This window comes from Setaria italica, chromosome V (assembly GCF_000263155.2).
Source record: "Setaria italica strain Yugu1 chromosome V, Setaria_italica_v2.0, whole genome shotgun sequence".
Taxonomy (NCBI): Eukaryota; Viridiplantae; Streptophyta; class Magnoliopsida; order Poales; family Poaceae; genus Setaria; species Setaria italica.
The window spans coordinates 28977574-29115929 of record NC_028454.1 but is presented as its reverse complement, the minus strand read 5'-3'; the positions used below and the strand labels follow the sequence as shown (position 1 = coordinate 29115929).

The 138356-nt window shown below is 44.8% G+C and overlaps 14 protein-coding genes, 1 long non-coding RNA gene and 1 pseudogene across 16 annotated transcripts in view; 8 read left to right on the top strand and 8 right to left on the bottom strand.

The window, feature by feature from the left end:
* LOC101778149 (probable GABA transporter 2) overlaps nt 1-585 on the top strand; it is a 5629-nt gene extending 5044 nt beyond the window's left edge. Inside the window, exon 6 of the mRNA XM_004969136.3 lies at nt 1-585. This exon is cut by the window's left edge and continues 181 nt beyond it. Coding sequence (XP_004969193.1) covers nt 1-446 — 446 coding nt within the window. The 3' untranslated portion in view covers nt 447-585.
* Nucleotides 586-775: 190 nt separating this feature from the next.
* Nucleotides 776-2727, top strand: LOC101777737 (hydroquinone glucosyltransferase). The gene has a single exon (XM_004969135.4). It carries the CDS (start codon nt 1085-1087, stop codon nt 2561-2563), a length of 1479 nt encoding a protein of 492 aa, XP_004969192.1. The 5' UTR covers nt 776-1084; the 3' UTR covers nt 2564-2727.
* Nucleotides 2728-7418: 4691 nt separating this feature from the next.
* LOC105914465 lies at nt 7419-9185 on the top strand (annotated as a pseudogene).
* Nucleotides 9186-23116: 13931 nt separating this feature from the next.
* On the top strand, nt 23117-25049 carry LOC101777319 (hydroquinone glucosyltransferase). The gene has a single exon (XM_004969134.4). It carries the CDS (start codon nt 23277-23279, stop codon nt 24789-24791), a length of 1515 nt encoding a protein of 504 aa, XP_004969191.1. The 5' UTR covers nt 23117-23276; the 3' UTR covers nt 24792-25049.
* Nucleotides 25050-29906: 4857 nt separating this feature from the next.
* LOC101776915 (protein SEH1) lies at nt 29907-35358 on the top strand. Its single transcript, XM_004969133.3, has 8 exons — nt 29907-30130; nt 30779-30890; nt 31592-31692; nt 32183-32260; nt 32422-32577; nt 33084-33196; nt 34306-34432; nt 34705-35358. The coding sequence occupies exons 1-8, from the start codon at nt 29987-29989 to the stop codon at nt 34843-34845; spliced, it is 972 nt and encodes a 323-aa protein (XP_004969190.1). The 5' UTR covers nt 29907-29986; the 3' UTR covers nt 34846-35358.
* Nucleotides 35359-35733: 375 nt separating this feature from the next.
* On the bottom strand, nt 35734-41354 carry LOC101776510 (chitinase domain-containing protein 1). Of its 2 annotated transcripts, XR_002677843.1 has the most exons (9): nt 40959-41354; nt 39883-39956; nt 39317-39397; nt 39159-39240; nt 38696-38793; nt 38529-38616; nt 37411-37759; nt 36780-36956; nt 36115-36253 (listed from the first exon to the last, which is right to left on the bottom strand). XR_002677843.1 is itself a non-coding variant. In XM_004969132.3 (8 exons), exons 1-8 carry the CDS (start codon nt 41220-41222, stop codon nt 36003-36005), a joined length of 1287 nt encoding a protein of 428 aa, XP_004969189.1. In that variant the 5' UTR covers nt 41223-41354; the 3' UTR covers nt 35734-36002. The 2 variants fall into 2 exon arrangements, 1 of the variants encoding a protein (XP_004969189.1); XM_004969132.3 differs by lacking the exon at nt 36780-36956 and having other exon boundaries at nt 35734-36253.
* Nucleotides 41355-41387: 33 nt separating this feature from the next.
* On the top strand, nt 41388-46618 carry LOC101776105 (polypyrimidine tract-binding protein homolog 1). The gene is made up of 11 exons (XM_004969131.4): nt 41388-41528; nt 41634-41841; nt 42448-42657; nt 44281-44343; nt 44474-44547; nt 44625-44720; nt 44932-44989; nt 45082-45171; nt 45251-45329; nt 45412-45524; nt 45679-46618. The coding sequence occupies exons 2-11, from the start codon at nt 41659-41661 to the stop codon at nt 46396-46398; spliced, it is 1686 nt and encodes a 561-aa protein (XP_004969188.1). The 5' UTR covers nt 41388-41528; nt 41634-41658; the 3' UTR covers nt 46399-46618.
* A 4412-nt stretch (nt 46619-51030) lies between these two features.
* LOC111257412 lies at nt 51031-51755 on the top strand. Its single transcript, XR_002677909.1, has 2 exons — nt 51031-51264; nt 51378-51755. It is a non-coding gene; the product is annotated as an uncharacterized LOC111257412 (long non-coding RNA).
* Nucleotides 51756-54608: 2853 nt separating this feature from the next.
* On the bottom strand, nt 54609-57615 carry LOC101775705 (probable polygalacturonase). The gene is made up of 5 exons (XM_004969130.3): nt 57098-57615; nt 56551-56671; nt 56084-56258; nt 55518-55588; nt 54609-55423 (listed from the first exon to the last, which is right to left on the bottom strand). Exons 1-5 carry the CDS (start codon nt 57428-57430, stop codon nt 54789-54791), a joined length of 1335 nt encoding a protein of 444 aa, XP_004969187.1. The 5' UTR covers nt 57431-57615; the 3' UTR covers nt 54609-54788.
* An 11564-nt stretch (nt 57616-69179) lies between these two features.
* On the top strand, nt 69180-76305 carry LOC101775298 (ATP-dependent zinc metalloprotease FTSH 9, chloroplastic/mitochondrial). Its single transcript, XM_004969129.3, has 17 exons — nt 69180-69823; nt 70401-70554; nt 70942-71034; nt 71174-71262; nt 71737-71860; nt 72050-72169; nt 72322-72372; nt 72719-72780; nt 73084-73141; nt 73684-73809; nt 73889-73969; nt 74078-74207; nt 74505-74653; nt 74772-75053; nt 75127-75216; nt 75517-75570; nt 75680-76305. Exons 1-17 carry the CDS (start codon nt 69288-69290, stop codon nt 75818-75820), a joined length of 2340 nt encoding a protein of 779 aa, XP_004969186.2. The 5' UTR covers nt 69180-69287; the 3' UTR covers nt 75821-76305.
* Nucleotides 76306-76498: 193 nt separating this feature from the next.
* Nucleotides 76499-79906, bottom strand: LOC101774889. The gene is made up of 2 exons (XM_004969128.3): nt 79031-79906; nt 76499-78191 (listed from the first exon to the last, which is right to left on the bottom strand). Exons 1-2 carry the CDS (start codon nt 79676-79678, stop codon nt 76824-76826), a joined length of 2016 nt encoding a protein of 671 aa, XP_004969185.3. The 5' UTR covers nt 79679-79906; the 3' UTR covers nt 76499-76823.
* Nucleotides 79907-85193: 5287 nt separating this feature from the next.
* LOC101774493 (DEAD-box ATP-dependent RNA helicase 26) lies at nt 85194-88950 on the bottom strand. The gene is made up of 10 exons (XM_004969127.4): nt 88571-88950; nt 87708-87814; nt 87559-87614; nt 87242-87448; nt 86940-87146; nt 86772-86858; nt 86572-86667; nt 86245-86460; nt 85976-86158; nt 85194-85799 (listed from the first exon to the last, which is right to left on the bottom strand). Exons 1-10 carry the CDS (start codon nt 88870-88872, stop codon nt 85572-85574), a joined length of 1689 nt encoding a protein of 562 aa, XP_004969184.1. The 5' UTR covers nt 88873-88950; the 3' UTR covers nt 85194-85571.
* Nucleotides 88951-95447: 6497 nt separating this feature from the next.
* On the bottom strand, nt 95448-99131 carry LOC101774087 (DEAD-box ATP-dependent RNA helicase 25). Its single transcript, XM_004969126.4, has 10 exons — nt 98712-99131; nt 98190-98296; nt 98040-98095; nt 97698-97919; nt 97412-97618; nt 97253-97339; nt 97070-97165; nt 96780-96995; nt 96411-96593; nt 95448-96186 (listed from the first exon to the last, which is right to left on the bottom strand). Exons 1-10 carry the CDS (start codon nt 99059-99061, stop codon nt 95959-95961), a joined length of 1752 nt encoding a protein of 583 aa, XP_004969183.1. The 5' UTR covers nt 99062-99131; the 3' UTR covers nt 95448-95958.
* A 5099-nt stretch (nt 99132-104230) lies between these two features.
* Nucleotides 104231-108412, bottom strand: LOC101773678 (probable protein phosphatase 2C 7). Its single transcript, XM_004969125.2, has 8 exons — nt 108111-108412; nt 107342-107469; nt 107172-107270; nt 106932-107084; nt 106083-106169; nt 105472-105563; nt 105256-105330; nt 104231-104516 (listed from the first exon to the last, which is right to left on the bottom strand). Exons 1-8 carry the CDS (start codon nt 108410-108412, stop codon nt 104349-104351), a joined length of 1104 nt encoding a protein of 367 aa, XP_004969182.1. The 3' UTR covers nt 104231-104348.
* A 7775-nt stretch (nt 108413-116187) lies between these two features.
* LOC111257347 lies at nt 116188-119918 on the bottom strand. The gene is made up of 3 exons (XM_022826696.1): nt 119641-119918; nt 117128-119435; nt 116188-116902 (listed from the first exon to the last, which is right to left on the bottom strand). The coding sequence occupies exons 1-3, from the start codon at nt 119916-119918 to the stop codon at nt 116444-116446; spliced, it is 3045 nt and encodes a 1014-aa protein (XP_022682431.1). The 3' UTR covers nt 116188-116443.
* Nucleotides 119919-122291: 2373 nt separating this feature from the next.
* On the bottom strand, nt 122292-127285 carry LOC101773272. Its single transcript, XM_004969124.3, has 3 exons — nt 126910-127285; nt 123544-125719; nt 122292-123053 (listed from the first exon to the last, which is right to left on the bottom strand). The coding sequence occupies exons 1-3, from the start codon at nt 127182-127184 to the stop codon at nt 122604-122606; spliced, it is 2901 nt and encodes a 966-aa protein (XP_004969181.1). The 5' UTR covers nt 127185-127285; the 3' UTR covers nt 122292-122603.
* Between the last annotated feature and the right edge of the window lie 11071 nt (nt 127286-138356).

Here is a 138356-nt window from a genome sequence, read left to right as displayed (position 1 = left end):
GGCTGCTGGGCGTCGCGGTCCTCTTCGTCCTCCTCCAGCTCCTCGCCATCGGCCTCGTCTACTCCCAGGTGGCCTACGAGATCATGGAGAAGAGCTCGGCCGACGCGGCCCAGGACCGGTTCTCCCTCCGGAACCTCGCCCCGCGGCTGCTGCTCCGGACGCTGTACCTCGCCTTCTGCGCGTTCATGGCCGCCATGCTGCCCTTCTTCGGCGACATCGTGGGCGTGGTCGGCGCCGTCGGGTTCATCCCGCTCGACTTCGTGCTCCCCGTGCTCATGTACAACATGGCGCTCGCGCCGCCGAGGCGGTCCCCGGTCTTCCTCGCCAACACGGCCGTCATGGTCCTGTTCGCCGGCGTCGGGGTCATCGGCGCCTTCGCGTCCATCCGCAAGCTCGTGCTGGACGCCGGCCAGTTCAAGCTATTCAGCAACAACGTTGTCGACTGAACACACTTTGAACGAACGTGTCTCGAATGGCATGGTATATAGCAAGTGCATAGTTGTCGCGCCGAGGTGTTGTGTCGTAGTGCCACTTTGAGTCGATCGATCTGTGACTCTTTTTTCACACCTGAAACGACGCTTGTGAGATGGTTAGTGCTAGTGTAGGTGGGTCCGATCAGGAATAGTCGTTGTCTCCCACCTTCCTTCTCCTTCCCGGCCCGTGCCATGCATGATTAGAGAGCACCGTGTGATATGTGATCACATACGTGGAACGGAGAACACGAGTGTGGCAAGAGGCAGCGCGGCACCACACAGTCCACACACAGCAGATATCCAACGTGCCCGTACCGACAGCGAACCAACCACGTGTTCAGTGAGTGGTTTGAGTCTATTGGCAGTGAGCTTTGTGTTTTTTTTTTCTGAGCAAATTTATGGACTACAAACAGGCCAATAACAACGAGAGGAAGCTGGCGCGGCGGTCCTTGTCGCTGGGGAACCAGTGATCCTTGTTTGCCGCCTCACCCGGACACACTACTTGTACACCCCACTGCATGCACTGCTGCTGCAAGCCTGCAATCGAACTCTGGCAGACTGTTAGTGTGGTAGGCTGGTAGCAGTCCCACTCCCACTGACTGTTTGCTTCCATGGGAACGGAGGCCGCGCACGTCGTGCTGCTCGCGAGCCCCGGCGCAGGCCACGTCCTGCCCATGGCCGAGCTCGCGCGGCGCGTCGTCGCGCACGGCAGCGGTGCCGAGTTCACCGCCACGCTCGTCTCCTACACCAACTTCTCCTCGGCGGTCCACTACTCCTCCGCGTTGGCCTCGCTCCCGCCGTCCGTCTCCACCGCCGTGCTCCCCGAGGTGCCGCTCGACGACCTCCCCGCCGACGCCCGCGTCGAGACCCGCATCTTCACCGTCGTCGACCGCGCGCTCCCGCACCTCCGTGACCTCCTCCGCTCCCTGCTCGCCTCCCCGGCCGGCGTCGCGGCTTTCGTCCCGGACCTTTTCGGCGCGTGGTCGCTCGAGGTCTCCGGGAAGCTCGGCATCCCGGGCTACGTCTTCTGCACGACGAACGTCATGGCGCTGCACACATTGATCTACCTCCCCCACCTTGACAAGACCACCGCCTGCGATTGCGAGTTCCGCGACCTGCCGGAGCCCATCCGGCTTCCGGGCTGCGAGCCGCTGCGCGGCGCCGACCTCGTCGACCCTGTCCAGGACCGCACCAACCCCGCGTACCACTTCATGGTCGAGGTGGGGAGGAGGTATCTCCTCGCCGACGGCTTCATCGTCAACACCTTCGACGCCATGGAGCACGCTACCATATCGGCGTTCAACGCGTTGTCCGACAAAGGCGTGTACCCTCCGGCCTACGCGGTTGGTCCCTTCGTCCGTACGTGCTCATCAGGCGGCGGTGATGCAGGAGAGCACAGCTGCCTGCGGTGGCTGGACGAGCAGCCGGACAGGTCGGTCCTGTACGTGTGCTTCGGCAGCGGCGGCACGCTGTCCACCGAGCAGATGGCCGAGCTTGCGGCCGGGCTGGAGGCCAGCGGGCAGAGGTTCCTGTGGGTGGTGCGGTTCCCCAGCGACAAGGACCGCAGCGCGAGCTTCTTTGGTGGTGGCCACGGCCACGGTCACGGCGACAGCCCGTTAGACTACCTGCCGGAAGGGTTCGTGGAGAGAACCAGAGGCATTGGGCTCGCCGTGGCGGAATGGACCCCGCAGGTGGAGATCCTGAACCACCGGGCCGTCGGCGGGTTCGTGTCGCACTGCGGGTGGAACTCGACGCTGGAGGCCGTGGCCGCGGGCGTGCCGATGCTGGCATGGCCGCTGTACGCCGAGCAGAGGATGAACGCGGTGATGCTGTCGTCCGAGCGGGTGGGGCTCGCGCTGCGGCCGAGGGAAGAGGACGGGGTTGTGCCGAGGGAGGAGGTGGCGGCGGCGGTGACGGAGCTGATTGCAGGTGAGAAGGGCGCCGCGGCACGGGAGAAGGCGCGCGAGCTCCGGGAGGCCGCGGCGAAGGCCTGGGCGCCGGACGGACCATCGCGAGAGGCGTTCCAGGCCGTCGCCGGTAAGTGGAAGAAGGCTGCGTCCGCGCGAGCTTGCGCCATTTGTGGGTCGTAGCTAGCTAGCTAGCTAGGCTTGCGCATATGACAGCAAGCAGATTCATTCATGCCTGTGTGCCTTTGTTCTTCGCTGCTGCGTCTCCATGTTTGTATCATCACCTTTGTATGTGCGTGTCGTGTGTTCCGTGACAAGAATAAGAGGTTGCTCCATCAATTTGCATAGCTGGCCAAGGGAGGCGGAGTTGGCTGGGCAGCAGAAGCCTGAATCGGACTCCCTCTCGGATGCAGAAGTCGGGCTCGAGGTAGCGACGAGCGAGGTCTCGGGAGGAAAAAACGAAAGAATATAACCACATCAACATAATTCCTCCTATTCCCAGACCGGTATACTGGGCCGTGGTAAGTTTGCATGATGCGGAGGTAGGCCTATATTCTTAAGGACCAAAACCACGGCACCAGCCCATCTGCAAAGTTCATGAATTTTGAACCTGGTTGTATACGCAAACTTTGGCGCGGATGATGTAGACGCTGCTGCTGCTGCTGCTGCGCAACCAATAACCCGTCGTCATAAACACAGTAATTTGCAAGGCGAGGACAGAAGATCAATTACATTATATTGCCATATGTGCGCGCAATGCTACTCAGGCGTACATGCACGTTGGCCCGGCCGGTGAGATGATATGGGTAGCGAGCGAAATCGGCAGATATCCCCCCTCCCATCGGCAATCCATCCTGTCCCTGTCCCGGATCACGGGATGATTCGATCCGTTGACCTGCATGCTACAGGTGAAGATACTCTATGCTTCTAGAGCGTTGGCCCGTCAGGGTATGCATTAATGTTGGGCTACGGGCTACCTATGTGACGCCAACGCAATTAATTGAAAGGCAGGGGTTGGGACTTGGGAGAGGGCCTCAAATCATGCACCGAAAAAAGAATGTGACTGTTGTGATTGGAACCTCTTCGATCACGCTCGTTGGGTTTAGTGTCATTTAAGTCCGTACTCTCAAAATTCATATAAACTCAACGTGTGTGGAGAAATCAAAATAGACACCAATTCAAAAATAATCAACACCGGTATTTTAGTGCTTGGCTCTATCAAGTGTTTAATGACCTCTGTCAGATCTTGAGATTTAGCGAAGTCACCACTGGTGCCTCTATCGGTATTTAGATCCGGCAATCACCGAGAGGATGCCTAAGGTAGTGTTTAGTGCGTGGGGCTCGCTGAGATTAGGAACTCGAAGGTGAACTCGAACACACGATTTAGACAGGTTCGGGCCGCTAGATTGCGTAATACCCTACATCCTGTGTGTTGGTTGTATCGTATTGGATTGAACTTATTTAGAGGAGGTCCCTGCCTCACCTTATACTGCTGGGGGCAGGGTTACGAGTCGGTTGTTTATAAGAATACTAGTCGGATTCGACTAGTGATTCCTACTCTAATTGTTACGAGTAGTTTCCCAATCCTCGACTAGTTCTTGTCCTCCATGTAGACCACGCCGTTCTGCACTGTAGTCTCCATGTCTAACACGTATCAGTGTCCAGCTATGTATCTAGAACTGTCCAAACCTTCTGGTGGACCCATAGATGTATGTACGACAAACTCCCGAGTACTTTTTAGTCAAATGTAGCATTTCCGAGTACCTTTGTAGGCTTCTCCGACTAGTTTTTGGTGCTCTTCGACTACTCCATCTGGTTAAGTCTTCAAGTGTACTCGAGTATTGCCATGCAGCTAGGATGTGCTCAAGCTTCATTTAACTTGGTCTTGAATCCTCAATCTCGATTTATATATGGAAGTGCGACGAAAGTCGCACTCCATATGGAGTAGCCCCCGAGCCTTAGGTTGAATCGAAGAATCAAGCTGAGGGTCAATCTGCAATTTCACATCTGTTCTTCGTTAAAACCCAAAAGAAAAACTTTTTAGCCGATGGGCACATGGCACACAGCCCCCGAGCCGTTACACGACTAGTTTGGGTATAACGGTCAACCACTGGTCAATGTGACCATTCGCCAACAGTAACCTTATCTTTTTCCGAAAAAATTGGAAACCGTCGGCCAAGTGCGAAATCTTCGAGCGTTTTAAAAACAGAATATTCCCATTAATCTTACCTCTGTTTTAACTGTGCTGCGCTTATAAATAACGGAGGAAATCATCCCTTCCATTTCACTCGTGCCATCTGTTCTTTCATCTTTCACACTGTAGCTCTAGCGTCGCCGTTTGCCCGATCTTTGAGCTCGAGTGCCACCGTCCCCCCCGCTTAGCCCCCGAGCGTATGCGCAAGAAGACCCTCGTGGCAGCACGGACGGGGAAGAAGGCAACGTCCAACAAGGCGGCGGAGAGCAAGAAGAGAAAGGCAGAAAAGAAGAAGGAAACCTATCGAGGGGTTACCCGAGTGCTAGCCTCCGTCCCGCCGTCAATGAGCACACTGCTTACTACTGAAAGAGTCCCGCCGTCAATAAGCACATTGCTTACTACTGAAAGAATAGTGTCGGTTAAATTCTGAAATAAATTAAGAAAAATGCGACCACCTGTACTGAGTTGAGGACTCGAATCCGAGTGGACAAATTCCACCATAAAGAACCTTGACAGCTAGCTAGGCTGAGTTCACTCCTTCAATCCTTCCACATAAGTTACAATAACTTTTCTTGCGGTCTAATAAAAATTGAGTGTCAGAGTTCAACACCATCTTATTTTTTTTAGTACAATACTAGATTCAATTTGAACTATATATATCTCACCGATGGATTTCTGAAAAAAAAAAGCAAGCATTAACAGCCTAAACACTTATATTAGTTGTTTTATAATCATTCACTAATTACATGAAGAGTATATATATTCTTACAAAAATATTACATGAAGAGATCCGCGCACGGCTTCCTCCGACGAGGGTCCGGCAACGTCCGGGCGACCCCTGTCCCTCCGAGGGTCCAGTGAGCCGTCCTTTTCTGCTTCCTCCCGAAACCCCCTTCGTGACTCCAAGGGTCCTCCGTCAGTTCTCTTCCCTGCACTTAGAATCAGACGGAAAATAGAGCGAACGTTACGGCTAGTTCTCTTCCCTGTACTTCGAAGAGGATTCCGAAGGTAGTTTTCCCAACACATATCTGTAGGTTTTTCGTTGGATCCGCTGACAATGGCTTCGGTGCTCAACGTATCTGCGAAAGGTTGTGGTGCTAATGTGCTATGCTTCTTCATCATTTGCATGGTCGTGCGAGCGTCCCTTGCTCCGAGCGTGTGTTTGGTCACAGTCTTCTCAGAGTTTGTTCAGAGTATTTTTCATTTTCCTCTCCATGTCTCTAGTATGTGTGTTTTAGCTACTATTTTAAAATTTTATGATTTTTATTTTCTCTTAATAAAATACGCGTTGGGCGTGTTCTTAAAAAAACTCAGCCCCAAGAAAAAGAACAGGAGAACTGGATCAAATTTGGTTTTAGTATAGTGAAAACAGAATATATGATATATATGAATATACATATCAAATGGTCCATTATTCGGTGGGAAGGCCTAAAATGGCCGTATGAGCTACGCAAAACAATAACATCCCATTTGAATGTAGATATCAAGGCTCAGAATTTGGAATTGGTATTAGGTGGACTCAATACCTGTTGTTTGGATGGTGAATTGGATTTTCGTCACAGTACCAAAGCTATTCACCCTTCTACCGCAACCCCTTCCTCAATTCTTCAATTCTGACACCTTTGCCTCCGTATTCGCACCGCTCCCCTCTTCCCCTTCGACATGCCTTGCATCTCCCCGTCCGTCCGTCCCTCTCTTTGTCAGCGACCCCACGCCGTACCTCCCTTCCGCTGGCGTGCTCCACGCTACTCCCTCGCCCCTGCACTGCTCCGTGCCCCAAAACCATTCCCTCGCCCTTGCGCCGCTCCCGTGCCCCGTGGAGTGGGTGAGCGGGCGGCGCGAGTGAGCTCCGCCCAGGAGGCGAGCGTGCATTGAGCTCCGTCCCGGACGAAGCCGACGCTACCTTCTCTGGCGCGGCCTTCTCCGACGAGGCGTGGGAGGTGCAGATGAGCTCTGCCCCGAGCGAGGTCTGCCGTTAGCATGGCTGGGGTGGAGAGGAGGAGAAGAAGATGGTCTAATTCTCAATGCGGAGATCCAAGCATGAATTGGAATTTGTCAGCTCCTTGATTCCATCAAACAATTTCATCTACATCCAAACAATGGATTTGGTATTGTAACCTATTACCGATACTACTCTGATTTAGTATTGAACTCAATTTAATACCAAGTCTTCCAGTATTGATGTCCAAGCGGACCCTAAGAAAATAATGGTGATCAACTCCACTTCAGAGCATCAATGGTATCATGAATAATCAAACAACGGAAACAAGAGCTACCTGCAAACCACGAGCTGGCGGGCTGCTGCGATGTGTATTGCTCTTAATTATATTAATACGTCATGAATGGCCATTTCACATCGGCTTTTATTTGAAACCTGCCAGTATTTCAATACGTATGATATGCTATCGACATTACGAAATGGAGATATTAACTTTTATTGGAAAAATGGGTTTGCTGCCAAAATTTGGCATGCTAGAGTTTTGGCAAGCCAATTTTTTGGCTGGTTACCAAAATTTGGCAACTTCTCCTATTTATCTTACCAAAATCACCAAAACTTAACTTTGACATTCCCAAGTTTTGGCTTACTAAAACTTTGGCATGCTCAAGTTTTGGCAAGCAACCAATTAAGCTCTACTCTCTCTTAATGAGTACGTACATGGTATGCTATATGGACATTACGGAATGGAGGGGGCAATCAAACAACGGAAGCAAACCTACTACAGTACTGCCTGCATGCGACGAGTGATTGGCTGGTTGCGACATGTTTGTCGCTCCTTTATAATTGCATACAATGTAATGGCATTACAAGCACGTGGCACAATTCTTAGCACCAGTAGTTGCCAATCAAGCTCAGCTTAGCAGGTGTCGCAGGCCAGGCTGCTAGTTGTGGCATGGCACGGGTGCACGCGCAAGCTTACGCGCCGCACTTCGTCGTGCTCACCAGCCCAGGAGCCGGGCACGTCGTCCCGGTGGCCCAGCTCGCGGCGCGGCTCACCGCGCAGCACGCCGCCACCGCATGATCGTCACCTTCACCAACCTGTCCTCGCCGGAGCACTCCACGGCGCTCGCCACCCTTCCCCTGGGCGTCTCCGTAGCCAAGCTCCTGGAGGTTTCCCTCGACGACCTCCCCCTCGACGCCCACCTCGTGACCCGCATCATCACCGTCGTCCGGCGCACACTACCGCACCTCCGCGAGCTCCTACGCTCGCTCCTGGGCTCCCCCGCGGGCGTCGCGGCCTTCCTGACGGACATGCTCCGCCCCGCGGCGCTCGCTGTCGCGGAGGAACTCGGCGTGCCGCGCTACGTCTTCTACACGTCGAGCCTCATGTCCCTGGCCTCTCTGCTCTACACACCAGAGCTTGCCAGGACGACCACCGGCGAGTGCCGTGACCTCCCGGAGCCCGTGCGCCTGCCGGGGTGTATGCCGCTACGCGGTGCCGACCTCGTTGAGTCCGTCCAGGACCGCACCAACCCCGTGTACGCCCTCATGATCGACCTTGGCCTCGACTACCTCCGCGCCGACGGCTTCATCGTCAACACCTTCGACGACAAGGAGCATGACACTCTGGTGGCGTTCGAAGAGCTTTCTGCCAAAGGAGTATACCCTCCGGTCTACGCGGTCGGCCCGTTCATCCGGCCGTGCTCTGACGAGGCGGCTAAGCACCGCAGCATGCAGTGGCTGGACGGGCAGCCGGACGGCTCGGTCTTGTACGTGTGCTTCGGCAGCGGTGGCACACTTTCATCCCAGCAGACTGCCGAGCTTGCTTCCGGGATGGAGGCGAGCGGGCAAAGGTTCCTGTGGGTGGTGCGTCTCCCCAGCGACAAGGACAGCAGCGCCGGCTACTTTGGGACGAAGGACCACGGTGACGACCCGCTGAGCTACCTGCCGGAGGGGTTCATCGAGAGGACCAGGGGCATGGGTCTCGCCTTGGCGCAGTCGGCGCCGCAGGTGGAAATCCTGAACCACCGCGCCGTGGGAGGGTTCCTGTCGCACTGCGGCTGGAACTCGGCACTGGAGGCCGTGGACGCGGGAGTGCCAATCCTGGCGTGGCCGCTGTTCGCGGAGCAGAGGATGAACGCGGTGAAGCTGTCGTCTGATGGGCTCGGGGTGGAGCTGCGCGTGATGGCACTGGAGGACGACGGCATGGTGCTGCGAGAGGAGGTGGCCGCGGTGGCGAGGGAGCTGGTGGTGGGGGAGAAGGGCGCTGCGGCGCGGAGGAAGGCGCACGAGCTGCGAGCTGGGGCAGAGAAGGCGGCTGCGCCGGACGGGCCGGCGCACCGGGCGCTTGCGGCCGTCGTCGCAACGTGGAAGCTCGGGCGCCGCCAGTCTCGCGGATGAAGTTGACTGGAGTACTGTAAAGCTTTTACCGTGTCACTTGTGTGACGTGTGCGTGGCCGGCGACGCGTAACACGTGCAAGCAACGTTGTTGGTAGTATCTCCTATGCTCCTGGACATGTGCTATTCTGTAATTTTAAATTGTGTCGTCCTCACCGGTGTGATCGTGTGGCGTCATCTGTCACCCTGTTCATATATGCTGCCATGCTGGAGGCGACTTAGCGCTCGCTTGTAATTGAAGTTGCACTGTGGTAACTGAAAAGTGATCCTCCTCACGCCCGGCCACTGCTTAAGTTGCAGTAGTAACAGCTACTGCACGGGAACTCGGTCCAAAGCGGACAGCAGCAGAAAAAAAATATCATCAGACGACCGTCATGCATTATATGTAACGTAACTAAGGGAGAATTTGCTCAATGTGAAGAGACTGAGAATTTACGAATGTGCTATAAGAGATCAAGTTGACAGGTGGCTTGATCTTGATGATGATGAGTGGTTGATAACATAAGTTGAAGCCATCGGTACTCCCTCCATTCCAAATTGTAGGTCGTTTTGATTTTTCTAGACGTAAAAGCTAAACCTCACACGTGTGATTTGAGGCTGGTGCTCACACGATTTTTTTGGCCGTTGGATGTCGATCTGACGCTTCAGGTTCTCCCTGCACCACCGTTTTGCTTTGTCTCTCTGACTTGTGGGCCCGTGCCACTGTTTGTATTTGGGGAACGCGCCATTACTTCTGTCTCTTTCTTGTCTCTTCCGCTTCACCTTCAGTCGCTTCGTCTTTCTCCTCCCCGAGCCTGAGCCGCGGCGATGCCATGTGGAGCTAGGGTTCCGGCCGCTCCGGTGAGATTTCTACTCCCTCTACCAATTTCGCTCCAGTAGATGTGTTGTTTGATTGTGCCCCTGTCCCTGTGTTTCTGTTGTTCGCGTCGATTCGCCTTTTGTGTTGAGATTTTTGGTCACACCCCTGGCGATTTGATGATTCCGTGTTGTAGTTTTTGATTCTCCCCTAGGGTTCATGGCGCATTTGCTTAGTGATTTAGCTTCCAATTGATATTGTTCCATTAGATGCACATATTTGATTTGATTGCTCGACTCCCACCTTGTTTATTTTTAGCAAATTCTTTATTTCTTGCTTTTGGATTGCTATGTACTAGCTGTTCCTACCTGTTCATGATGGATAATTGATGGGATTAATTTGAGGACAAATGTAACTGGTTATTTTGGATGGATGGTACAAAATTTTTTGTGCCTGCATAATAGCTACTGATTTTAATTTCTGTTTTTTAGGCTTTGAATTTGGTGGTTGACTGTAGCCTGGAAGGTTGTAACTAAGTCACTATGTAACCTATTATTTTCCATAAGAATATGCAATCCATTATGTTAATTTGTGGAAATGTTGGTTTCAATGGTAAATGGAAATGGCTGTGACGTAGGGGTAAGTTCTCTTGTTGGGGTTTTAGAAATTCTCTTTGTTTGCAATGCATTTCATCATATGTTGTAAAATGTAAATGACTGTGATGTAGGGGTAAGTTCTCTAGTTGGGATTAGAAATTCTCTTTTGTATGCAAGTTATTTCACCATGTGGTTGTAAAATGGAAATGACTTTGATGTATTCTATTCATGAATGTGTATGCACACAGTCCCTTTTTCTATTTTGTTAATTGTTTGGTCTGATAGGTATTTTTGATATTGCACTTATATCTATTTTTCCAACTAGCACTGCACTACTCTTATTGTACTTTTTTTTATGACATGTAGCTGCTTAGGAAGAAGCCCAAGTTTTGTATCAACGTTGAAAGTTCTCAGGAAAGCGGCGAAGCTCAGACTGAAGACAATTCTTATCCCATGGATGAAAGTCAAAGCGACGCTGCCCCTGATAATGATGTGAGTTGTTAAATTTCATCTTTATTTTTTTTTGTTGCAGTTCTCTTTTTCAGCTTTATACATATTCATGTGATGGAGTATTCAATATTTTTGTTTTTAAGTCATTCTATTTTTTATATGGCAGCATTCCCTTAATGTTGAACTTGATAGTATTAAAGAACAGCCTACAAGCAGGTTCTGAAAGAAGTGAGTTTCATTTTTTTATGCTATCTTCTCAGTATTGTTGTATTCATCTCTCTATATAAATCCCCTTGTCTTTGTTTTCAATTTCCATTGATGTTCCAGTTTCTTCTGTTGTTTTTGCATGTTTCCTTGCTTTTGGATTTGATATCATTTGGTAGGAAAGTCATGGTTTACTTTTTGCTTGTTGGCTTGTGGTGTAGATGTTGAGTTCTTTATCTTGTCCAGTAACTTGATATTACATAAAGAATGTATGATGTGTTTTGCATGATTCGATCTGCGGATAATAAGCATGCTGTGGTTTGTCAATTGTGGAGGGTGTTTGCCATTGTAACTTGGGGCATATCTTTTTTTCTTTTCCTATAGACTTAGCTTATGCGTTCCTGGTGGTTTAGGTTGTTTGTAAATGCAAATGTTTCTTAATGTTGCGTTTTAGGATGCGGGCCAGTGCATTTTCCATATATGCATATATTTTTAATGGTTTTATATTTTACCAATGTAGTATAATCAAATCAAAGTACTCAAGAGGAAGCTTGCTGAGTCACTTGCTCATGATGTGGTAATTTATTCAGTTTATTTTTGTTATTTTCTCTTCCTGCAGTAACTGTCTTCTAAGTTTTGTATTCATTCTCTCTAAATTATTTTTTGCTCTTGTCCCTTTTAACATTGTTTTGTAGGAGAGGCAACCCCAGGCTGTCAAAAAGGCCAAAAATGTCTTCACTAGGTTCTCATGCGGCCTTGACAGCAGAGGAGAGCAAGATTATTGAAGATTTTGGTTTTGGATCCCTACTGCAATTTAATCGGTGTTTTGTCCCTAAAAAGTTTGCTCAGTGGGTGGTAAGGTTAGTCAACTACAGATCTAGAGATATTGTGTTGAATGGCAAGGTTATCTCTCTCACTAGGGAATCAGTCAACGTAGTCCTTGGCATCCCTCTGACCGACAAACCTTTTCCTGATGATTATTCTGTTGGGAAATCAATCATTTTGTCCAAGTTTGGGAAGCATTTCATTCCATCAGTTAGCTTCTTCGCTGAAAGACTTACGAAGCATGTTCCGATGTCTGATGAAGATACTTTCATCTGCTTTATTATAGTTGCTATGAATAGTTTTCTGTGCTCTAATGCTTCTTTATATTATTTGAAGATATTAGAAATGCAAAACTACTTGATTAGTTTGGATACATTTTGGATTGGATGGTTGAAGTCATCAAGGGCTTTACTCATGGTAAAAGTGTGAAAGATTCCGATGGCGGCACTCTTCCTAGATGCCTCTACTATCTTGCTGTGAGTTTTTATTACTTTTTCTTTTCTTTGTCATAACTCATGCCTGTTGTTTCTTTGATGTCGTTTCTCCCTTATACTTATGTGATTTTTTGATTTGTGTTTTTATTAATGGTTATCTTTTAAGTTTTGTTTTGGCAGGTACTTTACCTTGATCGTGTAGATTTTGGTGCTAGGCAAGTCTCAGATGCTATTCCTTGAATTTCTGTATGGAAGAGGGAGATGCTGAGGGATTATGCTGACTATTATATGATATCTCCTGTCTGTTATGGATACCACCCTTTACTTGATACTTCACGGACATGTTATTCAAAGATTTTGTCTCCATGTCCATTGCTTCCTTTTTTATAATGTGTGATGCCATTTTTAAATCCTTTGAACATTGAAAATTCTTAAATGCTCTACCTTTTATATTTAGGATGTGCGGTATCTATATAATCCTGACTCTCTAATTCTAGGTGAATAATTTAAAGATAAACTAGAATCATCAGTTTCTGGATGCAAGTTACCTGATGATTTGAAGAACAACATTTGCACTGTCATTATGAAGTATTGTTTTTTGCAAACTTCTGAAGCATGCTAATTCTATCAATTCTCGCTCTGTGAATTTGGTTCTTCAATTTATAAAGCTTTTTGCTCATTCAGCCAATAATGATGATGTCAGTAGTCCTCTAGTTGGTACACCTGTAGCAGAACAACAGCCTCCCCCGACTAACTCTGATAACACAGGTACTTTCTTTTTTTCCTTATTATCTTTTATACATGTTCGGTTTTGCATTGTTTCCCCTATGGTCATTATATTTTCTCTTTTGTTCTCCAACTTGTTGTATTTTCATATTATATACTCACTTGTAATTTTCATATATGCACTATATCAACTTGTTTATCACTTTTCTTGCATAGCTAGGTCATGTACTTGATCTTCCTTTTTTTTCCTATGCACATTGTAGGTTTTGCCCCCCTAGTTTTTATATATGTTTTGATGGTACTTAGGGTATATTTTTAGATATGACAGTGCATACTACTCAAATGATAGTTCACATTGCACTATCATTTTGTATAATATGTTACTGTCATTTGTACTATGTGTTACTGTCATTGTTGTCCTTATGATAATAATGTTCTAGTTCTCAATTTAGCATTTTAATTGTTGCTACAGGTTTTTTATGCCAATTTTTGATTCACTTCTTTTTCTTGTTTAATTCGTTTCTATACATTCAGATGATGTGGATAATATTTACTATTCTCAATATGAGCTCTGCAAGTCCAGTCAATAGTCAACTCTCATTCGAAATCATGAAGTTGTAAAGGTTAGCTTTTAATGTCTTTTTATTTTCTGCTAGTTGGGTGCCTTTTAATTTAAAAACCCATGTGCTAATTCCAGTTTTATTTTTGTAGCAGTGCTCTCCTTCTAATGAGGGTAAAAGTTCAGCTGCTTTGCCCACTCCTAATCTTCCTCTTTCGGCCATGAAGGATTCCAGTGCTAATGTAACATTTTTCTCTTTGCATTATGTTTTATATGCATACAAATATTTATTTTCTTTTTCCTTCCTATACAATTCTAAATTGTTTATTTTCTTTTTTCAGCATCACTTACCTACTGTAGCTAAAGTTCTTCAGAAGTTGTCAAATAACAGTTTAGTTTTTTTATACTCTTGTTTCTATATTTTGGTTCTTTTAGCCTTTTTTTAGTACTCCTTGTATTTAAGACATTAGCTTTTCATTATAAATCTTTTTAGGTCATACTACCCCTCCTCCAACAAAGAAAACCCCTTCTCGTTTTGCCCTTCCACCCTCTGGATATCCATCTGATCGTAAGTTTGTCAACCTCTTTTGTCGCTAACTGTCTTGTATATATATTCTCTTTTTTGCTTCTTAGATTTCTTTTTCTTTTTTAATAGTTTTTGATATCTGTCTGTTTCAATTATCTTGGCCATTTCAGATCCATTCAATCTGTCTTTCAGCCAAAAGAACATTGGTTCATCTTCTAAGATTCATGAATCAGGCAACCATACCTCCAGAGTATCTCTAAGTGACCACACCAATGATTTATCATCTAAAATATTGAAGAAATCTGTATCTTTCGAGCCCCATGATGATCCTGCTGATGATGTGATTATGCTTAACAACAACTTACCCAATTACGTCCCCGATTATGTTTCTCCATCACCAAGACCTCAGAAGGTATTTTCGTTTGCATTTTTGCTTTTGCATTCTGTTGTTTCTTACTCATTTTGATTTACATTCTGATATATATCCTCTGTAGTAATGTTTTATTCATTTGATTCATTATAATTATTTGCAGGATAATGTTGGCAAAGAAAACATTCCTATCCATTCTCCACCAAAGGTATGCAACTTTTTATTGTATGATTTATTTTTGTTTCCATAAGATATGATTTATTTTTTTCACAAGCTACAGCAGCATAATATTTTCTGTTGCGTTTCTTTTTACCAGACCCCTATTACCATTCAAAATTTGGATTTCACACCTCGTATTACACCTAAGAGCAATTTGAAGGGTTTTAGAGGAAATGTTGCATTTTCTCCCAAGATTAGGTCACAAGCTCAGGGCTCTCATTCTAGTTGGCATACCAAAGTATGTTGGAGGCAGTTTATTTACTTTTTATCTTCTCATTCTTTAATTCTTTATTGTTAATATTTTATAAACTTTTTCATTTCTCTATGCTTATATATGTAGGTCTGCTCAGATGTAGAAGTTCTAGCTGAAAGAACTCTCTCTGATAGTGTACACACAATGAGCAAAAGATTTGATGATATTTACAATTCCACTTTGCGTCCTTCTGGAACAAATCCTAACTCCTTTTGCCCCTTCTAGAAGTCGAATCCGTTCTGACTTTTACTTCTTAGCCTCAACCTTATTTGATACGGGATTCTTCAACGGGAGGTAAACTTCCTATACACGGTCCATGAAGATTTGCTAAGCCCATTTTGAGAGATGAGTTTGTTACTACCCGAAACAAGTTCCATGTTTCAAAATCTGAGATTGAAAACTACAATATTATTTGCAAGCTTGGTTTGTCTCAATATCAAGGGTTAGTGTTCATTTACCCTTTCTCTCAATATGTTAAGGTTTTGTGCTTGATTGCAGTACAATGTTTGCTATATTTTTTTATTCTATTTTTCCTTTGCAGTGAGGATGCTGTCAACCTGTTTGGGGTGCGTTGCACTTATTGGTGTCTTGGCGAGCCTTCGAAGCTGGGTGGCTTAGTGAAAACATACGTGGTATCTGCCTTTTGTTATAATTTATTCCAAAAGCCCAACAGCCACCCTGATGTATCAAAGAGACACTACATTTTCTCAAATATAGGCATAAGTTAGACTCTTTTTTATATTGCTTTCTTGCATAATTCTGTTATTTCTAATCTTGTCATTAGGTACAAATTATTTTCTTAGTAAAATTTTGTGTAATATGTTCATGTCAATGCTATCAATGTTTGATCAATTTATCACAATCCTATATCTAGGTTGTGACAGTTCATAGCTATATGTCATTTGTTAAGTATGTTCACGTCATTTTTACTATTAGCATATAATTGTGTTATTTTCGTGCTACCCAATGCTTGTGTCCTTTCATGAGTTTTGTTCAATGTTTGCTTCTTCGCACTTGATGTTTTGGTGTCATTTCATCAGTGCTTGCCTTAAAATTTCTTCTCTTCTTTTTTACATTCCTAGTAGTGATTTATTATATGGTCGACCCTTCAGCTCTCAGTGAAGGGTTTTGATTTTATTGGTTGGGTTTGGCATTGGCCTTCACTTTTGGCTGTGTGCAGCCATTAAACTTTTTAATTTTGAAATTAATCTGATTTGCTATGATTTAGGTTCTTCAACAACAAGTTGATTTTAAAGTGTCATTTATGGTTTTGTTCTAGAGACTCATGGCACCATTTAGTTTTTGGTCTGAATATTATTTAGTAAAATCTGTTGTCCCCCCTAGATAACTGGTGTCTAGGAATTAGTCTATGTAATTAACAATCTTTGTAACTCTTATTCGGAACCAATTTATTTATATGACAATGGTTTTTTTTAATTTCACAATAATGTATTTAGGATCTGACAGTTGTTACGTATGTTCTTGTCATTTTTACTATGACTATATAAATATGTTCTTTTCCCGTTTATTGAAAATGCGTACTTTTCAGCATATTCAGCACTCTGGTTGCCTGTGCGCTCCTTTTGAGCTTTTTGTTGAATGTTTTGCTTTCTATTATATTCATATCGCACTGTCAGATCCTACATAAAGTACTATCAAATTATCATATCTAAGCAGGTGAGAAATCACATTAGGAATGGTCAGCAAGAAGTTTATATGCTTAGATATGACTATTACAAATGGCATGCCTGTTATATACTCACTTTTTTATTTTCTATTTTTGCAGAGTTGTTCTTTTGTTCTCCAACTTGCTTCAAGGTATTCTAATATAGAATTAGTGTTATATTTCTATATACGCACTATATCAACTTGTTTATCACTTTTCTGGCATAGCTAGGTCATGTAATTGATCTTTGTTTTTCTCCCTATCAAAATTGTAGGTTTTGCTGCCCTAGTTTGTATATATGTTTTGAAGGTACTTAAGGTATATTTTTAGATAGGACAGTGCATACTGCTCAACTGATAGTTCACATTGCACTGTCATTTGTATAATGTGTTGCTGTCATTGGTATAAATGTGTTACTGTCATTGTTGTTCATATGATAAGAATGTTCTAGTTCTAAATTGAGCATGTTAATTCAATACTGCCAATTGTGTTCCTGTTTACATTTGTACTGTTCTAGTTCCTTTAAGTTTATCTCAATTGAGGATGTTAATTCTGTCATTACTTATTAAATTAGTTATCTTAATTTGATTTTTATGTAACCAACTTTTACAGTTATTCTTTTTATATTTGTTCTAAATTTAATACTCTTTTTTCATTTATGTTTTCATAAGGAAAATGCTGAATCTGATGGCAAACCTTGTTGAGAGGAATGTGTTCCCCAACAAGGCTCTTGCTCACCCTTGTGTATGTGCTGTTGAAAAAGCTTATCCTACTAATGAGGCTCTGTACAAAGTCATTCAGTTTGTTCACAATGTGCTGAACCATGGTGACTTCAAGGTGGGGCAGATTATTATTTTCTGAGAATTCCTTGTGAAGTGTCAATCTCCTGCTGATGCTGACAGACTTCATGGCAAAGTGAACGTTTGCTTTCACACCGTGGTTGGATTCAGGAAGATGTCTTCAGTTTACATTGCAACAGATTTGGATAATTTTCTGAATCTAGAAGTCACAGATGCAAACCCTGATCAGTTTAAATCTGAGATTAACTCAAAGTATTTTGCAAAGAAGCGCCAGAGAGAGGAAAAGGCCCAGAAGATGTCACAATAAAGGATTGCTCTGAGGATGAAAGATGACGCTGAAGCTGGTTCCTCCAAGAAGAAGAAGATGTGATTTGTGGTATGTGCTCTTATCTGTGTGTTTATATAGCTGCATAAATTTTGAAAATTTGGTTTACATGATGTTTCTACTAATCTGACAGTAACTTATTTGGTGTCTTTTTACAAGTACTTGCCTTGATGTTTGATTTTAAGCATTTTAAGGGTTTTCGTTTTCATTTGTGCAGATCACAACTTATGATGGAGCTGGTTGTCACCTGGTGCTAACTAAATATCAATAGTTCCTAGTATGCTACTACAATCTAGGGTCCTTAGTGCAAGAACATTTCCTTATCATGTTTAAGTTTGGTTTTCAGACCTATTTATGTTAATGTTTGGTACTACAATTAAACAGAATGTTTAAGTATATTGTTTGTTATCAAGTTTGTCTCATTTGCTTCTCTGAATTCTTCTTCTTTTTGCTCCTATGGGTTTTTATTTTATCCCTTTTTGTTGTCTCTCAAGTTTGCATTTGTGGGCCTATATTAGACCCCTCAACATCTGTTTGTTTTGTAGGATGATTGGAAAATTTTTGAAATTTTTGCCTTTGTCCTTTTTATTACACCATATGTTCTGTTTCCATTTGAGTGGTTTAATAAATCAACTCAATATTTGTAACTTTTGGAACCATAGAATTTTTTTGAAATATTTTGATTAATTTTCCCTCTTTTTTTGTTGCCTCTCTAGTTTGCATTTGAGGTGCTACTTTTAGATCCCTAAACATTTGTTATTTTGTATAATCATAGCAAAATTTTGAAATTATTTGCTTGTATTTTTTTTGTCATTTGTTCAGTTTTTCATTTGAGGGGGTTTAATTAACACACACAATATTTGTAATTTTGTAGACCATAGTGACGGGTCCATAGACCTGGGGTCCCCAATGGACCCGCTTTTCCATAATGCCTGGCCCAACGAGAGGCGCAACGATAATGCATGTCTGGGCTAGCCCAAATACGTGACGCCAGGCCGAGACCAAGATCTAGCCACCGACTGACGCTTCTGACCAAGAGGCCTGGTTGGGGGCAGGACCACAGTCCGACTCCGACCAGGTTCCACCGACCAAGGACACACTAGACCTACGCACACCACTCCTTCCCGACCGATACGGTCGAGACCGACCGGGACAACTGATCGGGGACGCTCGCTCGGTGTGGGCCTAGGGAGTAGGTGGAGCAGATAAGGGAAAACACTCAGGTCAACCACCGTACAGAGGATCGTACCTCACCACGCCCTGCGCCCGCACCACACAGTGCCGTCATGCCATGTCAAACGAATACTGTGCTGCCTGCCCATCACAGCAGAGCATGAACAGGGATGGAGAGCGATGGCCATACCGTACCCGATGACATGGGCGACAACAAGACTAGGCAGCGCCCGCACCCTCTCTCTCTCTCCCTGACTTGTAAGGCCGTCCCCTTGGACTATAAAAGGGGACGGGCCCCTCCACATTAGAGATCACGAGAAATCTAGCGAGCACTTTCTCCAACACATAGAGCACGTTTGAGCCCCGGTCTCTCCCCTCCACTCGGACCAAAGCACGACCGGGTCTCGAACACCCCCTTCTCATTCTTCACTCGTTTGTACCCTCACTGCAAACTTAGAGCACCTAGGCTTAGGAATACAGTCGACCGACTGACCTCGAACTGAACGTAGGGCACGTTGCTCGAACCAGAATAAATCCTGTGTCATTGTGTGCTAGGTCATATCCGATCTAACGCACGGCAAAACTACTAACATTTAATTGTCGGCCAGATTCTGCACCGACACATAGAAATTATTTTAAAAATTTTTGTTCAATTTATTTATTTTCCCTTCTCATTTTTCATTTTGTTCAGTTTGAAAAATTCAATTTGCATTTTATTTCGTTTTTACTTTTGCTGGTGTGCTACCTGTGTGATTCATTTTTTTGGGTGAGCAACCCATATGAATCACTCGAATTCTTCTGTCCAGAGTTTTTGGGTGTTTTGAGCTATCAAATCACCTGTGTGAGGGTACTCAACAAATCACTCAAATCTTGACCCATATACAGATTTGGGTGATTTAAATTGCCAAATCACACATGTGACAGGAGGTCTCAAATCACTCAGGTGACATATCAAATATAATATAGTGTATGTCTAGATACATATAAATATCTATAAACCTAGAAAAGTCAAAACGACCTATAATTTGAAACGAAGGGAGTAAGAACTTGATTACGCTAGAGCTAAATAAAGGTGATAGGTTGTGATGTGGTAGACTTGATTGTAAGGACTTGCCTATCTTAAGGTTGGTGACATGATGCTCGTCGTGGTTTTTATAGGAGCGAAAGTGCATGGGAGGGAGGGGATTTGATGCCGACCTTCAGCGCCAAAGCGCCAGGATGAATGCCAATCACAAGGGTTAGCTCGCGATTTAGGAGGGGTAATGCCCGGGATGAGAGGGCACGTGGTGGACTAAAGGAGTTGAGCTTGAACCAGGGTAGCTCCACGCAGTGCTGTGTAGTGCTCGATTTGGAACGAGCACTAGTGGGATATGTTTGTTGGAAAATGAAGCGAAGGGAAAGAGGGGAAAGGAGGATGACACAAGGGCACGCTTGGAAGGAGAGAGGGGGGAGAAGGGTTGAAGGCTGGGCGCCTCCAACCTCGTTAGCAAGAAAATTTGATACGACTCAAGTGAGTGTTTCTAGAGGGACTTGGGTGGAAACGGGCTTTGGTCCATCCGTCAAGGTGGTGAGCTGGTCAGGAAAAGTAGGTGGCGAAAGTGAGGATTTGGGCCTGAATTGGAATGGGTTTTGTCCTAAAAACACACACAAAAAAGAAATTTTTGCATTTAAACTTATCCAGGAATGAACATATCCAAATTTGAATAAAACATATTCACTTTTCAAATAGAAATTAAACATTGTCAAGTCAACATGTATGCATGAAACACATTTATAACCTACGTTCATTTATTTATTTTGAAATTTTCTATTTGCTTAGAAAGTGAGAACAACTCTAATTGAATATAGAGAGTTTCTAAAAAAATTAAAGTATTAAAAAATGTAAAATTATGGTGTTACATCAACCTAGATAAAATATAGACAGCCCTCTTTAAAAAGATGAAATGGAGAACCCTCCATGAAAAGATTAAATGAAGAATGCTTCAAATTATTAGGAAAATTTCCAATATCTATATCAAATAGAGGATGATTTATTTTTCAAGTATTAGAAAATGAATTAGAATGACAATGTGTAATAATATCATAACTTTTAAAAAAGGATGGCAATTGACTTATACATTGCTTTGTCGGCAGAACATCTACTAATTCTTATTCTTAGTGTCCACATCTTTTTAGATAAAGCAATATAGTTATTATTCCACCCATTTGCATGAGGCAAAGATGCCCAAATCTGTGAATGTCATCTTAGCGTGTGCATCGAATGTCGTTTTGGACACGATAGAAGAACTTTAGGTGGATTAGTTTAAACTCATGTTGGCATCAGGTTTTATTTACACACGCCATTGTGTGATTTGGGTGAGGGCGGCGCGCAAAGCTTGTTATATTTCTATAGGTAGTCTCCTATATATTAATTTTTTTTGACTTTATCACTACGTAAAACAGAGGTGAAGTCAAAATAGATTTTTCCATCCGTTTGTAAAAAAGATCGATGATATGGCCCCCATAATTCAGAAGTGAAGTCAACATCTAGATTAAATGAAATCGAAACAATTTTAAAACTAGTGAACCGATGGTAGCTCAGCTGGTAAGGTTTCTTACGGTGGAACCTGCCCACCAGGGTTGGAGTCCTCAACTCGGCATTGGTGCTTGTATTTTCCTGAATTTATTCTAGGATTTAACCGGCACTATTCTTTTAGTGGTAGCTGATGTGCCCTCAACAGCGAGGCGCCAGTGGTGACTTCGTCAATCTTGAGGATTTGCCGGCTCAGTCTTTTGGAGGTGCTCATAGAGGTAGAGTTGCGTGCGTGTGTTCGTAGGGGCGAGTGTGCGTACGTGTATGTGAGTGTCTGCATCTGTACAGTGTGATTCAAAAAAAACAATTTTAAAACTAGGAAACTATGTGAAATTTATTATGTAAGCGTCTGCATCTATGCTGTGTGATTCAAAAAAACAATTTTAAAACTAGTAAACCATGTGAAATTATGTAAGCGTCCGCATCTGTCCGCACAGATCATTCTGATTTCACTTTCAAATATGATAACAAAAACTAGACAAATTTACTCAATCCGTATCGTATTCCATGATGGAATTATTGCGGTGAGTCACTCTCATTATGCTCACTTAAAGCACAAAACTATATTTTCGAAATATCGTGTACTAGTAGATAGAGTAATCAATTACATTCTTCCGAACAACCGAAACCTTGTGGCATGCCCCGACTCCGAGGGAAAAAGTGTAAATTAGGATATATACATGTCTCATGATAAGAATAATCACTCATCACTCAGTGTTACAAGTTCGCGAAATAATACGGGATACAATAATATGAGATGGGCTACATCTATCCGTATCCGATCCGATTATAGTGTAATTTGCCACTTGTAAGTCAGATGCTACGTCTTACTCAGAAGTATCGGATGCTCGTAATCATGTGTTCAAGGGCCCCTACCTGACCGGGGCACACGGCCGATTTTGTGCGAGTGATTATTCAGTCCGCATGGTCTGTGCGGGGCCCTTGCCTGATTGTCCACTGCGCTCGCACTGCACAGGCCACATCTTCCCCCCACGGCGACGAGGCGACATGCTGCTTGCGCGCGCGTGGACTCGATTCGACCTCATCGCGTCGCGTCGTCCACTGCGTACCACGCTCTTTACGTTACGTAACGGTTTTTCACTCGTCCTCAGTCTGTAGCAGCCTGATAGCTAGCTCTACTAGCACTCGCAGATCCATGAGCTGAGAACAGGATCCCATGATTTAGCACGTACATACTACATACGCACCCAAAATTGGGTAGCATTTTTTAGATTTTGTAACACCTGAATCAAAATGTTGCAAAAATTGGGATACTTCAGGAGTTCAACATGCAGATTTTTAGTTACACCATACCCCAAGAGTTTTCTTTGAAAAATATATTGCGGGGTGCGTAATATATATGCCTATATGGGTTAGTTTACATGTTTGCATCTATAGCGTGTTTTTGGAAAAAAAAATTATAATAAAGTTAACACGAATCTAGTACGTAAGTAGAGGTAGCTTAGCTTCAAATGTGTGAGAGAGGGTGTGTGGCCTCAGTAGAGATAAGGAAAGGTCCGTCCCTTGACAGAAAAGGAAACAATTCCGATGTGCTAGTAAAAGCTAGCCGACATCTGGCATGAAGCCGAAGGCACTTTGCGAGACTCCATAGCGGTGTGCATGATTATTTGGGATCACAAATGGTCAGACAAATGGAGGAAATACAGTTGTCTGCCACATCAACTGGATGCCCCTCTTGAAAGAATATTGCGAATGAGCTTCCGTTGTTATATACGTGTTGTAGGGGGTATGGCGTGTTGTTTGTTATACACACCCGCTAGCACAGACTTCTTTTTACTACGTCTACAAGTATAGTTGCTAACCCAGCTCCAGGCTAGAAGCAAACGTGAGGCAGGGGTCGGTCTACGTACCATGGCAGGGGTGCATGAACAAGCCGATGCGCCGCACGTGATCGTGCTCGCCAGCCCCGGTGCGGGGCACGTCGTCCCGGTGGCCCAGCTCGCGGCGCGCCTCGCCGCGCGCCACGGGTTCACCGCCACGGTCGTCACCTTCACCAACCTGTCCTCGCGGGAGCACTCCACGGCGCTCGCCACCCTTCCCGCGGGCGTCTCCGTCGCCAAGCTCCCGGAGGTGTCCCTCGACGACCTCCCCCTCGACGCGCATATCGTGACCCGTATCATCACCGTCGTCCAGCGCACACTGCCGCACCTCCGTGACATGCTACGCTCGCTCCTGGGCTCCCCGGCTGGCGTCACGGCTTTCTTGACAGACATGCTCTGCCCCGCCGCGCTCGCCGTCGCCGAGGAGCTCGGCGTGCCGCGGTACGTCTTCTGCACGTCGAGCCTCATGTGTCTGGCCACTTTGCTCTACACGCCGGAGCTCGCGAGGACCACCACCGGCGAGTGCCGCGACCTCCCGGAGCCCGTCCTCCTGCCGGGGTGCATGCCGCTGCGCGGCGTCGACCTCATCGAGCCCATTCAGGATCGCACCAACCCCGTGTACGCCCTCATGGTCGACCTGGGCCTCGACTACCTCCGCGCCGACGGCTTCATCGTCAACACCTTCGACGGCATGGAGCACGAGACCTTGTTGGCGTTTAAAGAGCATTCCGACAAGGGCGTGTACCCTCCGGCCTACGCGGTCGGCCCGTTCGTCCGGTCGTGCTCCGACAAAGCAGCCGAGCACGTTTGCATGACGTGGCTGGATGAGCAGCCGGAAGGGTCGGTCTTGTACGTGTGCTTCGGCAGCGGCGGCACGCTGTCCACGGAGCAGACTGCCGAGCTCGCGGCCGGGCTGGAGGCGAGCGGGCAGAGGTTCCTGTGGGTGGTGCGTCTCCCCAGCGACAAGGACAGCAGCGCCGGCTACTTCGGGACGGTGGACCACGGTGACGACCCGCTGAGCTACCTGCCCGAGGGGTTCGTCGAGAGGACCCGAGGCATGGGGCTCCTCTTGTCACAGTCCGCGCCGCAGGTGGAGATCCTGAACCACCGCGCAGTCGGCGGGTTCCTGTCGCACTGCGGCTGGAACTCGACGCTGGAGGCCGTGGCCGCGGGGGTGCCGATGCTGGCGTGGCCGCTGTTCGCCGAGCAGAGGATGAACGCGGTGAAGCTGTCGTCCGAGGGCATGGGCATGGCGCTGCGGGTGACGGCACGGGAGGAGGACGGGGTGGTGCCGCGGGAGGAGGTGGCCGCGGTGGCTACAGAGCTTATGGTTGGAGAGGAGGGTGCGGCGGCGCGGAAGAAGGCACACGAGCTCCAAGCGGAGGCACAGAAGGCGGTGGTGCCTGGCGGGCCCGCGCACCAGGAGCTCGCGGCCGTCGTCGGCAAGTGGGATCGGAAGCGCGCAGTTCCAGTTGAAACTAATGGAGTCTCCAGTTCAAAAAATGAAACTGATGGAGTATTGGAGTGTGAAGAGCCACTGCCGTGACGCGTGCTTTGCCGGCGCGGTCTCTGACTTTGGTAAATTTTTATCGGTAATTTGTACTATGTCTGTACCGCATGCTATGCTATATGATGTTCTGTAAGTGCTATTATTCATGGACATGGACGCCAGCAAATTTAGTAACACGTAAACTCACATCTATCGTTGTACTTACACTACTAAGTACTGCATTCTGTTCTATGGAACGAATGTTATTTTGTAACAAGTTCATGTTTGAATCCATCCCAAATCCGAATTTCTATATGCCACTCGGTTGTTTTTCTGTTTCCTTTTCACTCGGATTTCTGTGGCTGCGATTCGTTCAAGATTCGTGCATCGTTTTCTGTCTTGCAGGCTGTTGTTGTTCTATTTGTTGTTGGCCCGTTCGTTTTCATCGGCCCGTTAGCTGGCTGGATTGGAAACCGTTTCTTTTTCTCACGATAACCCTTGGTGTCGGCTTCTTGTTGCTCCTAGAAATCTCCGTGCTTTCGACTGCGGCGGCGGAGAACGGCGTGGTCACCGATTCGCTGAACCGTGGCACCGGTGAAGGTTAAGGCCGTTGTCTTCGTCCACCTCTCGCTACTGGAGCATCTCAGTCCCTCTCCGTGCATCCATGTGCCTAGCAGAAGCTGTTTTCATTTTTCTTTCGCACCTTGATTTCATTTTGATTTTACTAGTTAATGTTCGCTGAGGTAGTGGGATGGCTGTCAGTTTTGATTTAGGGGTACTTATAGGGGAGCGAATGTCTTTTGCCTTTGCCGCAGTCATGGAGTGATGGGCGATTGGGGGATTAACTGATCCCCATTTTTCAGTGTTAAGTTTCAGCTTAGCAGTTATCAATCATAGGTTTATTAATAATTTATCAGTTCATTTTAGTTTATCCTTATTGTTTAATTATTGTTTTCTACACTGACTTGTAGCCTTTGCAAGTCTGCATGAATGGTGGTGTTTTGGATCATTCAGACCAAAATGGCCTAACCTTCAGAATTCCGAATAACATGGGGCTGGCAGACTATAGGTTTTGTCAGATTTATTGGAAGCTCCGAATAATCTAGCATTCTAGCAGAGAGGCCTTTCTCTTGCTTTTTTTTTTTTGTCTCTCATGCAGTAGTTCTGTAGCTTCATTCACGTAATTCTGGCTTCAGAAGATACAACTTGAATAAAAGAAACTTTCTTCTCGTTACAGGGTCTCAACTTTCAGTAGCATCGTTTGCATACTGTCATTTCATATCGTCTTGTATGGAAGCTGTTGTTTCCCAAGGAGAGAAGCTGGAAGCAGGAAAGAATCAATGGAGCACCCACCGATCCTAAATTACCCTCTTGTGGTAATTAGTAAAAAATGGAAGCACTTTGTTCATCTATGTTTTTGTTACCATCAGCTATTATCTCTTTGTGAGTAACTAATGCTCATCTTACCATCGTACCTGCTTCAGAGGTTATCAGTGCTAAGTTTCAGCTTTTTGGTTTTCACTAGTGAGGTTTATTCCATGATAAGTTATCAGTTTATTTTATTTTACCATCATTGTCTAATTTTTTATTTTTTTAATCATTGCTTCCTGTGAATGACGTTGAGCTCTTGAAGTGGCTCCATACTACAGAAAAGTATTACAATTTGTTGTGCTAGAATGTCCCATTATCTCTTAATTTTCTGGTTTCACATTGTTTTATTCCACATTGGGGGTCTTTATTATTTATCTGTGAACTTTCCTATTTATTTTCTGTCCATTTTTTTATTTCTCTTGTATATTCCATTCTTAGTTGGAACATAATTAGAGAAAGGAGGGGAAAGACAGAGAAGAGAGGAGAAAATTCTGTATTTAGTTCTTACTTTCTTTTTTCTGTTTTGATTCGAGTTCATTGTTGGCACCAGGTAGCGGCAGCAGCGAACAAAGGTGCAGTATTACCTAAAGATTTGGCTAGATCAAAATTTAGTTAGTGATGTTGTTGATACTGGTTTTTAACCAGAGTCAACCGATGATGATAAGGTTCCAACAGTCGATGGACTCGCAGGGAAATCTGTTGATAACCCAGCCTTGACCAAGGCCAGTTGCAGGTGACCGGATTCTAGAAGCCGATAGAAGATCGGGAAGATCCAATTCGAAGCAAAATCGATTCCACCAAATAAGGGAAAGCGTGGAGGATTATCTGTAGTAGTTTTTAGATTTATTGTAACGGTTCATGTCGTAATCGACTAGGATTTTAGTTTGCTCCAAGATATAAATATAAACCCATGAACCTTGTACCGAATAATCATCCATCAATCAATACAACCTTTCGGCACCACGCTGCCAAAACCCTAGGAGTAGGAGTAGAGTAGAAACCGACGAGTTTCTTCTTGCGCGCAAGGCTGCATCGGCTTCGATCTCAGGCAAGCTCGTAAGTACCGTCACCCGATCGTTATGTTTTCGATATCAGAACTTTCTAGGCATCATCCAATATTCTGATTTCTTATCGTAAAGGCTAGTTATCGAGTTAACTTAAATTGCAAGTAGAACTTTCTAGGTTTTGTCCAATATTCTATTTGTCTTCGGCGTTGCTCACAGTTATCGAACAACTTAGAACTGATTAAGTTGTCTTTATCGGTTCCTTGATCTTGTTTAAGCGTTCACCAGTTATCTGATTGTATCGGCTAGTTAGATCTTGCATGTTATACTTGCTTTATATATGCTAGGTCCGATAGATCTTTACCCGTGCCCCTCGCATTTCTAGCCTTTTATATATGCTAGGTCCGATAGATCTTTACCCGTGCCCCTCACATTTCTAGCCGTCGGATCCTTAACGTCAAAACGCTACCGATGAGAGCTGATGCTTTGGTTGGGTCCCATCCATATCTCTTGGTACCGGATAACGTCATTGAGCTGATAGTCGGGTGTACGAGGCCTTACTGCCGTAAACTAGTCTGTTAAGTTAATGGGTTGAAATTAATGCCCTCTCAACCATGATGCCTTGGTTATCCAATCAATGTCTCAAAGACATTAATTAGATCTGCTAGCTTAATTGGATCATAAGTGGTAGGTAAGAGGTCTTTGCTGCTATGCTCTAAGGTTTTAGATTAATAGATTAAAGTTAATGCCCTCTCAGTCGTGCTGTCTTAGTTAAGTCCAATCTACGTCTCGTGACATTAATTGAATCTGACATGTGTATAGTGAGCAAAGGCTCATTTTATGGCTGTTGTTTTACATTGCATCTATCTTAGCCCGTCGACTCATATAGCTGATGTCACATGCCATTAATGTTCATGCTATTAATGTTCATGTTTATTTGCATCATATGTTTATTTGCACCATATGATTACATTGAAAATCTAACCCTTATGGTGTTTATTCAAAGTAACGTCTGTTTATGAGCTCGAAGGCTTAGCCACCTATCAATTTAACGTTTCCCTTTCAGGTGTACATTCGCGAGCTGATTTGGAACCTGCACTGGAATTAAGCAGATCTTTCAGATCTTTCGTGTTATTCAACGTAAAAGCCTGAGGCTCAAATTTTACATCAACAGACGTACATATTGTCTAATAATTTTATATGACAGCAGTGATCAGCAGACTAGCGCCGCTCCTGGATGGCATGTTCTTATCTTGTACGGTTGTACCTACAAAGGTCCGCTAGCACAGAAGGTGAAAGTATAATATGCCTAAAATTAGAATGTGAAAAAGTTGCTAATCTCCTTTTTCTGGGAGCTGTTGTATGCTTTTTTCTAGTTGAATTAATCTTATTGTACCAGTAGTAGAGTGATCATGCCGTAGTAGTAGGGGTTCAGGACAAGATCATTTAGTGAGAGACAAGAATATAGATTCAATATGGTCAATAGGAGATATTTAGTGTCAAATCCAATAATAGAGAGTTATTAGCAGTGATATTCAGTTGCAATCCGGAGATGTATTAGCATATGGCCCCCTACTTTATATTATTGCCACGCCAACATAACATATCAGTAGTTATTCAGTGTGATTTATTTTGTTTATACTGGAGTTTTCCAATATTTGAGAGGATGCGTATCACCAATCACAAAGAAATTAAGGCTTGAATATTTTTTGTTTGTTCTTGCTCTCTGATCTTTTAGTTCCTTTTTATGACTGGAATGGGTTTTTTTTCTAGGCGGTGAAGACCTGTGGGTTGCTGGTGATCAGGGTTCGATCATACATTATGTAGACAGCTCCGCACCACACTCACTCTTGCCGCCGTTTAGTGACGACTGACGACTATGTTATGTTATGCCATCCTACCGTCTCTGTTTCTTCTGTACAATAGCTGTCCTCTGGAGTTTCATGATCATGGTTACCTTCAATGCAGTTAAGTGTGAAATCTCCAATTCACCAGCATGAGCAATATGTATGACTAGATGCAAGTTCCAATGTTGTATGTTCATTGTTTCCATTCAAGATATGATATTGCCTGGTCATTTTCATCATGAAGTAGCTGATTTTTTTTCCCCATCTGAGCAGAGTAGCGGGCTGCGGGCAGCTATGGACTTCACCACTCCAGCATTTTTTTTTTTGCAAGAGAAGATTCTTGTAGTTCATGCAAATTCTAATGCACATAGTTCACAATTGGCTGATAGCATCCTATGGAGTTTATTATTTGCAATTGTAAAACATTCTATGGAGTTTGAGTTCCTCATTTATTCAGTGTTGTCTTCGATGCTGACTCTAGGGAAGTGGTACGGCTGGTGCAGCTGTATTCAACTATATGCTGTTTGCTAACAAATTGGAACTGTAATATTTTTGTCAGCGTTGGATAAAGGGGTTAACTTGGTGGATCTTTACATGCATGTCAGCCAGCAATGATATGCAATTAGAGGAAATCTGAGTGATTTGTCCCTTCATTTTCACTCGTTTTTCTGTGTTGTTAGCATTTTCTGTATCTGGTTGAAAAAAATTTGACGCACCACATAGTTTTGCCTTTGGTTTGTAAATGACGTGTCATTATTTCATTGGTTCAATCTGGACCAAAAGCTGGCCTATGGGCTCAGCGTTTTGGGTCTCTTCGTATTGGGCCTACGTTTCAAGCCTTCTGACAATCCCGGTCCACAAATACAACATACTGTACTAGCCCAACAAGCACAGAAACAACGACTTCCTTCTGGGCTTTCTCACATCATCATCAGTGCCGGAACGCCAATCGGGTCTGCGGCAGCCCAACTCCGAACAGACACTCGCCGCCGCCGCCGCCGCGACATCACCAGAGGGCAACAAGCGAGGAATGGCGGAGCGGCAGGTGGCGGAGCTGGGTCCCGGCGCGGCATGCTGCGGCTGGAACCACTGCGGCCGACGCCTCGCGGCCGGCGCCGTCGACGGCTCCGTCTCCGTCTACGATTCCAACCCGTCCCCCTCCTCCAAGTGGCAGGTCAGTTAGTCGATCCTCCGCCTCTTCCCCACCCCAAAACCCTAAACCCTCTCATGAAGGCGACTTGCCCCCTTCTTGGACGGTAGCTTCCGCTCGGGCGCTGTGAGGTTTAGTATACGAGTTTATCTGGCTCCAGTGCATGATCAGAGGTTTGCTACCTAGTGCGTGCTGTGAGCTATTTTTGCTGCCTAGCGCGCTCAGAGTTTTTTGCTGCCTAGTGGGTTCTCAGAGATATTCCCTCCTAGCATTACGTTCTGCTTGCATAGGATGCATAGGGTGCCTTGCTTGGTTAAATTACCAAGTTACTTCTCTAGGTTTCGCAATTAGTTTGCTTTCAGCAAAACACGAGATACATCAGCTGCAGAATGTAGTGCCCTTAAATAGATGTACATGCTGTGGAATGGTTATATTTTCTTACGAGTCAAAGAGTTTGAGTCTCTAGCATTTACTTGGGGTTTGTGCTGTAAATTATGGTGGATAACTGGATATGCAGCAGTGTGGACATCCAGATAACACATGACTCGGCGATAACTGATATATCTGTGATATGCTCCTTCCATGTTTATTTTATTGAACTCAGTTCTTTTGATTCTGACCAATTCATGTGTTCTGGACTTCTGATTTGTAACCTGGTTGGTGTTGGTTCAGGCCCATGAGCAGGCCATCGTGAATGTTGTCTGGCTTCCTCCAGAGTATGGGGATGCTGTAGCTTGTGTTTGTGCTGACGGGACACTGTCTTTGTGGGAGGAGGTTGCTGAAGGTCAGTTGCTTTTATCCTTTTTCTGGTTTCATGTATGATGTTCTCTGTCTGCAATTATCTCGTACTTTCGTGTCACAGAGTTTTGTGCTGTTATTAGTATTTGGGTATCAAAATAATAAACAGTACCCTATGTTCATTGTAGAGAGCTTTGCAGCAATTTATTATTTTTTACGTATTAAAATACTAAACGGTACCTTGTGTGCATTGATTCAGAAAGATTCGGGATTCACTTAGCAATCGTTTACTTACCTTTCTAGTCTGCATAGTTAACTCATGAACTCAGTTTGACTATAAAAGCACTTTTTACCATGGCATATTTGGATATATAGACTAATTAACAACATCTCTTGTATATGATCAAAGCAGTATTATTTTGCTAGGATAGGATGGATGGAATGCCAAAACCAATCTTCGGATTACTTCAAGGCCTATTTGGATCTTGGGTTTTTGTAGTCTAGTTCCATATTTCAACGAACCACCAAAAACATGCTTTCTAAAGCTCAAAAGTATAGGGTTTTACCCATCTCTGCTTGCAAAAGTTTTCAAGTTTTCTAAAGCTCAAAAGTATGGGTTTAATCATTATTGACTTGAATTAAAATCAGTTTTGATTAATATTTATTGCTATCTTGTATTCCATTCATCAATTCATCACTGGAATGAAGTAGGCCAAAGCCCTTTACTCTTAAAATTTCTACTGACAGATGATCAACTTCCAACCTGGAGAAAGTGTAAAGTCTTTGAGGGTGGCAATTGTTGCATACTAAATGTACATTTCGGATTACATCTGGGAAGTCTGAAAATGGTGAGTTCTAACATCTGATGTAGTGATGTTACATTGGTGCCTCAATTGATAATTACTTGCATATTTTGATACCTTTCATCCTTTTGTCTTATTTTGTTTATTATATTAGAGGAATTTTGCATAAACTTGATTTCCATTGCACAACTGGAACATGCATGGAGTGGATGGTTGTCAAGAGTACTATCTCCCCACTTCCCAAACTAGAATAAGGCACAAGCATATATACAAACACTCAAATCTAATGCAGCAAGCAAGCTAGAAAATGATACTCTTTTAATATCATTAGAAGCCAACCAACAGCAGCAACCAGGCAACCAAGCATATTCCTTTATTTAAAGAAGTGGGTTATCTTTTTTTAGAGAGAGAATTGTCTCATATTTCGACTACTACAGCCATTTTTATTCTGTTAATCTTTTACATTAATCTTGACTCATAATATGTTGTATGTGCCCCTTATATTGCTGTTAGTAACCCTTATTTGTCTGTATAGGTTACTCCATACTCAGATGGCCAAGTCAAGATTTATGAGCTCTTGGATTCCTTGGAATTAGACAAGTGGCAGCTTCAGGTTTATCTAGCTATTGTTCACTAGTTTCCCAAGTTCTAAATTATTTTGTTTTTTATTCTTGATTTACAAACCAAAGTGCTTTATGATTCAATCTGCTATAGGTTGCATATGATCTTGGTTAGCAAAATAAACTAGTAATTTGGTTGCTCACATTCTTGTAGGCAGAGTTCCAAAATGTTACCGATCCAGTCTCTAGATTTGGAAAACCTTCATGCACTTCTGCATCTATAGCATGGAATCCAAGAAGAGGTGGAAGCCAACAAGCTAGTTTTGCAATTGGCTTCGATTCAGATTCGTCTCATTTTAACTCTTGTAAGGTTTGTGGACTTTGAGTAACCTTTATCCCCCCCCCCCCCCCCCCCCCTCTTTTGTCCCTGTAGAAGCTTCTTCAGTACCCTAACTGCACAACATATTATCACAATCATTCAGTAACCGATGAGAGTCTCAAGTGAAAATATGCTCGTATAGCATAATTAAAAAAGACAATTGTTACTCTCTAGATTGCAGCTCATTTACTTTATAAAAGCTTCATTTATATGCCCACAACCACAATCACCTTCTGTAGTTATATATAAGAATTAATGGTCTACTCTCAGCGTCTTATATTGTTTTTACATTTGGAGGCAACTAAGAAAACGCTGTAACTGGGGAGATTTCTTTGGATATACTCCACAGAAGTCCTGCCATCCTGGTACCTTGCATGATGTGGCTCTCGCTTTGTGATTAATGTGTTGTCACAAGTCACTTTATGTCTATTTCTTTCATTAGTCGATGAAACCTTTTGTGTCTCCAGCTAGATTCTAATATACTGAAGCATGATCAGATTTGGGAGTTTGAAGAAGCTCATCAGCGCTGGCTTCCACTTGTTGAGCTCGGTTCACCTGAGGATAAGGGAGATAGAGTGTTTGCTGTAGCATGGGCTCCTAACATTGGCAGGTTATCCCTGAAAACAAGCATTACATGCATTTATATTGCAATCCTGTTGCATTCTAAATGTTTTTCCTTGGTCATTTCCCTGTTATTAGCATGGTTGCTAGCCTGCTATGCTCAATATCTCATTTCTTCATGTGAATATTGTGGTTGGGTCATTGTTTTATGTGGAAATGCCTGCGAGTTTCATCGTCTTCTACTACGAGATTGCTTTGTAACAAATTGTAGGCAGGAATAGACAAGTAAAATTTGACTGATACATCCTACACTACTTGACTACATAGTACATACAAGATCAGTACCTTATGGGTGCATTTGATTCGAGGAAACTGATAGAAGGGATGGGAGTTTAGATGGGGAATTCCCTTGGTTGGTTAGTGGACATGGGAATCAGTGGAATGGGGTTGGGAATGTGAGTGCTCCACTCCCACCATTCTAATACCAAGGGGAGGGATGTTAACTAGATAAGAATTGTTCTCTAAGTGGAAGATGGAGACATTGCCACTGCTCATCATGACTTTAGTTACAATTTCTCACCCAAACCCACAAACCAATAAGTGGAAAAGGACTCTCTTTGAAAACCCTCTCTTAATTCCCATCTCATGCCAAACAAAGTAACGTGATGAAAAAATCAAGCTCCATACTTAATTTCCCCGCTAACTCCCACCTCTCATTCCTATGCCCCTTTCCAGACCCTGTTTTGCACACTTTGATGTTAGGTTTCTGTCTTATGTTTGGTCCATTCAGTCAGTTCTGCCAAACGTCATCATCTGTGCTCCCTGATATTACCTGGCAGTAGGGGAGACTAGTTAAAGAACAGCTTCTCTGTGCCTCTACTGTTAGCCTGTAGAGGACAGCAGGACAAAAGTCTAATGGAATAGGGAGTGCTTAGACTGAACGAATGCTCAGGCATCTCAGATCAGACTGCTTGATTGTTTTCTGGGCTTTAAAAGGTTTGGCAATTAGGGCTGTCACTACTGGCAACTAAATCTGGGTCTTATTGATCATTCTAGAGCATGAGAGCCAACTGTTTCTTTAATATCTGTTTCAATTAGCAGTTACCCTTTTTTTAACAATGCTGATATGTGCTAGTCCCTTTGGTGTACTCTTTCCAGATCATATGAGATCATTGCAGTTGCAACCTGCAAAGGAATTGCAATCTGGCATATAGGTTCGAACACTGACTCTGAAGGTAGACCATCGACAGAGAATGTTGCTTTACTTTCCGGCCACGATGGCGAGGTATAGGATCAAAACCTGTCCTTTATTTCGGCATCAGTTATTTTATGTAACATTGTGGGCTTTCTGGAGAGCTAGGTGGTAGTTCCAGATCCCACAAGTAAAGAATTGAGATAGTTAATAACAAGGAACACAGCATGCTTCATCAAGTTATAAATAAGACATAGGTCCAGTACTTCCAGAGGATTCATCTCAGAGTCTGTTTTATCGCATACTAAACTGCATCTTTTTTTTTGTGATTGCTTATAATTGCACCTTACACTGAACCTTATTAGGTGTGGCAACTGGAATGGGACATGGGTGGTATGACACTCGCATCCACCGGAGGCGATGGCATGGTTAAGCTATGGCAGGCCAACTTGGATGGAGTTTGGCATGAGCAGGCTGTTCTTGACTGCAGCGGATCACATGTCTAGGGGTTCCCAAAACCATTTTCGTTTCCCTTGTGCAGACAGGTCACAAGGTGGTGGTGCTCTTGCTGCAGAATTCTTCGGTGTCTCTTTCTTATCTCCTGCGACCTATCATAGTACGGTTTTTTTGGCGCTATCGAAATCTGGTCCCTCAAGGTGGCGCTGCTGCTGTTCTCATGACATGTCACGTGTCACTGATGTAAACAGTTTTTATGGCGTACCTGAAGGGTGATTGTAACACAGTAGCAATCGACTTTGAAAAGGAATGGCACACTCGTTTTAATTGGAAGCCACAGAGCGTTTGGTGTAAGCTATCGATGGGTCGAGGTCACCCACGTGATCATGAATGCTTTGTATAAGAGGTCACCCACGTGATCATGCATGCTTTGTATCATGTAACAACTGGTTTGAAATCTTGGGGTTGTAACATCAGTGTCCTCGAAACAACACTGATGTCCTTGTACTATTAAGAGCAGATAAGATAACTATGCCTACCGTGATGTAACTTCGATGTGCAAACTGCTCTGCAAGGACCTCCGGTCCCCAAAAATCTGTTGGACTCAATCAGGTTATTTCACTAAAATAGAGATGTTTTGGTCTAAAAAACACCAGGAAAAATGAAGATGAGGCCATTACTTTATATTGATCTAAAAGCTATCTATGAATGTCACATGGAAATATGTGCTGATAACTAATGTTAAACATGCAAAATTGAACAAAGCAATATAGTATTATGAGCTTACTCGAGGAGTGATGTGGACTGGTACTTCAAGTTAGCAGAGTTGACTGCGCTGATTTTGTAATCGCATCTTGTTATAACATGATGTCAATCTTGCAATAGCAAAGTATTTAATGTACAAAAACACCAGCAAATGCGCATCATGCTGTAGAAGATGTATAACAGTATAATATTCTATAAATAAAAAGATGAATACAGTTGGCTCTTTAACTTCACATGTGTGTACTCAAGGAGGAGAAAGCTTCAGTACAGCAATTTCTCACGGAGGATGTGAGCTATTATCAGATGATAGTAGCAATGCTGAAAAGAACAATGCCCAAAGTGCATATGGTACCAAAAGGCCATACAGATGAGGTTCTAATACCTCACAGCAGTAGTTTAACTGACACACCTCCAAAAATAACAAAGGCATATTGAGGTATTCCTATAGAACATCAAAAAAGTAGTCCAAACCTTGTCCAATCTCCCAAATCGAAAGGCCTGTTCCCCAATTTCGCGCTTCATCCAAACGTACAGAAAGAGACATCAGTGTTGGGTAAAATACAGCATGCCTCACACCTTCATCTGAATAGATGAAAAAGTGCTCTACACTTTTCTCATCCCACTGCAAAGATGGCTTGTACTTCTCAAGTAAAAGAACAAAATCCCTCCCAGTGATAGCACCACCACCGCTGCCTGCATGCAAACATTAATAAGACGTTGTAGGTTCTTCCGTCCCCTCCCTGAATCTAAAATATATAAATGAAAAAAAAATCATCGCAAAAAAAGTCAACCATCCACAAAAAACTATACGTGCTATGCTGGATGCCAGTTCGCACATGTTAGCAGGCCAAGGGCTAAATTAAGTTTAGGGATTAAGGGTTGTAAAATAATTTGGGGGTATAGAGTGGTTTTTGTCAAACCCTCTGACTTGTGGTTTTTGGCTATTGAAATTTTTCCTATTAAAAGGCACAACCTTGAGAACAGTTTTGAGGACGTGTTGGCTGGTTTTTTAAAATCTGAATCCACTACTCACGTGTCATGTGGGGACTCAAGTATCGCGGGAGAAGCAAACCAAGTCTGGTGCCAGGAGGAGCCTCTACATCATCATCATCTTAGAGATAGAGTTTGTTAATTAGTTTGTTAGTTTGGCTTGCGCAGGAATTTAGTTGTTTAGTTGGTTTATTGTGGCCGGGCTCTGGCAGTATATAAGCTGGCTGACCCGGCATAGATGGGCAGGCATTAGATTAAGATTGATCTTGTTCCTCACGTCCTGCCTCCCTGGTGCGTAGTCAAGCAATCACGGCTCCTCTGCGCCGGTGAGGTCCAGGGACGCGTCCTGTTACAAGTTTTAAGTATAATCTTCGTCGCCAACCTCTCTCCAATCTCCCCAAATCCCCTGCCCGTGACATCACGCAACTTATAATACTGCTAAAGGACAAATGAAAAAAATAATATTTGTCTTTTCTGAGAGAGCATAGAAGAATTGTCAATAAGATACAGATCTTCCCAAAATGCAGGGCAAAGATAAACTTCAAGCTAGCATGATGCCATGTGCCACATGCTACCAATGGTACATCAAAATGATAGAGTTGAACTTCACCATGTACAATATTATGTGTAAATTTAGTAAGATTCGACTAGCATACAGAAGAAACATGAGTGAACTTTTGTTGCCCATGACTACACGAAAGGTGAACTTTTGTTGCCCGTGACTACAATATTATGTGTAAATTTAGTGAGATTCAACTAGCATACAGAAGAAACATGGGTGAACTTTTGTTACCCATGACTACACGAAAGGTTTTTTGATCATGTCAACAGCAACGAGGAGAAAAATGAGTTATATGTACCTCTAGACAGTAGAAAATCATTCCCGTAAAAGTTGATGCCAAGGAATATCATCCGAGAATGGTCACGAGAAGAACCTTTGGCTGAAAGAAGTGTTGTTAAAGAATGCTGTACCCAATTCAGAGGTGCACTGGGACCAGGATTTTGAGGCGCTGAGAAATCGTATGTCATAAGAGAAAAACCATCTACGGAGTCAGCCAGCTGCAGGAGATCTTCTGGTCCAAAGTCCTGATTATTGAGTTCTTGCATTCTTGGAGCTGGGATAACATAAATTAATTCCAAATGGTGGCTACTTGATTTGGAGCTGATTGAATGCAAAGCCTCCCCCAGCTCCTTAACAAACTGAAGTGCCTGTGGAATGCGGCAATGTGATCATGAGATATAACCACGTAACTACCTGAAAAGGCTAGTGGAACAAACCTCGAATGAGGCGGCATATGTAACTCCTAGTCATTTTTAATTAAGCACACAATAGTGCTAAAGTTAACTGATAATGTTTCAGTGCCCTGAGCTTCTCAATAATCTTTACCTATTATCGCCCACCATCAATTCATGATCCTCAACTGTAATGTACTATTCTATCAAATTTAAAATGATCACAACATTAACGTGCAATAAAAAAACCATCATCATTTGTGTGGTTACCAAAATTAGTTTGCTTGCTAAAAGTGCTGCAGCCAAGGTTATGTTTTAGTCATTTTAACATTGCTTTCTCAAAATACTAAGCAGTGTTACTAATATAAAAACTTAAAGTATGATGTCTGTTCAGATCTGCCAAGGACATTTAAACAAAGTTGATATATTTCAACTTTCATGTATTAATTTGGAGCTACAAGGCCGTTGGGCATGGATCCAAGAATCCAACAACTAAATCATTTGTTAGAACAACATTGCTGCATAATGACAAGTGAAGGCCCCATTTGTTTCCGCTTATAAGCGGCGTATCGGTGGAAATAAGCGAGAATCCCGCCAAACGCTTTGCTTATTTCCACCGATTCTCGCTTATGTGGTAAGCCACTTTAGAGATTTGAACTACGAGAAGCGAGAAACGAGAAAATCTTCACTTAGATTATAATCCAAGTGTGGCTAGGAGAAGTGTATCCAAACAGGGCTGAAGTACCATGGAACGTAGATGTGGATCATCCAGCACACCATAAGCAGCCCATCTTGACCAGGACTCTAGCACAATACCGTTGTAGCCCTTATCCCTATTAATTCACAGCCAGATGTCAAACTGGCTAGCATAAGCATAACTATATCTGAGAAAGAAATGGCACATGAATTTACCTGCATTCACTCACTATTAGGTCAATAGCTTTTGTCTTTTGCTTCTTTTCCAATAGTACAACAGCAGGAAATGCTTCCAAGACAACTCTTGGTACTACCTGGAAAACAAGAATGGGAACCAAAACTCTTACTGCAAAAGGCATTCCTCACCCCCCCCCCCCTATTTTATGTACTACACACACAGTATAAAAAACATCAGTAGCCTATCATTTTCATCCTAGGCTGAGCTAATCTGGCGCAAGTACCACTTTTTTATTTTATTTTATTTTATTTTATATTTTTTCAGGCTATCAGGAAGAATTCCCAACTTCTCTAGGATTTTCTTGAGACAGCTTGGAGAATAAATTAGAGATCAAATTGCATTATAGACAATGCAAACTTGACCAACAGTCCAACACAGGACATAATAGCATACTAAAGCCTATAAAGAGGAACAGAGGAGGAAGACAAGTAGATGGTTTACCAGAGACCCATTGCTTTGAAGTTCAGAGACCCAAGTGGCATCAAAATTATGCTCTCCTTCTAGAACTAACATGTTCCTATAACTGAAGAAAGTATGCATTAGGCTAACAACTTGATGAAACAGGATGGAAATTGCATTGTTGGAAGGAATCCACGGACCTCTTCAAATCATACCACACTGGTGATATGTGAGTAAGCTTTGCACTAAACAACTTTGCCATGTCATAACCTTTGGAGTTCCTGCACCACAAGCTCCTACATCAATTGAACCAGCATGGCAGCTAATGGCACAATATGCAAATGCAAGATCAATGTTGATGAAAAATCAAATTTAGGTTATCCTACTATATATTTTCTCAGGCTCTGTGACCAACAAAAAGGAACATGTGCGAAAGCCAATTATCCATCCAAGGGGATCCATTTCCCTTGTTAATAGCCAAACTCCCTGCTAAACCAGTTTGAGGTAATAATCATAAGCCTGGTTCTACTACTGTAAACAGAAAGTTCACTCCAATAAGCTATTAGAAAAAAACTGGGCATAGACTATTAAGCTAGAAACAACACATTACTATTTACTAAGATAGGTATACAAGGAACGCAGGTGACATATTTATGTGCCGCCTGCTTAACTATCACAATTTGATAGTGCAACAGTACATGTATTCAACTATTCACTAATGAAACCAAATACAACAAGCATGCACGGAATTGCAGAAATGACGCACCAGGGGGTCACGTAGGCGAGGACGGGGTTCGGGAAGTGGCGCTGCGACCGGTTCTCAGAAACCCTTGTGTGCTCCTGCATACAACACACCAGCACCACACGATCCAGAATAGAAAAGAAAAGGAAAAATTGGATCTGTGACACCGAAAGATCTCAGTTTTAGAAATATACCATCCAACTGATCAGGTGCACTTTAATACCACTGAAAGATCTCACCGTTTAGAAATTTACCAATCCGTCACGTTTTCCATCCGTCTTGCCGTTTCTTCACGGTTTCACTTCCTTCTGTCATTGTCAGCTGCCCTTCTTTCCCTCTCCGGCAAAGAACAGAGCTCCTCATCCTCCGGGCAAAATTGAAAGAGCCTGTGCTTGCTGCTTCCATTGGCCGGAAGGTGAGGGCGCCGTTGCTGCAGCCTACGCGGATGAAAGTAATCCTTCTCGACGGAAGCACCCTTTTACTGCTGCAGCATGCCAACGAGAGCTCCAAATCCTAGGGGCCTAGATACAAATCGGCTGCATCCTGAGCACCATCGTGTACGTGAGCCCGAGGGAAGGGAGCCAAGATGACAGGACTCTTGCTTGCGGCGGATTGTATTCGTATGTTCGAGCTGGGGCGATGTGGTCGAGCCGAGCCAGGGTACGACCGTGAACGGAGCGATAGAGCGGAGCGGCCTACGGCAGAGCCTAGCTGCGGTGCAGCCGCTATATGCGGACATGCGGGTTGATGCGCTGCGGAGCTGGGGTGTGGCCGCAGCCCGCAGGTGGAGAAAGGGGTGGAGCGCGGCGGCCTACGGCGAATCCGAGCTGGCCGCGATGCCTGCGCCGGAGAAGAAGAAAATAACGGGCAAGAAGGGAGATGACGGAGGATGGATGGAAACTGCGGGATCTTTCAATGGTATTAAATGTACCGCATCAATTTGCTGGTATATTTCTAAAACTGAGATCTTTCGGTGTCATATATCCAATTTTTCCAAGAAAAAAACCACACCGCGTCAGTGACGACTAGCACTCTAGTAAGTAAGACTGGAAAGACCGGATCGAGGCAACGGCCAGCGAGCAGTACTAGGAGGTGCTTACGGTGAGGATCTCTCGTGCGGAGACGTCTCGCTTGACGAGGCCGCGCTCGTATACAGAGTGAGCGGTCGTCTGCAGCGTCTGGGGGTGGGGAGGGGACCTGGAGAGGCGGCCGGAGAAGCCAAGGGCGGCGACGACGAGGACCAGGACGACGACTGGGGCGAGAAGGGTGAGACGGAAACCTGACGCGGAGGGTGGTGCCCTTGCATCGGAGGGTGGCGGCGACGGGTCGCGGGGTCTCCGGCGATCTCGCCTCCGCGGCGGCATTTCTCCGGCGGTGGGCAGTGCAGCCAGAGAGCGGTGGAGAGACGGGGAAGTGGACCGTGATGAGTGGTTCAAGCTGCGCCCGGATTTCTGGCTTCTTTGCGATTTGGGCTTCCGCCTCGACGACGAAGCCCATTAACTTATCAGTGGGCCTTTTCACGAGGCCGACACGAAACCCTAGGCGGCTTTAAGCCCTAGACGACGATTGGCCGCACCGATACGTTCCCGAATCCAACCCGTCTTCCTCCGCTCCGGCCTCTCGTCTCCCCGCCGTCGCCGTCGCCGCCGCCGTTCGGCGGCACTTGCAAGGTGAGGACTCTGGTTAGATATTCTCCCCATGCTTACGAGTGCTTTCCTTTTTCAAAGGTAAAGCCTCGTCCTGATGTGGATTGCGCACATCTGCTGACGTTGTAGGTTTGGAGGATAAGATTCGGGAGGGATGGCTTCCGGTGGGCAGCCGCAGTTCCGGTACACGCAGCCGCCGTCGAAGGTGCTCCACCTGCGGAACCTGCCGTGGGACTGCACCCCGGAGGAGTTGGTCGAGCTGGGAACCCCCTTCGGCAAGGTCGTCAACACCAAGTGCGGTGTTGGCGCCAACCGCAACCAGGCATTCATCGAATTCGTGAGTACCACCAACTTTCCTTGCTGCCATGTTAGCCAGCCCTACTCGTCTTGTCCAGTCTCCTGTCTATCCCGTGGACTCGGAGATAAGTAGTACTGAAATGCAATGAAGAGGTTGTAATTTGTAAGCATGTTTTCGCTGTCCATTTAGTTGTCTGGAGGAGAATCTCCAATACCCTGCCCATTTTGTTTTGGAATTAACAAGTTGAATGTGCAAGCTGCATGCAGCCTCACCATCCATTGATCGCTAGAGCTGTTTTAGTGTCTTGTCATTTGAATTAATCCAATCAATTTGTGGCTCCGAAATTAGTGATTGTTGTGGTTTTGTGATGTGTGGCGAACATGAGAATCATGAACAATGTTAAGCCCTATTAAGACTTCATGGCACAAAGAAAAATCAATCGTTATGTATATGGCTTTTTTTGGGATAAGCAAAGTGTGATGGCTAAAAAGCATGGAAGATTTATCTTTGAATGGGAGGACTACTTATTTGGTGGAACAATTATGAAAACTTTGAATTTCCCTTGATATGAAAATGATGGAAGTGGTACTGGACCAATGGAGAGGGACTGGCTGTTGTTTTTAATTTTTTTATACTGCTTTGCAGGCTGACCAAAATCAAGCGATTGCCATGATATCATATTATGCATCGTCAGCAGAGCCAGCGCAGGTAAGAGGGAAAAATGTGTACCTTCAGTACTCCAATAGACAGGAGATTGTCAACACGAAGACTACTGGGGAAGGTTCAGGCAACGTTTTGCTTGTGGGAATGGAGGGTGTCGCGCCAGATTCTGTCAGCATCGATGTTCTACATGTGGTAAGGATGTTAACAGTAGCATCGAGAATTATGTTATTTAGGTCAACTGATTTTGTCTGCAGGAATATTTTGATGTGCCAGGACTGTCTTAGTAACTTCTAGCACATTCTTTTGCCTGATCTGAATGGATTAGCAAGCAGTTGTCACGGAGTATCATGGCAGGCAGCATCTGGAACACATGTGTGTGTTTGTTTCCTCTCCCTTACTCATCGCTGCCCTACTCCTTCCCCTCCCCTCCGCTGTCCCCTTCCCTTCCATTTCCACCCTTCCCGTCCCATACCCTCCCCTCCCCCCTCCCTTTCACCATCCCTCTTAGGATATGCTGTGTCTACCTTCATTAATGCCCCGTTCTTAGTTCATTGTGGTTGGCTGTGTTCTATCACTGGCTAAAGATTGATGCATGAATTTTGCTCAATGCTGATAGTTTCAGATCAATAGCTGGCATAACTATACGAGTATCATTTTTCTTCCCTGGATTGCTGGAGCTTTTTTATTAGCTCATATGATACTTCTTTCTTATGATGCGTCCAATTTACTTGGACACTACGTGTACTACTTGACAAGAAAAGCATCTCTTTAAATTGATCAGGAACATTATGAAGATTCTGATTTTTGTGGGTTTATTTTATTACTCAGAACCACATATTATTGTTTTCACGTAGGTGTAGCTTGATGAGCACAAATTAAATATGCCATTCTTTTTGTCATGTCTAATTACACTGAATTATTGAATGAACCAGGTTTAAACCATCTTGTAAATAGGAGTTTAACTTGCTTGTTATAGATCTGCAAGTTGTGTTGATCTAAAATATTACTTTGCAATCTTTTATATGTTGATTAGAAAGATTATTTTGCAACATATTGTGTGTTGATTACAAGAATTATCTTGTCTTCATGCTCTGTAGTCTCAATTGATTGGCATACTTGTATTAATACGCTGTTAAGGGGAGGTTCAAGGGTGAAAGCGAAACATATAGATGAGATGTTCATAAAGAATGTTTGAACAGTTTAGTAGTTGGCTCGCTTGCAATTGTGAATATTGCAGTAAAGTTTGGTCTTTCATGGGTTAAAACTTGATTTATAAGATTCGGTTCCCTTTGTTCTTTGGACATGAATGCTTTCTTGCTCTGCTTTTTTCTGATCTCTTTCTTTGATCATCTATTCAAAGCGTAGAATACTTATTTATTCTGTTGACTTAGTAGCAGCTTTGATAGTCATGAAACCTAATATAGATGATAAATTCATTTGTATTGTCTTTACTAGCAGGTTAAAATACTTATTCTGTTACTTAGTAACAGCTTTTTGATAGTCATGAAACCTAAGATGGATGATAAATTTATTTGTATTGTCTTTACTAGCAGGTTAAAATGTTTCTACCTTGTGCAGTTATCTGCTAGCTAGTACCCTTACTCATTGTTGTTGATTACTATTATTGGAAAATTGATCTTTTAGGTTTACACTTCTCTATATGTTTATACAAAATTTTACTGTGCCTGGCATTGAGATATCAGTCAGCCTTTGTTTGGCACTTCTCATTTAAGCTCATTTCACTTTCCAGTTATATTCCATGCATTTGATTTTATTTTGCCTGTGGTCTTACCAACTGAAGTTTTGTGCGCCCAGGTATTTTCTGCCTTTGGGTTTGTTCACAAGATTGCTACCTTTGAGAAGGCATCTGGTTATCAGGTAATGGTTTTACTTTTACTTGTTCTTTCACGTGTCATCTGCCGTTGTACTTTGTTGATAACAGTATCTTCTTTCTTCGCTCAGGCTGAACTGATTTTATCTAAGTTATGTTTATTCATTTTGCTTGTAGGCGTTAATTCAGTTTTCTGATGCTGAAACCGCAACATCCGCAAAAGCTGCGCTCGATGGTAGATGCATTCCTAGGTATTTCTCTCAACTATTAATTTTCTGCTGTACTCTTTTTCAAGACTAATGCATAATGACCTGTTCTTGTATTTCAGCTATTTGCTACCAGAACTGGATGGGGCCTGCACTTTGAGAATAAGCTATTCAGCACACAGTGTTCTCAATGTCAAGTATCAGAGCCACAGGAGTAGGTAAGAACTGCTCAGTTAACAAGATGGACCATTTTTGTTGTACTTCTTGTTTGATAGATCGTTTCATTGAGTTTTACCCATCAGATTATTTCATTTTGTGTGGAAAAGTTTTTTTCTTGTCTTTCAGATATTTACTTTCTCAATTTGGTCGTTTTGTAATATTCTAGCAATCACGCAACTTTTGATTGTTTTTCTTTGCTGTTTCCTCTAGGGACTTCACTAACCCTTACCTTCCTTTTCTGGATTCTGCTAAAGATGGCTCTGGAGCGGTAACACTTCTAACCTTTGAGCATGCATGCTTTTATTTTGTGCTTATGCTAAATTGCTAATATAGTGGTTGTGTTCACACTGTTATGCCCAGGATGGGAGAAAGCAGGAACCAGATAGCAATATACTTCTTGCATCCATTGAGAACATGCAGTATGTTGTTACAATTGATGTGCTTCATGAGGTAATCTGTTGAAGTAAACAACGATGCTAAGTTAACATATGCAGTTTGCACCAACTTTTTGGTATCCTGTAATTGTCAGGTCTTTTCTGCTTTTGGATTTGTACAAAAGATTGCAATTTTTGAGAAGAATGGCTTTCAAGCATTGATCCAGTATCCAGGTAAACACTAATTTTGTTGGTACATGAAATTCAACTACTCATGCATGACATGTCTCTCATATCATTTATGGTTTTCTGGTAGACATTCAAACTGCAGTTGCAGCAAAAGAAGCATTAGAAGGGCACAGCATCTATGAAGGTGGATACTGCAAGCTTCACCTTGCATTTTCACGACATACTGAGCTTAATGTTAAGGTAACTACTATTTCCTGACTATTATCAAATTTGTTGCAGTTGATGTTGCTTTTATAGCTAGAAAATAGATATGAAAAATAAAAGGTTTGAATGAACCCCAAGGCTAAGATGGTTTTTAAGCTCATTTATTGATTGATCGCATGATCTTTTTCAGGTTAACAATGAGCGAGGTAGAGATTATACCAAAGGAAATGTTACTACAAGCAGCGATCAACCTTCCATTCTTGGTCCTCAGCCAATACCAAATGTTGGTGCTGTCATTCCACCACCACCACACACTAGTGTTCCTTCTGCAGCCACCAGTTCAGTAATGCCACCAGGGGTGCCTACTCCAGCAATGCCAGGAGAAGCATCTGCTCTACCTTCCCATCCTACAAGTGAGCCACACTCGCAAACTGCTGTCGTTCCCTTGGGTGGACCTTCACAGTACCCTGGCCAGGCAATCCTCCCAGGCCCTCCTGGTGTTCCTCAACAGTTCCCAGGTTATGGCTCGGCTCAAGCTCCAATGCTGCAGCCTTCAGGTCAGGGAAGTCAACAGATGTCCAACCATGTGAACTATCAGCTGCCTCCAGGTTCAGCCCAGTTCATGCAGTATCTTGGCAATGGAAACCATCTGGTTCCAAACACACATGGCCCACAAGCAGTGCCGTTCCCTGGCCTCAGTGCGCAGCAGCTACCTCCAGGTCCCCAGATGATGCAAGCTCCAGGTTATGGAGGCCTACCGTTTTCACAAGGTCCACGGCAACCAATGCCGCAGTTCCCGATGTACGGCAACCAGCAGTTCCCTCCGGGTATGGAGCCCCAGATGATGCCATTCTCTGAGCAGGGAGGCCGGCAGCTTCCATTTGCTCCACGGGGTCCCTATAGTCGTTAGCTAATCGAACTATGCTAGAATCATAGATGGATGTATGTCAATCCTTCTCTGTTGTCGTTTTCTCTCTGAGGCTAAAATACCATTGCTGCTCCAAGTTACTCCGTAGTAGGGTACTTGTTAATCGTGGTAAACGTTTCATAATGGGCATTGTATTTGTATGAATCCTTTTCTCACTGCAGAGATTCTATATGTTTCATAATGGGCATTGTATTTGTATCAATCCTTTTCTCACTGCAGAAATTCTAAACTTGTTTTTTTTTCTTCAGCACATTGTGCCTCACCAAGATTTGATAGCTGTAAACACGCTCCCTCAGCTTCTGCATGCACTGCGTTTGATAAACTGTGGAATCTGCATGCCCCCCACAATTTTAGAGCACTGCCACATTGGTTTCGGTTCAGAACACTCCAGTCCAGCCTTTCTTCTCCTTTACACTGAAAGATCAATGTTGTCATGTCCCCCAGAATCAACATGACAACATTGATATTTTGATCCTGTAGTACCGAGTGGTGGCATCCAACCGACTAAGGATTGAGTTGGAGAACTCTGCAGCTTCACGAGGTATCCCGAGAGTTTCTAACGAACAGAAAGATCTATGTATACACACGATGAAAGAAAGGAAAACCCAAACCACGCAGCATCAACTATAGTCAAAGAGCATGATGTGCCATTTGTTTCTCAGCATAGCCACAAAAATTCATAAACCTGGGGGTGCCGTTCACCGAGGAGGAAGTTTGGAACGTCATCAAGGACCTGCCAAATCACAAGGCTGCTGGCCCTGATGGATTCACTGGGAGGTTCTATAAGTCGGCCTGGCTGATAGTCGGCATGCCTTTCATGGATAGCCACAGCTTCTATCGTCTCAACGAGGCCTTTCTCATCTTGCTGCCCAAGAACAACGATCCCTGCCCTTTTAACAGACTACAGACAGCTCAGCCTCACAACTTTTCGACAAGGTCTTGGCGTGTCGGTTGGCCCCAAGATTGGATGGACTTGTGAAGAAAAATCAGTCTGCATTGATCAAAGGCCGGCAAATACATGACAATTTCAGGTATGTGCCACTTGTGCCCGAAGCTCTTTACAGCAAGAGACTTCCTAAGCATTGCTGAAGATTGGTATTGCAAAAGGCATTCGATTCGGTTTCTTCTAATCTGGAGGGACTGGTTACGTTGTCAGTTCTGATGTCCACAGCCAGCACCAAAGTACTAATGAATGTTAGGCCTCTGAACTAATAATAAGTGGTGACACATGCTGGATGCAAGAGAAGAGGTTCGCGGATGCTAATCGCCGTGAGACAACATTAGGGCCCTAAAGCCACGAGTTTATTGGTCCTGGTCACGCGAGACAGCAAACAGGGCTCAACCATACACCAATCTCCCAAAGGTTCTATCCACATGCCCACAAGATTAACCAAATTAAAGTTGGATCCAAAGCTGCATTATATTATTATTAGCTGCGACGTTACCAAATTAAAAGAACAAAGAAAAATCGAACTCCTTTCACATCCTAAAATAAATCAAAGATGCTTTCTTCTCCTGCGTTCGTCTGCTCCATCTTCATGGCCTCCTGCTTCTTCATCTCATCCACCACCAGCTCCGCCTTGGGTCTCGCGTTCTCCCTGCGCCGCCGATCGGCCTCCTTCGCCTCCAAGGCATCGGCCACGGCGTCGATGACAGAGAGCGCTGCCAAGAAGCTGAGGAGGTACTGCATCGTGGGAGGCGGATGCGGTGACTGCGAGGGCAAGAGGGTGCTGGTGCGAGCGTGACTGCGTGAGGGGCCGACGACGCGTAGGAAGGGGGTAACGGGGATTGTTAATTAATAGTACCAGGGGTCTTATTTAGTTGCCTGATTTTGGTTGTCCAAAATCACTGTGCTAGCACTGTAGCACACTGTAGCGTTTCGTTTGTATTTGTGAATTATTGTCCAAATATTGACTAATTAGGCTCAAAAGATTCGTCTCGCAAAGTACAACCAAACTGTGCAATTAGTTTTTGATTTCGTCTACATTCAGTACTCCATGCATGTACCGCAAGTTTGATGTGATGGGAATTTTTTTTTTGCATAGTGTCAAAGTTAGGATTTTGGAGGACTAAACAGGCCCTAGGTTCGTTATACTCGCGCAACGGCTCGCCACGTGGCATCTTGAGGGGCAAGTTTATTTTTTATGCATCAACCCCTGCTACATACTAGCATGCTTGCCTAGATATTTGCCTAGCTTCTGATTCGGATTTTTAAAAAATAAAGGAAATATAACTTGTGGATAAATCTAATTAGGTATGATATCATTAATTAGAGATATAATGCAATAAAGAATTTTAGTATAGAACAACTACAATTGATTCGCATAATGTAATATTACTTTTTCAACTATTGCATGTGGGGAAAGGGCAGATGCGTGGAATTTTATTGTTTGCACTCCAAGGAACAACTCTAGTTGTGCTACAGTCCCATGTGTTGTACTTGAACATTCACACATTTAACTACATAAGGTAAATACATTGCTACATGTCAGCAGTCTTATAAGTCGTCTAATGTAATATCATCGTGTAGCATTTTTACAGGAGAGAGAGCTAGGAGAGAGAAAATAAACCATTGTTTTATGCACAAGCTATATTTTAGGATCATGAGACTATGACTCCACGAGTGGTGATTATCATGAGACCACTGCCTCTAACCATGCCCATCCCGTGCTGTTGCGATCTAGGAGTGTGGAACTTGTATCTGTAATAATAGGCTAGACATGTGATATCTGTCTCTTTCATCCGTTCCCCGCTTAATCTTGCATGCATGCAAACGCGCGCTAAGCATACCTTAATATATCTTCTTCGTTGGCAATTTGCCTGCCGTAGGTCCTCTCAAGAAAAGAAAGACAGTAAAAACCTGATAAAGATGTGGCGTCCAGTCCACAACGGGATTTGCGTGAGCCTCCTGCTTCACATCCAAGGACTGCTACTCATTGAGGAAGATAATTGATGAACCTGCGGCCCCGCATAGCATGCTCATGCGCGACTAAACCTGTCATGGTGGCTCGGAGCTGAGGTTGCAAACTCGCTTATCGTTCGATAGCATGAAAACTGCTTGCATTGTGTCCCCTTCCCCGCCCTCTCTCCCTCTCTCTCGATCGATCGATCGATGAATTTGCTTATCGTTCCCTCTATCACAAATTCACGATAGCTTGGTTTGAACTGATGGTGCGGGCCAAAAATTATCCTTTTTCGGTACAGTACATCCAGATAAATTATCATTTTCGAAGAGCAAAACAAGGGCTTATAGATGATGCCAATTTATCGTTTTTGATGATGGAAGAACACAAACACAGAGTTCGTGCCTCTTTAGGTACACGGTGCGCCCACTCTAACAATCATTCATACGACTGGACGGTATTTAGCGAAAGAACACAGCATGCAACACGTCGAGTTCAACCACGACACACAATTATTATTACTCCTGGATTTTATAAGTTGGATCAGATTAAACTGAAATTGAACAGAGAGAGACACGCATAGAAAGAAAATAAACATGCTTCACATCCTGTAAGGGCTGTAACTTGAACCTGCAGGAATCCTACTTTCTTTCACTACTAAAAATATGAGCATTCGTTCTCAACCTTAGCACCGGTTGCATTTTGACCGAGTAGTACCGGGTCCAAATTTGGGGGTCCCCGGAAAGTACCGGGTCATAACATTACCCGGTACTAAAAATGACCGTACCGGGTGGTGTTATGATCTGATATTAAAGGTCTCTCCACAAGTTACTTCAAAAGAAAAACATATCTACCTCCATCACATGTGATGTGTGAATGAGATAATAAGGAAGCCTTGTGCAAGGCTTGAGGTTGTGAGTTCAAATCCTGATGTGTGAGTGAGATAATAAGGAAGCCTTGTGCAAGGCTTGAGGTTGTGAGTTCAAATCCCACGGAGCGCGCATGCGTATATTATGTGTGAAAATTCACGGAGCATGATGCGTGTGTGCGGGCGCCTCCCAACTGTTCGCCAGATTTCTTTATTTTTTTTAGCGAAAAACACATTAATACACTAATAAGTGATCCGATTCTAAAGGATCCTTCTAGTACCACTGTAGCAATACCAGTTGTTCAATCCGGTACGAATGGTAATTTCCCCGATAGTGTGTTTTATCTCCAGCTCCACCTCGGCGCAGATGGCGCACATCGGCCCCATACCTTTTGTAGGCGTCCTCCTCCAGCTTTCGCCTCTCAGTGAGGATGACGTAGGGCCCCACTGGAAACGTAGCGGCGACGAACCACGGAGGCATCGCGGGAGGATGACGAAGGCCAACGGAAACGGAGCCAAGAAGAACCAGCAGGGCGGCAGCGGCATGGCGGGAGGCGTGCGAAAACGGCGACTGCGGTGTGGACGGAAGGAGGAGAGGCCGGTGCGTCGACGGCGACGAGAGGGCCGCCGGGCTGATGCGATGCGAGAGCGCGACGGGAGTAGGGGTTCTTTTATGGCCGTGGTCCGTGGACGTCCAAGATTGAGAAGGATGCCGCGTCCGCGTGAGCCTGCTATGCTTGCTGGCTTGGGCCAAGAAACGAGTGGGCTGTTAGCGGGCTGGGCGATTCGAGAGAGAGACGAGAGGAGCCCTCAAGGGCTGCCCCATTCGGCCATTCCGCAGCCGCGCCTTCTGTTCCCTTTCCATGCCCTCCGCCGCCGCCTCTCTCCTCCGCCTCGTATCGTCCCCGCACCGCTTCCGACATCCGCCGGATCTGTGCGGATACCGAGTTTGCCGTTCGGAAGATGTTGGGTTCATGAGCGCCTAAAGGCATCGCCCGCCTCCTTGCGGAAGCCGCTCCTGCTCTGCGCCGTGGATTCAAGACGCCGCCTCGATCTTCCGCAGCTACCGCGCGCCAGGTGCCCCCTTCACGCTCCCTCACCACCACCGCTCGTGCACGCGATGAGGGCCCCGACAGTGAGAAATTCTGGAGGTTGGTTTTCGTGGTGGGGAGTGTAACCTTCGTCTGTAGGGTCGGACAGGTCTTCTGGGATAAGCATGCTGACATACGTAGAGCTCGTGAGGAGAATGAATTAGCTTTGAATCAGTCGCGTGAGAAAGATGAGCAGATTAAGAAGCTGAGGAATTACTCTGGGCGCGTGAGAAAGATGAGAAGAATACGAAGCTGGAGCAGAACACGGTTCAGGCCAACTTGGTGGAGGAAGTTTAAGATGGTAAAAACCAGTGCATCTCTCCTCCCATATCATAAGTATGATATTGGTGTGTGGGTAACAAGGATTGCTGTCACCGTGTTTTAGTTTAGCGTATCTGAATTTGTGGATCCGTAATTTGTGTTTGGCTAAGGGTGGTAGAGTGATTCTGATTCTCAATGGGAGATAATTTTTCAAGAGAAGTGGTTCTATGGTTGAAAATGATTCTTTTCGATTCTCGAACATAAACTCTTAAGATTAGGATGAAGAATCACTTTCCAAAATCAGGAGAAGCTACTTTTTCTAACTCCCGACATGTTAGTTTATTTTAGAGAATTACCTAGATAATCACTTTAAATAGCCGTTTGGCAAAGCTCTTGCTGAATTCGGTAGAGAATCAGCTCTGAGAGCCTCTAAATTCGGTAGAGAATCAGCTCTGAGAGCCTCTAATAAACACATACTAAATGCTTGAGAAAATGGTTAGTACCGACATGTAAAGATGTCTTATGTGGTGGTGAAAGTTACCAGCTTCTTACCAGCGTGCCATGACTCATCACAGTAGACCACACCGCGGCCCGTCGCCGGGAGCCCACCAACTCTGGCCCGAGCGTGAGTGACAGCCGCTGTAGAGAGACTGCATCGACGAGAAATAGCGCTCGCGATGGTCTGCATCGCTTGCTTGCTTCAATCCGTAGGCTGGCCAGGGCCAAATTTGCGAGACGCGCTCTGCCGTTTGTTGCTTTTCCGGCCGGGCCAGGGACTCAGTTATTTAGGTCTATTTAGATACACCCTCCTAAAAATTAGGAGTCCACTTTTAGGACATTTTTATGACTTGTGCATTCTAATATGGATTCTAAAAGTGCACTTCTAAACTTTAGGAGGGTCATTTTCATTAGGAGGGTCAAAGGGTACTGATGGATTCTATTTCTCCTAAAAAGTGGTCCCCAAGTCTCTCTTTACCCCAATTGCCCTCGCATGCATTAATAACGTGAACAGTGCAGAGGTAGTTTAGAGGAGTAATTGGGAGTAAAAATAACATTTTCCCTTTAAAATCCTGAAGATTAGTAGTCCATCCAAACAGCCCTGTACTAAACTTTAGAATTAGCAATTTAAGGATCCTACACTACTGAATTTTAGGAGTTCAAACAGACCTTATTTAAGGGGGCGTTTGGTTCCCTTTGCTTATTTTTAAGCAAATGTCACATCAATATTTAGATACTAATTAGAAGTATTAAATGTAGGCTATTTACAAAACTCATTACATAAGTGGAGGTTAAACAGCGAGACGAACCTATTAAGCCTAATTAATCCATCATTAGCAAATATTTACTGTAGCAACACATTGTCAAATCATGTACTAATTAGGTTTAATAGATTCGTCTCGCCGTTTAGCCTCCACTTATGTAATCGATTTTGTAAATAGTCTACGTTTAATACTCCTAATTAGTATCTAAATATTCGATGTGACGGGTGCTTAAAAATAAGCAAAAGAACCAATCCAGGCCTTATATACACCGCGCCGGCTTACTCCTTGAGGCCAGAGTCTCGGAGTCCTAGCCCCACTCGCACCCGGACCTCCAGTCCTCGGCGAGACATACTTCGACCCAACTTTGGACTCCGGCCGAGACTGACTTGCTTGGATTCCGGCTTCCCTGCCTGCTACTTCCACACCGTTCCTCGCTCTGGCACCGTTCCTTACCGGCATCTTCTTGCCGTCGCTGCTGTCCGGGCGGCGGGAGCGTTGACGCGGAGCTCCGGCTCGAATGCCATGACCATTAGCGTGACTTAATCATCTAAAAAATGACCATGAGGGCGTTGATGCCGCCTACCGCAGCACCACCTCGCCGAGTAGTACTCTGATGTCGCGAACTTTTTGTATGACGATCCAGACCGTAACTTACTCTAGACTGGTTCGGACTCTCCTCTTTGTTCGCTTATTCGGGTACCTGGGCTCACACCGAGACCCGGACACCTAAAGCCTCCTTTCTCGAGGCACGGATTTACATAAACCGAGCGACCGCGGGCAGCCCACCCCAGCCGCCTAGAAAAGAAAGCACCCAAACTGGCAGATCGATCGCGTCTCGTGAAGATACGCTCACAAGCTGATCGACCTGCTAGCTAGCTGCAGACCAAGGAACGAAGTAATGCAGGCCGTCGCGCGGGCAGTGTCCGCGCGCCGGCGGCTGTCCATCCACTTCTTCTACGACAGGAGACACCCTCCGGGCGGAATCCCATGCAAAGCGAACCGACAAAATCGACTACTCCGCATGAAGAAGCGTAGTATCAACAGCGTATCTGTTACTAGATTTTTGTTATCAAGTAGGAGTTTTTCGTCCTTTAATTTAAGAGCAGTATCGGTATTTGATTACTTTTTGCAAGGAAGAAGCAGCTATTGGATTTATTAGAAAGGAATCCGTAGCCGTGGCTCTGCTTTGAGCGGTGTCCATAAGCAAAGCATGATTGGACGGTTTCCATGAGCAATTTCTAGTTCAGCTGATGTCCTAGAGCAAATTTATCCTAATATTAATCAAGTCCAAAACATGGTACAGGAGCTGATTGTTTGAATTTATTTCATTGGCAAACTGTAGAGAAGTTTGCATGAAAGTATCTTACAAACCAACACATGTTCGGATAGAGACCTCTTTGCTTGGCTTGACAAAAGTTGTGCTTTAGTACTCATGCATTTTTATGTAAGCATCCTGAATCTTCTATTTTCTTCAAATTTAAAGTTTATGATGTATCAAGTTTGTATACCTTTGTGGCCTTACAAATGTCGAAATTAACTTTTAGCCCTGTTTGGAATTGCATAACCAAACTTATATGTACCTGTTGGGGTAGAAATAAACACTCAACATTGCGTGGGAATGGAAAACAAAGGAATGAGTGGAAACACAGGAGCAGGATAGGAACAAGGTTGCAAAATAGAGGAATGAAAAACAGAGAAACGAGATCTTGCTTCTCTTGCTCGCTTTAATGGATGGGATGGATACTTGTGAAAGACGTGTAGTGAATGGCGCAGCGCGAGCAGTAGGAACCACGACAAGCAGGAGAATGGCATCAACATGTACAGGATGACAGGAACAAAGCCAAATTCCGAAACTCCATTCCAGAATATATAGAGAGAAAAAGAAATACTAAAATGAAGGGAAAAAACCTTTCATATGAAAAGGGAAGAATATACTATATATGAAGTGAACTAGCTGCCGGAGAGCATATAGCAGCGAACTTCAGCATCAAAGCGAATTTGTACAGAAGCTTGTCCCGGATGTGGAAGTCAGTTCCGTGCACGGGGATGGTTGCACGTCGAGCGCGCCGCCAGTGACAGCCTCACATTTCCACGGCCGGACAGGCGTGCCACCGCTGAGCTTGACGTTCGACAGGCAGATCCGGGAGAAGGCCGAGTTAGTGATGCCCTTGATCAGCCCAGCCTCCCTGATGTTCTGCCCCTGGACATTCTTTATCGTTAGGGTATCGACGACCGGTAGAGCGCTCCGGTTGTAGCTGTCGTCAGGGTGGTCACCAACATCGCCGGTGATCCGCAGGCCGTACCGGACGTTGTCCAGGGTCACGTCGGAGACAGTGATGTTCCGAATGAAGCCTCCCCTGCCGGTGTTGGTCTTGATGTGGATCCCGAACCCTGAGCTGAAGAAATTCAGGTGTTCTGCAAGGACGTTCTGCACGCCACCGGATGTCTCGCTTCCGACCGCAAAACCAGCAAAAGGGGAGGAGCCTGTGATCCGCCGAACGGTGATGTCGGAGCTGGGGCGGCCATAGGCGATTCCATACTCATCCCAGCCGCTCTTGATGGCAACTGCATCGTCACCCGTGGAAATGTAGCAATCCTCAATGCAGACGTTGCTGCTGGAATCTACAAAGTTTGGACCACAGCTATAATTTTAGAATCAAGTAGAGGGTACACTTCTGCATGCGTATCTTGACTAGGAGAACATAAATATCTGTACCTGGATCAATTCCATCCGTGTTGGGAGAGTCATGTGGAGCTAGTACAGTCACATTTCTGATCACAACATTGCTGCACACACATGAAAGATGATCCGACATTTAGTTCTAAGGTGGGACAAACAATAAAAGCAGATTTTGGACCACAAGTACGTGATTGCTAGAAACAGTTGCAACAAACAAGTAAAGAAACATATACATCAGTGTGCTGGCTTTGTTGGGTGTTATCTGGCAATTTCTGTACTTTGGTTATGGTTCACTGGTTGCTCCTAGTCTTTTATGACACAATAGGACATCCAACCTGGAATTCTTGCGCAATTTATGATGGCGCTCGTGGAATAATAGTACAAATGTGTACCCCTAATCCTATTGTGGACTGCAGGGAGGCTCAAAACATATTTGTGGCCAAAATGAACTAAGCAACTATAGACTGTGAAATCCTTGAATAAAAAAATGGTAGCAAGATGCAGATGTAGCATCTCTGCTTAATTCGTGAGTAGTCCGGAAATTCATTTTGGGATTCTGGATTGAACTCACTGATGTAAGCAAACGAAATTGTTATGCTCACCTGCAATAAACAGGATGAATGTTCCAGAAGGGCGAATCCTGGAAGACAATGTTGGAGACGATGATACCGGAAGAGCTCATCAGCTCAAGCAGGTGCGGCCTTGTGTAGGGCAGGGTACCTTTCTTCCACATATCCCACCACACACTGCCTTGACCATCAATAGTTCCATTCTCACCTGCACAGATCACGATTCCAATAAGAAACTATCATCCCCATGGACAACTCAACTGATGATTTCATTTAGTATGAACAAATGCCATTCTGTGAGTGTGCACATATTATTTTGTCCAGAGCTTTTTATAATTTGCATCATGTGATGGAAGATTGAAACTTCTGATATTTTGCATCTGTAGTATACTACCTCCCTATGGGAGTAATTTCTCCATAGCATGTTTTTGGGAATATATGACTGGAACAATAAGCACAGCACTTTGATATGATAATTTGAGTAGCAGCAAAAGAAGAACCTGTGATAACAACATCCTGGAGTCCACTGCCATGGATCAAACTTATGTACCTTCCCCCGGGCAGCTCTCGTCCCCTCCCATATGAGGGCAGCGGTCCGATCAGAGGCCAGCTTGGTGTGTCCTGCACCAAGAGAATGAAAATGTTTCAGATAAATCTGGGTCCTCTTCCTTGGAGGCTTAGACCCCTTTTATCACGCATCATACCAAAATCGCAACACTAAAATAAGACGGACATGAACTTCAGTCTATAAATTAGTGGAAGACCATGAACCACGGCACATCATCAATGTGAGATCCATGGACCATGCATTCCAATCCCTCTCATGGAAATCGCTAGGGTCATTTTAATTCGATCGCATCTCGAGATCTCCGAAAGAGGAAACCTCAAATGCGGATCCACTCTTATATCCAGACCAACAAAGAAGTGACAATGTTTGTACGAAGATCGATCCACACACCATGGCTTGGGCAGAGAGGACAGGCTAGAGCAATGGCGGGCGGGCGAGACTGCGAAGAGAGAGAGCAGGAGGCTATAGGTGTCGCTCACCTGCGTGGCGCGGATGACGGCGCCGCGCGCGAGGAAGAGCGTCATGCGCGAGGTGAGGTTGAAGGGCCCCGTGAGCCACACCCCGGGCGGCACGTACAGCTCCGCCCCGCCGGGCGCGCGCAGGCGGTCGATGCTGGCCACGGCGCGCGCGAACGCGCCCGTGTTGAGCGTCCGCCCGTCCCCCGCGCCGCCGAAGCTGGCCACGGACACCCGCGCCCCGCGACGCGGCGGCGCCGGCACGGCCCCCGAGCACGTCTCCTGCGCGCCCGCGGCCGAGAGCGCGGCCGCCAGGGCCAGGGCCAGCAGCAGCCCGCACGGGCACCGCCGCGCCATAGCACGGCAGGCAGAACGTACCCTCGCGCGTGCGCCGCCTTGCTCTAGAGAGCTTTGGATTGGCCCGGGGCACCACCGGCGGCAACCGCGACGAGTGGCGATGAGTGCCGAGGCCGAGGAAAAGGAACGGAACAGAAGGAGCAAAAGGTTCCCGCGGGCTGCTTTGCGGGTGGATTTACGTTGCAGGGGAGATTAGATTACCGTTGATAGCGAGCGACGCGACGGCCGGGACGCCAGCCAAGGAGAAAGACAAGACTAGGGCCTGGTGTTTCTTTTTTTTGTGTGTGTCATCAACGGAACAAGTCCATGGGTTTGGGAGATGCGAGGCGACGAAACACCGCGTGCGTGCGTGCGTGCGTGCGTGAATAAACTCGGGATTCCAGAGGTCCGGATTTACAGTGTTCGGCTGTGGTTGTACACGGTTTGTTACGAGAGATCACAAGCAAATTAACGGTAACGGACTATGTTCAAATCTCAGTCAATCGATCTCGAATAACTTCAACGGGAAACTGTTGGGGGTGGGACGGGTCGTGCTGGCTTCTTGTGCCTCTTGCTTCTTGGCTCGCAGTGCGCCGCGGTGACCCCGGTGGGCCGGTGGGGGACGGCCGGGCGGTTTGCCGGCGCACGAGGGCGCTCGGGGAAGGGCAGGGCCCGGCAGGACAGAGAGCGAAAGCGTACAGGGGAGCGACGCGCTGACGCGGCGGCTGCGCCGGCTCCGCTGCGAGCACCGAGCCACCGACAGGCGTGCGCGTTGCTTTCAAGGCGCGTGTTGGTGGGAGCGCCGTGGTGGCTAGTGGGCCACGCCGCTGTGCAGTGTTGCTACAGTGCTACTGCTCTCGCTCGGAGCTCCACTCAGCTCATCTGTCAGCGTTTTTTTATGGCACAGGCACTGGATACTCCGGCACCGGCACCGGCACGATCTACGTTCAAAGCATGTCTGCTGATCTACAGATTACCGTATGTTGTGAAATCCAGCAGGAGAGGAAGAAATGAGAGCCGTGACTCGTGAGCGCGCAAACATTTTGACTCGTGAGGCGTCGGTCCCAGGCAGTGAAGCTCGAAAATAAGAAACTTCCTTCGGGTCCGATTGAAGCTCCAGAGCTCAAGTACGAGAAAATTCCTTATTTATCATTAAAATTTATGTCAGTTTCCTTATTTGTAATAGAAAAAATTTGCCTTTTTTATTTACCATCGACTCAAAAATAGGTTCCCTGTATACCATCAACAGTGCTAAGTTAGACATGAAAATATGGTTTTATCCTCGTGACATAGGGACACATCATTATAAAATTTGTATCGCAACTCATTTTGCATTCTTTGTATCAGCCCAATATTTTTTAAAGATGTGCTGATCCAATGCATATGCAGCCGATCAAATTTTACAACAATATATTTCTTTATTATAAGGGTAAAACTATCTTTTTCGTGTTACCTTAACTTTTTTGATGTCAAATAGGAAATGTAATTTTGAGCTGATCGCAAATAAGGGAGGTGAATTCGTCAGTAGCAAATAAAGAGGCGATGTAAATTCCGGCAGCAAATAACAAATTTTCTTGCCACGTATGCACTCAAAAGTAGGTGTTCTAGTTTTTACGGTTGCGAACGGTTCCTTTATGGTTCTTCGGATTCACTAGTGGTCCGTGCCTGCTAAACTCTGTACATGCTTGGCACGTGACCTGCACTCTTCCAAGATTCCAAGCTACAGCGTTGCAGAGTGCTCGATCTATTAAAGATGACTGCTGCTCCCTCGGTTCCAAATTACATTCAATTATAGGTTATTCTAATTTTTCTAGAGAGTCAAAACATCTCACTATTAAAGATGACTGCTGCTCCCTCGGTTCCAAATTACATCCAAATTATAGGTTATTCTAATTTTTCTAGAGAGTCAAAACATCTCAAATTTAATCAAATTTATACAATAAAGTAATAGCATTCATGACATCAATAAGTACCATTAGTTTATTCATTAAATCATAAGTATATATCTATTCGGTGCTATAAATCTTTGTCATCCTCTCTATAATTTAATCAAACATAAAATAATTTGCCTCTTGAAATGACTTATAATTTGGAACGGAGGAAATATAAGATAGTTGAGGAAATATAAGATAGTTTGCAGTTGCAGTAGGGGTTTATAATTAGATAGGAGTACGTGATAAATAAAATAAATAAATAAGCGGACAAAGTGCATCGGCTGATCGGACCATGCTTGAAATTGAAGCACAAGACGCCGTAAACGAGCATGATTTGCTGCTCATCATGATCACACCCATGCGCCGCGCAGGGCCGCAGCCCGCAGGCGCATGCAAGGCGACACCGCTCCACATCCACGCGAGCTAGTAGCCCTCTTCTTCGTGCACCTGCACTAGCTGGCTGCCTGCTGCACTGCTTGTCCGGACCATCAGTCGCGACCTGCACGCACTGCAGCTGCTTCAGCTTCCGTCTGAAAAGAGAAAAAGAATCACATTTTCTATGTGAATTAAATTGTTTCTTACACGGAACACTTAAGTGTACTACAAGAATCATGGTTTTCTATCACTGCCAATCACAAAAAGACTGAATTTGCAGCTAAGCCCGCTGTCATGTCATGCGAGCACCGCTTCGAAATGTGATTTATAGCGTTTTTTTCTTGTGAGAATGGAAATGTAAAACACATTTCTACAAATGTTTGACTTGTACTGCATGCAACAGAAAGCCCATCACAAGATGACCCAGGTAGCAAGGCCCAGGCGCCCAGCAGATGAAGCGAGCTGAATAATGAAAAAAAAGCCCAATAGGCCTGGTCTACAATACATTTAGCCAAAAGCTCAAAGTGATGTGAAAGCCGCTTCACTATCTTGCGCAAGGCAGAGGCAGAGGCACAGGCACAGCAGCACCCTCGATCTCGAGGAGCAACACCAACAAAGTCATGTATACCTAGCATGCCCGTGCACTCGAAAAAGCAGCAGTTACATGAATGGCGGCTCAACTCTTCAACTGACGGTCTCAGATTTGAGGAGGACAATCACAAGAAACAAGCTTTTCTGATCCCTCCCTACGGGGTGTGTGAAAACAATCGTCTAATGTCGTCTATGGCCTGAATAGAAGTACGAAGGTTTAAGTTTAATCTGACTACCAACCTTCTTGAAAATGATGTTGCTTCGTGCAGTAATAGAGGCTTAATCTGACTAGGTAGTCTCAAGTAGTATACACATTTTGCAACCAACTGAGAGAGAAATGTGCCTAGATTTCTCACTGCATGAGGTATATTTCAGCTAACATGAGTGGCATATTGTGAAGCCATGAAGAATCCCATATAGACAAAACAAAAGTAACCAAAATGACAGGTAATGACAGAGTAAGTTTACATCTTACATTTGTGTACTCTGATACTCTCAATGGAGTCAAACTTAGATGAAATACAACACTCATAATAGGAAAGATTATAAAAGAAACAAACGACAAAGATAAAAAAAATGAAGGGAGAAAAAAATTATATTCAATAATTCAGCAATTCAATTTGGCAAAGACATAATTGAAAATTGACAAACAACATCAAATTATCATCCAAGTTCTGTGCCATGTGAATTGGAACGTGCGATGCTTTGTTCCTCCCATGCAATGTACGGGAATATTTCCTAGTCTCACTTTTCTACGCTCCGATCCCAATTGATACCTAGATTTTCCATATTAAAGATCGGACATCTTTTAGAGTTTTTCTTGGCTGTATGCTAGAAGAAGCAGCGTCTCTGTTACGATCTTATCTATGCCTTGTCTTGTTAAAACCTTTCTTTTAGGTAAAGCTAAATGCCCCACGAGTGATTTGAAGCTATCCACTACTCGATTTTATGGCAAACACCACGATACATGCGGAGGAGCTTCTCTTTTTTACTCTAGTGTGGCTTTGGTGAAATTATCATTTGAAATTTGGGGTTTGAGGTGTTAGAGATATTGGTGGTATCACATGTAACCGAGTGCAATATTATTGGACTCGGATTGTTTCTCTAGTTGTTGTATTCAGGTTCGGTTGATACTTGATGTAAAAGACACCAACCGAACCAAATAACAACAACCTTCTTAATTGTATTTTGTTGGGACTTCTCCCCTATATAAACACGCAACTGTGGCAATGCCGAGATGGGCAACCACGTTCTAATCTTTTACATGGTAATCAGAGCATCTTCTTCCATAGTACATCTACATACCACCGAACCCATCCATGGTGTCGTCCTCCACCCCATCTTCGGCACCGCTTGGAGCTCCCGTAGCTGAAAAGCTTACAAGGGAGAACTACATCTTGTGGAAGGCCCAATTTCTTTCTGTTGTGCGTGGTGCGCAGCTTATGGGGATCCTAGATAGATCTATCAAGGAACCGGCCAAGATCATGGAGCTGGTGAAGGCCGATGATAAGAAAGAAATGGTTGCAACCCTGAATATGATTTATGGGTGGCCAGGGATCAGCAATTGCTGAGCTACCTGCTCAACTCCATCACCAAAGAAGTGCTTGCACAAGTGGCGGCGGAGACAACTTTGGCAGGAGCATGGAGTGCACTGCAGACAATGTTTGCAGCTCACTCAAGAGCACGCGTGACAAATCTACGCATGCAGTTGTCTACTCTCAAGAAGGGTAGCATGACTTCATCAACCTACTTCACAAAGATGGTGGCCATCAAGGATGAGTTTGCTACGGTAGGAATAATCATTGATGATGGTGAGATGGCATCTCATATAATTAATGGTCTTGATTTGGAGTACAATCCCTTTGTTTCTTCAATGATTGGCTGTGCAAATCCTCCTTCTCTCTCCGAGCTATACTCTCATCCGATGTCCTATGAGCTGCGCCTTGACGCTTACAATGAAAGGGGTCAGTACTCGTTCTCAGCAAATTCAGCTAACCGTGGAGGTTTCCGAGGACGTGGCAATGGAGGACGTGGCAGTGGCGGCCGTAATCGTGGACGCAGCAATGGTGGTCGTGATCCACAGAATCGTGGCAATATTGGTGGTGTAAATCAGCTCAAGAAAACTATCTGTCAGATATGCAAGAAAGCTTGTCATGAAGCATCAAGATGCTAGTATAGATATGAAGATGATGATCAAGAGAACACCAAGACGGCTGGAGCTGCAGCTACTGGCTATGGTTATGACACAAATTGGTATGCAAATAATGGTGCAACAGATCATATTATTGGAGAGTTTGACAAGCTAACGATCAAGGACAAATACAATGGTCGAGAACAAATTCAAGTAGCCAATGGTTCAGGTATGAAAATTAGTAATATTGGTCATTCAACTTTACATACCCCTAGTCGAAAGTTGCATCTGAAAAATATCCTTCATGTTCTTAATGCCCACAAGAATCTTATTTTTGTACATAAATTAGCATCTGATAATAATGCCTTCCTTGAGTTTCATCCAAAATTCCTTTTTATTAAGGATTAGGAAACGAGGAAAATTCTACATCAAGGTAGATGCAGAGGAGGTCTCTATCCCTTAGAATCCATCTCTTCGGAAGAAAGAGTCGGCAAAGAAGTCTATGGTGTCAATAAACCGTCCACCTTTAAGTGGCATAGTCGCTTAGGTCATCCTGCTTTTCCCATTGTTGAGCGTGTGCTTAGTAATAATAATCTCCCTTGTGATAGCATTGCTAGCTTGAGTCGGTGTGTGATTCATATCAAATGGCTAAAAGTCATCAGAGTCCTTATTCTAGTTCAATAAACTCATCCAAAGCTCCTCTTGATCTTATTCATTCAGATGTCAGGGTCCTGCACCTATATCTGTTGGTCGCCATTCTTATTATGTGAGCTTCATTGATGATTATAGCAAATATACTTGGATCTATCTTCTAAAATATAAATCTTATGTCTTTCAAGGTTTTCAAAACTCTCATAATCTTGTTGAACGAAAGCACAACAAAAACATTATAGCTATGCAAACCGATTGGGGAGGGGAGTATGAAAATTGAATTCATTCTTCCAACAAATTGGTATAGCACATCACGTTTCTTGCCCACATGCTCATCAGCAGAATGGTTTGGTCAAAAGGAAACATCGCCATATTGTAGAAGTCGGCCTTGCTCTTCTTGCAAATGCTTCTATGCCTCTGAAATTTTGGGACCAAGCCTTCTTGACCGCAACCTACCTCATTAACTTACTCCCGAGTAAGGTTATCAATTTGGAGGCTCTTGTAGAACGCCTGCTCCATGGGAAACCCAATTTTAGCTCCCTCCGCATATTTGGATTTGCTTGTTGGCTAAATTTGAGGCCTTACAATAGTCGCAAATTGGCTTTTCGTTTCATAAGATGCACCTTCCTTGGTTATAGTTCCATACATAAAGGGTTCAAGTGCTTAGATGCTACCACTGGCAGGGTTTGTATATCACAAGATGTTGATTTTGATGAGTCCTATTTTCCTTTCGCCCATTTGCATCCAAACACAAGAGCTCTATATAGGCAAGAAATTCTTCTTCTTCCTAATCATCTTCATAATCAGGGGATGTAAGTTGCTTTGACAATATTACTAATACTACTAACCATTCAGATGCTAGCAATATGCAAGAAGATTTACATGCAAATGCACAACACAGCTGGACTCTAGGCGGCGCAGAGGATCCCAGCACCACTTCCCAGGCGGATCCACTATCGCTTCCGAGCGAATCAGGTGCAAGTCCCGCCTGCCCTCGCCTCGGACCAGACACCGACGCCCGCGCCCCCGACCGAATCTACCTCCGCCTCTCCTGGCTTGCCACGTGGGGGGGGGGGAGAATTGGCACGCCGGCCACTTCCAGCCCAACCGCGCGCGAGTCGTGCTAATCCTGCCTGTCACCAAATCCGGGCCGAGCACGCCTGAATTTTCTGCGGCCATTGGATCCCTACGGATATGTCTCTTGGACCGGGTGTGCCACCTCCGGTTGGGTCATCTTCAGCTTTTGGTTTAATTCCTTCAGCGCCTCCTCTAACTCCTGATGCGCCTAATGCAGTACCTAGACGACACACACGGCTCCAAAGTGGGATAACAAAACCAAAATAATTCAAAAACATAATGAGGTATGGCATGTTTTCACCCATTGGAGAACCGCAAGATTTTCGTGAAGCATTAAGTGATCCTAGGTGGAAAGAGGCTATGCAAGATGAATACAATGCTCTCATCAGGAATCAGACTTGGCGTTTGGTTCCAGAAAGGAAAGGTAAAATTATTATTGATTGCAAATGGGTGTTTAAAGTTAAAAGAAAATCAGATGGCACTATAGACATATTCAAGGCAAGACTTGTTGCAAAGGGCTTTCGACAATGATATGGAATTGACTATGAAGACACATTCAATCCTGTAGAAAATTGCAACTATAAGGTTGGTTCTCTCTATTACTATTTCGAAAGGATGGTATCTTAAACAATTAGATGTACAGAACGCGTTTCTCATGGTGTTCTGGAAGAAGAGGTATATATGAGGTAGCCCCCAAGTTTTGAGCATGAGGAAGGTTCACATCTTGTGTGTAAATTGGATAAGGCTGTATATGGGTTGAAACAAGCACCTCGAGCTTGGTATGCTAAGCTAAGTCTAAACTTATTTCTCTTGGATTTACAACATCTAAGTCAGATACTTGTTTATATATCAAAAGTGTGACATCATGATTTATATGTTAATCTGTATTGATGATATCATTGTCACAAGTTCATCTAGTGAGGCTGTTTCGGCGCTGCTTATTGATTCAAAGAAGGACTTTGCTCTAAAGGATTTGGGGAACCTCAGTTATTTTCTGGGAATAGAAGTGCAGAGAGAAAAGGATCGGCTACTGTTAACTCAAGAAAAGTATGCAAAGGAAATTCTAACCAAAGTAGGCATGATTAATTGCAAGCCATTTTCCACGCCATCATCTACAAGTGAGAAGCTCTCAAAGCATAAAGGTGACCTGCTAAACTCAGACGACATCACGCGGTATAGAAGTGTAGTAGGTGCTTTGCAGTATCTTACATTGACTATACCTGATGTAGCCTTTTCGGTAATAAAGTATGTTAGTTCTTGCATGCACCTACTACTGCTCACTGGACAACTATTAAAAGGATACTTCGATATATTAAAAATACTCTGGATATTGGACTGAGTTTTCGTGCGTCCAGTTCTACTTTGACTAGTGCTTTCTCTGATGCTGATTGGGCAGGAAATGTTGATGATAGAAAATCTACAAGAGGATTTGCGGTTTATTTTGGGCCTAATTTGATCTTCCGGAGTGCTAGAAAGCAAGCAACAGTCTCAAGGTCAAGCATAGAGACATAGTACAAGTCAATGGCTAATGCTACTGTCGAAATAATATGGTTAGAATATCTGGTGACACAACTTGGTATAGTTCCTAATCAGACATTGTGCCTATGGTGTGATAATTTAGGTGCTACTTACTTATCTGCAAATCCTGTGTTTCATGCAAGAGCTAAGCATATAGAAATTAATTTTCATTTTGTTCGAGAGCGTGTTGCAAACAAACAACTGCAGGTGCGTTTGATTCCTTCCGTAGATCAGCTAGCAGATGGTTTTACTAAAGCATTGCCGAACAGGATGCTTGAAGACTTCAAGAGCAATATAAATCTCAAGAAGAAAGGAAGTTTAGATTGAGAGACTCTGTTAGAGATATTGGTGTTATCACATGTAACCGAGTGCAATATTATTGGACTCGGATTGTTTCTTTGGTTGTTGTATTCTGGTTCAGTTGATAGATAGGTTAGAGATAGATTACTTCTTGATGTAAAAGATACCAACTGAACCAGATAACAACAACCTCCCCAATTGTATTTTGTTGGGACTTCTCCCCTATATAAACACGCAACCGTGGCAATGCTGAGATAGGCAACCACATTCTAATCTTTTACATGAGGTTCTTTGCCGAAGAAAGGAGGCATGATCAAAAGGGAAGGCCACCGATGGTAAGCAAGTTTGGCCATGGTGGCGGGCAAAAAGATGGTGAAGCAAGACGGCAACAAATTCCGCTGGCCAAGATAGTGGAGGAAAACTGATGGATAGTTATTAGAAGAGAGAATTCTCTATATAGCACTCAAAAAAAACTTAATTCCTTATATGGCACTGAAAAATTTTGTCGTCCCTATTTAACATCCAAATTTTTCTTTCATTCCTTTCATAGCATTCTGTATGATATGTTAGCTAATTCTATTAGAATACACGGTTGAGATGGCTCTTACTGTCACTTCTTCATGACCCACCTGTTGCTGACCCTGCCCCTCTCCCTCATTCTTCCTCTCCTCTGACGCCTGCCGACCACTGCGAGAGCTCCCTCCAGGGGCTTGAGGCTGGTTGCGCTGGAGCCTACGCGATGTGGCTGCCATCGCCACGGGTCGCGCAAGAGGCCGCGCGAGGAGGTGGCTGCTGCCATGGCCGTGCTGCCCCGACCCCGGCTGGAACTCCGCGCGGTGGCCGCCGGTCCCTGCCGTCGTCGCCCCGCCCGTAGGGCCTGGCCACCGGGCCTCTCCGCTTGCAGCGTGCCACTGTCCCGCGCCCCCGGGCTGCCGCTACCGCCATGGGCGCCTGTGCCGCGTGTTCCCGGCCGCCGACACTTGCTTCCCTGGGCCGCTGCTCCGCGCCCTAGGGCCACCGCCGCGGGCGCCTGTGCCCCATGTCCTCGGCCACCGGCGTGTCGAATAGAGATGGACGCGACGGGCAGTGGCGGAAGGGAGGATGGGGAGCTCGCCGGCGAGCGCCCTGCACAGAGGATGAGCACGGCTGGTGAGAGGTAAAACGGGCACGCAAGCTCGAGGGGGTGCTGTGGCTACGAGGAATCGAGATGGGAGCTCACCACGGTGGCGAATTTTGCTAGCAATGGTGAGGAGCTCGGAGGTGGTGGTGGCGGCAATGGTGGAGGGGGGTCAGGGTTCGGGGGAGGCCCGCTCAGCTCCAGCACACGGGGATAACGCGGCTCGCTTGGTCTGTATTCTAACAGAATTAGTAACAAATCTGACAGAAGTGCTAAGGAAGGAACGAAAGAAGAATTTGGGTGTGATGACAAAATTTTCCAATGCCATACAGGGAATCAAGTTTTTTTTCGTGTTATACAGGGAATTCTCACTTCTTAGAACGAGAGATGATAATAGTAGAGAAACAAAGAGATGGCCGCCATGGTGTTTACAACCTTGCGAGTGGGGCCATTGGCCTGCCCAACCTTACGACAGTGCCCTAACTCGAGGGGGCTACGGGGTGGGGGTGGTATGCATAGTCACCAGAATGTCGGGTCGACTGGGTCAAGGGTCGCAAGTGTCTAAAAACATGGGTCGAAGGGGGTAGTTTGGAACGATTGACCCCAGTCAATTCGGGGCGATGAAACCGAGTCGATAAGCCATGACTACGATACAAAAGTTCTATACAACGTACTACCTCCATTTCAAATTGTAGGTCATTTTAACTTTTTTAGTTTATAGATATTATTACGCACCTAGACATACAATGCATAATAATAATTTTTATGAACCTAGAAAAGATAAAATGGCATATAATTTGGAGCGAAGGGAGTAGTAAGTAAGAAAAGAAAAACAAGAAATAACTGATCTGGGCTGTGTATGATGGCCCACCAAGGCCATTACCCCCGTATTGTAACCCTAATTGTCCTTAGACTTATGAGTCACGCACGTAGCTGCCTCCCTGCCTCCTTCCTTCAGCTGCTCTGCTCAGGCAACTTATCGCTGCCGGCCACAAATCACTCACCGTCAACCAACACTTTGCATGAGGCACTAGTAAAATCAATTGTCTATGGCCTCCTCTTCTCTCATGTGCTCTTAGATTCGTTGGAGAAGGGTCAATTTGATATTGATTGCTGTGGCTCCCCAAGTTACGTGGTATTGTCCGCCAGCGGCGGGACATCCTCTTCAATTCAGGCGGCATCCCACATCCTAGCAATGCTAGTCTCCGTCATCTCATCTCCCCTGTTGCTCAATACAGCCCACTCGTTCCAAACTGTGACCCTGCTGCTGTGGAGCGATGATCTATGCATGAATAGGACGCTGACCGTGCTCGATCCCGACCCTTGATTCGGGACGGTGACCCCGGGTCGAGGAACGAGGCATCGACCCCGAATTCTGTGACTATAGTGGCATGTGCTGCTAGCAACAGTGTGCAATCTTATTGAAGAAAAGAAATTCTTTGTTGAATTCTCATTTCCAGTAAAATGTGTGAACCGTCTAGCGAACGTGGATGCTAATTAACATTTGAAAACTTTGCACCTTACACGCATGGTTTACCACATAACTGAAACCCCCGCTTGAAATGCAGGAACAAGCTAAACACCCGGTTACGTTCGAATCTTGTAAAATGCTCATGTTTAAACGAGGCTTATAAAAAGCTTAAAAAGGACGAAAGGCATACGTAATGGATCGCTTGGCACGTGAAAACTTATGAAGTCCCCACTCTATTCCATTCTTCCCGTCCGCCTTCTCCGGTTCTCCTCGTGCTCGTGTGTGCCAGTGTGTGAGAGAATCGAGTCCCTTGCTTGCGCCGGGGTGCCAATGCTGCTTGCCTGCTTGGGGCGGTCTGGGACCAGCTCCAGCACTCCAGCGCCGGCCCACAAACCCAGCTCCAACACCGACCAGGCGAGCCAAGTCGTCCTCCGTCGCACCCGAGCCGTCCGCCCCCATCACCCCTCCGGGAACCAACGGCCCGCGTGAATCTACCAACCGCCAACGCCGCCGCGTCGTCGTCCCGTCCCCCCCGTCGCCTCGCCTCGCCTCCCCGCCCGTGGCCGCGGTCGCGCCCACGATAAGGCTACTCCTCGTGTCCACTAAAACCGAGACCCAGCTCCAGAGTAAAAAGGGTAAACAAAAGGGGGAGCTCCTCTCTCCAAGTCACGCGCCTCCCACCTCGCCGGCGACGCCCGCCCTCCTCCGCCGCCATGAGCGCGCTCCAGGCCTCCCTCCTCCTCCGCCCGCTCCCCTCGCCGCTGCCCCCGCGGCGCCGGCTGCCGCTCCCCTCCGCGTCCGCCTCCTTCCCCCGCGCGGCCCCCGCGCACCCCCGCGCCCCGCTCTGCCTCCGCGCATTGGCACCCGACGCTCCGCAGCCCGCCGCCCCCGACCCGCCCGCGGCTGCCGCGTCCTCGGCTGCCGCGGCGGCGGCCGAGCCCGAGCCCGAGCCTGAGGCGGAGGCGGAGGCCACGAGCGCAGGGGCCGCGGCGCAACCCGCGGTGATGAGCGGGAAGGAGGAGCTGGAGGACATGGTGGACAAGGCGAAGGCCTGGGTCGTGGCGGTCGCGGCCGCGGTGGTTGCCGCGGTTAGGAGGTTCGTCGACTGGGTGGTGTCGGGGGACTGGATGAGCTTTTGGCCCTTCTGGCGGCCCGACCGCCGTCTGCAAGGGCTGATCGATGACGCGGACGCCAACCCCAACGACGCCGCCAAGCAGAGCGCGCTCCTCCACGAGCTCAACAAGTTCAGGTGCGGTGTTGACTCTGAGAAATGGGCGAATGTAGTTCTGATTCAGTAAATTGCGTGGTGATTTGGACGCTTTGGATGGTTTGACTTGACATCGAAGGAATCAATCCTAGGAATGTTTTGACAAGTTTGTGGGTAGGATTTCCAACTTTTGTGATGTTGAGTTGATTCTGCACCCTAGATATACCTGATATGCTGATTTGCCGATTTCAAAAATTATCAAGAAACAATGTGAGGAGTGGCTGATTATTCGTACTGTTGGATCATTGCCCGGAGAAAGCACAAATCATGGATATGCTGAAATTTCTAGCCAAACCGTCCAATTTCTCTTATGGTTGGAGCCCTGGTATCTGCACAATCATTATTAGTGGTTGTATTATTGACACATGCTGCGGAGTTCTTTTGTGTGCTATCTTTGGTACTATTTAGACATTTATAATGGCAATGGGTGAAACAATTTTGTTCTTCTCTTTTTTGTTTGCACTGAAAATCGTAAGAAATCCTCTACTTAGAAACTACAGAATGGAATCTTTCTCCAACTTGATTTCTCATTTTTTGGTGTGCATTGAAATTATGGCAGCCCGGAAGATGTCATTAAAAGGTTTGAGCAAAGAAGCCATGCTGTGGATAGCAAGGGGGTTGCAGAGTACCTTCGGGCACTTGTTCTCACCAATGCTATAGCTGATTACCTTCCAGATGAACAATCTGGGAGGTCTGCAAGTCTGCCAGCCCTGGTAAGTTTCTTTTGCAATCTTTTATCCCTTTATACCACATTTGGTAACTTAAGAGAAATCCTTCTATATGCCACCCAATGCCCATCTGAGTTCCCAAGTACTGGATTGATCAATCTATAACCATGTTTTTATTAGGGATGATCAAGGAAGTATACTGTTGAGACATATTTTTCAAGTAAAACTTGTTTGTTTCTTTGTACTGATAAACAATGCTGTCATCCTGGATCCTGCAAAAGCTCAAAGCTTCTAACTTCCTTATATCACCATTCCTTCTGTACTATGGTTTCTGTCCGCTGTCATTCTGTGTTGACTTCTACTGCCCTACATTTTTAGTCACCATGTTGTAACCACTTCTTCACTCTCTGTAATATGCATTTATGTCAGTAGTTGCAAGAGTTGAAGCAGCGTGTATCCGGGAATGAGGACAAACCTTTCATGAACCCTGGGATATCAGAAAAGCAACCGTTACATGTAGTAATGGTGAGTTACCAGACCTTTAAATCGTGCTATTGGTTTATTGTTCATGATCATTTTTGATAGCCTAGGGTCCAGATTATTGTGATGTTAATCCTCAAATCGTGCTATTTATTGGTTTTCATGAATTTCATTGTTTCATCAGGTTGACCCCAAAACAACTGGTAGATCAACACGGTTTGCTCAAGAGATCTTCTCAACTATCTTGTTTACAATTGCTGTTGGAGTCATGTGGTATGCTCAACCTTTCATGATTTCTACTTGCTAGTATTTTGCTAATTCATACTTATCTATTACACTATGGTGTTCATATCAACCTCTTTCGTTCTCTTCCAACTTGGCTTTTAAGTCATTGAGATGTATTTAGCTTGAATCAACCAGCCTCACGAGACCAAATTTTCAATTTGATGACATGATGCAAATTGAACAGAATTCCCACTTTCCTACTCTCTTGTGGTTTAAGTCAGGCACATAATTGTTATGTCATACCCAGACTTCTAATGATCATAGTTTCTTTCTACAGGATGTGATACCACTAGAAAGTTTTTTCAAAAAACTTAGTGCATTCATTGTAGAGAATTGAGAAACAATTCTGTTATTCCTTATGAAATGAATAATTGTATGAATCTGTTAATTACTGGGGCCAAACTTCTTATATTGAACTATTTATGTTTACTTTGTTGATGCCCACTGTGTATTTTGTTCCAGGGTGATGGGTGCTGCTGCTCTTCAAAAGTATATTGGTAGCTTAGGTGGAATTGGGGCATCTGGTGTTGGTTCTAGCTCATCGTATTCCCCAAAAGAGATAAATAAGGATATCATGCCAGAGAAGGTATGCGATTACCACTTCATAAAATATTTTATGCAAGAAAAAATATGTTGGTCCACTTTGAGTTAATACATAAACTGTTGTGGTGTTTTTCTTTTGTACTATACTATCTTCATTGTGTGTTTTTTTTTATTAATGTGATTTCTTGGTACAGAAACAAATACACATTCAATCGATCCGTTTCTGTTACAGAATGTCAAGACATTTAAAGACGTCAAAGGTTGTGATGATGCAAAAAGGGAACTTGAGGAGGTAGTTGAGTATCTAAAAAACCCTTCAAAGTTCACTCGCCTTGGTGGAAAGCTACCAAAGGTAATCACTCTATGCCATACTGCAAGTAACATTTTGTCATTACCTTGCTCTTTGAATTCCTCTAGATATATCTGTCATTTTTAATTGGCTGATTTAGCTGTTGTAATTCTTGCTGTATACTAAATTCTCACCTTTCTATTTTTCTTTTGCAGGGCATACTTTTGACTGGTGCTCCAGGAACTGGGAAAACACTACTTGCAAAGGTAAACTTGTTTGGAGGTCTCATCAATTGTTTGATGTGTTCTATATTTTCTCTTGCAAGGGAGAAGCTCACACGAATAGATGGTTGAGCATGGCTTAGCTATATTATATTACTTCTTGCACTTCACACTAATCTTTTTTGTTTATACATATACACAATAGTGCCATCTCCAGCTGTTTCCCTTTGAAGGAACTCCCTTTCCTCTGTTGCTATAAGCTAGGACCATATCATCTACTCCTCATTATATCCTATATAGAGCAACTGTCTTAGTTATCTGATATTTTTTTATGCTACTGCTGTTTCCTTTGAACAAACAATACCTTACTGGGTCTGGCCTTTTGCTCTAGGCCATTGCTGGAGAAGCTGGTGTACCATTCTTTTACCGAGCAGGTTCTGAATTTGAGGAAATGTAAGATCTCTTGTATGGTGCTATTTGGCCTTAAAATTTTCTTGTGTTTTTCTGTAAATTTATTCTACCGATTGTAATTTTGTCTTTCTTAAAGCAGAAAATAATCCATGGTCCATGCCTGCAATTTAAATGTATTTCATAATGTTGTTGAAATGCTACTAAAACTATACCTTCTTAGCATTCATGACAAATACAAGTCTGTAACATCTGGAATTTAAAATCACCATGCTATTAATGTTTATTTTGTACCTTATTATCAAAGTTTCCTTGTTTAACCATGACTTACCTTCACCATCTTCTCAGGTTTGTTGGTGTTGGTGCTCGGAGAGTGAGGTCATTGTTTCAAGCTGCAAAGAAGAAGGTATTTACACTTTTTCTCTCAACACATTAACACTTTCTCTCTGTCTATGGTTTTATCGATCAGAACCAGCTACCTTGGTGAACTTTCATTTACTCACTTTCTTTGACCACCCTATGTAATTTGAGTATGCAGTGCAGATATATTATTATCGCATTGTCTTATATTAAGTTGATAATAACTTATTGTTTTTTTTTTCCAGAAGGGTAAATGTTGAACTTTTTTTTGCTGTCATCACAAAAAGAAAGTCCCATCCAGAAATATTATTTATGATCTGACTGGTCAAACTTCCTTTACTTTGACTGCAAATATGTTTGGAAGGGAACAAAACTGTTATAGTTTGGTAAATGAATAATCATATTATATATATGTTATGAAATGTGCTCCTGAAATGCAATATTTTTTTTGTGTTTTACTAACATATTATTATGGTAACTGGTGATCAAAATTGTGTATTGGAGACTGATCTTTCCCAAAGAATCATGTATCCTTGAATACAGGGAACACTGTCGTTTAGCCAGCTTTAACGATCTTTCTCTTTACAGGCACCGTGCATTGTCTTCATTGATGAAATAGATGCTGTGGGTTCAACTAGAAAACAGTGGGAAGGACACACAAAGAAAACACTGCATCAACTTCTTGTTGAGATGGATGGGTTTGAACAAAATGAGGTAAGTCATTTAGTCTATCACTTAATTGAATAAGCACTGTACTCGATCTGACTCTTTCCAATTGATATGTATCTTACAGGGAATAATTGTAATGGCTGCAACAAACTTGCCAGACATTCTTGATCCTGCACTCACGCGACCTGGTAGATTTGATAGGCATGTAAGTCACCTGAGCAAATGTTTTCCTGATCCTGTTGAAGAGTAGAAATTGAGTACTGAGCATGGTGCAAAAAGCAAATTGATTAATTCTGTCGAGCTTTTTTGCTAGATTGTTGTCCCAAGCCCAGATGTGCGGGGTCGCCAAGAGATTCTGGAGCTCTATTTGCAAGACAAGCCAGTGGCCAATGATGTAGATATCAATGCAATTGCCCGTAGTACACCCGGCTTTAATGGGGCTGGTATGTACATTTCCCCTTGTTCCATTACTGTGGAAGTAGTACTTCACATTTCATTTATAAAAGCACCATGAGGGATTTCCTATAGGGACAGGGATAGGGATTGGGTAATTCTTTCCATTAAGAGATCATTTTCCTGATTTCACTTTATCATTTATGAGTCCAGGTCCAAACATTTCTTTGAGTATAAATATAATATTAAACATTTTTCATTTTAAGAAAATATATTATAAATACTTTGAGTATAATGTTTTGGATCTTATACCAATATTCTGACATTTCTTTGTTTATTTCTGTTAGACCTAGCAAACCTTGTAAATATTGCAGCGATTAAGGCTGCAGTTGAAGGTGCTGACAAGTTGACTGCTGGACAGTTGGAGTTTGCCAAAGATCGTATTATCATGGGAACTGAGAGGAAATCAATGTTCATATCTGATGAATCGAGAAAGGCATGTTTATTCTTGTTATTTTTCTTTTCCGGCAAGTAAAAAGAGCAAGATGTTATAATATCATTTTTTCTTAATTTATTCCAGTATATAATCAATTACTTCTTTTTTCTTTCATTAGCTTACTGCCTACCATGAAAGTGGACATGCTATTGTTGCACTCAACACCCAGGGTGCTCACCCCATTCACAAGGCTACTATCCTTCCTCGTGGGTCTGCCCTTGGAATGGTCACACAACTCCCCTCACAAGACGAGACTTCTATTAGCAAGAAACAACTCTTGGCACGTCTTGATGTTTGCATGGGTGGGAGGGTTGCTGAAGAGCTGATCTTTGGGGAAGACAATGTTACAACTGGGGCAAGAAATGATCTTCATACTGCAACAGAGCTTGCTCAATACATGGTGATTATTTGTCTGCTGGGAAATATTTTTGTATTAGTTGTGTTAAGTGACTTAACTAACTATGACTTCACAGGTATCAAACTGTGGGATGAGTGATGCTATTGGTCCTGTGCATGTGAAAGAGCGGCCAAGTGTAGAGATGCAATCAAGGATTGATGCTGAGGTACTTTTTCATAGGTCTTGTGCTCAATTATACTGATGAGTGATGACATTACGACTTACTATTTCATTTGCTAAACTTTTAAGGAGGTCTATTCCTATTTTTTTTTTGTTAAATGCTAGCTCATGTTGTATGTTCCTATCATTATCAAGTATAAAGTATATCACTGGTGTAAGCTCGCGATCAATGTGTGCGCAGTCTGCATTAACTAGTCTAGTGTTCAAAATGTGGTTGGCTGCATTGCGGGCCTTAATGAAGTGGCTGTGATTTCCTCTTGCATTTTCTGATTACATGGCCTTGCAGGTGGTGAAGCTCCTACGAGAGGCTTATGGGCGGGTCAAGCGTTTGCTTAAGAAGGTTTGTCTCGCAACCATGATCATTTCTGCTCCAGCATGATCACCATGTAACGCCAGATTCTTATGCCTCAAGCCCTCAATACTGATTCATCGTTCCAAACCTTTTTCAGCACGAGAAGCAATTGCATGCTTTAGCGAATGCGCTGCTGGAGCATGAAACACTTACTGCAGATGAGATCAACAAAGTAGTTCATCCATACCAAGAAGAACCCCAGTTCTCCTTCCAAGATGAGGAGTTTGCCCTCACTTAAAAGATTCTTTTGTTGCATCCAGACAGCACTCGCCAACTGTGAATTGTAAATCCATGTACAGTAAGTGGCGCCAAGATGAACCATGGAGGTTCTTTCAGATGTCCCCCTTCTGTAAAATAGGGCACAATACCTGTGGTGCATTTTCTTCACGGCACCATTTTCATTTGGTGAACAGGAAAACATCAGAAGATGAGATTTGCAGAGGGTGATGCACGCTTATTGATAGGTCTTTCAATGGAAGACCACCAAGGCCCCTGGCAAAGCTTTGGGTTGCAAAGCCCCTCCATACTTTTAGTTTAGCTAGGAGAGAGATAGGTGTAACATTGGTGTTCCGAATGCTAGGTTTCTGGCTAGGGCCATGTTTTTACATTGTTCTTTTCACCTTTTTGTTGACATTTGTTGTAAGAACCCGTACATAAATCTGTTGATTCATGGTTAAACAATATATCTGCAAAGTATTCATACTGCTGGCAAACTTTGATTTCCCTCCATGTTTTGTTTTGGTTTTCTTTGTCAGACATGCATTTCAAACTGGCGCACTTGTGTCATTGTGTGAGGACGCCCAGGGATGGCCTGGAGGTGCTTGCGGAGAGGAGCTGTAGCGGCGTAGCGCTCTGCTTGATCTAGAAGAAATTAGTTGCATAACTCAGCAATTCACAGTGCTGAATTGCTCAGGAGTTCTATTCCAAAGGTTTCATTTCCATTGAAACAAGAAGTTTACAGGTGGAATTCATACATTCCCTCACACGAACCCATGACAAAACCCATCATCGTTCATCGTCTTATTCAGCAGCCTGCAGATCTTTGCCGGCCACCAGGACACCGAACATCTGGACAATGCTTACAATTTGCACACGAACCTACAAAGCTGAAGAGAAAGCTGTACTCCTCTATTTACCTCGTGCAGAAGAAACGAAAGAACCAAAGAATGTACACTGCTCAAGCGAGCAAAGCCAAGGAATGCAAATGCAATTGCAAAGTTGCAGACCAGGTTAGGATCTCACTACGCCTCGGAGACCAGCTCCTTGTTGCTGACAGCGACCGGCGCCGGGATGACGGTGCCGGCGATCCCGGGCCACCAGTACTGCTGCAGCCGCTCGACGCCCGGCAGTTGCCAGACGATCTCCGGCTGCTTCCTGCGCCGCGGGGGCGCCCTGGCCAGCGCGCTGAGCGCCCTGAAGTAGTTGCTGGACTCGTGGTCCCGTAGGATGGCGCCCCCGGCGCCGTAGGCCGACAGGTCGCTCAGCGTCTCGAGCGGGTGCGGCGAGTTGAGGAAGGCGCGCAGCGCGCTGGCCACCAGCGCCCTCGGCGCGGCGTCGTCAGGTTCCAGCCGGAACAGCGCCGCGCCCTCGGGCAGGAACGGGTGCCGCGGCGACGCGCTGCTGTCGGGCTGCAGGATGTACGTGGCGCCCATGGGCGTGTACAGCGCCCTGTGCGTGTTGAGGCACGGGTGGGTGCGGAGCACGCCGTTGAGGCGCTTGAGCACCGCGATGGCGTGGCCCGGGTAGCGGCACGAGAATGCCCTGGGCACGATGTCCCGGTGCATGGCCACGGACCGGACGTGCCCCTCGCCGACGCCCAGCGCCTCCAGCACGCGGTGGCCGCCGCAGAACACGGAGGGCGCGCCGAACGTGACCACGGGGTGGAGCGCCTCGGGCGCCACCACCCCGCGCGCCAGCAGCATCAGGCTGACCAGCAGCGCGAGGCTGCCGCCGAGCGAGTGGCCCGTGAGCCGCAGCCGCGCGCGCTCGCCGTGCGCCGCCAGGTGCGCCTCGATCTCCGGCATCACCTGCTCGTAGATGCCCTTGGCGGCCTCGTAGATGCCGCGGTGCACCAGCACCCCCGTGCCCTCGAACTCGGTGGGCTCGAACAGGAGGTTGGCCTGCCACGATTCCAGCGAGTCGGAGCCCTGGATGGCGAAGCACCGGGTGCGCGCGTCCGCCTCGTCGCACGCGAACCACTCGCACGGCGACGACAGCGGCGACCGCAGGTCGCGCGCCGCCTCCTGCCGCGCCTCGTCCTCCGCGGCCACCACCGCCGTCACCGTCGACGCCGCCATGTACGCGGCCACGCCCGAGTTGTACAGCCTGCCCTGCCCCGCCTGCTGCTCATGCCGCGGCGGCGTGCCGAACGAGAGCAGGCCGCTTGCGCGTGCGCGGACGTAGGACGCGGCCGATGCCGCCACCTCGTAGGCCAGGTGGGACCGGACCGGCCGGCGAGGCTGCGGGCCGGAGGCCACCTCGTACGCCGGCGCGGTGCGCGGCCGGGTGGAGTCCGCGTCCAGCTTGGCGCTTATGATGCCGGCCTCGGCCTTCTTCTCCAGCGACGACGTCACGAACCGCAATCCGTAATGCTTCTTCAGCTCCTCAACCTGAAATCACAACACGAAATCAGTCGATCTTCTTCGGATGCCGTTACTCGCATCGCAATGATGCGCTTCATTCAACAGGCTAAAAGTAACAAATTCCACTAAAAAAATCAAAATAACGAGCATTGATTAAATTACCGAGAACGAGAATGGTGGAAACATTCAAATATCCAAAATTAAAACCGAAAGGCATGCCGCAATCACATCAAAATCATAGCAATGTTTGAATACTGGACATAATTTGGCTTTCGATTTGCCGGTATATGCAACTTTCCAGCCAACTACCTGGAGGAAACAGCAGAAAACTACGTGCAGATATTTCTTCTTTAATTCCAGAAAACTGCACGTAGACTACGGCACGAACCTAACAGCGAAAACAGCCACGAATTTATTCAATAATAATCACAGGGCATAATGGAAAAATAATTGACGCGCAAGTTGTCCTTAGTGGGGCTAACAAATTACGAGGGTGTTGCACCTAATTTGTGTGCATGAGGACTGATCGGAAACCATCGTTTCTTGCTAGCAATCGGCGAATTGAAGCCCCGATCCTACCAAAATGTGGCACCATTAAAGACGATTCCTCCATACCGAGAAATTTTTTAATTCGAGTCAGCCCCACAGAATTCTTCCAAAAAATTAAAAAGAAAATGCAGCGACAAGTGGCAGTGGACCCGAATGCACCTCCAGGCCCAGCCTGTAGGCTCGAGGATGCCTCCCCCCGCTTGTGATTAGTTGAGCAGCACGAGGATTTAGATCAGCCGATCTCGGCCGTCGGGGCCCGAACGGACGGCTAGGGGTTTATCATTTCGATGATCTTTAGTAGCTGTGGGATGGCGCACCTTGATCTCGGGGATGACGTAAGCCATGTTGCAGAGGAAGGCCAGCTGCGCGAAGAGCCGCGCCTCGCCTAGCGGGGCCCGCGCCAGCAGCTTGCCGAAGGAGTGCTGGTCCCACCTGGCGTCCTCCGCCGCCGCCTCCTCGTCGTCGTCGTCGTAGCTCACGCCGCAGCCGCCGTCGTGGTCCGCGTCGAGACGGTAGACGTCGTCGTCGTCGTCCTCGTCGTCGAGGACGTCGCGCTTGGTCGGGTCGTGGAAGCGCGACCGCAGCTCAAGGAGGCGTTCGAGCCAGTGCGCCTCGTGCCTCCGGGCGGCCGGCATTTCCGGCTCCGGCTCGGCCTCGGGTGGCGGCGGCGGGTCGTCCGCGACGGTGAGGAGGCGGGACCCGTCGCCGCCGCCGTCGGGGAGCGGCGGCGGGCGCAGCGGCGCGGCGTCGAACTGGAACGGGAAGACGCCGATGGAGCGGCTGGTGGTGAGCGCGGCGCCCGCGGCACCGCCCCGGCGGGAGCAGCGGAGGTGCGGCTCGGAGCGCGAGCGCCGGATGCCGGCGTGCATGGTCGACGGTTCCCTGATCCTGCCCCCGGGCCGCCGGGGCCCCGCCGACGACGCCGCCGCCGCCGCGGCGCCCGCGGCCGCGACGCTCGCCACCATGTGTCGTCAACGTCGCTTCCCACTCGATCAGGCGGCGGTGCTCCGGCTCCCGGATCTTGGAGGCGGACAGGCGAAGTCGCGGCGGAGTAATTAAGCTGGGCAGCAGCCCGCTGGCGCGCGGCCGGGGGAGGATGGTTGGCGTTGGTGGTTAGCTTCTTGGTGGCGACCAGCTCCAGCTCCAGCTAGAGGCAGCAGGGACGGGTTCGGTTGGTCAGCCCGTGCGTGGGAGGGAGCACGGGGGAATTCTGCAAATGGCGATGTGGGCTTTAATAGCGCACAGTTCGGGCAGGTCGCGTGCTGGAAACCCAGGGTGGGTGCCGCCGTGCCGGGGGAAAAACTGAGTCCACGTCATATTAAATTATTAAATATTAAGATATTAATTAAAAATATTAAATATAGGTTAATTATAAAACTAATTGTATAAATGAAAACTAATTTGCGAGACGAATCTATTAACTTAATTAATCTATAATTAGCACATATTCTTTTTAGCATCACAAGATCAAATCATGGACTAATTAAATTCAATAAATTCGTCTTAGGAATTAGCTTTCATTTATGCCATTGGTTTTGTAGTTAACCTATTTAATACCCCTAATTAGTATTTAGACTCATTTAGTTCTAGAATAAAGTTTAGTCCTTGTCACATTGAATGTTTAGATACTAATTAAGAGTATTAAATATAGACTAATTACAAAATCAATTGCACAGATAGAGACTAATTCGCGAGACGAATCTATTAAGCTTAATTAGTCCATGATTCGATAATGTGATGCTATAGTAAACATGTATTAATCATGAATTAATTAGACTTAATATATTCGTCTCACGAATTAGCCTCCATCTGTGTAATTAGTTTTATAATTAACTCATATTTAGTCCTCCTAATTAACCTCCAAAGATTCGATATGACATGGACTATTTAGCTCAAGAATCTAAACACCTCCTTGAACATAACTTTTGGTCCCTGTAACCAAACATCCCTAATAACTTTTTGTCCCGTAACCAAACATCCCTAATAACTCTCAGTCTCCGGTGAGTAGCTAGGCAAATGACCGTGCTGACCTCAGGGCATGGACCGTGCCGCCAATGTATCCGAGGGGTATTTCCGGGAATACTGATGAGTAAAAGTCGCGGGCGGACCGGGAGAGAAAAAAAAAAGATCGCAGCAGCGTCGGCCGGCTTCGGGGTCTCCGCCACCGCCAGGGAGGAAAGCGAGGGGGGGAGTAGGCAGCACGGCTCGGTTTCGGCGCCCGCCGGGACGTGTTGCTTTCCGAGCGCGGCCTCGGCTATACTATACAATCCTAGTCTGTTCCTACTTCCTGCTTTCTACCGTCCTAGTAGACGGCTGCGGCATACGATTCAGCTGTCGTTTCAGCGCGGAAGATGTGAAAAAATGGGGTTTGGCACCACCAATGCATGATGCACACCGTACACGCGCCCGACACGTTTTGGTTTGACATGGGTTTGGGTTTTGCAGGTTTTACAAGTTTTCCAACCGCCGCACCGACGCCAAATGAAGCGCAAAACAGTTAGCTTGGGTGGAGTGAGTACCAACAAAAATCAAATCGCGCTAGTTGTAAACTCCGGCGTATGTTTTTTAGCGGGAGCTCTGCCTTTCATTTAGCGGGAGCTCTGCCTTTCATTTAATAAGAAAAGAGTTTAAAGAACAGAAGCAAACGGCACTTATGCCGCTGCAGTCATGCAAGAATGCCCCAACATAGGGTGTTATAAAAAAAAACTATGTGATCTAAGTTAGGACCCGAAACGCCCGTCTACATTGCTCTATACATTCCTTTGTTCGCTCTGCTACCTAACGCACTGTTAGGAGCTTGTTTTTGAAAATTCGCCGGTTACACTATTTCCATATATTTCACATAATGTAGATGGTCATTCTGTTAAAATCTCGCCACTGATTTTTTTGACATACTTTTCCGCTTCCTCCCACCAATCTCTAATGTTGCTGAAATTTGAGGGGTGTGCAAATTGCTCCCATACAGAAACTTGGTTCCAAACCGCTTGAGCGCAGGGCAGAGTAGGCAGAGCTAACTCCGGCGTATGGTATGCGGGATTTCATATAAAAACTCCCTGATAGTTACTCCAAACACCGTTATTTTTGGCTCAACTATGTCCGTTACCACTACCGAACTCCCTCCACAGCTCGATTTGTTTTTCCGTCCGGACAAGAGCTTGAGTGGCAGGAGCGCCTTTGGGATTCTGATGACCGAAAAAAAAAATTATAGTACGAAGCGGTTGGGTTTCTTGAGACGTCGGAGGAGACGAGGCGGAGACGGCGTCCCTTGCGTGGACGCCAGCAACGAGCCAACGATGCGGAAACCTTGTAGCACCCTATAGCGGTTGTCAGGCGCATACTATATTGGTGACGGGGTGGAGGGATCCAGTGACAGCGATCGATTAATCAGCGACCAATATAGTTAGAGCATTTTGTATCATCTTTTGTAGAGAAAATGAAAGTTCAGCTCATTGGAGAATCTTTTGTAGAATCTACTACTACGCAGTACAATGTTTGATTAGCGAGTACTGGCTGCTAGCACTTTTACCATTATTATACACAAAATTCCAATTCCGTCGCTAATTGCAAGGAGAGCAATCTTGTCAGCTTGTTGCTCGACTGGTGAGACTGTGAGACCGCTTGCTAGCTTTGTTGATCATTACTAAACCCTCATGGTCCTCTCGGATGCATCGAGCGTGCTCCATCATCATGGCCCCCATGTGATGATCCACCAAGAGCCAACATTTTTATATATGCCGAGATGCCGCCATCGAGCGTGGTCTGCCATGTTTCCTCTGACGCCGACGACAAAATTACATTGCTGGTCGGCGGCACATCTCGGTCTAGCTGTGGCTCTCTTTGCTCTGCTAATCGCCTCGGTGCGTGTCATCTGATCTCACGAGGCGAGGGGGGACACTCCTTTTTAGCGCTGCATCCGCATGCATGATCCATACATGCCGGCGGCGATGGGTCGTCGCTTCTCGCATTATACGACAAGGGGTGGAAATGGTGATGGACGAGGACGAGTAATGAGAGTGACGACTGACGGATGGACGTGTGGGGGGAAGCCCCACGTACCCGTGTTGAAACGAACGCCCGTCGTCGAGTCTTCAATGCCATGCCCGGGCCGGGGCGGTTGTTGATGCCTTCCAGCAGAGAGTGCAGGCGTGCCAGACGGCCAGACGGCCAGAGGCCATGCATAGTATGCGCGTACTGCGACGCGGGCGGGTGTGATGGGATGAATTGAGATTCATCAATGGCGATGAATGCCACCATGGACGGCCGGGCCATGCGTAAAGCTAAAAGCTGGCTCGCCGGGTACCACGACCCACGACGGGCGGTGGACGCCCACGTCGCTCTGTTCTGGTGCGCGGTGTGCCCTGCGATGCATTCACTTCCTCCCCCATCGATTGGCGCCACGGCCGGGGACGCGCGCACCCCTCTCGAGTTCGGGGCGCGCGGCCTTTTCGGTGTCGAGGACACGTCGCGCGGCGGGGAGCGGTGGCGCCTAGCGCGCATGTGCGGACGCACGCAGGCAGCAGCGCGGACGGTGGCTGACAGAGGCAGGAGAGCGCGGAAGAGGAGCGAGCCCGCCCGCCCAGGTGGTGCGCTGCATGCTGCGCGCGCTCCTGCGGCACCGCCTGGCGCGAACCACTTGGCATCCGGTTAGCGCTGCCGCTGCCCATCTTCATCAGATTCCCTTCTCCGCCTGGCTGCATGCGTGCGCTGCGTGGCGCCACTCTGCCCCGTTGGTTTCCTAGTTACCGGTAGCCTATGGGACGGACATGCATGTCTGCGTTAATATAGATATTTATTTTTTAATGTGGATGTCAAATGAACAGATTCGATTTTCATTATCTGGTTTCTTATTCGTATTCGATAAAAATGTAAAATATCTGACATTATCCGTATTCGCAAAGAAAACTTATTCATAGTACTAAATACTAATTACAATGATGTTAATTTTAATATTGCTAATAAAATAATTATTTACACTATTGAAACTTTTAAAAAATTATCTATACGACAAATGACTAATTATGTTAACTATTACTAGTGATATATAATGATAAAATTTAATTAATTTTAATATGACTAATCATATTAATTCTAAATCTATTATATTATTTATTAAATGCATAAATCATATTTAAATGTATTAAGAACTTATTTTTATTATTAAATGATATATATTTATAAAAATACTTATTTTTATATTTATTTTGATATATTTAATTATTTATTAATGAGTATGTTATTTTTAATAAGATATCTATTATGTACTATGCTAATAATTTACTCCGTAACATGATTTTTCATCAATTATAAAAGCACGGATAAAGCAAAATTGATACTCGTTACGACGCTATGTTATAAGTCGAGCAAGTATCCGAATACGAATCCGAATTCGAACTACTCGTTCTGTATTCGTATTCAATAATATTCGAATTTGAATTAAAATGTGATAAATAGTGCTATCCGAATTCGATTCCATGTGTATCCGATCCGAATCCATCCTGGTAACCGGCGCTTGCGCACAGGCGCATAGCACATTAACTAGGGACCGTTGGATGATTTGACAATTTCACAAAGGTTGCAACTGAAATTCATGATGGATTGAACAACGGGTTGTCGTCCCATGCACCCGAACTGCAAGGCACAAGCAATTCGGCCTACTAAATTCATCCATACTAAGAAGGGATGCTTTTTTAAAAAAAATCTTTGTAAAATAGTTGGAGTAAAAACAGAGATCTATCCTTTCCTGCTGACGCTATGTACTATCTATATATCCACACACACGCACCACACACTTCATTGTTCCATCGACACACCCAAATTGTTCTTACAACACATGCTTTAGAACACATTTGAATTTTTGTTGAAGCGTGTGCAGATCACGGACAACGTTCGCCCTGCCATGATTTGAGCCTTTGATGAGCATATAGATCTGCAGGATGGCACATCAGCGTCAGTCCTGTCATCGCCTTGAGCACCAACGCAAATGTCGTGACGTTGACCGTGGCGCGCCCACGGCGACCGCGTGGCCGTCGAAGCCTCTCTCGCCAAAATTGACCGGGGGGCACGCCTCGCACTACCCGCATGACCGCATCCACCAGATTCTTTCAGGGCATGTGCGGTTCTGGTTCCGAAACTGGCTCAACATCAAGCGCTTATTAATTCTAGTCGAATCTTGCAGTTACAACACCTTCAAGTTTCAACCAGTATACACGAAATTATAAACGAGCAAGTGCTTTGGAAATTTATTTGATATTGTGAACGGAGCTTTCGATCCAAGAGCGCAGAGATTGCATCGTCCACAGGCAGTCAGGCACGCATGGCGTACGCTGTCCTGGGATGGACATAGAGCAAGAAAAACGAGACAGCTGAATACAATAAGGCAAGCCCGAGGACCGCAGCATTACCTTCATCTATTGATTGGCTATTGGATTAGTACGAATATAGGTATAGAGGACTAACGAGAAAAATGTTGTACTTGCACGATTGACAGAAATGTGGTGATACTATATCTGATAATGAAACGTAGCGGTACAAGTGCCTATGGCACGCATGTCTCGCCTGAGGCGCGGCGTGCAGATACACATCCTTTTCTCAAAATGGACCGGGATTGAATCCCTAGCATTCAGAAAACTTGCTATATGAATAAATAGTGTCATTGAGCCTATCTGAACCTGTCTGCTGTGGATAGCGGACCGGTCAAGTTTTGGCTTCAGATAAAATGAAGCAGGTTGAAGTCATGGCATCTGCATCCGGTGGATGGTCAGAAACTTCTGAACTTCAGCAAAAACAATCTGCTGACCTCCACAACCAAGCTGTGAGCAGTATGGTTGCTCAAATTCTGCTGAATTTGGATCACAACGGTTACGCGGACCGGAGCCCAGGAACGTTAATAAGACCCATCTTACGTAGAATGAGCTTGGGTATGGCTGGCGGGACTGCAAGTCCCATGCTCTGGCTGAACTCTTCCGCAAGCCTAACAAGTCTGGCCTTGTCTCGGCCGATGGGCTTGTTTGAGTTGTAGTACCCTAACCATGCCTGATAGGCTGATTCCTTGCTCTTCATCTCCACTGTTGTGACTGCATCTTTGACCTATAAAGTCAAAGACGGAATATAAAAACATAAAGGCATCAGGGTTGTTAATCTTTACAGGCCAAAGTTGACTTCAGATATCCTGAGCAGCCAAGATAAGACTTCTGCTACTAAATTTGCATAAGATTGACCAAACTACATAACAGGATAGATGACAAGTACTATATAGTACTTACCACTGCCTGAATGCTTGAATCAACTGAAGGTGTAGCGGCCTCTGATATTGACAAATCATTGACTGTGCTAAGAAAATGCATTTCCCAGGGAGCTAACAGTAAGATGCCCTGGCCTTCCTTGCCTTTCCGTCCTGTCCTACCAAGTCTGTGTATATACTGTTCTCTATCAGCGGGCACACCAACCTACAATATCAAATAAATTTCTCAATGAATACACCTTATTTTTTTGTTTTTCTCCTTTTTACAAGAGAACCAATCATTGATCCCACCTGTATAACAAGGGTGACATCAGGATAATCTACACCACGGGCAGATACGTCAGAACTGACTAATATAAGCCCTTTCGACTTCCTGAATTCATCTGAGACCTTAGTTCTTGCAGACTGCGACTTTCTGGAATGAATCTCTCTTATATTAAGTTTTAGCTGGGAAAGCACCTCAGCAACAAGTTTCGTGACCATTGCAGTAGTACAGAATACAATCACCTACAAAAATAGTGTTGTCAACACTCCCCCAGAATGTTAAATACTCTTCCTGACACTGCAACACTCGAATTCCTTAAGACAGAAACTTGCAAGTAATTGGTGATAACTTACTTTATACTCTGCATCTTCCGCAACATGCTTCTTCAATACATCATACAATATAGAGAAGTGCAGGCCAAGAGGTGCGATCATGTACGTCTGATTTACCTGAGAGCAGCAGCAATAATGTAAATTTTAGATTGTAATGTGCTCCTATGGCAGCAAACTATGAAATTTTAACAACATAACTCATGAAAATGAAATCATGGAACCTGTGAATGTGTCTCCTCATCACCCTCTTGAACAGTGTTAATGAACTCGTAATCCTTTCTCATTGCAACATGAGAAATTTGACGGACCTAACGATAATGGTTTTCTTTTGAAGATCAGATCATATAAGGTACACAAGGGCACATTATGTTAGTGACAAAACGAGATACCTCTTCTGGAACAGTAGCAGAAAATAGTAGCGTCTGCCTTTCTTTAGGAATGAAAGCAATTATTTTCTCAATGTCTCTTCTGAATCCCATATCCAACAGGCGGTCAGCTTCATCAAGAACAAGAACCTTGACACCTTTAATTCGGGTTGAAAATCCAGGTGTGTTCTCAAGATGGTCCTTAAGCCTTCCAGGGGTAGCAACAAGAATCTAGTTGAAGAGTGCAAAGTATTAGTGCATGAGTCACACTTGCACCTAGATTAGTTATGTGTACGTACTGTACTATGGTAATTCATGGGTACAACCTGACATGGGTTAGCTTGCATGCTCCGTTGCTCTTGAGGTAAACGTGTGCCACCTATTACAACCTGAACACCCAATGAGCGATGATACTTGAGAAGCTTCCTGGCCTCTGCAGCTACTTGGTTTGCAAGCTCCCTGGTAGGGCACATCACCAGCAAATTTATAGATGTTGAACGAGGTAATGCAGAGAGAACTTCGATGGCTGGAAGCTAAAAGTAAACTCAGTCAGATGGGTTAATCCCGTAGTTGTATCACTGCAATAGTTTAGAAAACTTCTATGTCAATCAAATTGACTGGTTGGCCGAAGGGCAATAAATACCAAAAAGCCAACTGTTTTTCCTGTTCCTGTCTTTGCTTTTGCAAGAACATCTTTTCCTGCAAACAAAAAGGACTTCACATGTTATTTCCAGGGCTCCCAAGAAATTGGTACCAAACCATTTAGCGGTAATGTTTTGCATGTTTGCTCACCTTGAAGAATTATTGGCAGAGTAGCCTCCTGCACCCGAGTCATCCTTTCATATCCAGCATCCTTGATAGCTTTCAGTGACAGTGGAGAAATAGCACATTGATCAAACCTGCGACATGCATAACAATTACACAATAAGCCACTGCAGCAGTAAAGATGCAGGATGACAAGATGACTCATCAGGGGTGTCTATGCCACATTTCAGCATTTTAGGGTCTCCCAACACCCAATTTTCCAGCCATCCAATTATGACATCTATGGCTTTGATTATATCTAACTTTGTACTAACAGAAAAGAATCAGGTATTATTCAAGGCTCTCTGAATTTTACACCATCATTATTGAAAACTACAACAAAAAGCTGATTCTAACTTATGTGTAAAGGAACTGCAATTCCAATATACCTAACTTTAACTAAGGTATAAACAAAAAATTCAGGTGCTTCCCTAAAACACAAATTTTAGGGAGCAACCGACAATGACACAAATTACAGCTTGCAGTTAACATCGAATTTCATCTTTCGAAAAAAGCTCCCAATTTCAGATGATACTCAATTATCAATAGCTCTTAATGCTTATGAAAACTACTAAAAAGGTACTGATAATTGACATGTGGTACTGCAGACCTTGTAAGCATCGAACAGCTTGCTACAACATAGTGATGGATGAAAAATACTACAAAGGGGGCTAAACAATTAAACTAGCAACAACTATCAAAGAACTACGATTTCATTGTCCCAATCACTATGCTTCAGCAATAACCACAGAATTAGAAAAACACTAGAACAGAATCCTTCGTTCCTACAAAGCTCGGCAGGATTTCAGGTACACTACCGACCTAATTCAGAAAGGACGACAGGACATTACCGTGTCTCGGTGAGGTACGAGCCGTCGACGCCACCTGCGTCGTGAGCGCTCCTACCAGCGTTCGACGCCGAACCCTCCACTCCGCGGGCACCCTCCACGCCGGAACCTCTTCCCCTCCCCGCGGTGGCGACCACCCTAGGGAACGGGGGTGCCTGCCTCGCGTCCCTCCGCGCCCCTTCGGCGCCCACCTCGCGGCCAACCATCAACCCGACGGTGGCCGGCATGGGTGACCCGGGGCCCTGCTTCGGCGGGCCCCTGCGCCGCCGCTTCGGCTTCGGGTTCGGGTTGGCGCTGGTCGACATGATCCGGCTGGCGGCGTCGGCGGCGGCGTTTGACCTAAACGGCGGGCGGGAGAGAACGGAGAAGTGCGGCTGGGTGGGTGTTTGGTTGGTTTAGGGATGATCCCAGGTTAAACTTTAGTCCCTGTCACATCGAATGTTTGACACTAATTAGGAGTATTAAACATAGGCTAATTACAGAATCAATTTCACAACCTCTAGGCTAAATCGTGAGACTAATCTATTAAGTCTAATTAGTTCATAATTTGATAATATGGTGCTACAGTAAACATTGACTAATGATGGATTAATTAGGCTTAATAGATTCGTATCGCGATTTAGCCTAGGGGTTCTGCAATTAGTTTTGTAATTAGCTCATGCTTAGTCCTTCTAATTAGCATCCGAATATTCGATGTGACACGGAGCTCTAGGATCCAAACACCCCCTTAGTCCATTTAGGACTAAACTTTAGTCCCTTTACATTACATGGATCCATTAATGCAGTTGAACAAAGATTATTTTACTCCTTCTACCCACTCCCTGGTACCCCTGCTATCCACCGTCTGGTTCAACAAGAATGAACTGCAGAGATAGATTGCAACAACATAGTGAGCTCGTGACGAAAGCTCTTCCTCGCGACGGTGGCGGCGGTGGCAGCCCCGGTCCCCAGCCTTCTCCTCATCCCTCCCCTTCCTCTCCTTCTCCCTCTCCTTCTCTTTCTCCCTCTCTTCTTGTTTCTTCCTTCTAGATCTCGATCTGCGGCTTCAATGGCGCGAGGGCACGGGAGCGCAGCAGCGTGCGGCCTGGGCATCCGTTGTCTTCAGCGCGCGCCTCTGACCGGCCCCAGCGCGGCGGCAGGCCACCACAGGTGACCTACCTGGCGGCACACTGCGACGGCGCTGTGCGACCTGGGGCAGCTGCTGCTGTCGACGCACGGCCCTAGCCGGTGGCGGGGGCCAGTCGGGAGGGCGGCGGAGGGACGGCGACGGGGGCTGGGCGGGAGGGACGCCGGCGGGGGCCATGCAGGAGGGAGCCGGGTAGGAGGAAGGGCAATAAATGAGAGGGGCAGGAGTGTCCCCAACACCCTTTAATCCAGTTTAGTCCAGTTTTGTGGACTAGAGGATTAAAGCCTTTAGTCCAAACTTTAGTCCACTTGTTTGGATGTTTAGGGACTAAAAGTGCCTAAAAACAGTGGACTAAAGTTTGGTCCATAGGAACCAAACAGGGCCTGAGCTGGACCAAAAATCTAGGCCGGTCTGGGCGCTCTGTGTCGTCGGATGCTTGGCGTGGTCTAGGCACCCCAGTACATGCACCCCGACCGCTTCATTTGCCCCTCTCAGGCTGTCCGCAGTCATCATACTCTATTTTCATACTTAAAAGGAATATTTTATCCTAGTCATCGATATTCTCTCCTCTATACTAATTTCTCCCGCACCCATGTTACTCTATATCTCATACTCTATACCAACTATCATATATTTTATTCAACCATCTCCAACTACCATCTCATTTTAACAAACACATTTCTTCATAACACAATCATCTAGAATGGTTATTCTAAATCATGGGATGTAAAGTAATTAGTAATACAACTTTCTTGGCACTAGGCCTCTTCACTGTGACGCCAGAGGCACACTCTCGTCGGCACCCTCCTTCGGCAAGCGACGGCGCAACCTCTCTTCGGTTCCGAGCACGGGCGTGAGGGTGGGGTGGTTGGGGCTGGCGACAACGGGAGGCCAATGGCATATCCCTAGGAGCCCGCTGGAAATAGAGGGACAGGGCCAAACCTCTTGTTTACCGCGGTGCAGGTAAATTTACACTATACATGTACTGTAGGAACGGGTACCGGGTACCAGTGCGGACGGCCTCATACCCGACCGTGCCCGTGCTCCTCTCACCCTCTCTCACCCGTCCATCCACACTCCACTCCACTCCACTCCAAATCCATGTGAAAGATCAAGGGAAGCTTCGAATCTTCACTGTGAACTTCTTCCCCACGAACTTCTCCTCTGGGTGAGCAGGGATTTTGAATCCCACTTGTGAGGAAAAATATTCTTAAAGATACCAAATATTGTCCCGCCCCGATCTCTCATTCTAGTACGTTGGAATGGATTCCCTTTGGTCAATCTACTCTATAAGCATCGATCAAATAGGATCTATAAGGGTTTTTAATTTTGTTGGCTATATATCTTGCATTAAGGATTCTTTCGCCAAGGTTGAGCAGAGACCGGCTGAGCCGGCTTTTCTGAACTGAGCCTAAAGTAGTTTTTTGACCTCATTCGATCTTTCTTATTTCAATACAATGCCTAATCCTATGCATCTTTGTAGTGCTCATGGGGAGCTCTCGTGATCGACATCCAAGGGTTGATTATGGGGAAGAGATTGTGGAGGAGGATGAAACAGAAAGTGAGGAGGAAGAAGAACTCCCTCAAAGTTGCCCTAAATGTCGAAAGATAGCTATGTCTAAAGCACGGGCCAGTGGTACTCTTGCTAGTGAGGGAGCCTCCCGTCCTTGCACTGCCAATGTAGCGAGGGGTGGTGCTCACCTTAGACCCTGTTTGTTTGAGCTTTTGCTTTTCGAAAGCTGGCTTTTGGCTTCTCATCCTAGAATGCTGGCTTTTTGAAAGCTGGGGTCCGTTTGGCAACCCAGCTTCTCTAAGGATGAGAGTGGTTGGAAGAGATCAGGGGTTGGGCGAGCAGGGGCCGACAAGTAGAGGCCGACGAGGATGAGCAGGGGTGGAGGGAGGACGAGTAGGGGTGAGCAGGGGCCGACGAGGATGAGCAGGGACGGAGGGAGGACGAGCAGGGACGAGCAGGGGCCGACGAGGATGAGCAAGGGCCGGGCGAGCAAATCTTGCACAGGACTGACGAGGACGAGCAGGCGGAGAGAGGGCGGCGGGCGGCGCGAGCATGGGCGGAGGGAGGACGTGATATGAACCCGCTAGGGTTGATTCCCGATCTTTCGATGAGAGAGGCGTGGATAACTCGATTGGTGGATGGAGACGACGTTCACGGCCCGACTACAGCCTTCCAAGCTGCGCCTTAGCAGCCGATACACCACCTCCAATGGCTGTCGCGATCTTGTGGAGCGCGTCACCCGGCCACTAGGGCACTCGTCCTGCAAGCAATCGAAGAACAAGCAAGAACAAGTAGAACAAGCAACTCAATTGCAAATATGGAGATGGAAACCAATCTGAAATCACAAAGTTGGGGTTCTGAATCGAGTAGAACGGATGGTCTAGTCGACACACGCGTCTACAAGGAAGTAGCAATGGCTAAACTTTCAACAAAATAAAACCCAATCTGTTTGTGGCGGCTCTAATCCTTATTAATGCCTAGGAGGACGACCAGGAGGGTGTTGGGGTCGTGCTCCAACCCTAGGACACGTCCCTAATGGACCCAACTTGATACACGGCCCATCGGGCCAAAATAGGGCGACGCAGCACCTGTGGACAGAAAACCTCTCGGTAGTATTTCGATGATTGCGGCCGCCTCAGAATAGATATGGATATGAGTCCGGATCCATATGAAAATAGACTTCATAAGGATTCCAAGGAGTACTTGAACGCCCAAAACGGAGTCCGGATGAGGTCGTGGCGGTCGTTGCAAGTTGGGCCAGAATTGTAGTCCGAATCCAGCACCAAAACGTGTTGGATTGGATCTCTTTCTTTCCTTGGGCCAAAAGTGACGTGGTGGCCTGGTGGAGGACGTTAGGAATACTTGGACTTGGCCCCCAATCTACTTCTTTGGTCCTCCATGCCTTCCATGTGTGTTTAACACTATTTTTGATCCATGTATGTATTTCTGAAATTGACAACGAATACACATCATGGTGCAGCATCAATTCATCAAATGTATCACATATAATTATGATAAAGAATTGTTTCACCTCGGAGTCAAAAGATGCCAATATGGTTGTATCCGAGCATGTGATGTCCTCATCAGGACGGCAAGAGGCGCAAGCTGGGGCGGAGGAGGAGGCGGAAGACGAAAAAGAAACGTACCGATTCGGTACTTTACCGATGGCAGGCGGGTAAATAACCTAGAAGGTCGTCTTTTCCTCCTTTCCAGCTTTCCATTGTAACGTGGCTTTTTAGAGCTTTTGGCCCATGAAAAATTAAGCTCAAAAGCTTGCCGTTTGTTTGGGCTTTTGGCTTCTGGGGGCGAGAAGGTAGCTGAAAGTTCAAACAAACAGGGCCTTAGTACGAGCACCGGGAGACTTGGTCACGGAGGGGGTTTGGGAGCTCGAGTCATTGCTAGTGATGATGATGTTGGTTCACCTCCACCAGATGCTACGATGATTGGACCTTTGAGGCTTTCTGAGGCTAAGAAGCAAGGTCATGGTAATGAGATTCCTCCAAGACCTCGTGATTGGTCTATTAACTCCAATGGAATCAAGAAGATTCGCTTTGAGGATCCATTTGCTTATGATAAAGATCAGTTTGCGGAGGATTATCGGTTTCATAATCTCTTTCAAGTTGACTTCTACAATTCCGTCATTCTAGGAAAGAAAAGCAATCCGGTGTTGGGTAAAAGGTGGAGTGATTGGCAAGCTTGTAGGGATATGGAGGATGACTCTCTCAATCTTGCTCTAGATGCTTTATAGGCTAAGAATGTGAAAGATATGATGACCTTTAGGCATGATTGGAATGATGAAGTCGTAGCTCAATTGTTTGCAACTCTATGGTTTAACAAACATGGTATGGTTATGCATTTCATATTGAGGGGGAGCAATACAAGTGTAGTTACAAGAGGTTTGCAAAAATTCTTGGATCCACCAATGAGAATGACCTTGGCAAGGACAATGTCCATGATTACCGTGAGCCCAACGATGAGGAGATAGACTATATGCATCTTGACAGCACTTCAATAGGTGACACCTCACATATGCTTCCCTACTGCCGCTATGTGAACTTGTTGGTGAGGCAAACCATCATTCCTAAAGGAGGGAATGCAACAAGAATTCAATCTACTACAAAGACCCTCCTCTCTTTCTTCTGTGAAAATGGTGGTGATTTTAGTGTGTTTGATGTGATTTGGAAGGAGATTATGACCACTTCTTGGACACCTCTCAAGAGTTGTACCCATGCTCCATATCTTATGAGAATGATTGAGGTGGTGACCAAGAAGTGCTTTGTGAAGACCGTGACTCATGGAAGCTATGTACCTTTGAGGATTGATCCAGAAGACCCCTCTCGTCGGTCTCGTAAGGTCAAGGCTACCTCATCTCGTTGTAGTCCTTCACCAATCCCTTCTCCACCTTCTAGGGCTGTTGCTGCTAGTAGGGGCTTCACTCGTCATTCGGGTCACAGTGGTCTGGAGTCTATGATGAAGAAAGTATTTATTGCTCTTTATAGTGCGCATAAAAGTTTTCAGCAGGACATGTGTGTGAGCGTAGCGAGTGTATATTGAAGCAACTTCAGAGGATAAATGAGAATCAAAAGAGGTTAAATGATCACATGATGGCGCAAGAGGGCGGTGGCACTTCCACTCATGTTGATGCTGATCCACATGATGATGATGGTGAGACCCTTGCTGCCTTCATCGCTCGTCGTAGGGGCAAGACCGCCGTCTCTGAGTATAGCAAGGAGACGAAGGACGACAACGTATGGTGTTTCTATTCTCTTTTTAGCGCTTGATGCAAAGAGGGGAGAAGTTAGTTCATGTCGTCTTTATCCGTCTACCCCTTTATGTATGGACAGGTAACACTTATTGTGGCATGTGATGTGGTGTTCTAGGGCGAACTTCATTTGGCTATCGTTTATTAGTAAGGGACCTTAATGTTAGTTTGTACGATGTGCAATGCATCTACCGGCCGGAGACCTCCATGATTTATGTACACCTGAGAGACCATACCATATGCAATGCCTCTATCGGAGTCGGAGGCCTCCATGAGTAGAGAATGCCTGATTTGGCCGTATGCATCGAGCTACGATGCAGACATATTTCTGCAGCCTCCATACAGACTACATCATCCACTCATGCAGGTATCGACGAGATTATATGTAAGAAAATATGTGCGACCTCGGCAGGTGCAAACTTACATCGAGAGCTCAGGCTTCACTGCTCACAAACACAAGGCAAATGGCGTGCCGCTAGTCTCGCAGGAGCGCCTTGACAGCGAGAACAGCTTTGCATCGTCGTCGCAGGCGAGAGGCGGAGATCATCAACGCTTGCAGTGAAAATGCACTCGCGGTGATGGCTTGATGAAGGATTTGCTATGTTTTGTCTTCAATGAAAATGCAAAGGAGTTTCGCTATGATTTGTCTTCAATGAAGGATTCTAAACATCAAAGACTTCTTCCAAAATTTGTCATTCCTAGTTGGAGAGCGCAGAATGGCTATCCCTACCAAATTACGGAGGATCTGACCGAGTCTGGCAAATTTATGCAAAAAAAAAAAGGTTTAGCACGCTGCCCTTGCTCCAACTGAAGCCAAACATATATCTGCAGTAGCTTTCAGTAGAAAGGGGATTCCAGGGAATTATCTCTTATATTTGTGGCTTGATATAACAATAAGCAAGTAAGCATCTGAGTAATGACAAAACGAGCACACCATATTTCACGTGAACATACAAAACAAGAATGTCAAAACTGCATCTGAATCATGACAAGAACCTGAATTTCCCATTTGAGAATAGTGATAAATGGAACAACAACATGATTATTATGATGCTATAACTATCTGCTGCCCTGTGGTACAGTCAACAAATACACATCTCTTGACGCCGTGGGCAAGACCCCATCACAAAAAGGTTCAGAGGTAATACATTTCATACAGATTGCTAAACTATGATAAACCGATACATATGAATAATCACTCGGACTGTTTCAACTATGTCTGTGGATAGTGGACTGAACAAAATTTGAGAAACAAGTGGACCGGTCATGTTTGAGCCGAAAACTTCTGAACTTCAGGCATATGGGCAGGATGAAGGCGTTTGTGAAAACTTCCGACCTTCAGCAACAATTTGCTAATGTGGAAAACCTGCGACACTCAAGTACTACACCTGTATCCTATTGACGAAGTTGAGGGCATTATGGCTGGTAAAATGCCCATGGTTTGTTTTACCATAAGTTCTGCAGTCCTGCTTGGTATTGAAGCATCAGCATTATGACGACCGGAGCCCAGGAACATTGTTAAGACCCATCTTACGAAGAATGTTCCTAGGTATTGCTGGAGGAACTGTAAGGCCCATGCTTTGGCTGAACTCTTCTGCAAGGCCAACAAGCCTGGACTTGTCTCGGCCAATGGTCTTGTTTGAGTTGTAGTACCCCAGCCATGCCTGATAGGCACATTCTTTGCTCTTCATCTCTACTTTTCTGACAGCATTCTTGACCTGTCAAATCAAGCAGGAATAATAAAACATTGAGTGCTTTATTTACAGTTCAAAAAATAGAATTGAGATTGCTTCAGGAGCCAAAGATAGACTTCAATAACAACAAAGCCTTTTATCCCCAATCAAATTGGGGAAAGCTCAGCCAAATTAGAATTGCATATGTACATATGGACAAGACCTGAATTAATCACATATAGATGGCAAGCAAATAATAGATTACTTACTTCTGTCTCAACACTTGAATCGACTGAAGGTACCGCAGCCTCTGATATCGACAAATCCTTAACTGTTCCAAGAAAATACTTTTCCCAAGGAGCCAACAGTAAAAGTCCTTGGCCTTCCTTGCCTTTTCGTCCAGTCCTGCCAAGTCTATGTATATACTGTTCTCTATCTGCAGGAATTCCAACCTGCAAGACAAATTAATTTGCAGAGGTCATTTCTGAGACAAGGAGAAAAAATATTTTTGATATCATAGATTGACTTGAGATAGCTCTAGTAAAATGTTAAGGAACTAAAGCAAATGATTAGCAAAACTCATAGCAACAACAGTTTACAACAGGATTATTTATGAAACAAAAAGATGGTATACACACCTGTATTACAAGGGTGACATCAGGATAGTCAACACCGCGAGCAGACACGTCAGAACTGACCAGTATCAAACCCTTTGACTTCCTGAATTCATCCGAGACCTTAGTTCTTGCAGACTGTGACTTTCTGGAATGGATCTCTCTTATATTCAGTTTTAGCTGAGAAAGAACTTCAGCCACAAGTTTGGTGACCATTGCAGTAGTACAGAATATAATAACCTGCAAAATTATATGGGAAATGACACATTGAAACTTCCTAAAATATAAGCTGGCAACTTGGTGAGGTCACTTACTTTGTAGTCTGCATCTTCAGCAACATGTTTCTTCAATGCATCATATAGGATAGAAAAATGCTGGTCTAATGGTGCAACCATGTACATCTGGCTCACCTGATGCAGTAAAAAACAGAGTAGGGTACTTCAGAGCTAGTAAACTAAAATTTGCCATTAAAGCTCACAGAAATACCAAATCTAAACCTGTGAATGTGTCTCCTCATCTCCCTCTTTAACAGTGTTGATGAACCTATAATCCTTCTTCATTGCAACGTGCGAAATTTGGCGGACCTAAAGTAGACCTTCGATTCATCAAACTGTTTGAGGAACAAAAGGGAATAAAGAGAGGGAGAAGATTGGTACCTCTTCTGGAACAGTAGCAGAAAACAACAATGTCTGCCGTTCTCTAGGAATTGAAGCAATTATTTTCTCAATATCTCTTCTAAATCCCATATCCAATAGGCGGTCAGCTTCATCAAGAACAAGAACCTTCACCCCTTTAAGTCGGGTAGAAAAACCAGGTGTGTTCTCAAGATGATCCTTAAGCCTTCCAGGTGTAGCAACAAGGATCTATTAGATCAGTACCAAGTGTTAGTGCATATAGCAAACAAAACCTAGGTGTGAACACACTGTAATTGATGCCTACAACCTGACATGGGTTAGCCTGCATGCTTCGTTGCTCTTGAGTTAATCTTGTGCCACCAATTACAACCTGCACGCCCAGTGAGCGATGATACTTGAGAAGCTTCCTGGCCTCAGCAGCCACTTGGTTTGCAAGCTCCCTAGTTGGACACATCACCAGCAAATTTATAGGTGGCCGTAATTGATTCCGCTGATGAGGCAATGTGGAGAGAACCTCAATAGCTGGAAGCTGAAACAAAGGTGAAAAGTTCAGTCAGATTGTGTAACGGTTAAATAGTGCGAGTGCAGTAGTTCTGTTGCTGCTAATGACATCAAATCGACTAGTTGACTGAAGATCAAGAAGTAATACCAAAAAGGCAACGGTTTTCCCAGTTCCTGTCTTTGCTTTTGCAAGAACATCCTTGCCTGCACGGCAACAAGTTATTAAAATGTCATCTTCCAGTCTCCCCAAGCAATTGCTAGCACAGCGTTAAGCAATAATATTTGCATTTTCACTGACCTTGAAGGATTATGGGCAGAGTTGCCTCCTGCACCTCTGTCATCCTTTCATATCCAGCATCTTCGACGGCTTTCAAAGATAGAGGAGAAATGGCGCACTGATCAAACCTGCAACACGAGCAATATCACTAAAAATGGAAACGCCATGGCAAATGACAATGGTCAAATGAACACTAACAGGGTATTGACCTATATCGTCAACTGAATGAGCTGATAAATGCTACTAAAAAGGCAGTAATAATGGATTTGTAGTATTAGATGCTTATGCTAACACGAACCACTACTACAATTTAGTGAGAAGTAATTTAGTACCAGGTATAGGAGTAAGTTTGTTCGAATAAAAGGGTATAGGCGTATGGCACTATGGATGTACAAGCTATGAAAACTTCCATTCTCAATCAAATATTAGCTCTGCTACTACTAGTACAGACACTGCAACAATAACGGATAAACAAGAGTCCTTCGGCACACAAGATTGTAGCCTTGCAGGGCACATTTCTACACCGTAGTGCAGGCAAATTACCTTGTGTCGCTGAGGTAGGAGCCATCCACACCTCCCGCATCGCCCCCACTCGTCACCGCGCCCAGCTGCAGAGCCTCCCCTTCCACGTCCTCCTCATCCTCGTCGACAGCGTCCCTCCTCGTGACCACCCTTGAGAACGAGAGGCGCTCCTCCGCGTCCCTCCGCCGCCGATTCTGTACGGGCGCGGCGCCGCGCGGCCTGACCCGGCCGGCGACGTCGACCCTGGCGGCGGCCAGAGGGCACACGAGGCCGCGGCGGTGCCTCGCCGGGTCGCGAAGGCGGCAGGGGAAGGCCCTCGCTAGGACCGGGGTGCCGGCGTGGACGCGGAGGAGGAGGTCGCCGCTGGCCATATCCGGCAAGCGGGGTTTTGGGAGGAGGACGAGGGGGTTCTGGGCTTGCGGCTTGGCGCGCGGCGACGAGAGGATAAGATATTTCCAAGGCGCTTTTAAAGCCTTGCTGGCCGTTTACGACACACCGGTATAGATGTCCGACAGCCGGCATGAAGCACGGTTTTTTAGCTCGTCCTAAACCTGGCCCGGCCCGTAACCCTTCTGGCTCGGGCTGATCCGGCCCGATGGCTCGTGCCGGGCGTGGGCCATCACCTCGGCCCGACAGGCGGCACGGCCCGGCACGAAACTTACCAGCAGCACGGTTGGCAGCCCGGTAGCCATGTGGCCCACAGGCCACAACCCCTCCGGCCCTCCCTCTCCCTCAATCCCCCAGACGGCCAAACCCCACCGCCACCTCTCTCTCGGCTCTCGCATCTAGGCATCTGGCGCCTGCCTCGCCCTTCCTGCGGCCTCGTCGCCTGAGCTATCGTCACTGCTCCCTCCCTGGCTCTCGCATCTGGCGAGTGGTGATCGGCACCAAGCCGCCCCCTACCCCCACGAGATATAGCGGTAAAGCTGGTAAGACTGGGAGTGGCGGCGTGGGGCTGGTCGGGGAGCGGCGGCGGTAGGGTGAGAAGCTAGCCACGGTGGCGCATGGCCGGCCGGTGGCGGAGCGAAGCTCGAGCGGCGGCGTGGGGAGCTTGAGCGTCGATGTAGGGAGCACGGCGCCTCCATCGAGTGGGGCCGGCTGCGAGGGGCCAGCGGCGATGACTGCGAGGGCCCGGCAGTGAGGGGCCGGCAGCAGCGGCAGCGAGGGGCTAGCGGTGGCGAGGGGCTCGACGGCGCGGGGGGCGACGCTGGTGGCACGCAGGAGATGGTGGCTCTGCAGTGGTGCACAGGCACAGCCAGGAAGCATGCCGTGAGGGCCCGTCGTGCCTCGCAGTGGCTCGAAGCGGCCGTGCTTTACGGGCCGACCCGGCACGAAAAAGGTTTTGCGGGCCCGTGCTTGGGCTGCCGGCATGGCACGGCACGAAAAATAACGGGCCTTGCTGGGCTTGGGCCGGACCGGGCTGGGCGGTCTGAATGGACAACTATACTGGTACCTCCATCCATTCCAATTTCGTTTTGGCTCTCCTAAGCTCGTACTTCCTCCGTCCTGCAAAGAGTTTCTTTTTAAATTTATGCTAAATCAAATTATTTTAAGTTTGATTAAATTTACAACGAAGAGTATCGATATTTATAACATGAAATAGGTAACCTATGAAAATATATTTGATAACGAATCTAATAAAACTTGTTAGGCATAAAAAAATATTAATATATTTTTATATAAACTTATCAAACATAAGATGGTTTGACAGAACTAAAATGACACTTTTTATGGGACGGAAGGAGTAGTTATTATTATGCATCTAGACGTACTACACTATATCTAAATGCATAATAATATCTATAAATCTATACTATATCTAAATGTATAATAATATCTATATATCTAAATGTATACTAATATCTATAAATTTAGAAAAATCGAAACGACGTGTAATCAACGGACGCAGCTAACCTACGGCCCGCGTAAATTAGGCCGGCCATACGGCCGCCCCGATTAGGAAAGCTAAATTCATTAGCTACTGTCCCCACGTTCCTTTTCAGACATAAATTGTTGCCACTGCTTTTTTTTTTAGCGCGCATGAGGACTGCCACTGCGGCGCTGCCACAGGATTTCCTGCTGCCACTGCTCAGCGGACCCACGTATGATTTCGGGCCAGAAACACAAGCCCATATTTGCCAACGGGAACAAAAATGTAAGCAATAAAATTCAGCACTGCACAAGTATGCATCACATATCTCCTGTTGAACAAAAATTTACAACATGATCTGTAAATTAGAATTAATAATGTGCTAGCACATAAAAATGGAGAAAAAACATCATCCAAGCTACCGTCTGAAGCAAAAATTGCTTCTATCCCGTCCAAATCTGAAAGCCAAAAAACAACAACAACACACAGTTCATTCAAACATCAATTTTTTTTGAGGCATGGGTATCTGCACAACTGCGTATCAAAAAAAATATCATTCAGAACATCATTACAAGCGTTTTACAGTTTAATGTGAACTACTAACGAATAGAACCCATCAAAAGGGATTTTGAAAAATGTTTATTGAACATTATTAAACTGATTGATGGATAATATTTAATTTCATAATGAAGTATATAGTTTTGCCTAATTCAGTAGCATATTATTGCCTAATGAATTACACCGTTTTGCCTAATTTACAACTGTGACATGAACATCAACAATCTATCGGTGAGAGAAACACAAGGAGAAAACTAACATACCACATAAAAAAGAAAGATATCATGATGATGTTATAAAATTACTGAAAATGTACTAGATTGCCAAGAAGAGATAAACAAGTTAATGGTATCAACAATAAAAAATCAATCAAAAAATTAGGATGTGAAATTTATTCACTTGTACAGATGTACACAAAAGAAAAGTCAGGCTAGGCCTAAGAACTAGCTTTGATATTTGGTAACAGCGCTGGTAGTTGTATGTGAGCTACTAGTGGAGGCAAGCAATCAAAAATAGAATTATTAAATGCTCAATGAAAATTGCCTAATAAAGTATCTTATTTTGCATAATCTAGAACTACATTGTTGCCTAATTCTTCTTTATATATTGCCTAATTTAGAGTGTATTTTTTCTAATTCAGAACTGTATTATTACTTTGTGAAGCATATTATTTGGCTAATTCAAAAGCATATTATTGCCTAATGAATGAATGACAATGAGAGAATTGGTACTAGACCTAAAATGAAATGGCTTTGGTGTCCTATTACAAATGCATCTATGCTTGCATCTATTGCAGCTTCCCCTACTATAGTCTTACTCTTGCACCCTCATCTAGTTGCATCATCTTGACCTAATCTACAAGATGCATACTATTATTGCCTAATGAAAACCATATTTTTGCCTAATAAAGTATACTATTCTGCCAGTTCTAGAGCCATATTATTCCTACTCAATAACCATATTTTTGCCTAATGAAGTACAATATCATTTAATTCAGCAGTACATAACAAATAGAAAATGCCTAAAGTAGTGAAGTTACAATAGCACTCAGGGTCAGGGGTAATTGCAGAATGTTTACAGTTTTATTACTGCTACTATCCACCCTGCCTGTCACCACAATTTATGGTTGTCTACGTTAGCACACAATGGGGCCCAAACTATCCCAACTATTGCTACAACTCCAAATCTTAGATAGCTGCTCAATAATGTGCAGAACTATGCAGTATGTAGATGGGCATGAGTCAATGGGCCTTAACACCTAGAGGGAGATCTCTAGGTGTAAAATAATAGAGTTAAAGCACTATATGCTCACACTTGCAAGGGACCAGCACTATGCCACACATGTATCACGAAACACCAAGAGCAAGCAGGCAGGCTACCGGCACCTCACCTGTGAGAAGAACTCATGGATCTCATTGATGTCCATGACGCTGGAGGAGGGAGGGAACTCTGCAAGTAAACACAATGAGGAGCACGAGTCAACTTAGAGAAAACAATCCACCAATGTCATGATTTAATCAGCAATACATAAACCATGTATATATATAATTTAATTCAGGAATGCATAAAAAATAGGGCATTTATAAGTGAGAATGATATGCACATTAAATAGGGCTAAGTCTTAGAATATATGTATGTAACTAGCCAGATATCCGTGTCATTTCAATTCAATATCTGTAACCATATGCAACTACAAGCATGGTTGTAGTATTTAACGCCTCTGGCTGGCCAAACTGCTATTTTCAAACAGTTTCAGGCATATACAAGAATGTAGTTCTGAATACAGGATCAGGCAACTACAACGTGATGTACACCTCTGTTCCATTTTAATTCTTTGAATCACTGTCACAGTTCAAGATCTAATCGAGAAATCACTTTTGATCCAAGTTTAGAAATTTATGCATGAAGGCATTACCATGGGTTACCCATGTTAACTCACTGAGACTCCATGTAAAACAAGGGATTAATGCTTGTCACACTGGCAGTAAATAAACCTAAGATATTACTGCATATATGCATGTACATCATGATGGAATATAGAGTTGAGCTATGCAGGAGGCATGCACCATGGCAGATATTGCATTCAGTCATGGGAAAATGCATAAACATGCCATGCTAACGATACAGCAACAGGTGTGGTACTATCCTAATCGCCATCCTGAGCATCTCCCACAATGCTACTTTAAGTGGCAGATTGAATATTCTTAGAACTGCTTTGTTACTGCATAAGAATGTGTGTGTGAAAAAAGGGTTATGTCAATGTGCACCATTAGCTGCGGGATTTTTTTTACATAGGCTAGCTGCATGGTGTGTGTATAGGGAAAAGAGGAAGATAATGTTGCTTGGTCTTAGCAATCATAGAAGTATCTTGTCTAAAATTTTCTAAACAAATAATTTTTGTGAGATGAAGGGAGTAGATATTATTATGAATTTAGACATAGGGTGTATTTAAGTGCATAACAAAGTTTATGAATTTAAAAAAACTAAAATAACATATAATTTGGGACAGTGCGTACTTTATTCATGAAGAAAGATCCATAACCCACAAATACAGCAGTCAGCAGCTAACGCCCTTGACTACGTTACTGTGCATTTGGATTTTGTGCAAAACACAGAAAGTAAAAACATTATTCACTAGTAGGTGAATCTGGAAAATCTTTGTATGTTCATTTACATGCCTACTTGGTAGCCTATTCTACATGGGACAATTTCACGCTAGTGTTTGCAAGCTAGCATCGGTGACAGATGAATTAGTTGCAGACAAAAATGTGCCTGCAACGCAAACACTGAATGCAGATGACTACAGGGGAAGGACTAAAACCATAAGAGCACCAGGAATCATTTGCCATCTTCCTGTGTCATTTCACCCGAGGGGGAGGGGGCAAACTTTCAATCTCTTGCAGTCAGCAATCGAGCAAGTAGCGCTGTAGCGGAGCATACGTCCAGATCGAAAAGTAATAGGCAGCCGAGCAACTGTGACGTGCATCCACCCAGTACCAACCTGGGTGCTCAGGTTCCCAGTGCTAACGCAGCACTGTCTGAACATCCATACAACGCAGCAAGGAAGCCGAGCAATTGGGGGGGAACAGAGAAACAAAAACAGCAAGGAAAATCTTGGAAAAATGCCCCCTTTTTTCACAGGGCAAAGCCAATGAAGAAACCATTCGAGCCGCTACATCATGTGGTGACAATGCCAGCAAATCTGGAATAATTAGAAAAGAATGATGAAATCAACTTTGATCGGCTGATGGGGGAGAACCATCAGTCATATTATCATGGCGAAATTCTACAACAATGCAGGTAATGTTGTCAGTGCTCCCCCGCCTGAAGGCGATCTCCGTCAGCTTCCGGGCTGCAGCTTCAGGGCCATCCTCATCCTTAACAAATGCAACAGCATGCTGGAACAACAACAGGGACAATATCAGCAGACACTAGGAAAGTACCAGGAAGCGAAGCTTTATCTCCGCTGATCCTTAGTTTCTATGTGCACGTGAACAAGGTGTTGAGGAAAAGCATCACTGCATGTCTGTGCAAAAAACTTCATGCATGACTTGAGAGAAAGTATAGTGATCCGCATCACATCATTTTTTGTTTCTGAAATCCAAACACACACGATGAGTGCAGCATGCATTTTTGAGAATTTTTAATGGCTGAATAAGCAATAAACAGCGGAGGTGGAGCTGTCAATTTGAATTTGTACCTAAATCCTATCCATGCGAGCTTAATAATCAGGTTTTGAAAACAAAAAATCTGCATGGCAAAAATCCAATATGAACGCTACTGTTGCTGATAACTTGAAGGTTCCTTTTTGCAATAATTTGCAAATGACCATACTTCCAATCAAGGAATGAACTGAATATGTTTCAAACTCACCTACAACGCTAAAATATTAGGAAGTAGTCATGTTTATTTGGCACTCAAACCAAATAATTTCAACTGTAGCACCTAAACAATTAGCAATAGTGCCCCCTTTGGAAATACTAAACAAGTTAACACACATGCAGAAGTCACTATTTATGGTCCAGTGCTGCATATGCAATTACATACATTTTTTGGAAAGAAAGCACGATGGGAGTACTACTCATAAAAAGAAACGCAGCATATACGTGTACCAAATTTGGCAGGTGTCACACTAACCTCATTTGACACCACATCCCACAGCCCATCACTAGCCAAAATCAGAAACTCCAATTCACCATCAATTTCTTGATCCTGGCAATAAGTTTCCAAGTAAGTAAACTGCCTCCCCATTTGTGATCAGATGCATAAATGACATAAGATAACACATTCCAGTGTTGTATTTACCACCCTTGCAATGGATAAAATACGAAGTTTATGAGTACTGAAGGGCACCTGAATCTCAGGGTCTGCAACAACGAATCGCTTCAACAAATGATTGCCAAATGCCCGGGACATTGCAAGAATACCACCTACCCTCCATGTTCCTGCAAAGTTATTTACCAATCACCATTATCATCTAAAAGATCTTTTTTATGAGCCCCTGTCGATGTTATACGTAATTCAATTTCAATTAAGTAGATAGAAACTGTAATAAATTTGACAGAAATACACACACTAAGGGCCTGTTTGGCAACCATGTGTTAAAGTTTAACACATGTCACATCGGATGTTTGGATGTTAATTAGGAGTATTAAACATAGGCTAATTACAAAACTAATTGCACAGATGGAGTGTAATTCACGAGACGAATCTATTAAGCCTAATTAGTCGATGATTTGACAATGTGGTACTACAGTAACTAATTGCTAATGATGGATTAATTAGGCTTAATAGATTCGTCTCGCAAATTAGCACAGGGTTCTACAATTAGTTTTATAATTAGCTCATATTTAGTTCTCCTAATTAGCATCCGAACATCCGATGTGACACTGTTAAAGTTTAACACCTCGTATCCAAACACCCCCTAAATCAAAACGGCAGTTGTTATGATCAATTTGACTTACCAGACCATGTAACAATTCCTCCAGCATCCTCAATCCGTTTCTGCTCATCACTTCTGTTTGGTTTGTGGTCATCGGAGAGTGCAATAGCTGCAAATAAGAGTGATAAATTGCTTTAACTGCTAACCAACGTATCCTGGGATGAGTATACATTCAAATGTTAGTACAGACTGGATAAGTTGCAGTGCTTCTTTGAGCCACACCGTAGCAAGGGAACCAAATAAGTAAAATATAAATATGGGAGCATCACTGTCCTAACTTGCCGAGCATGCATCGCTGTACCACATATATGTGTCTAAGTGTTTTCCCAATAACCCGCTTGGCCTGGTGAAGAAGATATTTCTACTGGAAGGCTAACAAACATGTCTGTTTCCCATCAACAAAGACGTAGGAGCCTTCAGTGCTTGCTCACCCACCCAATGATCACTGCCAAGCTGGGATTAGGGTCATCTTGACAGCAGTTATAAGGGTAGGTAGCTGGTTAATTTGTAGTCATGACGTGGTTGAAAAACACCAAACTTGTGGGGTGGTTCTTGAAATTTTCAAAATAACCATATTCATCTGGACTCTAAAATAGCATTAAACTGTGTTGTGGTACCAGTCAGTGATAAAAGATGCAGTCTCAAACTTTTGGACATCCCTGTTATATGATGTCCATCACATTTCTTTTAGGCCAGGAATCATGATGATGGGTGACCTATCGACATACATGCTCATCACTAATTTAGTTACCATGCAAGTTAATAAGTGATACATTATTATCAACTTTTTTATGGCAAGACTACAACATTGCTGTCATGGTAACATACTACAATACTGACTGAGTGATGAAATTAAGAAAATAAATAGAACCTTTGCCTGCATTTGATATTACAGCCCGTGAATCACCAACATTTGCCACATATAGATGGTTACCGACCAAAACTGCAGTTGATGCAGTTGACCCAACCTGAATATTGCCTTCAGCATCCAAGAAATCTGCATCAGTTTTTTTATAGACCTCACCTGCAATTTATGATTGGTAGATCCATCAATTCAATACTAAATGAACTGCATTGTTTTAAGGTAAAGATTTATGAGAAATCATCATACTTATAGCAGATTTAGTATCAGCAACAAAAGCTGGATGTTTCATGAGGTTTTCAAATAAATGCTTCTTCAGATACTCAGCAGCACGGGTACCTCCATGACCTGTAATGATGAATGGTGTGAGGTTCATTAAATAGTGCAAAAAAGGTGTTTGAGAGAAGTGAATGCCTGACCGTCAAATACTCCAAATAAGTTTATTTGTTTATCATCAATTCTAGATGATCTTATGTCATAGAAGTCTTCCATGCTTGCTCTTCTACCTCTAATGCTTGAATATCCACAATTTAAACTCCCATCCTCACTGCAAGCACATATATTCACAAGGAAAACAATTAAGAGAGGTATTATGAATAAATAGGTTTGCTGCCATGCATTTTTTTCATTGAACGCGCCAGGAGAGCTGTGTATCATTGCATTGATAGAAGAAGGGAAACCACAACACACACACCCACACACTCCAAACTTCAAAATTACATCTGCAGCTGCCATGCATTCTCAGGTAAAACAATTTATATAATCTGTGAGTGGATGAGCACACAGTGATAATCTCTGTAAATTAACATGAAAAAATTGGTTGTTTGTGTTGCTTAATAAATGATTTAAAAATTGGTAGTCATCCATCAGTGTTAGATACAGTTGGGCTTGTTACAAAGATAAGTAATGTACTAATAATTGATGTTTCACAAGTGATTCAACAGGAAAGTCTTGTCGAACTAATTAAGATGGTGCTAACATGCTACAAGCTACATGGACTTGATAAATCATAAGCAGCGCACACTTCAAGCTCTATATAACTATAACAAAAAGAACTCCTTCAACTAAGTTTCAAAAGAACCCAAACGCCTCATATGAAAAGGTCTCAATTGTCAACCAATACCCACAGATTGGAGCCTACAACTTGCCAACAAAAACAAACATTAGCAACAATCCAGGAGGTGTTACCTCTTCCACCCGCCATGCACGTCGGGCACCTCCTCGCTCTCCCTCTCGCTCTCCTTTTGGGCCGCCGCAAGGGCGGCCACCAGGGTCGCCTCCCCCGCCTCCCTCACCCTGGCATTCGCCATCATCTGGACCGCCGCGAAGAACCGGCAGTGCTTCAACGGGTGCCGCACGCCGAGCCCCTTGCGGCTCCGAGGCCTCGGCGGCCGCAGCGCCCTCGCCCTCGCCGCCGCCACCACCACGGCCGGGGCCGCAGGCGCCGCGCTCGGGTCCTCCTGCTCCTTCGCGCCGCCGTCGCACGCCATCTGACTCGCCTTGGACGCTCGGAACGAAACCCTAGCGCCGGCGGCACCACATGGAAAAACAACCACCCTCGGATCAAAGATTTCGAAACGGAAACCGGCCGGCGTGGGCAATGCGGGTGCGCCCGTGCCTCCGGGACCCGATCGAGCGGAGCCGGAGGGGGGCGGCCGCGTCGGGCGGCGACGATCTAGAAGGTTTCAGATTCCCGCGGGGGAAGAGGGCGTCTCGGCGGCCGGTGAGCGCGCGCGTGGGTGAGCTGGACTTGGTGGCGTCGGGGACTCGTTGGGGATGGGAAGCGGGGCCGCGGGAGGAGGCAACCGAAGGGAGGCGAAGCGGAGATGCGATGGCCGAGAGGATCAGGGGAGGCGTGTTTGGTTTGGGAGGGGTCGACTTCGATGGCCTGTGGGACCATGTAACTGGGGCTCAGCTGTCAGTGATGCGAGGCCGTCTGGGACTCCCTGGGCGCGATGTTCGAGCAGGTGGGAGGCCGTGTCTGATCGCTGTCAGGTGGGACAGATGGGTCCCTGTATCGTCGGCTTGCATGGACTTGGACCGAGGCCGAATCTAGGCTTGGACTGCTTTGGCTGGGCCCGGCCTGATCGCAGAAACAGAAGCAGACCGAACGACGGTAATCTTAATTCTGAAAGAGGATCAAGGATAACGGATTAACAGTGATTGTCCTCTCCAAGAGCATTCAGTCTTTCGACATCTTTCTTACTATGCCAACTAGAAGAGCTTAAAAGATTAGCAAGATTAGCTACGCGCCTACGCCACAGTGTTTTCGTGAAATTGGCTGCGCTGAAAATGGCACATCTAATTTTCCCGGTTTCAGCGTCAGCTACCACGAAAATACAGTGCCCTATAGCAAAATTTGCCAAAAAAAATAGAGAGATACACTATCTTTTTTTTAAAAAAAAATCCAGGACATCTTTGGTGCCCGGCATGCATCACACTATCGTATTGCTGGTCGGATATGAGCACAACCCGATGTCTTTTCATGAGTGACTCGCATCCTGTTATGATCATCCTTTTATCTTTAATTATATTATATCTTTTAAATTTCATCACATTGTCTTATTTTAGGAGGTCTTTGTCAAACCTTGCGGCAATGAGCTTTCATGCGATTCTAACTTAAATCTCGTATGTGTTGAATTACAGTTACACTGATGGAAACCCGAGACACACGAGATTTCAAGCTCCAGGCAATTTCAGCTGACGTCGTCTCCATTGTTCGAGATTTATGGTAGTGCATGTGACCGTTCTTGTGAAGTTAGAGAGTGCACTAATTCATGCTCTAACTTATATTGATGAAGTTGTAGGCTTTACGATTGGAGACTTAAGCTATGTGGCACATCTACATAAGCAAAGCGAATTATTAAATATGTAGCATGCATGGATGTACTCCTACCGTATCCTTTTCTTATGGATTTGAACTTGTTCTCTCTGAGATCTTAAATGTATGAACTATCGAGTGTTAATGATTTGAATGGGTTAATACTTGTGATACTTGGATTTGAATGGGTTGATATATTAACGTAATATTATTAGTAAAAGCTTCATCGCATACGAATACGAATTAAAACAAAAGGGTAAAAAAAGAAAAGGAATAAACTTTAGTTAAAACCAACCAATACTAAAATGTCGTCCGTAATAGTGTGACGTGGCTCGCAGTTTAGTACCGATTGGTACTAAATGCACCATTTAGTATCGACTAAGCGATACCGCGTCCGGTACTTAGCGAGGTTAGTGCATACTCCCTCCGTCCCAATATAAAAGACATTCTGGGAGTGCACACAGGAACCAAGGAGTGGGGTAAAAGACCACAGCACCCCTATAATGCAATCATTGCTCAAAGGGACAGGCTGAAAGACGTGCACCATTTTTGCATTAAATAATAGTACAACCAACACTTCGGCCAGCACTAGCATTATTTAAACTTTCAACAAAATACGTTGCATGAGGCGCCAAACACACTTAGCGCCAAAAATGCAGTTAGTGATTTTTTACATAGACATGCGAAAACAAAAATTCAAAGCACGCGCCATTTCTGTAAATCTTCCTCCATGTTGAAGCCAACTACCTTATCTTGCCTGTTTCATTTCAAACATTCACCCCGTCGTTTACATGGCCAAGCTCTTAGTGGATTTGAATGCGCTCTTAGTGGATTTGAATGCACCACCAGAGGACGGAGGGGAGAAGTTGCCAGATCTCAACAGCAGTCCTGCTGAAGCTCAAGATGATGATGATCCCTTGCAGGATGTGGGTCAAACTGGTGAACAAGCATTTTATCAAGGTTAGCAAATCCATCTCTCTCTCTCTCTCTCTCTAGCTCTCTCCCCCTCTCTCTAGCTCTCCCCCCTCTCTCTATCTATCTCCCCCTCTCTCTCTAGCTCTCTCTCTCTCTCCCTCTCTAGCTCTCTCTCCCCCCTCTCTCTCTTGCTCTCTCTATGCCCCTCTCTCTCTCCTCTCTCTCTCTAGCTCTCTCTCCCCCTCACCTCTCTCTCTCCCTCTCTCCCTCTCCCTCTCCCTCTCTCTCCCTGGTTTAATATCATTCTCCTAAGATCAGTATGTACTTATTTAGTTTCTCCTAGAATAAGTGTGTACTTTCTCCTAAATCTTTTTATTGTAGCAGGTCAGAATGTTGGGCATCCATTTACTCTGAGTGATCATCAACTTGAAAGAGAACAAGGAAACCTGCTAACAGATGGGTATTTCCATTAGTAGCACAAAAATTTGCAAAACAAAAATATCATCATCTATGTACTGATAATACATACAACCATTAACAAATTTTGGTGCAGGAAATGCTAGAGCTTCACAAGACAAACAAGATGCCATACAAGATCTCATGAATGACTTTAGTGGGGGAGCAAATGCCTTACCTGGCCTCTTTGATGATGCACCAGTTCATTGCCATCCCTTTGATTTGAATCTTCCTCAACAGGGCAGTGAACAAGAACACTTGCTGACATGTGATTATTTCCAATTAGTGACTTGAGCATAGACTTATGTTTGCTGAAAAAATCAGATTTAATGCACATCCTAGGTAAAATTATTAATTGTGTGCAAATCTGCAGCATGTGTGATCCAAAAAAGATTAATTGTCTACATATCCTCAGCATGTGATACAAATAAAAAGGTCCTACAACACATTTATTAGCTCCAAGTCCAAAATGATTTGTATTGATCATTTCTATTTTTATCCAGGTGAACAAGATGCCTTGGATGATCTCATAGAGGTGTTTGGCGTGTACACTGAAACTGTAGACATCGCCTTTGATGAAGAGGAGTTGTCGGACTCAGATGGTGAAGAGGATCAGCAAACCCATGATGACGAAGAGAATGCCCAAGCACATGATGCTGAAGAGGATGAGCAAGCACATGATGGTGTAGATGATGACCAAGCAAATCATGATCAAGCCCCACATGATTGAAGAATTTAACAGATAGACAAAGACATGACATATTTCAAGATTTGCTTCGGAGCAGTAACAATGGAAAATTAAAAAGAAATAGTACAACTATTATTGCTGCAAAGTACAATGTCCGTATACGTACCATGCAACGTGTATGGAAGAGAGCAAAAAAATGTTGGGCATAGGGCATACCAGTTGATGTCAAGGGTTTGAAACCTAAGAACTGCGGTCGTAAAAAAGTTCAAGTGGACGTCTTTAGAGTTCCAGATATTCCCCTAAGCAAAAGGGGTACTATAAGGTCACTTGCAAATACTCTAGGTGTCCATAAAAGCACTCTGCATAGAGCATTCAGGCAAGGATTGCTACGACGACACTCCAACTCACTGAGGCCCTATTTGAAGGAAGCAAATAAAAAGTGGAGGCTGCAATGGTGTCTCTCTATGCTAGAACCAAGTACGCTACCAACTAACCCCAAGTTCAGACACATGAAAGATATAATCCACACAGATGAGAAGTGGTTCAATGGGACAAGAAAGAAAAATAAGATGTACATGGCTCCAGACGAAGAAGACCCCCACAGGACAGTGCAAAACAAGAATGCCATTGAGAAAGTCATGTTTTATTCTGGAGTTACATAGCCTAGGTTTGATGCTGAAGGTAGATGTTATTTTGATGGCAAGTTAGGTTGTTGGCCTTTTGTCCGTGAGGTACCAATCTCGGTCATGTTTTATTCTTGTTTCGAGATATAAGAATGAGTACAACTATATTCTCATAACAATCTTTGTACTTTCAGGAACCGGCACAAAGAAAAAGTGGCAATAGGCCCAGGGGCACTCCTATCACGAAGACAATGAAGGTTGATAGACAAACAATGCGATCTTATATGATCACAAAACTTCTAGAAGCTATACGCATTTGTTGGCCTCGAGAAGATGCCAACGAGATAATTTGGATACAGCAGGACAATGCTCCCTCACATATCCGCGCCGATGATCCTGATTTTATAGCAGCAGTTGCCTATACCGGCCTTGATATACGCATAATGAATCAACCTGCTAATTCACCTGATATGAATTGCCTAGACCTTAGTTTCTTTGCATCTCTTCAGTCGTTGACAGATAGAACGACATCCAGAAACATGGATGACCTTATCGCAAATGTGATCAAGGAATATGAAAACTACAACCCTTTTATTCTAAATAGGGTATTCCTGACGCTACAAGGATGCATGGTTGAGGTTATGAAAGATAATGGAGGGGATAGGTACAAGATCCCCCACATGAATAAGCCGAGGTTGGAGGCAGCAGGCATGCTTCCCAAATCTCTTAGTTGCGACAGGGAGATAGTTCAGAAGGCCATTGAGTTGTTGAACAACTAATGGAATTGTTTGTTAAGCTTTTGAGGTGTGCAGCGACAATGGGATATGGATGTCTAGCTTTTGCTTAATGTACTGCTACTGTTATGTGTGTACTTGTACATACGTTTAGTATCTTGTAATCCTAGTGGAGGTGAAGGAAAGCCTTTTGTGGTGCATGTATAAAAACTAGTTTGGTTTCTCTGAATTCCTACTTAATCGTGTTCATGCATTTCCTGCCGCTAAAAACACCATCTGTTCAGCTAAGCTAAGCTCCAGGTTTGTATTTCCAATAATAGAGCTTCACATATTTTTACTAGACTGCAAAAACAATAGTCGGCTGTGCTGTTCTGGTGACAACGAGCGAATTTCATTCCTAATGTTGAGATAGCGGAGTTGTACCAACCTCTAAATGCATTGGCGTACATGCACTCAGCCTTGGTCATAAAACTAGAGGCAAATAATTTTCCAATCTCGATTAAAAGAAAGACATGAGGAGTTCTACATCATGCAAATTAATTTACTCAGCCTAGTTCATACCCAAAAGCTAACTTCGATATATTAGCAAGATGGAATCACACTGCATAACATAGTCAGTCAAACACACAAAAGCAGCAATTCATCATCATAGATACTATGCACACATGACAACTAGTACTGGGTGTAGGTAGAAGTGATGGCAACCTTGATCCAGGGGATAAAGACTTTCCTGTTGGCCTCTTCGATGCCGGTAAGGCATTGCTCGATGTACTGAACCATCTCTTCGGTCATTTCGCCGCCGGCAACCGCGGTAGCTTTGGTTGTGCCTGCCTCCAAGGCCACCTCGCCCATTGCAGCAGATCGACGGCCAAAGGCCCCTTGACCTCGGCGGAGTACTGGACGACAGCTCTCCTCCAGGGCACTGTCTTCAGCTTCTGAGTCGACAACGTACAATTGTCCGTCGGGGTCCACACGCAGGCGAGAACGTCTGGCGTGCTTCGGACTCCCATCGCAATCACAGCTCCCAAAGTTGAGAGGGCAGGTGCCTTCACAACCGCCCTCCTCCGCCACAAGGTGCTTTTGTATCTCATTGCAGTAGCAGCACCCCAACATGGGAGAGTAGCTGACATCGTCACCGTCGTCGCCGCCCGCCTCCATGATGTGCTTCGGGCTCCCATCGCAGCCGCAGGTGCCCATGTTGGGACCGCAGCTGCCGCCGTCGCCGCCGCTCCCTAACTTGGGGGAGCGTGTCCCATAGTCGTCGCCGTCCCCCCCACCTTCAGGGCGAGCTTGGAGGCCGAATCACCATCATGGAGCACCGGCTTGACAATGGGATCAGGGCTCCCATTGCTTTCGCTGCTGCTGGTTCTCAGTTTTGCGCCGCGCTGCTTCGACCAGGTACGGCGGCGGATCCAGGCTACGCGGTCGGGGAGACGGCGGTGCCGCACAGCGCCGGCCATGCTCGATGCTGTAGGTGTTGGGTGGCTGGGGAGATCGAAGACTAGGAGATGTGGTGGTGGTGGAGATGGGGAGACGGAGGAGATGGGGACGGGGAGAGGAGACGGGGAGGGAAGGGGCGTCGGGCCGCAGTCATCGGCTCGCCACCGGTCCGCCAGGGCCAGCCGTCGCCGAGGAAGGAGGGGAGGCGGCGTCAGCGGCCGGCGGCACCATGCAGATCGGCAAAGGCGGAGCTGGCTGCAAGGAGCGTGGAGCCGGATGAGGAACGAGGATTCGTGGAGAGGAGGAAGGAGGCGCGGAAGAGCGGAGAGAGAAGGAGGTGAGCGCGTCGGCCTACCTTGCCTCGCGCAGCTCGCGGTCGTGAGTGGAGAGCCGGGAGCCTGACGGAGACGGAGAGGTAGGAGGCGGGGAGCGGATGGCTGTGCATGCGAGTGAGAGGATAAGGCTGGAGAGCTTTCCCATCGCCTGCATTTTTTTTATTCCATGTAGTGGATGACAGAAAATTGATTGATTGACAGCTGCTGTACTCGCCTACTACTTCATCTAGGCCACCAGAGCTAAAATGTCAAATATTTTGAAACTTCTTGTGAACCCTCAAACGTCTTTTATACTGGGACGGAGTGGGACGGAGGGAGTATTCGTGTGAAGCCGATGCGCAATCATGATGAGAAGTTAAGGTTCAGGTGATGGACTGGACTGCTCATGGTGATTCGCGCATCGTTGCTGAGGTCTGCTTACCCTGTGCGGCTGTGCCTGTTGCCCTCTTCGTATCTCTCACTTTCAGTTGCATTCATTTTTTAATAAAGAAAATAAATAGAAAGGAGGCGGACCCTATATAGAAAGATGAGCACCGGGTGGATAATGTGAATGACTTGGCTGTGAGGGCATGGCAACGGCTTCGAGGTAACACAATACTCCCTCCCTCCGATTAGGAGTGCAATTATATTTTTTTCTATTGTCAAATTACCTTGATACCCTGATTAATTAGCCAAATCCACTAATTGAGGCGTGCTTTCTTTTTATGCTGGTGTAAATCACGTCATGCAGGTAATTAAGTGGGCCCTATTTGTGGTCCAATATCTAGGACTGTACTCTTAAGTCTTTTTATATGATAGAATTGAAGTTTTCGTGGACGGACGGAGGGGGTATTTACTGGAAAAATGTAGATTATGTAGTTGATAACTAAAACTAAGCTAAAAGCGTGATTGTAAGACAATGAGGAAGGCAATATGTGGTTTTCCAACAAAGACATGTTCAATGTGTTTGGGTTCTTTCATGCTTGATTTTTGTAAGGCTAGCAAGGCCAGCACATAATGCACACAAAGGTAGGCTACAAAAATGATAGACTCAAATCGATATTATACACGAAGAAAATTCATGCTCGACTAATATCTATAACTTAACATTTTGAGGTATGCCCCTTCCTCAGGAATTGAGCAACCTATAGGAAAAGCCACAATAAATTACTGGAAGTAATAAAAAATAGCTTTCCAACCTAACCCATGCGATTCCACGGGTTGATGACCAGTAGAACAAAATGAAGAATAAGAGAAACATGACTCGGTTATCCTGGAACCACAAAAAAATCTTATGGTTCACATATGGAAATTCGTCCCCAATCCCCTAAACATATTCAGCTACAATGAATCAAACAAATAAAACACAATGAAGAACGAGTGTTAGCTCGTTTTCCAATTGCACTACCTGTGTCCACGCCAACGCGTGTTTAAGCCTTGCTCGGCGCCGTCTCTAATCCCCTTCTTTCCTAATTGATTACAAATGGCTCCGTGCCATATATTTCATAATGACAACAAAATAATATATAATCAATGAATATGTGTTGAGCAATGATGGACTCCTGAAGTTGCAGAATCAAATAACCCTTTTGCTCTCACCACTGTAGTCGGCAGAGGTAAGCCGCTCTCCAAAACCACCCCTGCATTGCCAAAGAAGATCCTGTACCTTTCCACTTTAGATGAGATACTTTCTATCCTTGACAGAGCTTCCATCATCCCTCCTTCTATGAAAATGGTTGAGTAGTGAGGATGCGATTCTATGATGGATACTGTGAGCTCAACTATCACTCTTCTCATCCTTGGGTGTTCAGGTCTCGGTTTCTTGTTGGCATGGAGTGCACTCACCATTTTCTGAACAAATGCTGATACGCTAAGATGTGATTCAAGAGAGTGGACAACACATTCAGGGATGATATTACAGATCTGTGACGCAAGGCCAATTAGGATCTCCATCTGTTTTCCTTCCACAGCCACAATGTTTTCCATCACCTGCATATTGTGTGCTCAAGATGTAAGGTAACTCAATGATTGCTTCATAACTATTAGGCAATAATGAAAACAAAAAAATATGTGCATGGAAAACAGAAACTTGTATATTTGCCACTCTTATTGTTGTGTTATCCATATTATAACAGATTTCCACACGTAGTTATAGATGAAAAAAATTTAAGTGAACAGCTAAAACTTTCTCTAAGTAGAAACTGAGAGACTCACCACTGGCAAGGCATACGAGAGGTGCTCATTTGCACCTAGACTGCACATCTTGTCTCTGGAGTGCTCACACAGATTCTGCAGAAGAGTTGCAGCAACATATCTGTACTCATTGTGCCATAGCATATCATTGAGATCCTTGATAAGTTTGTATCCCGGTTCCTCCAAGATGACTAAGCAGTTTTCAGGGTTATCAATTGCAAGATTTGCCAGTGCTTCTCCTGCAGCCAATCGCAACGGTTGGCAGTAGTGCATGTTGGTTGGTCCATATCGCCCAAGAAATGCGTGCATCAGCTTGCCAATAATCACTTTGTTGCTCCCAATCTCCTTCCTTGCCTCCTCTGCCAAGGCCAACTTAGCTATGATATCCATGGCTGGCTCCCATACTTTAATGCTGCTGCGGCTATCTTCCAATATACCTACAAGGTTGTCCAGCAAGAAGGGGTCCTCCCACAGCTCTTGCCGGAGCAACACGCCCACTTTCCCGCCAGTGATTGCAAGCCTCCTTACCAAGCTCAATGATGAGCAGACCACTGCTTTCTGCTGCGCACTATTGTCGCTAATGTAGCTTACGAACCCTGAGATCTTTGAGATGAGATCCGTGGCCCTGCAAATTTCTGCACAGTTGTCATGATCAGAAGCGAGCCTCTCGAGAATTAGCATGCCAAGCACAGGGAAGGAGTCCTGATGCGTCAAGGGCGGCTCTTCTGGAACAGTCCATCTTTCTTTCATCCTCCGCCAACGCCGGCTAACATATGAATCATTTCTCCATGGTTTGATTCCGGCACTGCGTGGGGTGTTATTGCCACCAACATCCTTTGGTGAAATTAATCCTGTTGCAAGCTGATCCTTGGCATCAAGGAGTGAGGAAACCAACTTGAGCATGCCAGGAGTCGCTGCGACCCTGAGGCTGCCAGCGAGCTTGGCAGTGACCCTGGCGGCCAACAGCCTGATATCTCCGTCGTGACCATCTGTCCAGCCAAGCATGCCGATCAAGGCGGACACTGCTTTGCTGGAGCAGGCGATCCTTGAGACGAGATCTTCCTTTTGTTGCAGCAGGCTGTCAAGAATGAGGACCCCGGCGAGCTGCTCTTTGCGCGAGTTGGAACTCAAGGAGTCAATGGCGAAGCGAGCGAGGCTGATCTCCTTCCCTGCAGCAAGAATACCGGTTTCCATGCACTTGAGGTAGACGCAGTTGTAGTACAGGTCGACAGTTCTTGCTCCCCGCTTGCCTTTGAGTCCCGACTGGCGTGCTAGGGATCTACGGAGGAAGAAAGAGAAGAGATGGGAGATGCATGCCACAATGTAGAGTGTCCCTTGGCAGAGCGCCAGCACGTAGAAGAACACTACAGATGTCACTAAGTCTTTTTCAGTGTGTTGTTGGTGAGCATGGTGAGCCAGACAACCAAGGCGCACCGACGATATCACAATTGGTGCGACAGCCGCCGGAATCTGCAGGTTGCCAACCAGTAGCACCACTAGCAGTGCAAACACTGTCAGGAGGTCTGAGGCGACCCTTAATGAGTACGACAACAGTTGGCCAAAGAAGCATATGTGCAGGGTGATGTCAGTCAGTTGGCTAGAGGAACCATTTGCCGGGGTCTGTAGGCTGCCAAGTGAGAGAACCAATGTAGCTAATGGTAGGCCCATTGAGTTCAAATACCGGGCCCAATATGATATTGGTGCCGTTGCTAGGGGGTCGATGTAACGCGACACCAAATAACCAAGCCAACTCATGATTAGAATTACTTTAGCCCAAGATAGCAGTTTGCGGCCACAGGGTCGGTCTGTTAGGTTGGCAATGATGCGTGGTCTAAAGTTGAGAAGTAACACTGCCACAACCTGTGCTACGATAGCTGCTAACTGAGAAGCCCAAAAGATAACATCTTGGTCTAGGGCAATCCACAACAGTGGTACCTTTCCCAGGCGACCTTGTGGTTGCGCTGCTGCTGGTTTTACCCGCACCCATATGAGTAACGCAGCGAGAATCAGGAGGGCAGCTAGGACAGCCCAGAGCAGCAGCCGCCGGTACCGTCGGAGCCGACTCATCAGCTGAAGAGCCCCTGGAAACTGCAGCTTGCTCATCAGAATTATTAACACCGCCATTACGATGCTCAGATACGCGAATCGCAGTTGAAGCCGTTGGGACAAATTTACAAGAAGATAGATGGACAAACCCAAGATAGCCTCCAGTTCATTCCATTCCTGCGGTCGCACGAGCATGCGAACAAAAGGTGAACTTATGGCTCTGATCGCCCTTGTAGTCCTGAACAACGACTGGTCGTCCAATCTGTAGTTGCGGCTGAACATCCTGAAGACGAGCAAAACAGCAGAGTATTAAGGTGTTGGGGGAGGTTAAAAAAAACACAGTATATAGCAGAACTCCGTCTTAACGTCAAGATCGATGTTTATCTACAACACATTAATTCTTGTAGGAGTAGCAGCTAAAACGATAGTACTGTAACTAGTTTTTCCCCTTTTAATCTGGCAGGGTAGCAGATATATACTAAGGGTACCTGAAGGCTTCTATGAAGATCACGGCCGTTGCGTACCAAAACTCTGATTTGAGGTCCTTGCAGTACCCGCCCAGCAAGACCACTGTCCCCCAAAGGAAAGCCAGCGTGCCGAAGGCATTGCCCGCCCACTCCCCCGAGGCAACAAAGAGAACAAATCCATTCAGCCTCCGCTCCTGCTTAGCTGTGGCACTCTTCCTCCTCCGACCCGGCAACACGCCGCGTGCAGCCGGCACTTGGATGGAAAGCTCGCGGCCGCCGGTGTCTTTCTGGCTCGCCATTGTTTGTCGGTCCCTCGTATGTACGGTGGCACCGGTCTGGGCTGGGCTATTTAGCTTGCTACTGTTCCTCACTCCGCCACCAGCTCGGCGCTGGTCTGTCTGTCACTTAATTACTTCTACTCAGTGTGGACGGAATGATTAGTCCGGCAACAAAGGTGTGGAGTGGTTGGACGGACGGAAAGCTTGTTGCTAAATACTGTTAAGATCACAGCTTTTACAGCCTTTACGTACTTTGCGCGTGGCGCGTTCACTCCACTGCAGTGCTGCTGATAAACTATATACTCCATGTGTATCACGACCACAATACAGAAATGGTTAGCCTAACTACGCCGGACACTCCCAAATCAGAAAGGCATAACAATATTCTCTGAATCGGCGTCATTTTTTAGTGAAACCCAAGTTGGTAGTGGTTTCTGGAGTGTGCTGTCCGAGTCTAATTCGATACGGGATGCTCAATTTCTGCTTTGTGTTGGTACCTACCCGACAGACCCTATTGAGTGGGTATGCAAAGAAACACTGATATCCTTAACCTTGAGCGCAGAACTTTGCCACGTTTACTGACTAGATATTTTAAATATGTGGTAAATTGTTCAAGCCATTTTGATTAGATTTGCAATCAAGTGATAGCTGAATAAAAGAAATATTCTTATATCTAACTCGTTCGGTTTATTTTTTTTCTAATCCCATTGATGATCGGCTTGCTAGCTGAACTGTTGCTAAACTGATTAGGGTGTTTATGTGGCCGGTTTGTTAGATGCAAGATTAACTAAGCAAAGGGAAAATGGATAACAAAGAGGAGCTAGCAGAGCATTCAGGGCAGTAGGCAGTTATCACCAGATTTCTGATGACCCCAGACATCTTTCAGGAGCAGCCCAAACATGTCTCATGTCTGCCATCTCCAGAGAATTTTGAGTCTCCTCTGGCTGTTTTGTCTGCCCGTTCCAGAGGGTTTCCAGCGACTCTGCGAACAGTTGTAGGAGTATGTGATGTACAGAGCTGAATGGACGCGTGTGGAGGAGAATCATGCATCACGGAAAGATGTTTTGCATGCATTGGAAAGTGACGTTTCTAACCTGCATGTTAGACTTCTTTTGAAACCTCCTCCAGCCACGTATGATCCTAGGTGGACACTTTAGAAAAGAGAGAAATTTTCAAAAAAAAAGCAAAACATCTAGCCTGTAGACTCAAATCATCATAGTCATTGGATCTATTGTGTTTTCTATAAAATTATGCACATATGCTATTATGAAAAAATTTTAAGTAACCCCCTAAATCTGTATCTAAACTACCCACCTCTGCCATTGTATAAAATAAACTAAAGTAACCCCCTAATCTTCATCAAAACTACCCACTTATACTATTATAAATAATATTTAAAATAATTTCCTAAATTTGCAACTAAATTGCCGACCACTAATACTTAAAAAATAATTTTGCATCTATATTAACCACATATATATGCCATTACTAAAAATAATATGAGGTAAGCATACAAATCACCTTAGTTACGTTAAAATATACACCAATATATGATTTTAAATCATCTATTGGTATATGATATAATAATTAAGGTATTTACGCATGATGTGCATCACCATTTACAAAAGATATAGAGGAAGTGATGAGAATATAGATTTCTATGTTAAAATTATAGCTCAAATTTAGGGTCCATTAAATAAATTCAAATGCACCTGCGATGCAAAGTGAAAAGATAAATCTGGATGAAAACGTTATAGACCAATTACTGACTAAAATCTATCATAATTAGATAAAGATAATAAGTATATATCTATATAAGTATTGTGTTTGAATATTTAACAAATGAGAGGTAGTTCAAAGTAATAGTTTTGTAGCAACGTGGCTTTTTTTTTTCCATCAGAGACTCCACGTTAGTTCTCATAAGACACGCTACAAAAAAGACAAATTCTAAAAATTCTCATGAAAATTAGAAACACCAAACATCAATCATGTAAACTCTAATAATCATAGTCATTGGTCTATTATATTTTCTAAAAAATTACGCACCACTATCATTTTAAAAATATTCTAAAATAAACTCTAAACCTATATCTAACAAGTCAGCACACATGCATGATTACCAAACAAACATACATTCCAATTCCTCTGCAAGAAAGAATACAAGAATATATAGTGCTACATCTAGATACGTATTATGTCTGGATACATAGTAAAGTTATGTATCTAGGAAAGCTAAAACGTATAGTATTTTGAAACGGAGGGAGTATTTGGCGTGGCTCTCCAAGAAGCCTGGCGCCTCTTTACAAAACGTTTCAAACGGCAAATGGTGGCTTAAGAACTAATGGACGGTAACAACAGGATCAAGTGCCTATCCCACCTTTCTCAGTCACAAGATAGCATCTGGAAGGCAATATTAATTAATACTCTTACAGAGGTGCAACCGTAAATATAATAGGGAAAACATCTGCAAGTAGAAAAATGATATTCCTCTTTACATCAGCTTTTAAGTAGTATAAAGCTCTGCGACCAGAAACACATCGTCAAACCAATTTAGAATATACAATACTACATTCTTTTAATCATATAAAGACAGTGCTTGTCTGGAAGATTGGCACCAAGAACACATATACAACAATAGTATGGCTTCGGTCTCTTGCTTTATCATCAGTAGATGGTGATTGACCAATGACGATTAATCATGCAATGTCACAATAGTTGAGCACCTGGAGTTGGAGTTGAAGGATCAATGAGCCCTTTGGCTCTAGCTACTAGGTCGCGCAGAGGTAAGCCGCGCTCCAGAACCACTCCTGTGTCACCGAAGAAAACCCTGTACTTTTCCACCTTGGATGGGGTCCTCTCTACCTTGGTCAGTGCTTCCATCATCCCTTGTTCTCTGAAAATGATTGCGCAGTGTGGACACGAGACCACAACCGATATTATCATCTCAACAACGACCCTTCTCATCCTTGGATATTCATGACTTGGTTTCTTATTGGAATTGAGTGTAACCACCAGCTTTTGAACGAGTCCTGTTGCATTGGCATGTGACTCTAGCTTGTGGGCAAAACTTTCAGGGATCACAGTATAGATCTGCGAGGCGAGGCCGATAAGGAACTCCAGTTGCTTGCCCTCGGCAACCATCATTTTCACCAACACCTATATAACATAAATATTTAAACATTTAACATAAATATTTAAACATTTGTGCAACTTCTTGATTAATTAGTTCTTTTATGGCAATGAAACAATATATGCAATGACGTCATTTGAAGAGAAATTTTAGAATGGTTGGAAAAAATGAGAGCCGTTCATTCCAAGAAATCTAACGGTGGAAATAAAGGAAGTATCCTGAAATACCTAAAGAGAAGTACCCAGTACTGCCAATTTGATTGGTGGGACCCAGTACCAAAAATAGTCCTTAAATTTAATTTTTTGTAATTATTTTTTCAGATCAAACAGTGGACAAAAATCACAGACAAAAGTACCAACAAGTAAATAAGCTACACAGGTCTCCGTCAATTTTGCTTCAAGGAAAACTAAGATACACAAGACGTCAAATGTAGAAGACATGTATGCATAAAACACTGATTATATGAACGTTTATGTAGAGTGAACCATCCTTATGTAGCTAATTTAGAAGACTCACCCCTTGCAAGGCAGACGAGAGGTGCTCGCGTGATTCTTGTTGCTGCAGCTTGTTTCTGGAGTGAGAGCACAGATTCTCCAGTAGACTTTCTGCAAAACATGCAAACTCATCATTCAGAATCATTTTCTTGAGGTTATCAATAAGATCATATCTTGTTTCCTCCAAGATAGATGAGCAGTTGGCGGGATTCTCCATTGACAAATTTGACAGCGCTTCTGCTGCCACCATTCGCAGTGAACAATCATAGTATGTGTTTGTTGATCCATCTCGACCAAGAAATACATGCATCAACTTAGTGATGAACAATTGGAAGCTCCCAATCTCATGTCTTGTTTCGTCATCAAGAGCAAGCTTTGAAATGATAACCATTGTGAGCTGTTGATCCATTCCAGTGTGGCTATCCTCCAAAATTTCAGCGAGGTTACTGAGTAGGAAAGCTTGTTCTGAGATCTTCTGCCGGAGAGCCAAACCAATTTCCCCTTCGGTGCTCACAAGCTTTGCAATCAACTTCAAAGCTGAAGTGATACATAGTTTTTGACGCGCCTTGCTAATGTTTGTTGCGTTCGTGTTGGTATAGCTCATGAAGCCTATGATCTTCGGTATGAGTCCGGCTGCTCTGTTGATTTCTGCACAGTTGTCAGGATTGTGAGTGAGTTTCTCAAGGATTATCATCCCCTGCACAGGAAACGAATCCTCATCCGTCCAAGGTTCTTTTCCTTCTTTTGGAACTGACAGCATCCCCTTGACGGATAGCAAGAATTTCCATGTTTTGCACCACCATTTGCTGTTGGCTTCTGCATGGGCTGAATAATCTTTTATTATTTTTACTGTTTGATAAGGAACTTCCACCCCCTTCATGTCCACTGTGGTAGCTGAATCGTGACTTATTATTAGTTGCCCATTATCATTGGACTGTTCATTGTTATCCACTATTTGAGCTGAATTGCTTTGCTTGACCAAAGAATTCTTTGCATCAGAATCAAGAAGAGAAGATACCATTTGTATTGTGCCTGGGATGCCAACAATTAGGAGATCTCCAGCAAGCTCAGCGGCAATCTTTGCAGCGAAAAACCTGATAATCTGATCGTCTGGACCAGTCCAACGCAGCATGCTGATCAAGGTGACAACCGCCTTTGTGCAGGTGGTTCTGTCTGAGTCAGGCAATTTGTTAGAGGCCTCTCGTGGCAGAAGAAGGGAGTGCAGAATTTGGACCGCGGCGAGCTTCCTGTTGCGTGAGTTGGAGTTGAGAGAGTCAACCGCGAACCTCACAAGATGTAGGTCCTCCTGAGCAAGCACACCATCTTCCATACACTTGTCGTAGGCATGCTCATAGTACATATCAACAGATTCAAATCCCTCCTTGACATCACCTAGTGCCCTTGCAAGATATCCCCGAAGGAAGTGGAAGAGTACAGACTCGCATAAGCACGCAAGAATGTACAGCGTCCCTTGGCCAAGCACCATGCTGTAAAAAATCCTGAGCGCTGGTGCAAGGTGCTCATTATTGTTTTCACCGCCCGGGACGACCTTATGGCTCTCCTTGCTGGATAGGCGCATCAACGAGAGCCCGATCCGCGCCAGAGCCATGGGAATCTGGATGTTGCCTACAAGCAGCGTCCCTAGCAGTATGAGGATGCCCATAGACCGAAATGCGATCGGCACTGAAATAGCTATCCAAACCGGGAATATCAAGGAACCAAATTTCTGGAGCAATTTAGGAATATGAGGTAGTATTTCGGTTTTTTTCAGGCAGGCCGCTATTAAACTATGCAAGCATCCAACAAAAAGTGGTGCAACAACCAATGCCGCAAATCGTGCAGGAGCATTGGTCCATAAGAGTACACCACCAAATGCTAGGACTGCAACTAATGGGCTTGCCTGCAGTAATGGGTGACCCTTCTTCATGTATTTGACAATTGTGGGAAGCTGCACCATGCTCCCTAACGCTAGTAACACGGCCAGCAAAACGAAGTGATATGGCATGCGATGAGGTGGTTGTGGAAGGTATTTGTAATGGACGAGGAGAAATTCGATGGTGCCGTACAGAGATACCATCACGATCCCTACATTCAGGTAATAAGGTACATTGCCTATGAGTTTCACCCTTTTCAGCCTAATGCTTCCTGTTGTCTTGAACAACAACTCATCGTCTGATCGGCTTTCACGGCTAAACACCCTGGATCATATTACCGAGCAAAAGAGATCAGCGAAATGAATGGGACCTATGTGCATATATGCCTAACAAATACTTCGTTGTAAAGCAATATCAAGCTTGAGAATTGGAATACAATAATATTATATACTATATCTGTTCTAAATAACAAAGGGTTAGTGTGCAAGTGTCATTCGAGGTAACAAGTAGATGCCACATGTGTTATGTGTACGAGGCAGGACTTATTGGTTGATGTTCCTATATTTAATTCATTTGGTTCATCAATTTACATATTTAATAATTTTGCATGATCGGTGAGGGCAAAAACCCAAAGAATCGCTGCACTGGCGGCACAAGCACCTTTCTACAGAGTTAAGTCGTAAAGGAAGACAGAATAATTTTGCAAAAAAAGGATGGGTGCTTTCTTTTTTGGCGAATAGGATGGGCATGCAGTTTGTGTCCTCGGTTTGTACCATACAAAGTACAAGCCAAGGTGATTTGAGCAACAAGTTAACATAGGATATATAGATGAAGCCCCCTATCATACTATTACTGACCAGAAGCTAGATATTTTGTTGGAGTAGAAACAAATTAGAGAGGACAAATACGTACTCTTAAAATTATTAGCCTACGCGGAAGCAGGATTGATGCACTAGGCAAATACTAATCATAAATGATTTATCTCTTAAACTCTTAGCATACATGGCATAGTAGTACTCGAAGGAGAGAGTGAGGTTATATCGCGTCACAACAAGACTACGGAAGCGTTTTCTTCCCGTGTCTTATTTTTAGCACGTGTCACATCGAATGTTTAGATACTAATTAGGAGTAGTAAACGTAGACTATTTACAAAACCAATTACATAAGTGGAATCTAAACGGCAAGACGAATCTATTAAGCCTAATTAAGTCTAATTAATCCATCATTAGCAAATATTTACTGTAGCAACACATTGTCAAATCATGGACTAATTAGACTTAATAGATTCGTCTCGCCGTTTAGATTCGTCTTATGTAATGGGTTTTGTAAATAGTCTACGTTTAATACTTCTAATTAGTATCTAAACATTCGATGTGACGGGTGCTAAAGTTTAGCAAGCGGAAGAAAACAGGCCCTACGTATAGACACTCCAGAATCACATATAAATAAGAAAGAGAAAGGAAGTCAGATAATGAAGAGTCTCTGTAAGAGGAGGAAATGAGGTTAGCACGCACCTGAAAGCCTCGAGGAACACTATCGCCGTGGCGTACCAGAAATCCGGACCCAGGTTCGTGGAGAACCCGCCGAGGATGACGACGGTCGCCCACGTGAACGCGAGCGTGCCGAGGCCGTTGCCCGCCCTCTCCAAGAGCGCGACGGTGCGGACGAAGCGGTTCAGGCATCTCTGAGCAGCCAGCCATGGCGGCTCGACCGCCGTTGATCCTTGGGGCTGATCTGGCGCCGTCACGGCAATGCTATGATGGTTCGGATCGGCCACGGCGCCAGCCATCCTTCTCAGTGAGCTTCAATTCGGCAGCTAGTCTAAACTGAAGGAATTAGTTCAAGGCTGTGTGCGTCGTCCCCTGCGTGAAGGATTAAATATATAAGCCCGGGAGAATTCTACATGTGAAGGAAGTGGCATCATAATTACGATACAACTTTAGCTGGGAACGTTGTCTAATTAACTTTTGTGTATTCCCTTCCTCTTTATCAGAAGATGCGCGGGCCCATCACTTTTGTGCCTCTCTCTATCAGGTATCAGGTCCAGAATTCATAAAGAAGTACCCATTTAGACGTACGTAACCAAATGGATGGTCCGCACTCCGCAGTAGCAAAGCTCTAATTTAACTATAGAAAAGGACATCCTTATTAACAGGTGGAACTACTATGCATGCGAACGGCCAAGAGATTTGCTCCATGTATTCTTGTGCTATTGTGTGATTCACTTCCTTTCCCCATAAAACTACGGTCGGAAGCTAAAGCTCCCCTTAGATATCAAAAATTTCCTAAGTTATATAGAAATTAATTACGAGGTGTTATATGTTGAACAAAGACAACCTAGTGAAACGATAATTGAATGGGAACAAAATGGTGTACCTTTTGCAGTAAAACTATTCAACATCTCTTTTTTACTATCAATTTGTTACATCAGTTTTGAGAACAGCCATGATTCCTAAAGAAAACCTAAAAACATTTCTCATGGATGGGGGTTGGCTTGGGAGGGGTATATGTTTTATGTTGGGATATGTATAGCTATGTCGCTGTAATATTGTTTTGATTTTAAAATATTAAATATTTTTAATTTTCAGAGGTTCTTACTGGTTGAGATACTGGAGATTATTGTATTAAAAGATATGGTGTTAAGGGAGGACATGAGCGCATGCTATGCATTAGAGGTGGATGTTAAGGACCTCGTCCCCAACAATGGGTGGAGTTTGATTATCAATAGAATTATTGCCAAATGATATGCTTTTCTTTAAAATGCTTATGGTTCATATTTTATTTGGTTTTATCATAATCTTAGCTTAGAGCTAATGTGCTCCAATAATGAACCCAACTGTGTGCTCTAAAGGCTGTGCAAAGGATGAACATGTTTCCATTCTCTAAAAATATACCTACACGCTAAAAAATTGGCTGAAAAAAATGTACAGTACAAGAGTTCCATAACATTTCCTGAGTGTTCTTTTTTTACAAATGGATGATGGTTGCTGGCTTTCTGTATAATGTTCTCAAGTAGCCAACGGTTTTTAGACATTTTCTAAGAGCTATTTGCTAGTTCTTTTAGTTGGGAATTGTTGGTAAGTGTTATTTTTGTTGCTAATTTATCTTCATCCTCGGGTGTTATCCAAATTAGACTACAAAACTCTAGGCCACTTAAAAAATTGTGTAGAAGAACAATAACTCTTGGCCAGTTGAAAAAGAAACATTCTCAAAAAATGTTAAATATGACGTAGTTATAGTCAGATCATGATGTCAAGAAGATGATGCTATCTTGATAAGCTAAGGTGACTACGCCCCATTCAAAAATACAGTATGGAAGCGGAACGGATAGTGACATCAATAACTTTGCACTCATATGCTGTTGGGGCCTGCTACCCGATCGAAAAAGTTCCCTTTTAAGGTAAACAGGAGGGGAGGCCCCTAATGATATTCATTCATTAATAAAATGTGGAGCTGCACATGTATAATATAGAAACTATGTCCAAATAAACAAGGGAAAAAGGAACAAAAGCATATCACTAAGCTCCAAAAGCAAAGGAAGCAAGAGCCAAGGGGAAGGAATTTATAGCCAATCTCTCATAGTAGGCCTTTTGATCTCTCATTGCCTTGGCAATGATAAGTTCCATTTCCTTACAAAACGACTGGGTTCATCTTCCTAAAGAAGGTCTCTTAGGCAATGGCAATTTCTTAAAAAAAACTTGTGATCTCGTTCTCATCATGCATTCTTCAAAACGGTCCACTAATGGCACCACTGACTAATAAAAATACATTCAACAAACTGAAGGTCGATCAACAGTTTCTTCAGTCGATCGTCGATGAGGAGCAAAAACACAGTTGTAGTTGTAGCTGTCAATCTGAAATTTCTTGAGTCGCAAGATATTCCTATGCGTTAAGTCTCAGATAAGCCAAAAAGAAAAAGGAACTTGTGCTTGCACCAGAAGACCTTTAAACTCAGCCGAGAAATAGAAGATATTTTTCGTTGTTTCTATTTGAACGCGAAAGCTGAGAACACATTGAAGCTGCACTCCGAGACCAGAACAAAGCGATGCTTCATTCATCTGACTCTGTGCACATGTTCATATTGTTCACGACCCCCACAGTTGAGTCTTGGTCTTGGCAGAAGGGAGACGACCCAGGTCTTCGGCGCTGAGAATACCTCATGTGCCCCCACCCTCTCGACGCAGGGAACGTTCAAAAAGGTTTTAAAATTTTCCGAAATTTTTCATGATATTGCTAAGACATGTATCTAGCTATCTCTTCATGAAATTCCAAATTTCTAGAAAATTTTCATGAAGTTCCATGACCCATGGGTGACCCTTGCATTGGGAGGACAGGAGCATCTCACCATGCCCTGCCCTGGGATACGTCGTTTCCATTTGGTTCTTTAGTTAGGCGCTTCAATATTCGGGGGTTGGGATGTCACCTCTTCGGTTTCACAAAGACAGGACAGGAGGGGACGGACCTGATCAGGCCACCCAGTTTTATTCGGTCCATTTGATCCTTTCCGATTACTTTGGGTTTCCTTTTCATTAGGCCACTAGCAAAGATGCCAAAGGCATGACAGCGAACTTGCTTGGGTTTCAATACGTGGAATTTTGTGTCATCTCGTGTGGAATCAGCTTCAATTACTCGCAAATTAAAGTTTGATCGATTATCTCTTCACGGAAACGTAAGGAAGAGCCTACCAGTGTATACTAATAGTAATAAAAAATTAATATGGGGAATTGGGTGAGATGTGTTGCCTGAGCACACACTCCCCTGTTTCTTCTATGAGCATATATTCATGGGAGTCTCTCTAGTCTCATACAATAGCACACACACGTACACACCAACACTCCCCCTTAAGATGGACTAAATATATCAATCATGCCCATCTTATTACCCATCATCTTAACTTCATTTGAACCTAACCCCTTAGTGAGACAATCAGCTAACTGTTCACTAAACTTTACATACTTCAGGTTTAATGTTCCACAATCTAGCTTTCCGATCATGTTGGACTGGATTGTTTGCGATGTTGATTGCAGCCTGGCTGTCACAATGAAGCACCATAGTGTTATTCCTTAACACTCTTAGTTCTGATAACAGGTTCTTCATCCAAATCATCTCACTTAAACTTAAGGACATTGCTCTGTACTCTGCCTCTGTTGTAGATCAGGCCACAACCTCTTGCTTCTTGCTTCTCCATGGCACAAGGTTACCTCCTACAAACACACAATATCCTGAGGTAGACCTTCTATCATCAATACTACTTGCCCAATCAGCATCACAATATCCTGCCACATCCAAGTGTTGGTTCCTTTTGAACTAAAGGCCATTCCCAGGACTACTCTTCAAATATCTCAGAATCTGATACACAGCTTCCAAGTGCCCTATCCTTAGATCATGCATGTAGCGACTTACCACACTAACTGAGTATGAGATATCAGGTCTTGTATGGCACAAATAGATGAGACGTCCAACTAGCCTTTGGTAGGCTTCCTTATCAACTTGGTCACCTGATTCTGCACAGAGTTTGTGATTCCTATCGATCGGCGAGGTTGTGGAACGGCATCCAAGCATTCCTGTCTCAGTTAGCAAATCGAGAATATACTTCCTTTGAGAAAGAACTATACCCTTTGAGGACCGAGAAATTTCAATCCCAAGGAAGTACTGCAAGTGTCCAAGGTCTTTCACCTCAAAGGATTCTCCAAGCCTTTCCTTCAGAAACTAACTTGATCTCTTCAACATCATTTCCAGTGATCACTATGCCATCAACATAAACCGCCAATATAGTGATTATGGATTCCCTATGCTTATAAAAAACTATGTGATCACCATTTCATTGTGAGTAATTCATATCACAAATTGCATGTCTAAACCTGTCAAACCATGCTCATGGGGATTGCTTCAAACCATAAATGGATTTTCTTAGTCTACACACCTTACCACTTGTTTGTTTGTTCGCAAATCCTGGTGGAACCTCCGTGTAAACTTCTTCCTGCAAGTCACCATGAAGAAAAGCATTCTTCACATCTAATTGATGAAGAGGCCACCCAAAGTTAGCCGCACAAGAGATCAACATCCTAACTGTGCTCATCTTCGCCACCGGTACAAATGTTTCATCATAATCAATTTCATATGTCTGACTATAGCTTTTTGCAACTAATCTTGCTTTGTACCTTTCCACCTTCCCTTCAGGGGTTTGTTTCACAGTAAACACCCACTTACACCCAACTGCATGCTTTCCTGCTGGAAGTGAGACAAGCTCCCATGTTCGATTCTTCTAAAGTGCAAGAAGCTCCTCCTTCATTGCTTCCTTCCACTTGAGGTCCTACTTTGCAACTTGTCAATCACTTGGAATAGACACTGTCTGTAGAGATGCAATGAACACTTTGTATGCAGGTGACACATGAGAGTATGACATGAAGTTAGCTATATCATGCTACTCAAAACCATAACGATTAGGAGGCTTACTATTTCTACGTTCACGTCCCAAAGCAAATGATAAACCTACATGTTCAAGGATAGGAGAGGAACCATTACCACTTGTTTCATGAGTTGGGGAGGAGCTTGATGGAGAGAGTTCTGGGGAGAGATTTGGAATTGGAGCACCTGGTACACTTGGATCAGTTTGTACATCAAGCTGCCTTGAGTTCTCAACCCCTTCATTTGTTATCTCAATCAATTTCTCCCCCTGTCTCCCAAACCGCCGCCTATGGTACACCTTCATTTCATTGGTCTTGCCACCAATTTTTTTTCACCCTCAACTAATTGACCTTCTTGAATTCCCACTTGTACTTGCTTCACATGACATAGGATAGTTCCAACAACTACTTCCTTGTAGTTACCACCATCACCTCCTTACCGCTCATCAGACTCCTTTTGTGTCAATTCAATCGAACATGGGATAGTTCCCACAACCACTTCCTTTTCATTCTCCCCCTCACGACTATCACTCCCAGTGCTAGGAGGTATTTCCTCCAAGAAGACAGTAAGATCATCTTGATTTTTGTAGTATGGCTCCCACTCATGAAAAGTCACATCCATACTCACATATAACCTCTTTCCAATAGGATCCCAACATTTATACTGTGGCGGAACCGTCCAACTTAAACTGGTTTAAATACGCCTAATCGCTGCCGATGCAGCAATTATCCGAAACGCACTTAAAACAGTATAAGTCCGGTCGTCCGTCGAGTGTCCCTAGGACTTCCTCGAAAGATCCACGTCGTGTCTCATAGCCATACATCAGGATTGTATCCGCGATGGGATAGCATCAACAAATATTACATTTTTACATACATACACGAGGTACGAGTTAATACAAGACATAGTTTGAAGCAAGCTTAACAGTGCAGTGTTAGACAGAGTTCTAGGATTTAAAACATAAATGGCTCAGGTGGAGATGAGCATTATAAAACTTTTTCTAAGGGTATTGTGAGACTCATAACAATACCCTAGGGTTTTGGGGCTTCCTCCTCGGTGGATTCCTACGGTGCTTCTGAAAAGATAGCCACAAGGGATAACCCTAAGTACGGAGTACTCAGCAAGTCTTACCCGACTAACCAATATAATAGTTTTTCTTGGAAGTACATGATAGCTTTTTCGGTGTACTTGGCTGATACATTTTTGCCAAAAAGCTTACTACAAGTGAGACCTTAGTTTTATCTTTTATTTGGGTTAAGTCGTTATCTAACTATTCTAAGTGATGATAAAGATTAATTGTGAACAACAAGGTATTAAGTCATACACCAAACATTATCAGAAAGATATAACATTCATAACTTTATGCTACGATACTCAACAGTGATCAAGTGCATTCATAACCGAGAATTGCGGCGATCCGGATCATATTACATCCTGCAGGAGAGTACCTTGATCACCAGTTATATACGACTGTCCAGGTCGTACGTAACGACTTTTCGATTAGCAAATCCAATGATTGTGAATAAGACTACCCGGACCCAGGGACGCACCCCCACATGGGACCCCACGTCTGGCTCGATCACTATGTGAGTTTCAGGCTACGCCCCTGCCAATCTCCAGCACGTCAAGCGCGGGTACGAAGTATTCCCGATCAGAGAGTTTACTAACCTACTGGGTTTTACTGGTCCCATACCCAGTAAGTGATTAGATGATTATCACTTGATCAAAGGTTAAGACAACGAATCGGGCCTTAACCAGATTAATCTAGCAGACAGAACTACCTTCTTAACTTCTGTCCGCTTATTAATTTCCAAGTCATCTTTTCATGATTAATATGTATGACTCCAAATTTGCCTTAAGGTTTGGTAAACCAAGTATTTAAGCAACTAAGCAATTCTAGACTTGGGTTATCTACTAAAAGTTTGAACAAGTGGCAAGGATGTCCTTAAAACAAGGTATGATACTGCACAAGAATGGGTTTCAAGCAACTCCTATACTTAGTGCATACATATAGCAAATAACCAATAATGGACACATGAAATATTGACTCCAAAATAATAGGTATAATGCACCGGGGCTTGCCTTGTTCGCTAAAAAGGTTAGCACTGTCCGAAGGATTGGCTTCGCCGGGGACCAATTCAAAGACTTCCTCAAACTCCGGAGATCCTTCTGAATACTCCGAGTAATCTCCTTCTGGTGCTTCGATTTCTATAACACAACATATGCAGGGGTTAGGTATGCAAATTTTTGAATACAAAACTATACAACTTTCTTTCATGATAAAGTTGCAAGCCAACAAGGACTATACAATTTATCATGATAAAGTTGCAAGCCAACACACAAAAACCCGAAAGATTAGCCCAAAATTTTTATTTCCTTAATTATCCTTACTTAAGGCCTTTTCTTTTAATTTTAGAAAATATTATAATTATTTTCTAGCTTTAAAACCTAATTTCCTATGAATTAATAATAATTTGTAATTATGAAAATATTATTCCATATTTTATGCATTTAAAAAAGATTAAGTATTTATTTAAATACCTTAAAAGAAAGACATTAAACAAATACTCAAATTTTTATTATTTTTCTAGGGTATAAAAATTTTAATGCATAAAGGAAAATAAAACAAGCCTAACAAAATTGGTTTCACTAATTTTGGACACTCCTAGAAATTTCTGTGATTTAAATGGTGAGATTCGGATTTAAACTAATTATTCTATAAAGGAAATCTAATTTTTCCCCAAAAACACCCCCGGCAACTTTTCTCACGCAACCCTATCCTACCCCCCTCTCTCTTACGCTGGGCCCATGGCGCGGACCCACCCTTTCTCCTATTCATCCTACCCGCCGGCCTATTTCTCCCAAGCCGGGCCCTACTGGGCCGATTCTTCCCTCCTTCCCTTCTCCTTATATCGGTGACGGCCCAACGGCCCATTATTTCTTTTTCTTTTCTCCCGTGAAACTTGGCCTGCTGAACTCCTGGGCCTCCGACCTTTCTTCTAACGGCCGACCGCACCGGCTCCTTGGGCCGCCGGAACGCTGGCCCAGTGACGTCCGCGCCCGGCCTGCCTCTCTCCCTTCTCTCCTTTTTCCTCACTAACACGCGGGCCTGTGACTCCAGCGCCTTCTTCTTCCTCCCGCCAAAAACCGACTCGACAGGGGGCGACGCGGCTCGCCGGCCGGCGCCCCGCCGGCGACGGGGCTAGGCCGGGAAAGCTCCCCCATACCCTAGCGCACCCGTGCGCGGCGACAGCTTCCCGAGAGACGGCCGGGGCTGCTTCCTCCACGGCGGCGGGCGGCAGCGCCTAAGGCCGATCGTGGTCAAGCACGACGACGGCGCAACCTACTCCGATGACTACTGCTACAACTTCCTAGCATCCCAAGGACCTGCCTACGACTACCCAAGAAGAAAGAGAGCAAGCGCAAGGAGGTGCTCACCGTGAGCAGGAGGTGCGGCGACGGCGGACAGAAACAACGGTGGCGTAGGGTATTCCGGCAAGGAGGTTGGACAACGACTCGACTGGGGTGTGGCTGGGGTGTCTGTGGAGGAGTGGGCGAGAGGAATCGATGGGAGCTGCGGTGTGGTGGGAGAATTTTGCTGGGCGGCGGCGGTTTGACAGAGTGAGCGGCGGCGGTGAAAAGAACAGCGGTAAAACGGGTGGCGCGGGAGCGGTAGTTATTCAAGGCTTTCACCGCGCGCATGGTTGCCACCGTGGTCTACTCGTAGGCTTGCGTGGTGAGGAGGTGGCGTAGCTGCCACGCTAGCGGGCGACCGAGGACGGCGGCGGCGACACGTCGGGTGCAGCTCTGTCATCCCCCCCTTTTTCTTGTTTTTCTGACGCCCGAACTTCAGGGCTCAATTACGGTCGAAAGTGCATCCGACGGCCCACAAGTGCCTTAACCAAAGTTGTAGATAATCTTGAGCTTTTCAATTCATATTTAAACCTTTGCCCGAGATAAACATCCAAAAGTCTTCAAATTTGAATTTTTCTCTGGCAAATAACTGAACCCTTCTGTTCTTCCATTCAGTTTCGTCAGTCAATAAATGTGGTCATTTACCCGACTTGGTGAATCATTTCGGTGGTCCAAATCCTCTTCTTTTGGTCCAACTTCTTCCCAATTGTGTTCTACAACATCCAAGGATTTCATTTTGCCCATAATCACCTATACCTCTTGCATTACTTTCTCCTGAATTTGGCTCCAAACATAGGCACTTAGCTCTGGTTTTTCAGACTTGGAAAATAACAGCTTCAGGGTCTTGGCCGAAAATGGCAGAGTGCTAACTTTAGGCCTCAATTTGAATTTGTTTCCTTTGTGATTCTTGATCCACAACACCCTGATATTCTTGTCCAAAGTCCATACTTTAATATAGTATAGTTGTTTGGATCCACTTATTTGAAAAATTCAACAGAAATCAATTTTGAAAATGGACTCTGGGCTGTTTTTCTGAAATTGCTGTTGTCGGACGGGGAACAGTAACATTGGATTTTCATTTTCTTTCTTTGATATTTATTTAGGATCAAATCTTGTCCCAAATTTTGATATTTAAGTTCTAATCACCCTTACACCTCCATTCCATATTTTTACCGAATTTTTCTGAATTTCGAATTCAAAATTCAAATTTCGGTCAAATTTGACCCGAATTTGATTTTTAGCCAATTTCTTCTCCTTTTTTTTCATGAATTGCTTCCATTCCTTCAGAGCTACTTTGATGACTAAAAATGGCAGGTATTACATATACCCCTTTTGACTAGATGCATAACCAATAAAAATACACACTTCATAGCATGAGGATCCAATTTTCCAACAGAAGGACAATGATCTCGTACAAAACACACACATCCAAATATCTTTGGAGGAACTTTGAATTCTCTCTCACCTAGAAGTAGTTCAATCGGAGACTTCGTACCAAGGATTCTTGACGGCATACAATTGATGAGGTATGCTGCCGTCATTACTGCCTCGCTCCACAAGAACTTTGGTACATTCATTTGGAACATGAGTGAATGTGCCACCTCCAACAAATGGCGATTCTTTCTTTTCGCAACTCCATTTTGAGGGGGTGTCCTAGGACAAGTAGTCTGATGAAGCATTCCTTGCTCAGAGAGGTAAGCTTCAAACTCATTGTTGACATACGCGGTCCCATTATTAAATCGGAGAATACGAACCTTCACACCAAATTGGGTTGTCACCATTTTGTGGAAGTCTTGGAAGCACCTAATCACTTCACTCTTATGTTTCATCATGTAGATCCATGTCACATGAGTAAAGCAGTCAATAAAGGTGACAAACCACTTAGAACCATTCACAGAAGTTACTGAGCATGGACCCCAAACATCAGAATGTATTAATATGAAAGGTTCACAGCTTCGCAAACCAATAGCACTATATGTGGACCGTATATGCTTGCCAAGCTCACAAGCATCACAAACAAGCTTTCTCCTATCTATCTTATCAAATAGTTCAGAATACATTGTACTCAAAGTCTTAAAAGATGGCTAAAGTTGCATCTGCTCGGTTGATGTACCACAATCCATTACGTTGACTCCAGTCCCAATCCTCTTTCTAGTCCTCTTCTCCTGAAAAATACAAGCATCCTCATCAAATAAGACGGTGCACTTAAACTGATCAACGATAGAGCTAATAGAGAGGAGATTGACTAGAAAAGATGGTACATGCAAAACAGATGGCAAAGTAATGTGTGGTGTGCACCCAACTGATCCTACACCTCTAATAGGTTGAGAGGTTCCATCAACTGTTTGAATGGTTTCAGAATGAGTATGTGGAGTGTAAGAAATAAAAGCATCAATAGAACCTATCACATGCTTGGATGCACCAAAATCTATGATCCAATCTAAATGAGGATTGTGGTATGATGATGCAAGTGCCTGTGCCCGAGTACCTTCGCTCGTCCGGGCATAGCTGCAGCAGTAGGACCCTAGGATGTACTTGTTAAATTTCCAGAAGCTTTACACTTCTGCCATTTCTCCCACTGCATGGCTTGTTCACTAGTCAGTGTGATAGACGGGTCCTCCTCTGACATGGCCACATTGGCCCTAGAGGTACCTCAACCTCTGCCTCTACCTCCACCACAGGCTCCACAGCCTCCTCCATAACCAACACGACTTCCACCACGACCTCCACAAATCCCAAACCTCACACCATTGTAGTTCCTCGGCTGAGGGAAATTGTAGCTTAAATGTCCTTTATCTCCACAGTTGTAGCAATCTTTGTCATCAGCTATGGTGTAGGCTGACTTGATAAGATTGTTACCACCCATAACACGCAACTTGATTTCCTCCTGCACCATGGTTGAAATAGCATCCTCCAAGGTGGGAAGAGTATCTTGGTGACAGAAGGCATCCCTCCTACTTTCAAATTCAGGGTTCAAACCCTTGAGAAACTGAGTCACCCTCCTGTCCTCCACCCACTTATGTACAGCCTGTGCATCATTAGGAGTCTCCATCTGAAGAGGAGCATAGTGATCCAATTCCCCCTACAAGTATTTCAGCTCACTAGCATACTCCTCGATTGTTCTTCCTTCATGTCTCAC

What these genes read in the sequence shown, in the direction of transcription:
- LOC101773272 (XM_004969124.3), bottom strand. Translation starts at nt 127,184, where the DNA reads ATGGCTGGCGCCGTGGCCGATCCGAACCATCATAGCATTGCCGTGACG. An exon ending in GTGTTCCTCGAGGCTTTCAG is followed by an intron (nt 125,720 to 126,909) that starts GTGCGTGCTAAC and finishes AATATGATCCAG; the next exon opens with GGTGTTTAGCCGTGAAAGCC. An exon ending in TCTCGTCTGCCTTGCAAGGG is followed by an intron (nt 123,054 to 123,543) that starts GTGAGTCTTCTA and finishes TATGTTATATAG; the next exon opens with GTGTTGGTGAAAATGATGGT.
- LOC101773678 (XM_004969125.2), bottom strand. Translation starts at nt 108,412, where the DNA reads ATGGCGTGCGACGGCGGCGCGAAGGAGCAGGAGGACCCGAGCGCGGCG. An exon ending in GTGCATGGCGGGTGGAAGAG is followed by an intron (nt 107,470 to 108,110) that starts GTAACACCTCCT and finishes ATGTGCTTGCAG; the next exon opens with TGAGGATGGGAGTTTAAATT. An exon ending in TTGCAGACCCTGAGATTCAG is followed by an intron (nt 105,331 to 105,471) that starts GTGCCCTTCAGT and finishes ACTTATTGCCAG; the next exon opens with GATCAAGAAATTGATGGTGA.
- LOC101774493 (XM_004969127.4), bottom strand. Translation starts at nt 88,872, where the DNA reads ATGTCGACCAGCGCCAACCCGAACCCGAAGCCGAAGCGGCGGCGCAGG. An exon ending in GAAAAACAGTTGGCTTTTTG is followed by an intron (nt 87,449 to 87,558) that starts GTATTTATTGCC and finishes GTTTACTTTTAG; the next exon opens with CTTCCAGCCATCGAAGTTCT. An exon ending in CTGCTACTGTTCCAGAAGAG is followed by an intron (nt 86,859 to 86,939) that starts GTATCTCGTTTT and finishes CATTATCGTTAG; the next exon opens with GTCCGTCAAATTTCTCATGT.
- LOC101777319 (XM_004969134.4), top strand. Translation starts at nt 23,277, where the DNA reads ATGGCAGGGGTGCATGAACAAGCCGATGCGCCGCACGTGATCGTGCTC.
- LOC101775298 (XM_004969129.3), top strand. Translation starts at nt 69,288, where the DNA reads ATGAGCGCGCTCCAGGCCTCCCTCCTCCTCCGCCCGCTCCCCTCGCCG. An exon ending in AACCGTTACATGTAGTAATG is followed by an intron (nt 71,035 to 71,173) that starts GTGAGTTACCAG and finishes TTGTTTCATCAG; the next exon opens with GTTGACCCCAAAACAACTGG. An exon ending in ATGGGTTTGAACAAAATGAG is followed by an intron (nt 73,810 to 73,888) that starts GTAAGTCATTTA and finishes TGTATCTTACAG; the next exon opens with GGAATAATTGTAATGGCTGC.
- LOC101775705 (XM_004969130.3), bottom strand. Translation starts at nt 57,430, where the DNA reads ATGGCGCGGCGGTGCCCGTGCGGGCTGCTGCTGGCCCTGGCCCTGGCG. An exon ending in CCAGGATGTTGTTATCACAG is followed by an intron (nt 56,259 to 56,550) that starts GTTCTTCTTTTG and finishes TGATCTGTGCAG; the next exon opens with GTGAGAATGGAACTATTGAT. An exon ending in CACGGATGGAATTGATCCAG is followed by an intron (nt 55,424 to 55,517) that starts GTACAGATATTT and finishes CAAACTTTGTAG; the next exon opens with ATTCCAGCAGCAACGTCTGC.
- LOC101777737 (XM_004969135.4), top strand. Translation starts at nt 1,085, where the DNA reads ATGGGAACGGAGGCCGCGCACGTCGTGCTGCTCGCGAGCCCCGGCGCA.
- LOC101774889 (XM_004969128.3), bottom strand. Translation starts at nt 79,678, where the DNA reads ATGGTGGCGAGCGTCGCGGCCGCGGGCGCCGCGGCGGCGGCGGCGTCG. An exon ending in ACGTCATCCCCGAGATCAAG is followed by an intron (nt 78,192 to 79,030) that starts GTGCGCCATCCC and finishes TTGTGATTTCAG; the next exon opens with GTTGAGGAGCTGAAGAAGCA.
- LOC101776915 (XM_004969133.3), top strand. Translation starts at nt 29,987, where the DNA reads ATGGCGGAGCGGCAGGTGGCGGAGCTGGGTCCCGGCGCGGCATGCTGC. An exon ending in TGGGCTCCTAACATTGGCAG is followed by an intron (nt 33,197 to 34,305) that starts GTTATCCCTGAA and finishes TACTCTTTCCAG; the next exon opens with ATCATATGAGATCATTGCAG. An exon ending in TTTCCGGCCACGATGGCGAG is followed by an intron (nt 34,433 to 34,704) that starts GTATAGGATCAA and finishes GAACCTTATTAG; the next exon opens with GTGTGGCAACTGGAATGGGA.
- LOC101776510 (XM_004969132.3), bottom strand. Translation starts at nt 41,222, where the DNA reads ATGCCGCCGCGGAGGCGAGATCGCCGGAGACCCCGCGACCCGTCGCCG. An exon ending in CCGCACGAGAGATCCTCACC is followed by an intron (nt 39,957 to 40,958) that starts GTAAGCACCTCC and finishes TGTTGTATGCAG; the next exon opens with GAGCACACAAGGGTTTCTGA. An exon ending in GTGTGGTATGATTTGAAGAG is followed by an intron (nt 39,241 to 39,316) that starts GTCCGTGGATTC and finishes TACTTTCTTCAG; the next exon opens with TTATAGGAACATGTTAGTTC.
- LOC111257347 (XM_022826696.1), bottom strand. Translation starts at nt 119,918, where the DNA reads ATGGCGAGCCAGAAAGACACCGGCGGCCGCGAGCTTTCCATCCAAGTG. An exon ending in ATCTTCATAGAAGCCTTCAG is followed by an intron (nt 119,436 to 119,640) that starts GTACCCTTAGTA and finishes GCTCGTCTTCAG; the next exon opens with GATGTTCAGCCGCAACTACA. An exon ending in TCTCGTATGCCTTGCCAGTG is followed by an intron (nt 116,903 to 117,127) that starts GTGAGTCTCTCA and finishes CACAATATGCAG; the next exon opens with GTGATGGAAAACATTGTGGC.
- LOC101774087 (XM_004969126.4), bottom strand. Translation starts at nt 99,061, where the DNA reads ATGGCCAGCGGCGACCTCCTCCTCCGCGTCCACGCCGGCACCCCGGTC. An exon ending in ATGAGGAGACACATTCACAG is followed by an intron (nt 97,166 to 97,252) that starts GTTTAGATTTGG and finishes TTACTGCATCAG; the next exon opens with GTGAGCCAGATGTACATGGT. An exon ending in ATGTCACCCTTGTAATACAG is followed by an intron (nt 96,594 to 96,779) that starts GTGTGTATACCA and finishes TTTGTCTTGCAG; the next exon opens with GTTGGAATTCCTGCAGATAG.
- LOC101776105 (XM_004969131.4), top strand. Translation starts at nt 41,659, where the DNA reads ATGGCTTCCGGTGGGCAGCCGCAGTTCCGGTACACGCAGCCGCCGTCG. An exon ending in GCATCGATGTTCTACATGTG is followed by an intron (nt 42,658 to 44,280) that starts GTAAGGATGTTA and finishes TTGTGCGCCCAG; the next exon opens with GTATTTTCTGCCTTTGGGTT. An exon ending in AGAAGGCATCTGGTTATCAG is followed by an intron (nt 44,344 to 44,473) that starts GTAATGGTTTTA and finishes TTTTGCTTGTAG; the next exon opens with GCGTTAATTCAGTTTTCTGA.